Source organism: Melospiza melodia, chromosome 6 (genome assembly GCF_035770615.1).
Source record: "Melospiza melodia melodia isolate bMelMel2 chromosome 6, bMelMel2.pri, whole genome shotgun sequence".
Classification (NCBI taxonomy): Eukaryota; Metazoa; Chordata; class Aves; order Passeriformes; family Passerellidae; genus Melospiza; species Melospiza melodia.
The window spans coordinates 18,963,759-19,107,937 of record NC_086199.1 but is presented as its reverse complement, the minus strand read 5'-3'; the positions used below and the strand labels follow the sequence as shown (position 1 = coordinate 19,107,937).

Below are 144,179 nucleotides of genomic sequence, written 5' to 3'. Positions count from 1 at the left end.
CCACCATCATTGTGAGGAGTTTGAGGGCCTCTGCTGCTTGAACCTGTCCACCCGAGCCGAGGACGCCAGACAATCCATACGCAAGCTGCAAGACCTCGTCCATAAAGTCCAACGAGAGACTTCGGACTGGCTGGGGGACCTCTTCAAGGGTTGGGGCCTGAGCGGGTGGGCCACTTCCATTATTGAAAGTGTTATAAAAATCGTTTTGAGTTTGATTGTCCTTTCAGTTTTCGTTATGGTGATCCGCGGTCTGGTCCAGAGACTGATATCCAGGGCCACTTCTCCCAGCGTTAATCATGCGACAGTGCCCGAAGAAGAGCACATCGAGCTGGGGGACCTCTCCTCGGAGGCCGAAGAAGCTGCAGATGAGGAGGGGTCGACCGTGCCGCCCGTCGAACATCTATGGGCGGACGAGCCCCAGCTCGAAGAAGACGAAGACTGGCCGGACCAGCCGCGGGTCCCTGAAGTTTAAGTTTATATGGACTTTTGCGTTCTTTCATTTTATTTGTTAAGAAACGGGGAGATGTTGTGGTGTGTTGTTCAGTTTCCCCAGTTATTCCCCTATTCTATGTATTCTCCCCCTAGTTTCTGCAAAATGGTTCCTCCCTCCCCTGGTTTTCCCGCCACTGCCTTCCCTTACAGTTGATTTCCATGGTAACCCCCTTCCCCCTCAACTGCCAATCTCCCTTTGTTATATAATTTCCCCTCCCCTGTACACCTTATATGTAAGTTTTTCCTCCTCCCTGGGCCCAGTCAATCACCCCCCACTCCTCCTAGCTTTCTGGAATCTTCTCCTTTCTGGGGGTTGTGGTTGGCTGTGGTCCCGGGGCTCCTCCTTTATGTTGTATTGATTGGTTGATCACCCATGTCAGTGATGTCTGTATCCTTCCCTGATTGGCTAGTTGGGCTCCCCTCCTCTCTCCACCCCTTCGTTTTAAAACTGCACCTCTCCCTCCACTCCCTGCCACACGCTGGTTGGCGTCCTCCCTTCCTGCCCCTGCCATCGGACGATCAATAAATCGGAGTTAGCCCCCAGCCTGTGGTCACCTCGTCTTTCGTTCCTCTGCGCTTCCGTCCGCTCCGCGCATCCAGCCCAGCCTGAGGCCTGAGACGCCAAAGGGGGCTGGCTTTGCATGCGCCGGGGGTGTCGGCCACCTCCTTCCACAGCTTCAGCTTGCCGGACACTTGGGCCAAATACGCCCTCGCGCAGGGAATTGTCCTCTTCAGGCACGTAATTCTTAATTTACGTTAGCTCTGAGGTGACTGAATGTAACTTGGAGCTGTATGTGTTCACAAAGCCCAGCTCCACTTACCCACATTAACTACTAAAAAACCCACTGGTCCCACCTTTGTGGCCACCTTCAAAGCCTTCCTCAGAACAATGGGGATTGTTTCATTGTTCTAATATTGGCATATATGCAAATGTCCTGTTTCCAGTTCAAGAAAGTTCAAAAGACACCTTCACATCACAAAACCAAACCACGTAGGTTTTTCCTCAGCATGCTCACTACTTTGGCCTGAACCTATGTCATAGAACATTCAGAACAGCACATCTTACATTAAAATATTTGTTAAAATATTGTTTAGGAATAGAATAAGACATTTCTTTATCTCTCACTCCAGTAGTTCAGCTCCAGGGTTTACAATTCTAGAACACAGACTTAAACACTGAAGTTCTTAACTCAGGCACAGCTGAGCTTTTCCTTTAAGATGATTGAGTAAAAGAATTTTTTTACTTTAAGAAGAAACAACAGCACAAGAAGCAATACTTGCCATAATAAATGAGATCACTCATCTTTTTGCTGTTATCTAGTGTTCTGATGCTAAATTTTTTCAGATGCATTAGAAGTTTGAAAGAAAGAAAAAATCCTATTGTCCATGAATGAAAATTACCCATACTTCCTTATCTCTGTAGACAGTTTTCTTAGATCCTAAACCATCGCTACAATTAACTTTTAACTATTATCATTTTAGTGATGCTCCAAAAGTATTGGAAAACTGGCAGAAAAATACCTAAGCAGATATAAGAACACAAATAATTTTGATATTGAGATGAAAAGATGATCTTGCTTGGTTAACCATGTCTGAAGTAGGTTATGGGATTGTGGAAACCTTATGGGATTAGAATTAGCATATAATTGTTCAAAAAGCATTAAATCCTTTCCATAGTTGTGGTTTAGAAAAGCCTTGTATGCCCTATTATTGTCTATGTTCTTTTGTGCATTTTCCTAATGTGGAATTTGGATTTCAAGAAACAATGGTATTAAGTGGGTTTTTTATTGTTTTTTCCCAATAACACCATTTTCAACAACAAATAACAAAGAATTTCTGAAGGGATTAGTAAGTGATCTCTGAAGAATGAACAATTAATTCAAAATGAATAAATATCCTTGAAGGGAGGAAACAGATGGTGTTGGTTTCTTAGACAACTTTGGCCTTAGTGACACTGAACTCACTCCATTCCAAAGTCAGAGGATTCTATTGCATTTGTTCTATTTGATCCTGTTGCATAGGTTTTCCGAAAGAGAGGAAAATAGTTTATAAAATCTATAAAATCTGCAAATCTCAGTTGCCTAAGTCTTCATCCTGCTGCCCCAGTCCAAACCCTAGCTCAAGAACATAGTGGGATGGTGATGGGTTTTCCTCCTATGGGGATTGTGTAATTAGGCCCAGTGAGAAAAACTGACATGAGTGTCTGAAGTTGCTTTAGTGACCTTTATTGCCAAAGGAGATTGCAATCTGCATTACAGCATTTAAAATTATCTTCTAACTTTGTAGAATTTGTTTATGCCATTATTTGACACCCCAAAAGCAAAGTTTCTAGCAGTTTTATGTTTCCTGGCATTAGAATTGTTAGGAACATTAATTCAAGCTCACTAAAGCCTAAATCAAGGCATGTACATAAGTTAAAATGTGTAATAGTCCTTGCATTTGTTAACATTCAGAATCCAAGTGCTAGCTAGTCCCACAGAGATCTTTTCACTTCTGAATGCAAGCACAAGGTGCATGCAGGGATAAGATGAATGCAGATTCACTCACAGTGAAAGTATTTTGAATGTCTTCACATGGACAAATCCATAATTGCTTTGTGTGCATGACTACTTTTCCTCTAGCTCAGTAGGATACTAATAGAACTAATATTTCAAAATGCAGGGAAAAACCAAAACAAAACAAAACAAAATATTAAATCAACTCTTTCTAAAGTGAAAAGAGGAGACTACTCTTTTTCTTTCTACTGCTTTACACTTAGTATTCTCATTCATGGTTTCATTTTCCATTGCTTTTAGATTTCTGGAGATTTTTTTTTTCCTTTCAGACAAAAAATTTAATTGCACTACTGTAGCACCAAGCCACTAGAAATTATTGAATTTAATTGCACCACTGTGGCACCAAGCCACTATCTGAAATTATTGAGTGACTAGATGTGTTTATATAAAAGAAAGCAAAAAAAAAAAAAATCTTGTTAATAATTACAGTGCTCTTAATATTTATTGACTTTTTAACTCTAACAAAATTCACAAGCACATAATTTTTCATGCATCATTAAACATTTTAAGATATGATGGTGTCTACACTATAGTATCACACTCAAGCATCTGCAGTGGACAGCCACTGCAGTCTACTTTTCAGAGTACACATACACTACTCTAATTGATCTCCTGTGGCAACATACAAAGCAATCTTCAGGTTCTGATTTTGGTTACCAGAAATTTTGCCATTGTTTTAGCTACTGTTAACCATTTTTTTACTTGCATACAATACTTATGTTATATATTTGTTCTCTTTCCTCAGTGCGCATTTTGGGTACTTCGGGACAGAGAACTGTTTTTACTCTGTAGAGTTAGAACAGAGATCTCCAACTTTGATTGAAGGTGCAGAAAGTGTAGGTGTCTGCCCTGTAGTTAGCCATGCAAAGTGACAGCCCTTGCCAGCACTAGATCACACAGGACACACAGGGCAGGGAATGCAGCCCCATGTGTATTTTGGGCACTGGTGCCTGGCTGTACAGCAGCAACACTTAAAAAGGTGGTTTTGTTCTGCTACAAAACCCCTGTACCATATAGGCATGGGTATCATGATGATCAGCTGGTAACACATCTGAAAAGCTGGAGAGTAGCAGTGACACCAGGCTCACTTAATACCTTTGAGAAATTTTTACCGTGGCAAGCCTGGTATGGGTTCAAGCTGAGATCCAAGGAAAAGTAAGGGAAGCAAAGCAACACTGAAATACCCATTTAACAGTACTATGAAATGCCTCTAGTATTTTCCAGCCTCTCAAAAGCACACCATTCTACCTAAAAAATATATAGCAAAAAAATAATGTCCTTCTATCTCTTCTTAACAGCATAGTTGATACATTCAGTTCTGTCTGAAAATACTAAGTACAACAAACTGCAACTGTACTTTATGATTCTCTAAAATTTTTAGTTTTAGTTCTCTCTGCATAAGTTTTAGTTTCCTTCTAGCTATGAAGATAAATGAGATTAATTTCCAGCCAAAAATATAACAGGGGTTATAACTTTTGGGAAGTCTTGTTTTGTAAAAATGAAGAGAAAAATATTTAGTCACTAGAAGATGACATCTCTTTAGAATTTATAATTCATTTTTTCTTTGCCTGGCCCAGCTTGTGATTGAGGTACATGATGAGAAAGTACAGCCTAGGATCAGAGTTAGTTGTAGTGACTGTATCAATGCAGTAGAGTCTTTTTTATTCCCTCAGTTTTCCCACTCCCACACACACTTTCACTGTAAGCAGTGTTTTGCAAAGATCTTGATGGCAAAGACTGTCAGCTCAGACACAGCTGGTGGTATTGAGAGGAAGATGCTGAAAGTTCTTCATTTTTCTGATAAATTACTATAGCTAAGACAGTTCATTATAATGTTGTCATTTGCAGCTGACTCCCTCTTCTCCTTTCAAGTCAAGTTGCTCTTAATCCTTTGCTGTCCTGTGACCAACAAAGACTTGAAACACAGAAGTGGAATGCAGGTGGCTCAGATATTACCCCTGTGGGCAAAGTATCAGGTATCTACAAAGGGCTCTGTCCCAGTCTCTGATATATAAGATATTCCAAGACTTTCATCTGAAACATGCAATGAGAACACTTGATCCGTGGATGTTGCTTTGCTGTCTACATTAATATTGAAAACCTGGTTTATTGTGCTTAGTTTGTTGATTGTTGTAGTTGATTGTCTACCTCTGTGTATAGCTTTCAGTATATGAAATGGGAATCATTGGGCTCCCTTAGAAAACAGAAGTCAAATATACTGACAGCCTTGCATATCCATGGAGACAGATGTATGTAAGGAAAGTAAATTAAAGAAATACATTCTTAGTTAAGGAAAGAATATATTAAGACTCAATATATTTGTAAGTTTATTGTGCTACCCCAAGACTTTATTGGTTTGAAATTCTCCATGATATGGACTTGCACACATAGAGTTGAGCGTATATCCTGGATGTGTAATTCTAGTAAAGAACTAAATTTTTCTTTCAACTGGAAAGGAGCTAGACAACTTTAACTATTTAATCTTGTTTTATGATAAATGTCACATACCAAAAAAAAGAGTGTGTGCACTGTCTTCTTCATTAATTAAGTAAGACTGCTTTATATGTCCAGCGATGCAACCACATTCCAATATATTTACTGAGTAATAAAAATTTAATATCCCCACAACTATATAAATCAACATTCTAGGTCAAGTTTTTAGCAGTTTAGCAAAAACTAATTCTAGATATCATCCTTTTTCTCAGTCATTATGATTGATCTTCATGTGAAAATAAGGTATTGCTTTCTTCTTTTAAGGGGGAAAAAGTCCTTGATCATATTCTTGGCAGCATATTCCATATATTCTATGGGAGTGTAGAAGCCCTTCTCTTCAGATAGATAAAAAAATCTATGCACCAGCACACTGTTCTCACACAGAGGGAAAGGATACAGAGGATCGCTTCCACACTATGGGAGAAAACAAATCTACTTCCCTGCATTCCTTTCAAGGAAGAATTATAGCACAGCCACCCCTAAGGAGACAAACATGCAAAGCACTGCATCCAGTTCCCCCTGCCCAGCTGCATTCTCCAGAGTGAACACTGCCATCTGATTTTGCCTTGCTCCTACCCTGACCATCTCCTTTGGCATTCAAGAGATCCAGCTGCTGTGTCTGACCCAGTTCTGGACTAGACCTTGCTCAGGCACTCCAGAGACCAGCAGTGCCTTACCAGGACAAGTCCCCTTGAGAACCTTTGCTGTTCTGTGCAGGTTTACACCAGTACAATGTCAATCACACACAGGCTGGAGAAGCCTCTAGTGTTTACATTCACCCAGCCTTGTTTAGGAGGGCCTTTAAAGTCTGCAGTCAAGTCATTCCATGATATGCAGCTGGTAGGTGGAGGAGCCACAATTAAAAAGTAGGTAGTGTGATTTCAGGCCAATTATTGCATGCTTTTACCATGCAACCTGGAATTCCTCTTTCTATCAGATAAGATATCGCCTCATGGGTCTAGTACACAAGCTGTGCTATCTCATGTCCCCTAGACATGCAGCAGAGAGATATTTTTATTAACCAGTACATATAACATAGATAAGATAGACTTAAAAGTGGGAAAAACCCTGTCATGTTTGTATGGATCTGAAAAAAAAAAAAATAAAAGAGAACTAATTCTGTGAAAGATTAATCCTACTTGAGCATTTTCTAATTTTCCAGAGAACATGGATTCAAAAAACATGCATGATTTAATTAGTATTAATACCAAAAATTCTGAACTGAAACCCATACATAAAAGTATTCGTAGAGATTATTATAACTAAATTTGCATTAAAAAATGAAATTATTTAAAATTTGGGAGAAGGAAAACGTTTCTGGCAAGAGTATTTTTTCTTCAAAGGTATTTTGGGGGTATTTATTAAACTAATACTCAAATCCACACATTTATTAGGATGCATATTACTTATTCATATTGTTGATATTATTATTATTATTATTATTATTATTATTATTATTATTATTATTATTATTATTATTATTATTATTATTATTTTGTCTTTTTATTAAACAGCAGTTCTGACTAATATGTGAGCATATCTAGTTTCTTACTTTCCCAAGTGTCTGGAAGTTCAGATTCAGTCTGAGCTTCAGAAGTTTAAACAGATTTTCAGTATCAAGAAGTTTAATGAGTGCACCTGATATAACTTGCAGAATTTGGAAATGTCCAGCTGAACTATTTTTTTCTGATAATTAGCCACCTATTTTTCTGATGTGAGTTCCAGAAAGCAAATAAAAGTGTTGCTAAAAGTATCAACTTTATGATACTGATTATTTTTCATAAATTATGATAAAAGAAGTAGTTGTACCAAATGCAAATGACTGTAACTTTTCCAAGACTTAGCATAGCTAGAGAGGCTTTGCATAGAACAAGCTTCTTAAGCTCTCAAAAGCAATTGATACCTCTAAGATGTTATAATCCACCTGATGAAGATTTAATTTAATAATATTGATGATACTGAGTTCTGTGAGACATATTACACAATTTGAATCACAAAGTAAATATGTCTTTTGTGTTGGTATATATGTAGATAATATACTACTCTGGCCATATTTGATACTTCCTTTTCTCACTGCCAGTATTTATTACTTATTTTAACTTTCCACCAAATTCCTGCATTTTCTCTTCAACTTGCAGGTAGATAAAGAACAAAGCACATATATAAAGAATTCGTAAGAAATTTCGCAGCAGAACTTGCTGGAACTAAAAATGGATATGCTCAGCTATCAACATTTTCTAACAGTGCTTGAGTTTGGGCAAAGTTTCCATTTCTTACACCTCTAATAGGCAGCAATAAAATTGCAAACTCTGGCTCTAGACAAACATTTATAATACTCCTACTTCCTAATGACTTCCCTGGGACTGCTTCTTTTATATGAAGAATAAGCCGTGGAACATAAATTGACAAGAGACGCAGATGACATGCAACACTGAGATTTTTTGTTAAGAAGGAAATCTCTCAGAATAAAGGTTTTGTTCGTGTTGTTAGCTTGACAATTTGTACAGGCTTTCAAGATACAAATGTTAACATAACTGTGTTAATTCCTACGTTACAAGATTAATACTAGTGACTTCTGCAGACGTTTTCCTCAAGCAAAGACAGCCTGAACCCTGGATACAAAAGGATTATCAAGCATTAACCTGGATCTCTCCCAGGAGGGAAATATACTCAGAGCAAATAACATTCTTCCCCAGTTACTTGTTAGATTTGTAGTTCAGATACCAGCTGAGATTGCTGCATCTCATTTAATAAGGACCATTGAATATGACTAAAGAACAGTGGTACTCTGACAGGCTTGGAGTCTGACCCTGCATTTTTAAGTCTGTCAGAGGTGCTGTCCATCTTGTGGTAGGTCTGAGCACTTTGCTTCTTAAAATTAAATTAGAAATGAAGTTCAAATTATTTATATATATGTGTGTGTGTGTGTGTGTGTGTGTGTATGCATATATATACACTTATATATATATAACACATTTTACTATTTAATAATCCGATCCTTAAGGTGGTGTTAAAGGTTTAAGTTGAAGAACAAAGTTCCAGTTAAAATAATATATTTTGCCTTAAGATTGCAGTATTAAACAGTTTCCTGGGGAGCCTCTTGGCACATAGGCCCTTAAAAACAAATGGGACAGTCTCAGTAAAAGGCATTTTTGCATTCCACATTGCAGGGTTGGTATCATACCATAATAGTCATTCTCATGACGAGACTTGATGGCTAACCTGCCAGAAAATAGCTGACTTTTTTTGGCTTTCTTCCTCCATTTTTCACCCGCCCCCCTCTGCTCTTTATAATATATTTAAATAGAGAAAAAAATCACACATTTTTGACAAGTAGGAACTGGGGTCAGAACCAACCCCCATCTCCTTCCCAGCTTTCATCTGCCTGAAGCAACATGGCTTGTTTCATCTCTTACCTAGGAAACAAGCCAAATGGAGCATGCCCTTTGCAAGAGCTGCCTCTCATATGAAGAGCCTGTCTTTTCTGAAGGACAGGCTGCTCCTCCCCTTCTCCTTAACTCAAAATTGCTTCCTATAAGGTTCTCAAAATAAATTGAAAACTTTTAATATTCCACTAAATATCAATATTTCAGCCAAAGTACATGAAATTTGGACTCTTGTGGACTAAAAGATCTAGAAACAATAATCTTTCCTCCAGAACAGAAAGAGGCCATAAGTGCAATGCTGCTATGAAATGGGCAACTTCATGAAAAGTTTACCTGTGCTATGAACAGAAGCACATAAAGCCTCAAAGACACTAAGTGATTCATAAAGAAGTCAAAATAGCAAATGCAATTTTGGTTTAAAAGTCAAAGAGCTGTGGGTGCGGTTTGGTTTAGGTTCTGGGTTTTTTTCAGGATGAAATTGTTTCGCTGTGCTCACAAAAGTGTAAAAGGAAGCATAATTCATGCCTTGTATACACATTTCAGCCAGTCACCTATTGCACTGACCTGCATTTCAGGTGTGCTGTGAAATTAAAGATCTCATTATTCTATGAAGGATCTTAGCATTGCTCACAAATTGTACGTGATAATTGGAAAAGGGTGAAATGGACTATTTTGACAATGACTTTGGCACCTCTGGACAAAAAAGAGCTGACTAAACAAAAATATGTGAACAATATTCTTGTTACAGCAGCGTAACAGAGTTTCCTGTTTGATCATTTTTTAGCTTAGTCCTGAGGAATTTGACTGATGTAACCACACCTTAGCATGTGTGTGTAAAACACTAAGGGAAAAGAAATACATTTTTAATATATTCCAAATATTCCCCCCTTTTTGTTGGAATTTGGAGGGGTTTTTTGGTTTTTTTTGTTTCTGGAGATATGCTTCTATTGTATTCCATATACTACTTTTTATGTGAGAGATAGTAGATAAATTTCCAGGGAAGAAGGGGTCACAGAAGACACAAAGTGTGACACAGGGAGTTCTCATGTATAGTGTGGATCGCGAGTTTTAGGAGGGAAACTGTTGTTGAGTTAATGGTCCAACATTGCAGTCAAATAGGTTCAAATCCAAAGCTTTCAAATGCTTCCAATTTTAGTAACTGGTCTAAGAAAAGACAACTGATGAAGCAGAGTTGCAAGCAAGAAACCGTTCACTTAACAAAATCAACAAATAAAATACATTACAAAAGTAGTAATAAACACTTCTTATAGTATAATCTCTTAAGTATTGTACTAAAATGGCCCTTTAACAGGGAATTTCCACTATAGAGATTGGCAAAGGAGTGACATAAGGAAACTGAAATACGACATTCTACAGTACTTCCACACTTCTGTAGGCTTTTAGGCTAAAGGTCTGGATGCTGAGAGAAGAACTCTTTCAACTATTAAGCCTATGTCAAAGAATTTACTGTCTACCCTACTTACCAGTTTGATGTCTGGAAAACTAATATTAGTAGGACAAAATTGAGAAGAAAGCAAAAGAAACATGTCCAAGTTGCTTCAACTGTAATACAGAATAGTTTTTGGAGAAAAGTTGCCTGATCTCTACCCACTAAGACTCTTAAAAGCAGACTGGGAAAAAGCAAACAAATTTCAAATATTCTGCTCGTAAAAAAAATCCTGTTCAAGCTGGACGATCTTTATAGTTTCTTTAATTCCAGTACTGCTTAGTGAACAATGAAAAATAAAGTGGTTTGAATAATACATTTGGAAAGAGGAAAATCATGCCATTCATTAAAATTTGTCATCTTCATTGCAGCGCAAATTAACAAAGGCATCATTATTTAGGAATGCATTTACATTTGTATTTAAATTTATACTTTTGCTGAGACAGAAGAATTACAAACTCTGTGGTTTTGCTTAGCTTCCTGCATTTAGATGCAATTCTAGCATATTACTGCCCAAAGGCCATTGTGAATTACATTTCAAAAGTGGGCAAAAGCCTGTCTTCTAATTCCTGTAAGTAGCACTGAAAAGTAATTGGATCACCAATGTTGATGGAGTCATTAAACAAATTCATTCCTCTAGCAGTTGCTCATGAACCCATTAACTAAATCATGCTAAATTATGGAGTAAGAGTCAGATGATAAACTGGTTTTGAGCTGGCCCTTTTTAGTGCCATCAAAACTTAAATCTAGAACACTTTAGTTTAGTTGAGGGTTTTTGCCAAGGTAAGTGGTGGTCTTTGGACATTTTCCCTGAGCTATCTGTATGTGAAAAGCCAATATCAGAAATACTCCAAGGAGTGAAAATCAGACTTTCCCATTACTTTGTACTTCATTGATTCAGTTAAATACTATTATCTATATGTTATCTATTCCTTTAAAAAGTTATTTCTGTTTCAAACACTTCAATAAACACTGAGGCTTGTAATCAGTATTAAAATACACACACACTTATTTGCAACACACATGCCCTGTAATGTGTATGAAACCCAGCTTTTGCTGCTAAGATGATCCAAAGACCTGTTATTGCAGAAATACAGTAGTGTCTCAAAAACTTCAAAAACATAATTTCTTGAACATTAATAGTAAAAAAAGTCCCCTTCAATAATGTCTTTGCAACTTTCTACATGATTTATTATAACTGAAGCTATCTAATCCCTGAAAAACATTATTTAAAATTATCCCAAATCTATTTTACAGCTCAAGGTGAAATCAGGGAAATAAATGCAGCTCTTCCACAGGTGTAAAATATGGGAAACAGGTTTGCACTTTTGCTTTCCTTACTCTTTCAATTTATCCTGTTACAAACTGAACTGTCAACCTTTTTCTTGAGTTTTCATGTTTTCCCCAACGGTTTTTTTTGCCCTTTTCCACCTGTATCTGGACAAATTAATCAGTCACATTAGTGCTTTGTAATGAGCTCTTCTTGAGAATCAAAGTTTCTTCATTTTCAAAGAGAGTGGGGGTAAGGGTGGGTTCAACACTAACCTCCACACGGAAGAAATCAGCAGGAATTCTTCTGTTAGAAAAAGGAGGATGAAGAGGAAGAACATGAAGGATGAAGTTATTGTTCCTTATTTATTTTGAAGCAGCATATAAAAGTCTTGATTTTTTAAATCTGTTTGCCCTGTGCAGTTGTCCCCATTCAGAACCACCTTCTGAATTTCTTACTAACAAGTTTTGAAGAAAATCCTGCTTCCTTATCCCCTATGAAAATGTGTTTTGGAAAACTTATTCTGTTTTTGAAACATGTTTTGTATTAATCATTTAGTAAACATTGTGTTCATGAGATTGCAAAGGTACTCTTTGAGCCCTACTGAAATGGAAAAGAATTCACTGGAATGAAAAATACATGGAAACTACTGTTAAGACTGTAGAAAACCTGATTTCCTGCAGTCATGTCAAAACCTGATTCAATATATGTATAATTAATATGTTATGAAAAAACCCTTAGTCTTCAGAAAACATTGGACTGAGCCTGTTTTGTGGGCAGAAGATGCATCTAGAGGTGATCTAAATGAGAGAAGTTTCTTATCTGATTCTTTTAATTCAAGCCTTTGCATGGAAATTCTAAGGAGCAGAAATACAATTTCTAAAATATCTAGTCCATATATAATGTGTAAGTAGAAGTGGGTGGCTCTCATAGGTGGACCTATGATATATAGTAACCTTCAGAGGCTATACTTGACAATAAAGGCTTATATAAACTCTGGAAAACATTATCTTAGCTACAGATTGCAAGCTGAAGAAAAGAGAATTTTGGTTAGAAATGAAGTACAAAATTCTTGGAGAGAAAGTGAAAAAGCACTGGAAGAAATTTGGAAATAAACAACTAAAGGAAGTGATGTGATTCTTCAGATTCAGGCCTAAATTTTTTCCATCCAGGTTCAAGTCCTTTAATAATGTAATCACCATAAAAAAGCCTTCATTCTTCCAGTAGCCAATTGCAAGATGTTGATTGCAAGGTTGATTCTGGATCTTGGTGTCTTTAGGGATGCCACTTACCCAAGATACCAAGTTCAGTTCAGGGGAAACTTGGTGAACTTAAGTTTTCAAATGAAATGTCAGAACAGACAGTTCAGTTGTTTCAGATGGTTTTAAATTTTTCTGTTCTACCCTTTCCATATTACACTGCAGCACCTCATTTCTGCTTTGAAAGAGCTGCTCCTAGAGCTGACAGAGCAGCTCTATCCTCCATTCCAGTCAGGTCTCTGTTCCTCCTGCAGCAATGAGCAGCTATGCCAAAGGCGGCCTGCCATGGCAGTTATTTTAAGTAGTCCATTCACTAAAACAAATATAGAATAACAATTCAGAGACCACAGAAGAGTCATCAGCTAGTGATGATTTACCAGAATAAAGTTCAGTGTATACAAACTGTTGACCTAGAAATGATTGTATAAGCCATTACTAATTTTCTGAGTCACCTAGTCAGATCTCCATTGGGTCTTAGATAATATCTTGTAGCTGAACTCAGAACTGCTAACACAAAGCTATAGCAACTTCTCACCTAACAATTACTCATCCTCACTCTGTTGGGTGTAAATTTGATACGAAACATTCTTTGGTAGTTTCTGCCCCCATGCAGCCTACAGAACTTCTGTTCTGAGTGAACACTTAACATCTTCAACATTTCTGTAGCCTTGAGGGAATAAACTTATTCAGATGAGCAGAACAAAAAGGCTGGTTCGTGCCCCAGTTCCTACTTCCCTTGAATTCTAAGCAGTCATCCATACAAATGTTGATTGTGATATGGATGTAAAGCGAACCATCGCTTTAGTGTGCTGCTGCTCACAGTGTAAATGACTACATCATGTGAGCCCTGAATGGGGCCCCATCAGCTACAAAGAGCAATCTGATATTGAGGTACAAAGTTCATATTTTGCCTCAGATAAGTGAATTATTTTCAGATATGTCAAACACTTGACTAGTCAGTGAGAGGTTTTTTATGAAATTAAATTGAATCTTTAGTTTTGAACAGAGTATCCATAGAGATCTAAAAAAAAAAGGAAAAAAAATCTGAACCTCAACTCTCTGCTTACTGTAGTGATTAGCAAGCTGCATGTTGTCTTTCCTATCAAAAATATATCTTTTTTTTTCTCTATAAGACTTTGAGCATCAGATTTTCTTTGCCTTTCTGGCCTTAAGCACATGTTCAGCTGATTGGTTACAAGAAATTCTTTTACAGCCTCTGGCTAGCTGCCACCTTCCAGCTTGCTTTTCCACATTCTTGAAATGATCAGTCTGTTCCCCCTGTTTTGGGGGGATGAGACCTTGCGGTTCCATCACCCTTTAACTGAGTTTCCAGGAGCACAGAGGTAAAAGTTTCCTTTTACCTGCCTACTGTTGCACATACACAGGCCTAATACCTTTGTTAAATATACTTTGTCATTTTTCACTAACTAAAAAGCAATACTATTTTGGAATCGCAGTTTCTTTAGTTTCTGCTACACTAAGCAGTACTCATTATGTGTATGTTTATGTGTATGTGTACATGTGTGTGTATGTGTATGTGTATATGTCCTGTCATTTTTTTTTCTTCATATATTAGCATTAGTTCAAGACAAAATAGGCTTGACTGAGTTTGTTATTTTCTGCATTCTTAATGACAAAATGACAGCATGCTGAATGTAGATCCTGTCTCATTGCATATCAGTATGGAGGAGCCTGGAATTTCCATTTTTGGTCTTCCTGTTGGAAATTAATAAATCACTGATTTCTAATCTATTCCACTATCTTTGGCAAAAATCTTTCCATAGAGTAGGTGGACAATAAGAAATTATTATTAATATATTCTTATTACACATATAATAATATAATTCTTCTAATAATTATCCAGACCATCTTTGAGGACACGAAGTTCCAGGGTCATTGATTTGCCATACTTATCTGTTTTTTCTAACAAATTCTTTTGATTTATCTCGAGGTATTCAAAGAAGCTATCACACAGATACCTTGTAAGCTATAGGAAGTTTTACTGCAGTACAAGTATTTACCTTTCTGCCTACACTTGAGCAATTTTTTACGTAAAAGGTTCTGAATTCTGAAAACATAATCTGGTTATTTTGTTCCTGTTAGAAGGATCCTACATCCAGCAACTCTATAACGTTTTTTCAGTATATAAGTCACCAGTAGATGAAGACTGTGTCACAGACCTATGCTTTTATTACAACCCCTACACTATTTATCACTATACATGTTTTGGCATTCTCTTCACAAAATAGGATTAAAGTTTATTTTCAAATTCAGTGAGAAAAGCTTTTAATAGGTTAAGCTAGCAAACTCTCAATCATGGCCAGAAAGATAAACCATCATATCAATTAACATAGCTTTATTATCCCTATGTATATTTACATCTAAAATATAGTATTAGATATTTTATCATGTGACAAAATTGGCATTGAGCTCTTCCAGTTCATCAGTCAAAATGTACTGTGAAAATGAGTTAAGTAACTTGCAACACTACTCTTAAAAATGTGCAGTAGATGGAAAGCCACAGTTACATGCAAAGTGTAATACCCAAGATGTAATCTAAAGCCATAAAATGACAAGAGGGAGCTTACAGTTGAGAATGTAGATGAAAGACAACTATATATACAATTTATATTCATATAAACTCACTTACATAGTTATTTATATGCTTCACTATATATAATGATGTCTGAATTCATCTTAGATAAAGACAATGGTTATGATACTGAAATAGCTTTGTGGATGAGTTTATAATGAAGTCAGTCACAGGATTATATGAATGAATGAAAGAAGGATCACCAATCACCAACCTAGGGTAATAAAACATTCTCTGTCAAAAAAAAATGTCACTTAGGCATATACTTCCAATATTCAGTACTAGGCTTTCTCAAGACTGTCTATAATAAAACTGAAAGTAAGAATTTAAATACAAAATTGTAAGAAACTTAAGAAAAACAGCGAAAACAGTGAATTAGAGACTGACTGCAAGCCATTTCCAAGTTGGGCTCCAAAAAAAATTCTATATCAAACAATATTTTCAATAAGGAAACATAAGACATTAAGATCTCCTCTGAAATACAAATGGCAATTACCAGTTTTCAGAAAAACTAACTCTGAATATTCTGTGATCTTTTAGTCACATAAAAATTTAGTTCTGTTCATAAACCACTGCTTTCTCTACCAGCTAAAATTTTTATTTCAATAACTCTTAAACCTGCATAACATTTAACTTGTTTGCTCTACTTATATATATCAAAATAATATTATCCTCAAAACTATTTTATTTTTGTATTTATCAAATTCTTTTATTTTTCTATATTTTTTCATTCTTTCAATCATCCCAGACATTTAGAGTTGAAAGGGACCCACAAGGACCATTGAGTCCAATGTTTAAGTGAATGGCCCATACAAGGATAAAACCCAGAACCTGGGTGCTATTAGCACCATGCTCTAACCACATGAGCTGATCTCAGGGACAAAAAAAACCTGCATCATGATCTCCCTGTCCAACTAGTCTTCAATAATAGTGCCTCTTTGGTTGATACAAAAAATAAAAAAAGAAATATGAGGTTGGGTTTAATGAGCCAGGAGGTCCTAAGATGCAGGGTCTAAAAAAACTCACCAGTTGTTAGCCTTGTCCACTCACTGGGAATGTTTTTAATTGAAAGGCAGCAATTAATATCCTGCACAGTAGTTACCTAACTACCACTACATGATATGACAGCCAGTTACAAAGAACACATATTGAATTTCATCCAGCAATTTTCAATTAAAATATCCCACATCCTGTTAAGAACCCCATGGTCTTTTTTGTAGCCTGGTGTCAGTCTTTGTTCTTATTCTGATCAAAGTCCTAAAATTTCCCAAAAGTTGCATATTGCCATGTTAGTGGAGCAATTAGCAACTCACCACTCTGTTTTCCTTGTTAATTTATGTTTGAATCCCTTTTAACCTCAGAGCTTTAGGTACCTTCAAAATAATTGTGGCCTAACATTTGCTGTGTCCATTACAGTTCCAGTTTTCTAATATTTGTTTAACTAGAACTGTTTCACAATTCCAGAGCTATAGGGATTTACTTGTGCTTTCCCCCATTTTAGGTTCTTTAATTCAATCAATCATATGCTAACTAAAGCTTAGGACTGTGAATAACAGGCAAAGATATTTTATGATTTTGATTCTATCTCAATTTTTGAGAGCCAAGACCCATTTGGTTTTTTTGATTGCTCATACAAAATACAAAATAAAATTAAGTTCAGGAAAGTGCAGCTGGAAAGAAAATGTTGTTTTATTTCCTCCTCAAGAAAAATTCTACCATTGACTGGATGATAGACCTCTTTTCCATAAGTCTGAACAACTTTGAACAATATTGAGCATGAGCATTGAGCCCACCAAGATCATGACAAGGTGAAAATCAAACCTATTTTAAAGAGGGTTCAGGAGATTCAGCTTTTTATGGAACCACATCCCTGATACTTTTGTGCTTCTTACTCAATCTGTTAAATGAATTTCAATGCAATGACTCAGACTTGTAAGATAATACCAATGTTTCATGCATTTTGAATTTCATAAGTTTAAATATTGATTTAAAATAAGACCATTCTGAAATATATGTAAATTTCTGTATTGCTTGTCAGAAATACATTAGGCCATCTACATCTATGGAACTATTCAGGTTTGGGAATCCATAAAACCCATAATCTTTCTGTGACATCCTTCAAATATATTTTAGGACACAAAAAAATCTTTCTTTGGGCCTGAGCAACTCTGTATATGATATACATGATCACAGAAAAGTGTTGTTAATTGTATAAAAACAAAATTCCAATATTTTAGTAGATAATAATACTTTTTGAATCATTAGTCTTCTAGAAAGTCAGCATAGAAATGTTCATGCTAATTTCATCATAATTTTCACCTAGACTGTGTTGGTAACAAATCTCACATTATTTGTGGAGATGAAGGACAAAAGTCAAATATGATGCCCAATTTTAACTGAGGTAGGAGCTCCAGATACAAAAAAATCCCACCCTCTTTCTGGACTATTTCACTCTATATGTTTTATGGATCATCATGGTATAATAAACTCTTCAACTTTGACACATCAGTGAAGGGAACACTTCTCTTTTTAATTTCTCTACAAGATGTATTTTGCCTCTAAATCCTGCTGTGCAGCGGAGTTTATAGCACTAATGAAAACGTAAGAGTAATAATAGTCTATAGCTATGATTACTACATGTAGGATTTTGTGACTAAGCAACACCTACTAGCTATGCAGTCTGGGTTTTTAATGTCTTTGAAGGACACAGACAGCCACCTGACTCACAAACATTTTTACATATCTCCCAAAATACTTTTAGATCCAGAAATTTTCTGTAATATAGTTTGTGCTTTTCAACTGCTTAATAGTAATGAGAAGGGTTTTTTTCTAACTTCTGGCTTGTGTCAAAAGAAGTCCAGTGAACAAAAAAACAGCTAAGAAAGCAGATCATAACTTCAATATATGGTGCCTGGTTGGGATTGGAAACAAAGGCAGAATGGCTGTTTTGAGAAATAAAGCTCTACAATTTTTTTAACCTATAAAAATCCTTTAAGAGACACTGAAAGGGTTCATTAAGTGGAAAATTACCAAACAAAAACTTGCTACTTTTTTTGCAAGGTTGCAGATTTTGGAAGACTTACTAAGCATTATTTTCATTACAGCAACATTCATAAGCAAAGTCCTAATCTTTTGCAGCTCTGTACATGACTCAGTATCATATTCTATGATTCTTCTGCTTTCCACACAGCTGTCTAGACAAGTAAATGATGTAGATACATGTCTCAAATCATCATACTGCTACTAAAAGATGTAAAAAAATCTTGGACAATGTAAGTAGAACAGTCAAGGGAAGTTACATTGAATATTTTTCCGCAATGGTGGAATTAGGAAGACTGATTTTAAACTACAACAAGATCTACTATTTATACATGACTTTAAAAAAGAAGAGGTTAAAAAAAATGCAATGAGGAGATGCATAGAGAGATTCATCTCATTTCCTTACCAAAAAGAATGTCTTAGTATATGTGTTTAAAGACTTTGAGATAAAAATACTAAATGAATAATCACTGACAAGCAAAAGACAGTTATTAACTGAAACTTGAAGATACACACTGAAAGTAGCAATAAGGTATAGGGTTTTCTTTGGTTTTTTTTGTTGTTTGGAGTGGGTACTGCAGTGAGCCACCTTTATTTTCTTTAGATATGTTCTAATTAAATACAAGTTAATATGATCACTGTCGATTATAGTTTCATGGCTAACAGGCAGCAATTAACTTTAAGTATCTATTAATTTATTGTGATCCTTCACCACAGGACTGAGATTCATATAACAATTAAAGATAAATATCGCCAAGAGCAGCAGATAAAAAAATCAGTCCTTCAAAGGGGCTGAAAGAAAAGATGCTTTTATATTTAGAAGATTTTTGGGAAGGATGATCTGAAAAGGATGACAGTGTTATGGTGTAATGAATGTAGTCTCCACTGAAGGGAGTTATTGAGATAACAACAACAACTTTACAATTCAATTATCTATTTTTGTCTTACATGGAAAATAGTGTAGCCCTTTGCTAGTACTTGGTTCAGAGCCATATAATAGGCCAGAAAAAATAGAGCCAGAGAAAATCTATTTTCGCAATCAGTGGGAAAGGCATGATCAGACCTCGACACACTGAAATTGCCTTGTTTCTGATATAGGGAAGATTTTCTGATTGCTGGTGAAACTTGAGTCAGGCACTCCCAATTCCTCCTACTATGCACACAGGGCATATACAAAGCAAACATTGGTTGCATGATTGGCACTTTTGTTGCATCAACAAAAGTGATTGTTTCCCATCCACATGTGTGCGCGCACTGAGAGCGGAGGTGGGAGACCCCATTTGTGTGAGCCAGCTGAGATGGGCTCATTTGGCAAGTCCATAAGGATTGGGGGGGAATTTCCTGAGTGATGAAACAGATGTCTAGTCAAACTACTCCTCCAGGAGGCATTGAAATGTGAAGTCCAAATTTGTACAACTAAATACAGCCACATATTTGAGGAAGAAGTCCCAGCTACTCCTGTAAGGAGTAGAATTCCTCTACAGTAGAATTTGTCGATGGACATCAAGATTGTCATCCAATGACAAAAACCTACCAATGGGTAGGAATTAACCAGCTGGAGCAATTCCTTCGCCAAACAAGCTCAGCTGCAGCGTCAGAGTCATATGAGGCCATCAGAGCTGCTCTGGATAAGCATCTGTGCAAGACTATTTTTAAATAAGATAGAGCTAACAACAGCTAGAGAAAATAACCTAAATAGGATTTCTCACCTGATTAGGAGATAGCCATTTCTGCAATATTATGAAGATAGACCTATCTTCCTCTAAGCTTCAAAATTTCAGTACTCAGTCTTATAAGAGGGTTTTTCAGGCATTGTACAAGCCTTAAGAGAAATCTCTTCTTAGTTTCAACCTCAAGGAGAATGTATTGATACTGAGCTGAGACAAGATATTAAGGCTGGTACTGCGACCATTTGTAACTGCTTCTGGTCTCTCCCATTCTATTTTTTTTTTCCTGTATCACAAATGGTATGTGCTTAAGAAAGTTATTCCTGTGAAAATTTAAAGCAGCAAAAACATAGCGAAACCTCTACAACAGATGTCAGCATGAGTATAATATATAATTAAACTGTTGAATTCACAGTCCCAAAAAATTACTAGGGTACATTCTTGAAATGGACTATGTATTTGTTAATATAAAAATCAACTTTTACAGATATTTACAGGAATGAAACTACAGTGCTTGTCAATAAATAATTCAGTATTACAGGATCTTTCATAAACTTTCCAATTTAGTGCTAATTTTATACAAAAATAAATTAAATACTTCATAAAAAGGTAAGTAAGTTTCATAATCAAAGTTATAGTCATCATAAAAAGAATGATATAAATCTAGGATATACTGTTACTGACAAATGGTATATCCTAGGCTGACAACTTCACCATTTTATTTTCTCACATACAGCTCCCCAGTCTATAGCCTGCATGTCATCCTGCTGCTCTTACTTAGGAATTCCAAGTAGGAAGTGCCTCACTGTCAATATTAATTGTGTGTTTCTTAGGAATCTGAACTGGGGTTTCTTTTATCAAAAACAATGCTTATTTTTGGTGTATTTATTTGCCCTGTGAAAGGAACTGAATGTATTTCAACTGGAAATAACACTGTTAGATTTCCTACTTTAATTCCATACATTCCCTTATCTCTTTAAGAACCTCCCAAATAACATTGACAGCCCTGTCTCTCCATGTCAAAGACTGCCACTGACCAGACATTCATCTGCTGAGGGTTGTAGTTTTTTATATTGAATAAAGTTTACAAACACAGGCTTTCTAATCCATTATTCTACTGAATGAAGTTTACCAGATAGATGAAATCGAAAGACACTTGTAAAATCCTTCCCAGGAAGCCAGGCTCCAATGACTGTTTTGTGATAAAAAGTGATCAAGCAATATCTTGAAGCACGGGATTTGATTATTCTCAAACACAGAAGTATACCAATACAACACATCTAATACAATTCATGCAGTACACTACATTATCTATGCTTTGATTTAAACATAACCCTGATGCAAAAAGAGGACAAAGGAGCAAACAATTTACTTTAGGATCAGTCTGACCACAGGCACATTGCAAAAATAAAGATTCAGAACTTGACCTTGGGGGACATTTGGAACATTAATGCAATGTGAATCAGGCCTTTCTTTGAACAGAAGTCAAGTATGTTTTACCTATATTTATTTATTATATGCAATTTATATTATTTTCCTCATTTAAAAGAAAAATCTTTTCCTCCAAGTATCTTAGTGACCAAAAATTCATATCAAGAGCCTCAAACACATGATATTTATGTGTAGCAAGGGCCTCCAGACACCATTTCCAAACCTCCCCTTGACAACAAAATACTGAATACACTCAGAAGTTCTGTGCTACACCTATTTAATTATGGTATGTCAGTAAAAACCACAAATGAAACGCAGGCCCAGAAATGTTTTGCTTTAGGAAATTTCTTCCAGTTCTAATTCAGCACTAAAATAATTACTTGATGTCTTAACAATCAAGATATAATCCTTATTGAGCAGAGTAATTGTAAATAAAGAATATCTTTTACATGTTATTATTTTTTTGATAAATTACAAAGGATTGTATCAAAGCACTAAGGTACCAAAGTATTGTAGATTTCTTTTCTTAAATGAAGGAGGGAATTTTTCCTGAGAACATAACATAGAAAACCAACAACAACTTCATCACTTCTCAAAGTCTCTGAGCTGGATCTGAGCAGCCTTCATCCTCTTCCTGCAAGATCATCACTGAACAGTCCTGAATTTCTGCTTCTCTGAATCTGTTGGAGTCCTCTGATTTCTCCCACAAATATATTAACCTCTCTTCTCAAAATATTGTCTTTCAAAGCTCCCAGACCACACAGTTTCAATACCCCAGGAGGTTTTTGTGTTGCTGTTTTAGTGGTTCTGTGCTATGTTTGGATGGGTTGTTTGTTGTTGGGGTTTTGAGGTGCTTTTTTGTTGTTACGGGTTTGTTTGTGTTGGTTGTTTGTTTGTAGTTAATTATCCCCCTTGTTTTCTCACATTTATCTAAAAGAAGATTTCATTTGCATTTGCTTTTGATATAGCTTAGAGTATTTTTTAGTACGATATCATCATGGACAAAAGGGGCTAACAGAGACCTGAGGAGGAATCTCTTTGTGCAGTTCAAATGCATTACTTCTTGCTTCACCCACCATGTAAACAAATAACAGATTACACCCTCCTTATTACTCCAGTTTTGTAGGTTATGTCCTGAACTGTTTCCTTGGCTCTCTTCAGCTGGGCTAGCAATCACTCGAGCAATGAGCTCAAAGGCACTAATGGCTGAAAGCCTAATCCATGCAGTTTACCCTTGCCCCTTCCCCACTACAGCTTTGCTCATATGTCACATTGGATGCTTGCTTTTTAGTAACAGCATGTGTGCTTTTTACCCAGTTTGTGATCTGTATTATTTACTTTTTCTGCTGACCTTGCACACACCCAAAGGTTTTCAATCTTACATTTAGCAGCTGATTGTTTTCACCTAGATCTTTCCATGTAAAACAGTTTAAAAAAATGTTTTAGACATTGTCAGAGGAAGCTTACTCTCTAAACACAAGTACTTTCCAGAAGAAGTCTGGAAATTGCTGTTTTTCTTACAATTCCTAAAATTAAATCCATCACTTAATAAGTAAGTATAAATTACTTGATCTATTGACGAAAAAAAAAAGAAAAGAAATTATTAAGGGCCCCTTGATATATATGACTTGTCCAACCAGACTGAACAGGCAAAATGCTAATCTGAGTCCCAGTTTCTTAATAGGGACCTGGTCTTGGTTACTGTGGGTATCCACTCCTTGGTCAGAGCAAGTATCTAGTGACAGTGACATCCACCTTGCCTTTACCTTAAGCCACTTTCAGCAGTAATAACAGTGTCAGTTGTTACAGAATTTTTTATTGCCCAGACAGTTATTCTCCACCTCCTCTGTCACAAAAGCACAGCTCGGATGAAACATCCCTTGGGTCTGTTCTGGCTTAGAGACTGCCTTTAGGACTAAATTGTGTTGATGAACTAGATTTTAATCTTAATTGCAGCCCTCAAACTCAAAACTACCTTATGAGATTTCAGGGATGTCAGCATTCACAGCAGCAGCAACATAGAAACCAAATCACTCCTCCCCTCCCCCAGGTGCAATCTGGCTATGGCACTCTCAATTCTATTATCACTTCTGTTCTTGCCAAAAAAATGCCAAAAAATATTTTTAAAAAATCAGACATTAATTCTCAGATAATTCCAGATGGAGTTTTGGCTCAACATCTGAAATACTTATTAACTGACCAAAAATATTCTCCTTTACAACAAACATATTTAGTTTTCAATTATAAAATCAGGTATTGAAGAAGTTTGGTTTTAATGCTGTGTGCTGTCACGGTTAATGGAGCAGACAATGTTTGGAATCAATCAACCTTGCTGTGAAAATATATTCATTAGTACAACTACAGAAAGCACATCATCTTTAATTCAGAAGTCAATTTAAGATTAAATTGGCATAATAGTTAGATAAAATATTTTAGGTCTTAGAGGAAACAGTTTAGTGGTAGGGGTAGTAAAGAATTGATTTCTATAGCAATGGAACATTCCATATAGTTTCTGGGCTTGCAGCATGGAAAAAGTAAAATGATCCAATCAGTTTTGACAGGATGCTTGCTACACATGCTCAAGCTCCACTTTACTCATCCTGATATTTAGTCTGAACCAATATCAGCCACCCTGAGAACTGGAGAAGGCAATTCTGTTGAATTTTTCCTCAGAAAACAGACTGCCTGCTGAAAACTCTGGAGATACCCTTTTCTACTATCAAACAAGTTCAACCGTGCTTACAATTAATGAAATTAAAGTAAGCAAAGGCACGGAAAGTATCAAGGCCAAACTGGAGAAAGAGGGCAGTTACTCCAGGATCCCAGAGAACCCACAACCACATTAGCTGGGTTTATGTTTTTAGTGCAGAAAGGTCACAATCAGCTTTGCAGTTCTCATATGGAAAGATTGTGTGTAAGGAAAGGAACTGTTCAGAAAAATTGTTCAAAACCTGCTAGAAAGAATGCTCACATGGCTCTGCCAGGTCACTTTGATCCACAATCACATCACTCTCATTTCTCAGGAAAGAGGAATTGTTGCTCAGAAAATGCAAGAAGAAAGGAGGCTTCTTACCTGTTACAAACTATTAAACCATAAATAATTATAAACTATAAGACTCTAACAAACCCTTTTGCAAAAGCAGCTTCCTATCTACTTCACAGGTGACAACTGATCTGAAGAGGAAATCCAGGTGAAATCTATCAACCCATAGATTAATGTCTGTGACCTTGTAGCACATTCCTAATAATTCTTCCAAAAACTGATCCTGCTTATCCCTGATTAACCACATTTTTCATAAATGGAGATAAAAAAGGGGAATGCTTGCCTTTCTGCTGACTTTGAGGAAATCCCAGGAAGTCAGAATAGACTTCTTTTAGGATGTGAAAACACTGATAAAATGCACAATTTATTCAAGAAACACTTTTAAAGAATATTAAACCAGAAAGCTACACTTTAATCTTTTAAAAGACAATAAATAGTTCAATTGAGTAAAAGGGGAAAATAAACCCCTTTTTTTAATTACTCAAACAAGACATGAAAAACATGGCTAGAAATGAAAACATCCTTAATTGAAACCTTTTTTCCAAAGTAACTCCAGTGGTGGACTTTTTAAAGAACAAGCACTACTTGAACATCTCTTAAATAGATGCCAGGAAAATAATTTTGAGAAAAAATTTAAAATTCTGCAAGTGATCCCATAATGACATTAGATTATCCTTCCATTTCTGCTTAATAATCCGTAAAACAGTGGATAATTTACACCAGTGAAACTTCAACTTGCCATAATTTCATTTGTAGTCTTTAGTGAGCCAATTACACAAATTCTCTCACCTTTTTTTTAAGGAACTGTCTTTAATGCATATTGATCCGATGGTATACAGACTATAAATCTGTCTCTCTTCTAAGGAGAGAGAATGAAATAAAGTTTATAATTGACAAGACAAACATGAGTAGTTTAACCCAATCAATCTATCTAATCAAATGTCACTCACACTGTCACTGTTGAAGAATCTCCTGCATTTAACTCATAAGCAGTATTAACAACCACCCCAAAATCTCTGAGGATAAAATGTAGGACTCAGGTTCAAACTAAAAATCCGAAGGACATGTATACATTTAAGTTGTTACCTAAATGCAAGTGTATAATCAAAGAAAAAATATTGCCCTGATTCTTATGCACCTGTGAGGGAAAACCTTTTAGATAATACAAATTAAATTAAAATGAACAAGTACTATACAAGTTTGTGCATAACATAGAACAATTGGACTAATACAATTAATGCTTCTTTCTGGATCCAAGCGGATTAAGACTAAATATAATTATTCTCTAATGAATAGTTGACAACTTACAGGAATACACTGTATTTTCCTTAGATTTCATCCTATTCCTCTACCTAAAATAGGCTGCAACTTATTGTCAATGTCAGACTTGCGATCAAGCAATGAATGGGGGGAAAGTCAATTGCATTTTATCAAAATATTAAGTTTGGAATTAAAAACTGTGAAGATATATGTGCTACTAATATGTTTGTCCTGTTATTTTTAAAACATTTCTTTCTTAGAAACTGACACTTTTCATACGCATTTAGAAAAACCTATTTGAAAGCTTCTCTACTTTTTCTTTATGTCTCTGCTAGGATGGATCACAAGTAGAAAGAATGTATTCAGCAAGTATTGGACTCAGTTGTGAACTAAATTACTCACAAAAAATTCTTGACATTATTCAAGTAGTGCTAAGTCTGAGTAATGACAGAGACCGGAAAGGACGTTGTTTTTAGCTGTCACGATCCATTAATACAGCATGTATCTTTCCAAGATGTTTAAGATCATTAATATCTCCTCTACAGCAGCTGTACTGGGCTTGGTTGGAGCCATTAGATATTTCCTGGATGTGTGTTAACACAGCCAAAAGCCATTTCAGTTTCTCTCCAAAAGTTCTAAGAAGTAATCTGAAAATATTTGAGCTGTTTGAATAAAAGAGGGGCTTAGATTAGCTTTCAGAGAAAGTCAACAGCCTCAAAGCAAAAGTTAACTAAAATACCTTAAAAAGCAGGTCCACATATAGCAGAACAATCAATAATTTAGGATTCTTTAATTTCATTTGAGACTATATTTTCTCCAACATGTTCAGAGTTTCAGAAGAAATTCCTAACACTCGGTGTGTTTTTATTAAAAAAAGTGTTTTTATTAGTAGCTTTTATCTCAAGGCATCTCTGAACTTGTGGTCTCATCTCACTGTTCATCCATTCCTCTTAGTGCCTTAATCTTTCCAAACTCTTTCACTATAGATAAAAAATAGCTTTTTATAAAGCATTGCACCTCCATAAACGTGGTCCATGATCTCCAGCAGCCTCAACAGGTATTACTTTATTTATAGGGGTCAAGTCATCCCATCAGAGAAGAACAGGCCAAATCAAAGGACCAAGCTCTGTCTTCAAATTTGTAATCTGTCACTGAAATCAGCTTCAAGCATTTTGTTAAGAGGAATTCAAAGCATTGCACACCTTGTAATGATTACAGAATGACTCTACCAAATCAAGAAATAGCAAAATCTCAAAATAAACAACTAAACCACCATAAGGAATAATATCAACTCAGCTGCAGATATTTTTCTGCCCCATCCGGTGCTAGAGGAAGCAGGTTTCCTTTTCATGCTGAGTATATAGAGTTTTGACTCAAATTACCAGGAAGGCTGAAAGGAGAGGCCTCCCCCAAGCTTCTGAACTCATCTGGTATCTACTCACACAAAGACATCAATGTTCTGAGAGAAATTAGCCACTGGAATGTTTTTGTTTTCAAAACTGTGTTCTGAAAAGGCAGCATTTGCCGCACATCTGGAAAAAGTGCTCATAGGTTAAGGATGAAAACGGGAAAGTCTTGAGAAAATAAAACATGAAAAGGGGCAGACTGGGTGGGAAAGCTGCTGCAGACTAAGTGAGAGGATGAAAGGGAGCTATCCTATCAGGAGGATGTCTTGCAGAGAAGCTTACAAAGATAGCTTTCTCTTCTGGGGCTTAGAGATGCTTCACTTGACACACTTCACTCCCCAGCAGAGTGGGAGGACAGCTAACTTGAGATTTTATAGGAAAGTGAAATCTTTGAGATATAAATACATAGAAAGGATCACAGAAATTTTGCACAGTGTTGGTCGGGTGTTTTGAGTTGTTGTTTTTTTTAAGACATCCTATTTTGCTAGAGAAATGCCTTACTACATTCTGACTGTAGGGCATAATGGGTGGGAGAAAGATACAGAGACCTTAAATGCCATTTTCTTCTAGCCTGCTTTTTTGTCTGTGGTCTTCCTAGCTGTATTTAGTAGTAAAGTATAAACAAATAGGTATAAACAAATAATATGTGAGGTGTTCTGTAGTACATAATATTCCCATAATCAGAAATGCACTGCCTGCTGCAGCCTTTTCTCCTGCCTATCACCAGACCTCAAGACTGTACTTGAAGTTCAGCTGATAGTTATGAATGCCTCTACAGTTCTTGCAGTCTTTCCAAACAACCAAATGCACATTAGTAAGGGGGAAGTTGAAGCTCTTTTCTAGTAAGCAAAATATTGCCATTGCAAGAAGAATCATCTGACTTAGATTTCCAATATGGTCTTCTCAATTGATTTCATATGATCTGGCCATTCCCATCTGCAAAGACCTACACAGATCTTTCTGTTATTTCTGTACATACAGAAAAAAAAGACTAGGCAGCCATCCAGCATTTGTATAAATATGATCTGTACTGAAGTGGAAGGGAAGAAACATGCTAAAACTATATAAATACAAAAACAATAAGATGTCTGTTAAGGCATTAATTATAACCAGTAAGCTCAAAGATATTTGCCAGCTTGCAGATATTACTGTGATGCAAGAAAAAAAAATCATCCATGAACAGGACTGAAATCAAAGAAAAGGTCAGAAAATAGTCTCTTTCCATCACAATTATGCGGACAAGTTATCAATACATGAAAAGGATTCCAAGCGCAATGGTAAGTCTCAAGAACAGTTATATCCATTCTGTGAAATTATAAATTTTAAAATCAGGATAATACTTTAAAGCAATGTAACAATATAATGTGCACAGAGAGAGAAAAAAAAACACCCAAAGTGAAATCATAGTCTATTGAAAATTCAAATAAAGATTAGCGGTTGACCTACAAGTCAAAGACACTTGACAACAGATTTTAAGGCCAGAGGTGAGTATTAGATTGTCTGCATGCTATAATCTAAGGATTTTAACTACTTATCATTTGCAGAGAGTCTATGTCAATTATGTAGTTTCAGTAAAACATGCACCTGACTTGAAAGCAGCAAGATACGATCTACTACCTCTTTTCTAAGCAATTTGTTCTCTTGGTATGTTGGAAAATACTGATCGGGATATCCATAGACTGACAAGGTCTGGGATTTCAGTCTACCATTTCAGAGTGTCAGTCAGATTATTTCTCCATAATGATCAATAAATATAAAGAAGTTCATCTCTATCCCACACTCAAAGCACAATTTCAAAGGAAAAGATTGAATAAAACATGGAAAAGTGTCAAGGCTTCAGTCTAGAAATGAAAAGGCAGAGGAGCAGAATCAAACAAAAGCCTTCTCTATGTTTTTCTTATTGACTAATAGATTATTATTAAGGTCAATAAGACGTTAATAATAATATATTTTTTCTCCCAAATAATCTATTTTTTCTCCCCTGTGCCTACCCAAATTAGAGTCTTGACTGTTGAGAAGCCTGGTCCTGCTGTTTATCTCTCCAGGACATTGCACAAGAAATTTGTTTGGTTAATGTTTCAAAACTCAAGTAATTTGCCCTACAAAGACAAGACACAGCAATAATGACTTTTATCACTCTTAGAGTTTTCGCTTTCAGCATTTCAGTTCAATTTTTACCTTTGCAGAGCATAGAAAAGTATCTGTTGGTATGGATGCCATACTGCCTGATGTCCCTTTTAATCTTGTCATTTATATATACATACATGATATGCATGTATGTATTTATACACCTGATAAGCCTCTGTTAGTGACTGTGGCCTTGGTAACAGTCCATGACAGATATCGCCAGATAATTCCATTATATGCACATTTTTAGTTTATCAAATCAAGTATATGTTCTTCTATATACTTCTTAAAACTTAGAAAAGAACATACCAGAAGTTTAAATTTTCTGGAAACTGGTCAACTCTTATATGTTCTCTTTACATTTCACACAGCATTTTCTACCACTTATGTGCTTACCTAATAGTTTTTAATAAAAAATTTCTCTTACAATGCAGTGCCATTGTTCAAAATAAGTGTTAATACCAGTTTATTTAATCTTGATTTGGAAAAAAAAAGAACATTTTTAAAAGAGGAGAGAAAAAAATATAAGCACAGATGAACGAAGGAGAGGGTGATGTAAACTGTACACAGGGAGGTGAGGGATGAATGAGAATCAAAGTAGATATAATAATACTAATCTTGTATTCAGCCATATGTGCACACTACAAATCAAGGAACTGTGAAAAATGCTTGAACTGCATTTTATATATGTCACATGTATGTATTAATGTTAAGGCTCCTTCAAACATAAATCTTTCACTTTACCTGAGAAGGGGAATTTAACTGAGCCATATTACAGAGAGAAATTCTGTTTTGACTTGTTTCCCCCTGAAAATTGTATTTGTTTCACAGACTTATTTAAACCCATATGGTGGATGAGGACAGCGTACAAAAAATTTTTCCCTGTGAACGTTGTTAGCAGAGATTGAACATCAGCTGACAATCCAGAGGAAAAGACCATTTCCTTTGGTCTAATTTCAGTCTGAACAAGTGGTTCACTGTGAACTATGAAAACTTGAGATATTCCTTTTTTCACATGCAGAATTGCTTTTGCAAAATGAAAACTAGCATCTGTTAGTGGTTTTTAACCTGCACTAATAAGTAAACCTCAAATATTTTCCTCATCTGTGTCAGACTAGTAAAGCATATTTAACTTCAACCAAGTGCATCAAGTGGATAAATTAATCTCTTTTTCAAGCTACCGCAGAAAAATGCAAAGGACTTAAATCCATCCCTAGCTTTATCTGCTCTAAGATATAATGTGTTCTAGTGATTGACACAAATGCTCATTCAGTAGTAATAGAGATTTAGACACAACATGACTGACACAAACAAGGTTAGCCTGTTCTGAGACATACATATTCTCTCCACCCCCTTTTCACTGCTGTGAAGGCAGAAATTGGATTAAAGTCAATACATCCTGCACCTCCAGCAAAAAAAAATTTTCCCCTGGCTGTCATAAATGGAACATAACTCTTAATCATCTGTTTCTTGCCTCTGTTATAGGAACTGGTTAAGAGCACAGCCCAATTACTCCATGCTTTAATTACCTCCAAAAGGAACAAACCATTCTAGAGAGCAACAGAAAAACTGGAATTATTCAAACTTTTCCATGTAATGGGCCAGGGCCTTAACATATGTGAGGTTGAGTTGCAGAAGACTGAACCCCATTTGCCCCTGAATCTCTTGAAACAGCTTTTGCTGAGTATCTTGAGAATTAGATCACTGCATTGTAAGTTATTGTGTAATCCTTGATTATTTAAGTAAAATCATCCTTCCTTTCCTGCTCAAGAAAAAAGTGATGCACTAAACAATGGTCTGAAGGAAAACATCTCCCGGAACATAGCAGCAAAGGCATCAAGATTCTCCCTGTCTTCCAGAGCACTGCACGGGGATCAAATGACATACATGCACTGCAGCTCAGGGAGCAGCAAGGACCACTGTGCCCTCAGCAGCTGAGGGCAAAGGGGAGCAGGGGCCCAACACCACAGGCAGAGCCAGTGCTGGCAGCAGGAACCGCCAGCATGACAAGGAGAAAGCCCAGTCAGTGACAAAAAGCACCTGGGGCAGAGAGAGGGCTGGAGACAGCACAACACACCCAAACAAGGGGTGGAACAAGACTAACGTGTTCACGTCAGGAAAAGACTGAATTCACAAACCTGACCTTAAATGAGACCATTTCAGGGCTGAGTGCCTCAGAGGGGACAGGTCAGGGCCAGTAAAGCCTATTAGCATGTTCTGCACTCTGCCATTCTTAAGATATTCTTGCTGCCTCTTACTGCTGTGGTAAGGGAAGGATTTTGGAAAAGAAAACAACAACAAATAAACCCAAAAAGGTCATTTCTGTGTCTGTTTCCTCTTGAGCTTAATGTTTTGTATTGTTCATCTTCTCTCTGCTGCGGACACAAGATCTACAGTTCTTAGAGAAATTAAGAGAAAAACACGGACTTAGCCCTTTAAAAAAGAAAAGCTCAAAGGAAAATCGTCCTTCAGGTCATCTCCCTAATGCCTAAATTATTTGAACAACTGTGAATCAAAGCTAACAGAATTGTGTCCTTTAGTTAGCTGTGAAATATTTTAAGTAAAAGTCCGAAAATGTCAAAAAATTTTATATTTAGTCTATGCAAGTGCAGATTCAATGGCATGTATGTGGAAAATATTTCTTAATTTCGCTCTATAACAGCTGCATACGCAGCAGCTTTTCCTCTATTTGAATTTTTTACAATTAATTTCCAGTGAGAATAGTTTGACTGGTGATAACATCAATGGGAATTGTTATCAAGGGTTCAGGAACTGACAGTCTCATTTTATGTCTGACTGGGTATGAGCAGTCTCAGGTTACAGTTTAACTGTAGTTATGGACTGCATAGCTTCAGTTTTTTAAGCATGAGTACAGGCCATCACTAATTTTTCCAGCACCATCATTGTTACAGAGGATTCTTGGAAGAACATGTAGAATGTGAGATGGTTCCCCACACTGTAAAGATAATAAATATCATCATAGGTGCTAAGATTTAAAAGACATTTCAGGTGTGTTTTGGTTTTGATGTGTTTTCCTCTTCTAACATTCCATTTATAGCCCAGATCAAATTCAAAATACTGGCCATAACCCATATTTGAAATCAAAGGAACAAATACAATGATTATGCCTTTTAAAGGAGGGATTTTGGCATAGTACTGTGCTCTCCTCTTCATGAAAACCAGCTGAAAGATGCCAGATCCCCAGCAATGGATCTGTAAGAGAGAATGATTGCCAGGGAGAGAAGGTAAAGGTGCCTGCCACCCTCCATGAGGTGGCAGGCACCTCTGCCACCTCTTTATAACTAATTTCTTGTTTGGAAGAAAGCTGAAGCAGAACAAAGGCAAAAATTATATTTGCCTTTTTTACTTTGAGGATTTTGACATACCCAAAGCAAAACTCACTTCTGTTGTAGCCATTCCTTGAATAACAAGAGAAAGTCTGCCACTTCCTCACTTCCACGCTTAAAACCAGTTATACTCTGGCATTAAAGTGTCACAGAATCACTGAATATTCTGAGCAGGAAAGGGACTCAGAAGGACTGGTGAAGCCCAACTTCTGCATGGGACAGTCCAAACAATCACACCATGTAACTGAGAACATTGTCCAAATGCTTTTTAAGATTTGTCAGTCTTGGTGCTGTGACCACTTCCCTGGGGAACCTGCTCCAGTGCCCAGCCACCATCTGGGTGAAGGTACCCTTTGGGTATCTCCTGGGTGAAGACACCTTTTCCTGATATCCAAACTAAACCTCCCTGACACAAGTTCAGTCCATTTCCTCACATCCTGTCACTGGTCACCAAAGAGAGGAGATCAGTGTCTGTCTCTCCTCTTCCCCTCACCAGAAAGCTGTAACTGCAGTGAGGTCTCCTCTGCTCCATGCTGAACAGACCGAGTGACCTCAGCTGCTCCTCATGAGGCTTCTCCAAAGCCTCCTTCTCCTCTGAATGCCCTCTAACAGTTCAATGTCTTTCTTATATTGTGGTGCCCAAAACTGCCCACAGGACTCAAGGTGAGGCTGCCCCAGTGCAGAGCAGAGGGGGACAATCCCCTCCCTTGCCTGGCTGGTGATGCTGTGTCTGGTGCCCCCCAGGACACTCTTGGCCCTCCTGGCTGCCAGGGCACTGCAGACTCATGTTCAACTTGCCATTGACCAGGTCCCCAGGTCCCTTTCCTCAGTGCTGCTCTCCAGCCTCTCCCTCCCAGCCTGTCATACATCCAGGGTGCTCATTTCAGGTGCAGAATCTGTCACTTGTCTTTGTTAAGCTTCATACAGTTGGCAATTGTCCAGACCTCTGATTTGTTGAAAACTCTTTGCAGGGCCTCTCTTTAAGAAAGCAAGGAGCTCCTCCTAATTTTACATCATCTACAAACTTCCTTTGTATCCCTTTGAGTCCTGCATTCAATTTGTTAATGAAGACATTGAAGAGAGCTGGGCCTAAGATGGAGGCCTGCAGTGCCTGGATGGCAGCAGCACCCATTCAGTGTAACACTTGCACCTGACCCATGAGAAACTTGCTCACCCACCACATGGTGTTTTTGTGCAGCTGAAGGGTGGTGGACATTTTGTCCAAGAGGACATCATGAGAAACAATATTAAAAGCTTTGCTGAAATTCAAGAGTCCATCAACTGGCTTCCTTTGGTCAGCTGGATGGGTTACCTTGTCATAAAAGGAAATCAAGTTTGATAAGCAGGACTTTCCACTCATGAAGCCGTGCTGACTGATGACTGTGTTGTTCTTCAGGCATTTTTCAATACCCCCCAGAATAATCTTCTCCATAACTTTACCAGGCACTGAGGTGAGACTAACAGGTCTGTAAAAATTAAACCCATCTGAGTTTTGCCTCTGCTGTGCACTATGACTCAGAAGTCAACCCCCAAAATATTTCACAGAATTAGAGAGAAAGGTTTAGGCTGCAGTTTGAAGAAAATGTAAATATAATTCTTCATTACCTTTATTCACACAAGATTATCTGTTTATAATGAGATAACAAAAATAGGGACAGAGCAATGAAGAAAAAAGTAACAAGATAGAAATATCCTTTCAGTTCTATGGAAATTCCCTTCCCTTCCCTTCCCTTCCCTTCCCTTCCCTTCCCTTCCCTTCCCTTCCCTTCCCTTCCCTTCCCTTCCCTTCCCTTCCCTTCCCTTCCCTTCCCTTCCCTTCCCTTCCCTTCCCTTCCCTTCCCTTCCCTTCCCTTCCCTTCCCTTCCCTTCCCTTCCCTTCCCTTCCCTTCCCTTCCCTTCCCTTCCCTTCCCTTCCCTGTTTTAGGATATGACAGAATTCTCAGACTTCTCCTGTATCTTCTTTTCCCCTCCTAAGAAAGCTGCAATTCATAAAATTTAGTATGACTCTAGAAATTGTTAGGAAAAATAGCAGATGTCATAAAATCTTGAGAGTATGTGTCAGTAGATTCGTGAGAATCCAAGTAGCTATAGGGAAAGATTTTCCTGCCTGAGGAGAAGATTGTATAGGGAGTTGTGTGATATGAGGTCCAGCATGTTGGTGGGCAGCTACACTTCAAAGGAAGGAGACTTGAATCACATAAAGCAAAGACCACTTGATTCTTAAATGAACTGACAAAAATTTGTCTTGCCTTGAAGATCATCTTAACAGTTTTCCTATTTTTTTATATACTGCATTCATACCACTTTCATGTTACTTTTATGAAACACAAGTCATAAACTTCTTTCATTGCTCTTCAGAGGTACTTTTGTGTCCAATTAACTTGGTACCACACTTTGTTCTAATTAGCCTGGAAATCTATCTGCATCATAGTTAATTACATTGTACACCATTCGAGAGCATGGAAATAATTAAATATGTTTTCATTACTCAACTGGCCTGGAAAACGCATATACATTTCAAGCACTAGTCCTGAAATGCACTTTCAGATGCTGGCAGTCAGTTACAACAAAACTTTCAAAAAAGCCTGAGTATGTTGTCAGAAATACACAGCAACAGTCAGAACAATGAGCCATATGAAGTAATGTAAAATTTACTCCTTTCTTAAATGGACCATATATCCCTGTGGAACATCAAACAAAGAAAAAAACCTGAGACTGTGTGAAATATATAAATTTAATAGCTATGAAGTATACTTAACATAAACAATAGTGTATAAACGGTGAAGTAATTGAAACTATAAATACAGAAAACTTTGAAAATCAAACCAGCAATTTTTTTTTCCAGATTCTTCAAGTAATTAAAATTCAACAGTTTCTCTACAAAATAGTGCACTGTGTGATATGTCAACAGGAGATTATCTTTGTTAAACAACTTCATTTTTGACAGTCCTGCCCTAAATGTCCTCTAACTCAGTTGGAGTTTTATTTTCACCAAAGGCTGTGTCTACAAAGGATTTAGGTGACTAAACAATGGGCACACGGGTTCCCTTGCAGGGAGCATGCAGCCAGCCAGAGCCCCCACAGCAGCACACTAAAAGGCAGTCAGGGGGCTGGAACCTCTCAGTGTTCCCCAGCTCAGCAATCACTGGGTAATAATTAGCCAAGAGGGAGACTCTGCGGTCAGGAACATGCCAGAAATGTCACTCACACCTATGTCCCAGTGGCATGCACCTGCCATATCTCACCCCCAGGCCTCAGCATCCTCCTGGAGGGAAAATCAGTTTGCTGCTTTCTCTGAATCACAGAAAGGGTAAGGCTGGGAGGGACCATGGTGGGGTCATCTGGTCCAACCACACTCTCTTTACACTGAGGTGGGCAAATTTCATGTTTTACTTTAAAAATAGCACACAGAACCAGGTCATCACTATGGAAGTGTAAGCTTTTCAGTTTGGACAGCCAGGTCTGTACTGAATTGCCTGAGATCTATACCTACGACCTCCTCAGTTGGTCTGTTCACCTCTACTTGCAGGTACACCAAGCACTGGATGCTTTGAGAGAGCCTCCTGCAGAATTTTCACTCTTTTATATGAAATCTGAATCAAACAATGAAGAGATTTTAGCAAATCAACCCTTAGAGCTGTGTAGGTGCTGATAGTTCCATATTGGGAAAAAAATTCAATGTATAACAGATCTTTCAGACTCCAAACTCTCCAGGAAGGTAAGTTTTAAGGAGAGAGACATAAGGGAAGGAAAATTCCTGTGGTTGGTTAAGCTTTTAAAGTGTTGTAATTTACAGAGTGTGGGAAAAAAATCTACAATAGAAATTGGAAATGTTAAGTAGTAAAATCAACAGCAAAACTTAATTGTTATGAAAATGGTAAAATGAGATTTTCTTTAGCATTGTGGTGACATATTTCCCCCTCAAAATGAAATTTTTGAAAATTGCATCCTGTATATAAGAAATGTAGTTTTAGAAAAATCATTCATTTCAGCCAAATATGATCTCCTCAAGATTTTTTTGACCTGGACTATTTCTTAGCTCTTGCAAAAGAATCATTGTGAATAGACACAAAATTTAGATTTAAGCTTGCATTTTATCAGAGCATTTAGAAAGGTTATCAGGCAAAATAGAGAACTAGAAGAAAATCTCTTTCTCTATCACGGACTTCAAACTAGCTTTTAGAACCTATCCTCTCCAATGGTTTGGGAAATCAGGAGATATGCTTATTGTGAGCATCAGCGGGGAATAGTTTGCTTCAGCTTGCCTTTACAAATGAAGCAAATCAGATACAAAATTTGTTGCTCATGGATTTGCAAATTTGAAATAACCCATTCCCTTTTGAAGCTAAGCCAAATGAAATTTGACCACCTTATAAAATATTTTTCTATTTAAAAAAGTTATTTCTATGATCTGAATTTTTCTCATTACTTGACAGCTATATTAAACAAAGAGAAATTTAAACCTGAAACAAATATGCCTTCATTGTTGTAATTTAAACTTCAACCAGTAACAAATTCAAATGTCAACAATGAAATGTATTCAACCTAAAACAATATCAAGATTAGAGGAGGCATTTTTTTTCTGTTCATTATGCTAATTTAAATTTCTAAACATGATTGTTTCAAATTATTGACTTACAGAAATTAAACATATTTTCACTTAATTGAAGCCATTTGTGTGCCACAAAACTCTTTTTTGAAACTATGCAAGGAGGCACAAAAGTTTTCAGTAAATTTTTGTTTCTATTTTACAGCAATGAGAGCAAAGCTGAGTAAAAGCATCCTGAACCAAACCAAGCAAATTTTGGTTAGGAAGTGAAAGCAAAGTAGTCACGCCTTAAGGATGATACCTGTAGCTTAAATACTTTTGCTTACTTCTGCAGTAGAAGTGCACATCTGTGGTGAATAGGTACATAACCAAAATCTGACTGAAAAGCCCACTGAACTCATTAACATTCTTTTCATTGACCTCAAAGGGTCAATGCAGTCTGATGGCCTAAACTGTTGATATTCAACTGTGTTTGCTTTCACAGGCCCATTTACAGCGATGGGAACATGCAACAGATTGTACAGAAGCTGCTTTAAATGGAATAAGTAGCCGCTTATTTATATGCACTGGATATATAATGGCTGTTATTTCTCTGCCCATTGATATATAACAGAATTTATAGAAAAAATAGAGATGATAGTATAATTACTGTAGACTTTCTATCTCAGTAATGATGGTGTGATTTACAATAGAAAAACCATAATTGTACTATTTGGTGATTTCCTCTGAAAACTATAACTTAACTTGACAGCAATGCTAGATGAGCTAGGTATAATAAAAATCACCCTACTGCATTTGTTTCTATCTTATTATATTTTAAAAAGCCTCCATGTGACAAGAGAAATAGAAAGCTATCAGGTTCTAATTTCTCCTGCACAAAAGGCACTTAAAGTACTTGTGACTTCCTGACCTAGTCTAATATTAAGCACATCTGATTGGCGACTTCATTGAACATCCAAATTTCCCTTAATGAAAGGAAAATGAGGGCAAACTGAACATCATATGAATACATTCTAGTCCAGCAGCTCTATGCAAAGTTGAAAACTTCAGGAAGGAGAGGTTCATACTTTGACCCCAGGCTGCAGGTCCGAATTTTTTACCCACCTTGGAGTCCACAGAGAGTCCATGAAACAAAGGAAATTTCTGACGCAAAGTGCTAGGTAAACAACAAAACTTTAACACTTCAGCCTTAAAAGAGTATTTTTCAACCCTTATTTTACTCTTAAATGTAAATAACAAGCACATAAAATTCCATCTCTTTTTTTTTTCTCTGTGAGGATTAGGCTAACAGACTTTTCACTGTTTGCTGGGAGACTGAATAGAGTGTTATTGATTTCAAGCAGTTTGGAGGATGAGAGGCTGCTGAACTGAGGCCTCTGCAACAGCAGAAGGTGGTGCTGCTGTTGTGACAAGTAATACAGTAGCAGCAATTTAATGGAGCATTTCCCTCTGTACATTAGTTAAAAATTAATTTAGAACCTGGGAGCCTGATTCTAATTTCAAGAAAATCAATGTTTAAACACCCACTGAATTGTACATGTGAGAGATAAACTTCCAAATTATTGACTGTTGCTGCTTATGTCATCTGTTTGCAGTTCAGGTGTCTGGTTTCTTAAGGGATTTTAGCAAGATTCAAAGTCTTTCCTTATCTCAAACACTGAGCAAACTCAGACAGCCTCAGACATAATCTGTACCACAGAAGGACCAGTCTGACAAGCCAAGGCGATGCATCACTCCCATGACATTCTGGATTTTAGAAAACACGGAATTACACTAAATAGCTGACGCTTCATCTTTGCTCTCCCAGCTGTTCAGAGCAAGCAGATCCAGTTCCAACTGTGCTAGGTCATCACTGCTTCTCCGCACTACTAACAGAAGGATATCTTACCTAGAGACAAATAGCCATGCCGCCAACTTCTCAGCCGTCTCTCAGTCTGCTGGTCTTTCAGAATCTCCTTACTTCAGCAGCATGATCACAGACGTGATTGCTTAAGGCTAGGAAAAATCAAGAATTTACAGGAAGAGGAAATGTTTGTCATTGAAATGAATGAGAGTCCAGATTTCTGAGACAGAGAGGAAAAGGGTTTTTTTAAGAAAAAAAGGCCCCAGTTTCTGTATAACACTTGTCTGCTTTTTCCAACTGCAGTGGGTTTAGCTTCAGACAGTTTAACAGAATTGCTTCTCCTTAAGGGTGGATGGTCACACCTATATAACGTCCAGATTTCTCAAAACAAAAGTGTTAATATTACCATAAATATGAACTATTGCAGCTAGGACTTTCTAGATGCAATGCAGAATTAAATTTGCAGAATTAGAACACCATCTTTAGAGGAAATAAAGTCAGTTTTGTTTCTCACATGCTGAAGATTTGTGCTTTAATTTTTTTTTCCTATTCAATTCCTTTTGGTGCGATATTAGGATTAGGTGTGCCCTAGTTTAATAGATCAGGGTAGTTCTGTATCAATTACCAGAAAAGGCAGGCTTATGCTTGCTAAGAATTTGAAGGAGATTAGATAATTAGCTACAAAGAGTGAGCAGAAGAGACAATTTCTTTTCAGAGCCGACATAAGAAAAATTCACTCACTTTCTTTTATTAAAATATACAACTTGTAAATTGTTCTTTTAAATGACTGCATCATGAAAGTTAGGTAAACTGACTGAGGCAAGGAGAACAACAAAATAATCCTGAAGTAAAATGTCACAAAAACAATAGGAAGAGATTCTCTAATTTTTTCAGTGGAGTTGGTCCAAAACTCATCATAAAATTCTAAACACGGTCCAATAAAAAATAGGCCTAACTTTTGTATTATCTTATTCTGCCTGTTTTACTACTTTGCCTGCTATATTTTTAATGCAATTATATGTTTAAGTATCCTCACCAGCAGTATGTTCTTACCTGTAATGACTGCAAATAGATATGATGTGGGAGGAAAATGAGATTTTCTGTTTTGTAAATAGGCAGCTTGTTTTTTACTGTTTCTTTTTAATTTGATTCACTTAAACCTGGCCATTTTTTTTTTCTGACAACCAAAATATTTCGTTTTGCTAAATTTTGGATGTTTGTTTAGGTTTTGCAAACTCCAGAAAAAAGGTAATTTTTTGGGGTAGAATAAAATTTACATGTCGTTTTTTGCTTTCAGGATTGATCAAGGGAAATGCAAGAAGAGTAGTTCCTCTACTGAACAGCATAGAAACACAGCAAAATATATTAAAGACCTACTTTCCTAGTACAGTCTAACAGCTTCCTCTGATCTGAAGTTCAAGGTCTTCCTGAGTAGCAGGTTTTAACTTATATCTATTAGCCTTTCAAAGATTATTCTTCTTTGAGTCTGCTTAATGAGTTTTAAAATTTATGTAAATTTTTGGCATTGGCAAATACTTTGGCAACAAGTTACACAGATTAATACTATTTTTTTTTTTTTTTTTTTTTTTTTTTTTTTATGTAGGAGAAAACCAAAACATGCTGTTTGGTTTGAGCCTACTATATGAAAACATAATTTGATTTCCATTGCTTCCTGAATTTAGAGAAGTAGTGAATAGTCATTGCATATAAACATGTCTTCCCCAGGCAAATAATGCTGCTTCAGATCTCTGTAATTCCCCCCTTGTTTGTGTTTTTCTGTCTTGTATAATCTTAATCTATTTGTATGTACTTAATATAGAAACAATTTGTTTCTCTAATCAGCCTTCTCTCCTTTCAACGCACTTTGTCTTTTTTACTATATCCCATTTTAGGTTAAAATGAGCAGCAGAAATTAATTAAATATTGAACCTATGGGCAGTTAAACAACTTGGTAATATGGTAATACAATTATGTTTTCCTTTTCATACTCCCTATCCTAATACGTCCTAGCATTCAAATTATTTACATACATTTTTTGGTTTTTTTTTATTATCAGAACTTAAGAAGATTAAATCTGTCAAGATTTATAAAAGATCTCCTTTGCTTTCTAGGGAGGAGATGAGGGAAAAAATATTTCAAATTTAAATCTACAAGATTTTGAAGTAAAAAAAAAAACAATTTTGTCAAATTAGAATCTTGCTATAAACTGAGTGATCTAAAGAAATGCGAACAATAAAAAAGCACTATATTTAGTTAATTTATTGAAAAGAGTTGAAAAGCAACTGTCTAAAATGCCCTGTGCAGAATCCCTTCCTCACCCTGGCATTTTCAGGCTGACTTTTCCTATCAATATTGTATTTGGATATATTTTTCAGCACCTGTGAGGTGTTTAAATTTTTGCCTTAACATAAGAAAGCCTTCAGTTCTCATAGGAAATTACTGTAAACAATAAACAAGAACAAAAGCCTTTTGTGGACTCCAATCTCCCATTTTGGAGAATGGAGCTAGATTAATAAGCTGGTGCCAGCACTCCCATGTCTTTGCTGGGAACACAGCATCTGTCTCACTACCTGGCTCTCTGGAGTGCTTCCTTGGCTCCTGTTCTGCCCTTCCCCACCGTGGAATTTGCACCACCAGCCTGTGCACGGGCGAGCATCACCCGGGATATCAAAGCTGCTCACATCACCCCACACACAGCCCAGGCCTGCCTTCCTGGCCATTTCCCTCTCCACTCCCAAAAGCAAGAAGGAAGCACCGGCCTTCTTGATTAATCATAAATGTGTCTCCTCTTTTTGAAATAACTGATGCTTTTAAAAGGATTTTTTTCCTTCAAAGACTCACTCTGAACAATCTGACTTTGTGAATCCTATTTGCATGAGTGATATTTGAAAAGAACTGCAAATCGCCTTTCCATTCTTATTTGAACCACATATTTAGATGAAAAGAATAAGAAGATTTTTTCAATTAAAAATAGAGAGAAATTAGGCAGGTGACACTCAAGAGTTTTATCAGGTCTTCAGTGATCTGTAGAAAGTTAAATATTTGTTTTCCAAAGTAAATTCCACAGCACATTCATCACCAGTGTTCAGCTCTATGAGATAAAATTTAGCTGTGGGAGCACAAGGCAGAAGTCAGGGCTCTGGCATGCCATTGAAAAATACAGGAGCTGAATCTCTTTCTGACCCAGAAAATGTCACTTAACTTTAAATCCTTCACGTACCAGATTTAAATAGAAAACAATTGCTGTTACCTCTATCAAAAGGAGCTTTGTGGAAGTCATGTTTTACCTGGCTAATATGAGGGTGTGCAAAGGAAATGGAGATGTACTATCATTTTCTCTCAGCCTCAGGATGTTCAGTCATGAATGGTGATCTGATGTGACAGGGAGAGCAAATATGGTAAATGCTCATCTGCAAGAGTTATTATGATTATTACCTCTGCAGCAAGTAAAGAGCACATTTTAATGCAAACTGAAATGGGACTGACTGCATTCTTGTTTTAACATAGTAGCACAAACAGAAATTGCTGGTAGCTCCAACTGCTGAGGTGCTGACTTTGGGCTTGACAGCTGTTTCCCTGTTCCTTCCACCATATCACAGCCAGCATGCACAGGCCTTTTTCCACTGAATGGGCCAGAGACACCTACTCTGCTATCATCCTCCTGCAGAGGGTCTCTGCTGCTGCCGGCCACCTAAAGGAATAATGTTGTTGTCCACACACACACACACACACACACACATCCACAGAGCTGCTGAAAACAGGCTGGGTTTGAGTTCTGGGGAGACTGAAGTAGATTATTTCCCTTAGTAGATATTTCCTTTGCACAGCCAGGGTAACCCATTAAAGATGTTTTACCTCCACGATCTTTCTGAGAGGGAAATCTCTAAAGCAGGTGAATCTTAATGGAACAAGCTGGCTTTAGTTTGTGTTTATCCTAAAGCCTCAGCATGCTGTTGCAGCAACATAAAAGACTATAAAATTCAAATAGGTTATATTTACAGCCAATGTAAAGCCTCTTTACAGTGTGCAAATGATAGAAACAAGAAGCAGGTATGCCTGCAAAGTACTTTGAAGGGAGCCTTCTTTTATTGGAAAGCATCATAATCTTTCAACTCAAGAAGGTTTTTTTTCAGCCTTTTCTCTTTTTGTTGTGAGGAAAGGTTTGGCTGCAATCACTTTACACTTATGGCTGACAAGGATACACGGCACTGCCATCCATGACAGCATCCTCACTAACCTGATGAGCATGCTGGGGAGGCTTGCTTTCGCCAGATCTTTCACCACCCCAAGGGCTGTCAAGCCTGTTGTCACTCACATGCTTTGGAGTGCAGCAGATCCAGCATGGGGGTTGTGTATGTGGGAAGCTGAACAAGTTACAAGAAAAGGGCATAAATTAGGAAAAGAAAGGAAAAAAAATAGAATATAAGGAGGTATTTCTTAATGGTAGTATACAATAAATGATAAACAATGATCCACAGTGTGCTAAAACTCTCTGCTAAAGGAATTGTAAATGCTGTTCTAATGAACAGTTATGCTTCAAGCATATCTCTAACTTCCTTAGGCCAGATTTTAAATTCTTTATTTATTCCTTAGTGCAAGTCTTGAAACTGATAGGACTTTTTTTCTTTACTCCAGATAAAGAACTGTGAATTTGGCCTTTTCCCTCTGTATGATTCATTCCAGCAGTGTCAAACTGAAATCTTTAATGTTTGGGTTTGATAACCTATTGTATACAAGCAATTTTTGAGAAAGTGTTATTAAATTAAAGGCTAGCTGATTACAAAAGATTTTTCTCTTTGATTTACCAAAAGTGACACAGTAACCAAACACACATACTCTGTTATGTGCAATTCATCCAAACGACAATTTTATCTCAAAAAAAGGAACAGAAAAGAGATAAATAGGTCAGACACTCTGAGCTCTACTTTCCCATCAAACATTAAACTGAAGTGTTGTATGTGAAATGAAGAAGTGCTCATGCAAATCTCTGGCATGACAGACCTTAATCTCTTCTCACCAAAATCACTGCAAATTAGAGGGCAGCCCAGGAAAGCCAGAACTCCAGTATCAAAGAGTGCAGAAGAAAGCCACTCCCAGAGTCCTAGTTATGTAAAAAGCAGGGTGCTATTTAGAAGCCTCACCCTTAGAGGAAATCTGATATGTATAAATTAACTTTCTTAAGAGAAAAGAACCTTGATAACTCTGTCAAGGAGGGCTGCAGATCTGGATGTTGGAAGCAGGAAGCAAGGGTGGCTGAAACACCACAGTGCAGTGGTTCACACTTCATGTTTAACCAAACCTATTTTAAGTTTCTTAAACAAGGATATGTAGCATTCAGAAGATTACATGCCCACAAATTGTTATAAAGGCTACAGAAAAATCTACAAAGAGGAAGCCGAAGTCTCTTAATTTACCAAATCACTAAGGTACTAAGACTCCACTTACAGCCACAATATTCAAGCTAAAAATCAGTCATGAATTCTCATTAATTGCCACTGGAACTTGCTGTTTCATGGGCCCAGAGCACCAAAGCATTGAGCGTTCCCTACCAGTGGCATGCCTATTTAACACTTTGCAGGAGTTCTGCTCCCCCAGTCTCCACTTAAAAGATCCTGATACATATTTTACTCAAGCCTTGCAGGAAAAAATAAGGAAAAAAATTACAAAATAAAAATAAATTAGATATGCAAACCGAGATTTTCTAAAATTGTGTAAAGATTATATATACTAAGATAATTTTCCTTCAGAAAGGAAGGAAAATTTTCCTTCATGAAAGCATGATCTTGCCCTTGCTGCTATTAAAGTCCATGGTCTACTGGACTAAAAATATGCCATAAAATGCCTGCAACCTTATTATTCTGTACCCCTAATTTTGTGCTGCAGTTGATTTCAGGCAAGTCAATCCTTATTTCTGACCATATTGAGTTAAGAATTAGGGGCACAGGTGGTAAAACCTAAGAGGTTTTGTCCAGTATTTCACTAATGAGTATTCCAAGGGAGAGAACTTGAAGGGAAATTAAAGAGAACACTGACTTGAGAAAACTATATACAACCAGCTGTCCAGTCAGGTAAAAGCCCTGAGGTATAAGTTGGTTAAAATTTCTTGGCTTGGAGGAGAAAAGATATTTGCAGTATGAGATCACACAACCCTCTCTCCGAGCAACAGGTATTTTCCTAGGAAATCTGTGGCTATGCAAAGATAGAACAGCAGTGAAAAAGCAGGTAACTTTCAGAAGTCATACCTTTTAATAAGTATAAAATCTTTCTCTACTTTACATTTGTGAGCCATAACTCAAAACTTTTTTCAATCACAGTTACAAAATTATAGTGTTATTAGTTACTAAATTTTGAGCTAATGCTGAGCTAATGTTGAATGCATGCTAGCACAGTTTATGAGGGTGATTCCTAGAAGACCCTCTCTGGGAGATAAGAGTAACCAGAGCTATTAAATAGGGAAATGAAGCAAGCAGGTGAAATAATTTATATAAATATGTTTTATATAATTGTCTCACTCTGCTGAGGTGCTTGATAAGTTGATATTTTCTGCCTGTCTCTCTCTATCTATGCCACTGTGCCAAAAGGAGCAACATTAGTGTCTAATAGCTATATCCTCAAAGGTACTAAGGCAATTTTCTTCATTTGTACTTCAGAATATAGTCAGAGATATGTAGAGAGGCAGAGTGGCTGACACCTAAGCTTTGTTTAAAAGTAGTATTCAGATCTTATTTTTTACTCATGGGCACAAAATAGAAAATTTTCTCTAGAGAAAAGATAGTGCAGAGATGGTTCTTTGGATATTACTTATGGCTTAGGAGTTCAGCAATGCTAGGAAGAACATTATCTCTATGGGATCAGAAGTTCAGAGCAAAGTTCAAGAGACAGCTTTTGCTGGACAGAAATTTGGAGCTTATTTCATTCTTTCAGTAGTTACTCACTGTCACAAGAACGTGACATGAGAGCAAAGCCATTGTCTGAGTAAGGAATAGTGACTAGAATCCCTATTTCCATCTATCTATGGTGTCCCTTACAACTGATACCCTTTTTAACTATCCCTAGACCCAGAAAGGGGTGTTGCTGTGCTCATAATTAACATATGTAGAGATGCTAAGCATTGCTCAAAGACATAACAGCAAAATAAAACTTTACATTCTTAAGAACAGTTTGTTTAGGAAGAATACAAAGATACTGTACTAAGAAGGCAGAAATAAAAATATGAGAAATACACTGGGCACAGAGATTATTACCCTTTCAGGAGTTTTATAAATGTGTCAAGTCTTCAAAATGGAGTTACAAGCTCTCTTTGGAAAAATTCTAATGAAGAAATTTATGAATGTATTTCTAACTTCTTCCTGGAACTCATGAATTATTTCTCCATTTTTCACAGATGAAAACACTGATGAAATGGCTAATGCAGTTTGGTCTATAAAACAGAACTGGAAAAATCATTGCTGCAGCAGTGTAAAATCTCTTTAATTTTTCTTTTCTCCTTCTCCAAGTAAACTCCCATTAACTTCACCACAAACAGAGTTTCAGTGCTCCTGAAATTGCTGTGGCTGTTCCTGTCACAGCATATGCCTTGCGCTAGCTGTTGTCTGCTTGTGTCCTTGGTAAGAGAATTTTTCACTTATCCTGTCATCTTTCTGAGGCAGCTGAAAACATACCAAGAGGCAAAAATCAGAGTTCAAATCCAACTCTGAACTAATGATTATCCAAAGTGGACAAACAAGGAAAGATGTCACCACTGATATTTTCATCATCTCACTTAATCTTATCCAAATAGTCAAGAAGGAGAAGAGAAAAGAAAATAAGGACCTCCTTATATTTTATTCTTCCCCCTCCTCAATGTGGATGACCAGGGTCCACCCTGAACACAGTGAGAGCATTTGGATGGCTTCCATGCAGTGCTGTCAGGGTGCAATATATCAACAGTCAGGCTGTACTCTGGGGTTTCTGAGGTTCTCAGCCATGGCTTGAGACCTGATTTACTTGACTAGCCCACCTATTGTCTTTACACGAAATTCTGAGGATTAGAAGGTGAGTTTTAATGGTGAAATGTAATGCATTCTATTTTATGTTTTGCAGATTGGTGTCACCTACTCTTTTCATTTACTAACACACTGATTCCCAAGCATGCAAGCTACTAGATTAATTTAAGGAAGTTATTCTTAAGGCTGTATTTTTTTTCCAGTGGTAACAGAGAGGTCCAAACTTCAGTCTCAAGCACCATAACCTGGATCAAATAAAACCAAAATATGGTCTTAGAATCATGCCACAATTTGGGACAGAATAAACATCCAGAGTTCACCAGTCTATTCTTGCTGTGAAATCAGTGTCCCTGTAGGGAATCAGTGACTGACAAAAGGGGATTTTTATGTGGTTCCGTACATGTGAGATCTTTTGTTGAAAGTGCTTTGACTGAGCTTGATTGTTCCTTTTCATTTTATTTAGTAAAACAATACAGATGGAGCTCTCCAAACAATGAAAAATTGCTCTTCTGTGTGCCTAAGTGAAAAATACTCCATGGAGTTTTTAAAGGGATTAGCTAATGCATGTAGAAAATAGATCTTTCCTGAGAACCATGTCACATCTTTCAAGCAGATATTACAGGCAGAAGGAAAAGGGAGCTGGAGAAAATAATGTTCTTCTTAGTAGTGTATGGTTGTCCTTTGTTGCTTCAGATATCAGATAAAAGAAGAAAAGTTCAGCAAGATCATAAGTGGAATGGGCCCAAACTCAAAATACAGCCATCACAGTCTTAGACACAGGAAAAGATGGAGAGTAGGGAACTCAGGATATGACAGACCCATTGACTATTTCATTTCCTTTGAAACACTGACTTCTGCTTTTCATTAAAGATCTCAATGAATATTTCTACTCTGAGAAATGTTCATGAGCTCTCCCTTTGTATGGAAAGTTAATAACTTTCCATCAATTAGACTAGACCTTAGAAAAGCTCCTCTCTTCATGGCATGCTGTGACTATGATCTAGGCATTTCCTAAGTAAATACACTTCTATGCATTTCTATTCTAATAGTACCAGTATTGACCTATAGAGCTGAAGCCAAAAACAGGTGGTGAGGTATAATATTGATACTGCTACAGGGAATTACCTTATCTCATTCTATAGAATCATAGAATTCAATATATGAATTTATTTGATGAACAAAATAGCAAAAACTCGACCCAAAAGAGACTCATCAATGATCAGGGAATATGCTGTTTTCAATGCAGGTAACATCATAAAATCAGGAATAACACTGCTTAATATAAAGCTTGAGAAAACATAAACTATTTGTGAACCAATCAACAAGGTTGTAGTGTGAATTGTTCACTGATTCATATGCCATTTTTAATTTTGTTCTGCATTAGATACCTCTATCTGCTATTTTTAATTCTTGGTTGAGAAAACTGCTCACTCAAATTTCATGTACTTCCAAAGCCAAATAAAGATACGAATTTCTATGGATTTTAGACATATGTATGGTGTTAAAATTCACAGTGATGCATGTTAGGGAAGGATCCTGTTCTCATTTCACACTTATGACAATCTGGAGCACCTCTTTTTACTTCAGTGAAGATACAGTAGTTCAGTCATAAGAGAATGTGGGTCCTAGATTTCAGTATAGCTTTGTACCATTGAAGGTGCATTTTGGTTCACCCTAAAATATGCATCCCCTGAACAAAAACTTTATACACCAGTCTGCCCTTTAAAACCAAAAAAAACAAGAACAAAATGTTGGGATTATGTCAATGTATAAACCTCAGGCATCAGACTTAATAAAATATTTCAAATCCTAGAAGTGAAAAATTACCTTAGAAAGATGAGGTACCTTTGAAAATACTGTAGCAATTAATCTGCTCTTTAAAAACAGTTCCCAAGTAATTCAGAATCACAGTCAATAAGCAACTATGTGATAAACATCTACAAATAGCTATGCACTCTCTTTATGAAAAAGAATCCTAGCTGAAACAAGTAGATGGATTTGGCTAATGTTGCATGTTTCTGCATATCTAGGAACTTCTTAAATATAGGGGTAATGTTTGACGAAAATGCCTAATTTACCCATGCAAGGGCTATTAAGGCTTCTACAAAGCAGAAAATTAGTTAATGCACTCAAAACCTTGTTGTTCTTAAATTACATAACGTTGCTAACAGCTTAAAGACAGTTATTCAGGTTTACAATTCTTCCCATGCCTGACACCAATGCAGATAAATTTAGTAAAAAAAAATGTTGAAGATGATTACTAAAACTGTGAGGAGATGAAGGTGTTCACAAACAGCATTTAATTCTGTTTGGTGAGTTATTGTATCTTCAAATCTAACTGGTCAAAGTCTTTTGAAAGGAAATGAAAGAAAACCTCACCCTACAATTCAGATGGAATTTTAGTCAAAACTTCCCTAGAAATTTGATTAAATGAAGGAGAAGAAAGAAAAATAAAAACTACCAAATCTAGGTAATGAATTCTTTACTAAGTATTCTTAGGGCTCCATCTTACAAGACTTCATAATCTGAATCTACTTCCTGAGCTCCTATGTTAATATGTGGCAGGGTGGATCTATTTTTCCAATGACTGTATGGAAAAAATTTCCATCATTCTTATTTATTTTCTGGGGTTTTTTTCATGTTAATTGTGAATCTTAGGGACGCAATTTGGTATCCCCAGGTATCCTGTAAAAAGCAGAAGTGCAGGAAGACAAAGAAATGTAAAAATATCTCCTGTACTCAGAAGAACCATGGCAAGAGAAGAATCTCCTTGGGCCACTGCCATTACCCCAGCTCTACAGCTGGCACCAAAATAGCACAGTAACTGGAGACACATAAATATCACAGATAATTATATTCCTTTTAGTTCACTCCAAAACCACGGCCACACTTTTCAAATGTCACAGCGGTGCTGGCAAATCAACACTTCCACGCACTCGACCGCGCTATGACGAGTTCTCAGGTCAGCCAGGGCCGCCCCGCGCCTGGCCCCGGTGTCACCCTGCCCCAAGAGATCCTGCTGATCACAGCCACGGAAAGAGCCCCTGTGGGGGCAGACTGCTGCCTCCTTTAACTGCACTTGCACACGAAAACTCTTTCTGATGCCTGCTGGTTCATAGAAAATTGTCTCACCGACATTTGCTGTAGCTATCTGCTTTGCTGAGTCAGTTCCCCTTATAATAAAGATTTGTTCACATGAACATCAACAGTAAGTCCAAGTGGCCTCAAATTCATTATCCTTTTTGGGGATGTACTATGTGAGTGAACTTGCATATTTTCTCTTTCTTCTAAATTTATTCCTTGCACTTTGTATTTCTTTTTAAACAGAAAGCAATGCGATAAAACCTTATTTCCTTTTTAGTTACAGGATCACCCAAGCTCTAATTTTTATTTTTATTTTTAAACTCAGTGCCATATTTAGCCTCAATGATGTATTCTTTCTTTTAAAACACTTGGTTTAAGATATAATGTTAACTATTTAGAAACAGAAACAGGTAGTATATTCCTTTAATTATTAATTAGGTAAATATTTGGGGGGTTTGGGGGGTACAGTTTAACAATGAGCTGAAAATGGACCATAACTGTAGACACCAATTAGGCCAAATTTTTGATGATTTCATGTCTTTATTATTGAAAGAAGGACTTAATAGATGAACCGCAGTGTTCATCATTTTAGAATGACTATTACTATCTGGGAGATGTGCATGTGTTAATTCAAGGTTGGTTGCAAGACTTCATTTAGAAACAAGTGAAAAAAAGGATGAAAATTGTAACTCCAGTCAAGAGGAAGCTAGTTGTATAGAAAGTGAGTTGCAATTATACTGGAACACATGATCATTCTAATATGTAATAAAAAATTACTTTCTTTGTCTTGACTCCAGTTTCAGAAAGCATTATTGGATTCAGTCCTGCACCAAAAAAGCTTTTGGCTGCACTGCAAAATCTTCTTAGTATCAATCGAGATTTGAATGCAAACTGAAATAACAATTTAATCCTAGAGTAGGTTTACTTATTGTGGTTAGCTACCTATTTACAGTTTGGCTGTAAGAGAAACAAAATTTAAAAAGCATATAATACGTAAAAAAATATTGTTCATATAATGGTTAAATTCTCTCTGTCTCTAAAATTTGACTTTACCAGTATCTAATACTAATATACTCTGCAAAAAGCTTACATACAGATCATACCCATATGAATACCTTTATCGTCTTCTGTTAAGTGTATAAATACATTAATGACTTGATGAAGGCTTTCTATCAAAATGTGGAGTTAAAGAAAAGAGAACAAACAAAAGAGAAATTTTTAAAATAAAAAGAAAAAATAAAAGATAGTGGTAGATTTTTGAGCAAAATGAACAACATTTGATGAAATATTTTTTTGGCCAGAACAATTGCATCTGGTTTTCCCAGAAAACCAAAAGCTGGATACATTTCTTTGTTGTGGTTTGGTTTTTTTCACACTTTATCTATACATGTTCCAAAACTTTCCAGAGGAGCCCAGGTTAAAGTCTTCCCAAAGTCTTTACTAAGATAGCTTATATCTCCTTTACTCCTCTTCCTTTGTTCTTTATACTTTATCTCACTGTTTTATTTGTACTTCAGATTAACTTGAAACTTGAGTCTTACTTTTGTTATAATCATGATCTAAGGCTAAATATTTTGGTCAGGTTTTGGGGGGTTTTTTAATTATAAAATTGGTGTACTATCAGGAGAGGTTTTAAGGCAGTAGAAACTGAGATTAATAGGCTTATGGTTCTTTATCCTGCAGGAATTGCCTCTGAACTGGTAGTGTTTCAACAGACATATTTCAAGTGGTGCAATTCTGGAGCTGACAAGGTTTTACATAGCTCAGTTGGCAAAAGAGCAACTTACCGCAGGGTACGAGTGTGAAATTACAGCAACGTGGTAACTGCCAGGTGCATGTTCTTATCCCACAGAAAATATGGTGGAGCTCTCCTCTTACCTGCCAGCTTGTCAAACAAGGCATCAGGGCAAAACATGCAGCGTGCACTGGAGGTAGAAATCTTCCCGATAGAAAGCAGAGCAAGAGCCATAGATGAGAACAGTGATTACAAGTAACTGCAGAACTGCTGGGTTTACAGCTTACTACGAAGAGGGATGGGAAGCGTAGCCCTTAGTTACTTATTTATAAACCCCACACTCGCTCCTCAGCACACAGCTTTTATCATACTTCTTCCATTCCATCAGTGCCTTTGGCCCAGCAAGTCTCACGGAATGTGCAGGATTAAGCAGTCAAACTTAAGCAGTCAAACACAGACATCTTTACTCAGGGGTACAGAGGTGTAGCAAGAAAACCAGCTGAACATTAGAGAGTGGTCATACAAAGTCTATTCCCTCCTATAGGTAATACCTTCTCACTCTGCCAGCTCCTCCACATGTAAATCACATCAATTTACACTCCATTTCACTGACTTATACTCTAGTAAGTGAGTGTAAGTAGGTCTTAAGGTGTCTAACTGAGCAGAAAGGACTCTAAATTACACATTTTATGCATCACCTCTGAACTTAGCTCATAGGTTTTAAACAAAAGCAGAGTAATAAATCGATAGTTTGGAGGAGGGAGGACATGAAATGTGTGTCCATTTTGGCTTCTCGAGGTTATCACTGTATTTCATCAAAACTAATAAAAAAGGTCCTGCCTTTTTACTTGAAACACTATTGAATTCAAATTTAGATACGCACCAAATTCTTTAGACAATTATTTAAGCGGGTAAAATTAAAATAGAAAGACACGAAGACATTAAATAAATCAGTATTTAGCTTAGGTTTCTGTTGGTGGTTTGTTTTTTGGTTTGTTTTTTTTTTCATATCTCACTTTTGAGCTGCCCCTAAAATTTCTCAGAGAAATGCGCGTTATTTTCTGTTTGGACCATGCTCTGAAACTTCTATTGTTAAACTTCGTTCTGATTCACTGTCAGTTCTGCAATGAAATATGCATTTAAGTAAATTGCTAATGAGATTTGTGGCAAAGCTATGGGGCTATGAATAGCATCTCAGAGTCAGTAAAATAGTATTTAGAAACAGTGGAATCTATTTATTTCCAAATTACTTACTCCTGAGGTCAATTATTGCTACAAACATTTAATTAAATGGTGATGTAAATTTGATGAGCCTACTCAATACAAGCAAAGCCTGTTCTGCATTTTGAAAAGGTGAATAACAGATCTGTCCTTCCATCATTCCAGTTAAAATTAATTGGTCTCCTGGAAGTCTAGTTATAGAAAATATGCAAACTCCCTAGTTCATCTTCCCCAGAATCTCATCTCCATTAACTTAAAAAGGTATTAAGAATAAGGTTTCTCAAAGCAGAATAAAATAACAATGTACGTTAATAATAGGGAAAATCCTGAGGGTTATAGCTTGCTATGGAGGGTTTTTTAGGATTTGTTTTTTGTTTCCTTTTTTTTCCCCTAAGGTAGGGGGAGGATTTCTTTAAGGTATGGTGTAGAGCTGGAAGGGAAAGAGTAAAGCTAAGAAAGCTTTTATTATTAGTGCTCTGCCTCCACAGTTTTAAAAGAGATTCTGGCATTTATGAGAATGGGGAATGGCATTGCTCTGTGACTTCCTCCCTGATAACAAGTTAATTAGATGCCAAGTGCTAAATGCTGGATTCTATGCATTCAACGGGATGCTTAGGAAAACAAAAGAATTTGGCATCTAAATAGCCTGTGTTTGCTTCTGGAAACATTTATTTATTTTAAGACTTTAAAATAATGACAATCCATAGAATATAGCACTCACATTTTAGAGTACATCTTTCATCACAAAGATCTTTTATTTTAATTCATTCTTAGAAATGATAATTATACACCAAGGTTACCCTCATAGTACTGAACTGTACAGCTATGAAAATCAAGACTTTTATGCATTTGCTGAACCAGACATTTTCTTGAAATCCTTTTATTGAAAGAATGCCCAGTATGATGAATGACACAATCTTTTGGTCTTCGTTCAGACAACATTTTCAGTGAAATAAAAGACATTTTCTGGTGTAGAGCCCATCAATTTACCCTTGTTTCAGCTGGTCAGAGTTAAGAACATTTAAGAGGGAGACTTGTGAGTGTCAGAACCAGAAAGACAGAATGAACTACTTGAATTCTTGAAACACTAATGTTGCATTACATATCTGTCTTGTTTAGTGTCTCTAACAATAAGCTGAAGGAGGAGATAAGTGCCCTTTCTTCAGGTTTGCAGGTGACAACCAGGAGGGGAGGAACAGTCAATAGAGTTGAGGATGGAGGAGCCCAGACTTGCTGAAGGAATGGGGTGAACAGGAGCCTTATCAAATTCGGCAAAGACAAATGTAGAGTCCTATACATGGGAAACAGAGCCTTTTGCAGTGTTACACGCTGGGATGGATTGGTTCCAGGCAGTTCTGCTGGAAAATTCCTGGAGTTTGCAGTGGTTAGCAAGCTGAACACAAGCCATCAGTGTGCATCTGCAACAGAAATGGCTAACTGCCTTCTGAGCTGCAGGAGCAAGAGGAGAGCACATTCAAGAAACCAAAGCAATTGCTTATTCCCATTTATATGCCGCTCTTTAGAATGCTATAAAGCTACTTTGTCCAGTTTTAGCCAAGTGCCTCCTCTAAAGACATTGAGAAAGAGCATCATAGAATAATCAAATCATAGAATACCTTGGTTTGCAAGAGACCCTGAATATCTCTAGTTCCAAGTCCTGCTGTGGGCAGGGATGCCACCCACTACATCAGGTTGCACAGGGCCCCATCCAATCTGGCCTTGAACATTGCCAGGTATGGGGCATCTACAGCTTCTCAACTCAACTCTCTCCTGTACCTCACCACCCTCACAGTAAAGAATTTCTTCTGAACATCTAACTTAAATCTGTCCTCTTTTTGTTTAATACCATTTCCCCTTGTCCTACACTACCCCCTCTATTTTATGATCACTCTTTAATTACCTGAAGTCCACATCACATTCTCCCCACAGACTCCTTTTCTCCAGGAAAATCTACCCCAGCTGTGACAGCTGAGCTTCATAGGAGCTGAGCTCAGCCCTTCTGACCAGCTTAGTGGCACTCCTGGCACTCCCCTGGATTAGCTCCAACAGGTCCATGTATTTTCTGTCCTGAGGATGCCAAAGATGGATGCAGCACTGCAGGTGGGGTCTCATGAAAGCAGAGTAGAGGAGATGAATCACTTTTTTCAACCTTCTAGACACTCCTCTTTTGATGTAGCCCAGGATATGGTTGGAGGACTGTAAGCACACACTGCAGGCTCATGTCCACCAGAAATCCCAAGCTTTTTAACTTCATCTTCCAGTCTACGGTCATGTTTGTGATTGCCCCAACTTAGGCGCAGCACTCTGCACATGAACTTGTTGAACATCAATATGTTCTTGTGGGCCCACTTCTCAAGTTTTTCCAGGTCCGTGCAGATGACTTTCCATCCTTTTGTTCTGTCACACCCACCACTCAGCTTCTTGTCATCTGCTAACTTGCTGAGGGTGCTCTCAATCTCACTGTCTGTGTCATTCACGAAGATATTACAGAGCACTGGTCCCAAGATGAGCCCTGAAGGACAGAACTCATCACCAGCCTCCCAGGCATGGAGGTGAGGCTTACAATTTTGTAGTTCCCAGGGTCTTCCTTTTTACATTTTTTAAAAATTATAGTGGTGGTTCTCTTTTTTCCAGTCACCACAAGCTTTACTTGACCACCTTGACTTCTCATAATAAGGGAAAAACTTCTTCCCAGAGAAAGAAGTAAAGACTAAATAGATTGCCAAGAGTACAGTCTGCATCCTTGGAAGTTTTGAAGTTCTGAGAGGATAAGGTTCATCTGACAATGAGTTGATCCTTAATATCAGGAATGTCTTGAACCAGTATTAAATAGTACTGTAGTAAAAGTGAGAAGAAAACCCCTGGAAAATCAAAAATAATCTGCGTGTAAAGTTGTCTTGTTGAGGATTTTGTTCTGAAGGACCATATCTCTCTCTAGCACTGATGCTATATACTACTATAATTGATATACATCATTCTGAGTAAAATCTTCTTTTTCATACTTATTTCCCACCAAGGAAAATAAAATACTCCAGTCCCAGCACATTTTGGAATGATCATGTCAAAGGCATTTATGCCAGGCAATCTGTACATATTGGCCATGCACTTCTTAATATATCAGTCCATCAGAAACATATTTTGCAAATACTTGTGATCTCTGGTGTCAAGAGATACGGTTCAGTGAATTCACATTAAAAATGCTGCTTTCTCTCTGGTTTTGTTGCATTTTAAGTGGTAGTTATTTTAAAATTTTATTTACCTTTAGATAAGTAAGCAAATTAAATCAAAGCCTTACTTATGACTCTTCAGCCTGTTTCCTTTCCATTAGAATCAAAGGGGACACTATTAAAGAGGTTAGCTAGTAATTGCAGAAAAATCCTATCTAGCAGCATGAGTCTCACACATAAATGTACACAAGAAACTCATTTAAATGTCCTTAATTGTAATTATCCCATTTACACCTTAATACTATGAAAGTATTTTTGGATGCTTTAAGAAATACCTTTTATTCACCCAGTAGGATCTAGAGCCATTATTCTACATTGTGTAAGTAGATATTCAGTCACATAATTATATTCTTCTATCATTATATATTTAACTGTTTTTTGAGTTCTGTTTACTTTTCAACTACAAGTCCAGCATATGCATGAAAAGAAATGGTAAAAAACCTGGATATGTGCACAAACATCCAGTAGGCACACAATTAACCACTGGATCTACAGAGATCACTGCAGCAACTTGCTCATAATTCAACTTTTCTCTTACCAGTACCAAAAATCATCTGCATGGTTTTCTGAGATCTAAAAACTAATACATCTGCTATCAATGTAAACCCTTTACTGAGATGTGGAGGATGCAGAAATTCTGCCATCTACTTTGCAATAGGCATAACCAAAACCAAGGATCACATCAGTGAGAACAACTTCTTTCATGACAGAAATCTACAATGGAAGGGTGAAAAACCATTCCTGAGAAAATATCAAACATTTTGCAACATCATTTCTAAGACTTTTTCAACTTCTAAGATGTTATCACCAACTCCTCTGAAAATAACTACTGCTTTTAAGTTAGAAGGAAAACATGTCAAAAGCAAGCAAGCAGTCAGACTGATATTATTTTTATGATTTAAGAGTTCAGGCCTTGTAAGAAAACAAAGGTTTTGGGGTTTCAACACAGCAAGACACCTACTGCCAGCCACGATGACTTACGATGATCCTTTTGGAAAACTGGAGTCCATGAGGATTTACCTTTAGCTGGTTATATTCTTCTGAGAAGAGAGAAGAATTTCTGTCCTGATAATACCAAAAGACTCCTTCCACACCCAGCATTCAGTGATTAGCCACCCAACAAGACATCCAGAGTAGATGCTCTGTGACTTACACTGGCTTAAAAAGGGCATTGCTCATTCATTACTGCCCAGCTAGATTTGTAAAAGGCTGACACACAATTTGAAAATTTCCACTAACCTGAGCGGGAAGCAGTCCTGTGGTGACAGGATTCCCTTCACAGAGCACTAACAGCAGGTAAGCAATCAAAAAGAGCGTGCTGACATGTTAATCTGGAGAAGAACACACGCCAGGAAGTGATGTTTTGTCTTCTTCACACTTCCAAAATCATCTCCCAGATGTACGGTCTGTGCAGGGTTGGAAGGAAGAGTCAGATCTTTTATTAGTGTGCCAGTTTTGCTTAGTTGGCAGCTGGGGATAAACCATGACAATTAGAAAGCTGCAGACTTGTTTAATCCAAACACACTAGAATTACATGGAGAGACAAGTTGTATAAATGTTGAATTTGGCTTAAAGATTGCATCAGTACAGACAGATCCCTGGCTATGTAAATATATTTATTTGTGTATACATTGCACTTGTACACTATACACTGTATATCTGAAAATCTCTGTGTTGGAAAGAACTGAGGAAAAATTATTTTCACAAAATACTGCGTTGGAAAAGGTAATAAAACAAAAACCCCTTAATTTGCATTTAACACTGAAAAGTGATTTCTTTGCCATGGATTTTCATGGTTTGAGAAATACATCCAAGTGAAAATAAAAAAAAAGAAAAAAGTGGCAGGCTGCTGGTTAACAACACGTTGAATCTAAATTAATAGGAAACAGTATTTAGATACCCACTTGCTCCCAAACTTGTTTCAATTCCTACCTCACATTTTCAGTTTTTGTAACTTTTATTTTCTTTTCAGACTTTTTCTCACACTTCCATTGAAGGCTGCACAAATAGTGTAAATCCCTTCATCTTTTTCTTTAGGGAGGTCTTTTTGTAAATATCTTTCAAATCATGTATGGTGCTATGAGCCATCTTGTCACTCTTTCACACTGGAGAGAGGAGCTGATGAGAAGGGAGAGGTCACAGAGATATAGAAAATACAACATAAGGCAGATGAATTATTTGGATAAAGAAGTGGGAGGTGATTAATTTTAGAGGGCCATCATAATCCTTCCTCAAAACATGACCAAAATCCTGGCACTGCATTTCCAACATGTAAAACAAGTCAACAAGGTATCTGCTGAGTTTCAGAGACAGCAGAAACCTATTGTTTACCAAAAGATAGGGAAGGACTTTGAACATGTGGCCTGAAACACTGATGGACCCAGTTAAATTTTTCTTCACCTCAATTTAACTCTTGAAGAAGACTTTCAGTGGCAGCTACATAGAGCAGTAGACCTTCTTCTTGATCAGGAATTGTGCCACAAGGTCCCAAACAGAGCCAGTCACCCTCTGGCTCCATACTTTAACTTACAGCTCTCTCAGTTAGTCATGTTAGTCATATACTTTCCTGGCAGTTGTGTGTCAGGAGTAGGAAAGCCAGAAAACACTGAATTTGAGCAGTTAGTGTTAGGTGGAGAAGATGAGCAATAAGCAGTTGAGCAGACAGTAGCTCGAAATGATGCTGTCAAGATATTCAAGAGAAGAGAGTTTTTATTTTCATCTGCCATTACTAAGCAGACCTGAAATGAGGATTGCTGTGTTTAGATACAAAAAAGCACTGGCAGTAACACATGAGGAGAAAATTTTGAGATATAGTTTTTGGGGAGGAAAAACTAAAAAAAAAAAAAAAAAAAAAAGGAAAAACCAAAAATACGTATATGTCATTTATAGAAGATGTCTATGGGGTAGGGTCATTTCATCTTCCACTTCATATTGCCTCTGCCTATAGGCAGGCTGGGATGGAGTTGAAAGCTGGCATCTTTTGCTATCTGTCCAGGGGCAGAAACAGTTGTATAAAATGCAGAGATTAATGGGGGCATTTTCCCTGACCCTTTTTCATTTTCTTTTGTAAGTTATAACAGCACAGCCACTTGTGGTTATTACATTGCACTTTGTGATTTAGGGCTTGAGATTCTGTGCTAAGATAAAAGGAGGTTAAGAAATGAAAGGGTGGGGGAATGAAGAAGGGAAGAGGAGTATGAGAAGAGAAAATCAGGCAGCATGAGAAGACTTATGTCCTTTGAAGCAATAAATAAGTCCAAGTTGGGAAGTAATAGAAGTAGTTAATCCACAGTATACTTCAGCACAGATGAATAAAACAACAGTCTCAATGACACAAGTGGCAGCAGTGGCACAGCCAATCTATTGGCAGAAAGGAGGTGTAAGGTAGCAAAGGAGATTAAATAGCAATGAAGAAGAGACAGCCAGTAGGCCTGGCTGTGCTATAGCATTTAGCTGCACAAATTATATGGCAGGAAAAGGCAAGCTGAACAAAGAAATTAAAGAATTTTCCACAGAACACCAGAGAAGCAGAGAACATGGGAAGTCAGAGATAAAGTCTTGTCTGTGGCCCTGAAGGACAGAAAAATAGAGTTCCTTCTATCTGGTACAGCTGGAATTTGGTTTTTCACCACCTGCTCAAGAAAAACCTACGAACTTATTCTATTCACATTGTGTTACTAGCTCTTTCTAGTTGAAGTTTAGGAGATTTTCCAGAGCCATGTTGTACTATATGCTCATGAAGATCACGAAATAGTCTAGAAATAGAATTCCTCAATCTTTCAAACGCGGGTGGCTGCCAGGAGCCTTGGATAAGTACCTATTTCTTGATTGTTTCTTAGGAATGAATGGCAGCATTGATAACAGGTGATGTATTCTGGTGTTTTGGAAGGAAAATGAGAAAGTAGCAGCTGGGATGTGTGGGTGGGTGATGCTGTAGTTGACAAGGAACCGGTAACCAACAAAAGAGTGGAGAAGAGGAAAAAAGATTTTGTTACTAAAGGAAGTTAAGGAGATCATTCCATTTTGTTTGCCATGAGAAGGTTCACATGTCCTAATCTGTAGTAAGGTACAATAGCTGAAAATTCAAGGTATACTCAAATGTATAATTGGCATTGAAGATAATTAGTTATCATGATGGATCATCTCATTATGTTTCCAAGCTATGTGTTCTTTTTCAGTTAAAATTTACTGGCTTAATAAAAACATTTAAAAATCAAATTAGACATACTCTAGGAATGCTTCATAGGCTCCTTAGATTGTTCTATTGCTAATTTAAAAAAAAAAACACCTGTTAAAGATTAGCTTAATTTCATAATACAGTGTATATAAAATATTTCTGGTATTTATAAAATTAATTGAAATTAAAACATTTGAAAAGTTAAGAAGTCTGGTGAAGTATTTGTCCCTTTTGACCTGGCTTCTGCTCTTTGTACTAAAACTATATAACAGTTTGCCCACATTATCAGAAATTTCATTCTTGGTGAAAGCAGAAAAATTAATTACAGAGAGATATTAATGTAAACTGAGTTTCAGCAGATTTCTTGTGATCTGATATTATTTCTAGTCTAAATAATTACCATACATGAAATAGTGTCTTGTTTACCTGAGCACAAGTAAATAAAGTTCCCAGGCCTCTGAAACCTGCCTACATGAGGTAATGATACCACTGTTAATCTGACTCTCTGCAAAATGCAAAAGCAAAACCATCCACATTTGTTTTCATTTCATATAAACTGCCATAATTTCATTGATTCCATTATACCAATGTGCCTCAGTTAAGAATCTGAAATATAAAGTGCATACTATTTTATCCTTCTACAGTAACCTTCTGTCTGATAACATTCTCCTACTCATGAACAGGATTTCCTTGTGAAGGAAGGTTTGTTCATTTGTCCCACCTTACAGACAAGGAACACAGTATCTGTACAGCCCAAAATTAATGTTTCCACATTTACTTCTTTCAAAGTAGCCCTCTGAAATCTGAGTTCTTTATCTAATTTCTAAAACACCTTCTATAACCCAGTTTTGCCAAGTCTTTTAAAATAAAGATGATGAGACAGGTACTTAGGAGGAAAAGAACAAGCAAAAGCAGTTGTATGATAGGAAAAGAAAAAAAAAAGAACTATTTTAATTAACTAAAAAAACCATATGAGGCATGATAAAACCAAGAGTAAATGAAAATCATCAGTAACAGTCCTTATTCCCTTCTGGCCACCAATCTAATATTTATCAGCTGACAATTGTGCAGAAATTACTTACAATAAGTGCTTTTGAGTTTTAGGCTATGTCAAGGACAATGTCCAGAGCATAAAAGATAGATTAGGAAAAGGTGTGTAGGTTGTTGTGGTGTATAACAGGTCCTCAATACTGAGATTTATCCTGTCTTGCTGGGGCACGTTAGTCTTGTAGATAAATCGTAGTGTTGACTATAAACTCTTGCTAAATGCAGAAAAAAAAGCATTACCAATATTTCTGCTTGAAACTGCCAGAAGATTACAAAAACACCTGGTAATTAAAAACAATTAAAAGCAGAAATCAGCTAGCAAGAAGTAATGGATAGTCCAGGAGAAGCAAATGAGGAAGAATGCAGACAAATGCAGAAAGACGTATAGAGCGTTCAAAATGCTGAGGGATGACAGACAGCTCAATGCAGATAAATGAAGTGCAATTATGACTTTGATGAGCCTTCGTGACACAAGACTACTCTTTGTTCGAGATAAAATATGAGGAATATAGATGAAAACAGATGAAAAAAATGAGAGACAAGTCATTGTGCATCATTAATAAGAGATAAGAAACAGAAAAAAAAAGACAAATCAATGCATTTAATGAATCTTAATAGTCCAATTGTCTATGTCTCTAGATTAGTACGTGCATGCTTCATAAAATATGATCATTTAGAAAAAATTGAGAAACAAAAGGGAGCTTCTTCATGTTCTGTTAAATAAATTCATTCTGTTAAATAAAGGTGTCTAACTGAGCACTCAACTAGAAAAAGATCATCAGTTTCTCTGAACTTCTCCTTCCTCATCCATAACTTTTTTAATCAAGAGATGCAACTTGAACAATTGGCCAGGTGGTTTATGAATTTTTTGCACGTTTCTCTTTAGTGTCAAATAACATCATGGCCAGAAGTAGCAGGGTGTTGGCACAGCTATACTAATTCTCTGATTCATTGCATCAAAAGTTGTGCAGGCAGTGTGATCTGACTCAGCTGACTCAATAGAGTTTGCCCTGCAACAGCAGGAGACATTTTTGTTCCATTTATCTCCAAGTATAGAATTCCAGATTTTTGATAGTAACCAAATGGGTAGAAAGGAATTTAATGGTCTCTCTCTTAGTACAACTACAGAAGAGATGTTCCCAAAGGATCCACTCACATGTCTCCAAGAGCAGATTTCCTAGGAAATGGTAAATTTAATATCATCCCCTGCAAACCTGAAATAGACCTAGCTAAGTCAAATAATTCTATCACAGGATAAGGTAGGTGACAGTAGGCAACAGCCTGAGGCTACAGGTAATGAAGGGTTCACAGGTACTGACTGCAACACGCTCCTTAGCTCAAGTATCACATGGCACAAACCTTATTCAGCATTTCTGGGCAGTTTAAAATGTAGAATAAAAAGGGAGGGGAAATCAAAACAAACAATCCAATAAATGCAACTTTAGCAGTAACAAAAAGTGAAATAAAACCAGAACTGTTAACACCAATCTTTTCTTAGTTACAAAATTGAAAATCATGATATTTAAAGCCTGCATTTGTAATGGAAATCATGACAGCAATCTATGACATGATGTGGAATTCTAACCCAATATTCACTATGAATTTTCAAATAATTATCTCATTCACTTATTTTGTCTTGGTTTGTTAATTAGTTTTTTGGGGTTTTTTTGACTTTTTTCTAGTTTGAGGATTTGCATTCCTGAAAGTTGGAGACTTTTTTTTTAACTTTAAATTAGAGCTGTGACTATTGACTCATTTGCAGTGGGGGATAAAAACTGGTTAAAGTTATTACCTCCCCCAGTTGTCCACCCATCCCTTTCCTCATTTTCCCTCAACAGGAAGAGCTTTTTTAGACTGGCAACATCCCCTGATAGTTATCAGTTTACAGCCTAGCAAAAAAAAAGGAAGTTGGAAATTGACCCTGGTCAGTGCTAGTACATATTTTGCTGTCATCTGCAGAGGTTCAAGAATACATCTCAGTAATAACTGCTGCAAAAAAATGTACTTGCAGGAGCACAGCAGAAATTTTTGATCAATAATTGCTTGAGTCCCCTCAGATCAGATGACTGTAAAAGTCTGTGTGTCTCAAGCAATAACCTTACCCTATTATTGGGGTATTATCAGGAATTACCTCCATCACATTATCATCAGTTAAAAGAATTATAAGACAACTGTTCAAAATGGTAATGGTGTATCTCCTCCCTGACTGTCCAATCTCATGCACAAAAATGAGAAGACTAAGAAAAGAGAAGCACTGATAGCATCTGAAAAGAACTTAAAACTTTCTTACACATAGATGAAATATTCTATCTTTAAAATACATAGCACAATAGATTATCCAGTATGGATTGGTTAAACTAACTATTGTTGGAGGAAAGAGCTTGATCTTGTTCGTTACTTTATGAACTGGCCCTTCAGAGAACTGATGTTATGTATTCATCGAGTATTACATGTTTTCAGTAAGTGAGACGTGCAGTTACTGATGGCTAGTGTGATAAATCCAGAGTCCTGGGGGAACCCATGGGCCCTGACCAGATCCATCCTTCCCTGGGAATCCCCCTCCTCACTCCTTCTCTCCAGCTCTGCTCTGGGGCAGGGCTTTGTGTCACCTTGGGGGTGCCCAGAGGCAGTCACGACTGGACACGTGCAGGTCTCCAGTCCTCTCTTCTGGATGGACATGGGACAGGCATGATAGCCTTCTTTCCAGTCCTGTCTCCAGCACTCTGTAAACACTGAACCTGGATCTCCATCCTGGCATGCCTGGGGATTTTAATGAACCCTGCACCCAGCCCCCTTTTTTGTCCACCCTGTCTCCCTTCTGCAGGAATGGCTGAGGGCTCTGCCTTTTTCTGGCATCACCCTTGACTTCCAGCTTGTCCTCCCTTTTTCTTGCTGTTCCCTACACCAAGTCCAGCAATAAACTGGAAATTATGAGAATGCTAAGACTGTCCATAACAGTGTTCAATAGCCAACAACCTTCGAGACCAGAGAAACCCAAGGACAAAGGCAATAGGAGTACATAGTTAGCCTATTTTGTTCAGTGGTTGCTAAGACTATTCGTGTTTCACAAATGCAAGAAACAAACACCAAAGATGTTCCTATAGTGAAACTCCAGCTTCTCTGAGCTTGTAGAAATCCGTCCCTCTGATGAACAAATTCTGACAAATATGCATATGCTTCAAAACTAAAAAAGAAAGAGCCAAAACCGGAAAACTCTTCTCTCCCTAACTCATTGTTTGGACTTAGTAAAGTTCACCAATTAATGATTACATACTCAAGCTGCTTCATTTTCTCCAGGGAGGATTTCACTCTCTTCTCTAACCCTACCAAAAAGAATATCTTAACTTCTTAGCATTCTTTTTGCCTGAGGCATAGAAAGGAGGATCATTTTATGATGTAAGTAAAAAGTTCAGTTTATCCTGGGGGTATATTCCTGGCTCTTCTTCATAACTACTCCACCTAGGACACTTTAATTGTGGTATGTTTAACTAAATAATCTCATGGTAGATTTCAAGTGCAATTTGTCACCACCAAGTAAGCAGAATTAACTGAATAGAAAACCCATCATGGACTGAAGAAGTGTCTGAGTTAAAAGAAAAGAAGAAGCAGACCTCAATTACTTAGTTATAAATTCTGCAAGACAATTCAATATATATGTATGCACATGATTCAGAAAATTAATTTTCCATATGCTGTTATCTTTGCATATAGCTGGGGTTTTATATCAAATGGTCAGTATCCTTTCAGAGATTGGATGTATATGGTACGTATAAAAGGCAAAATTGGTCCTTCCTCAGGGATTGTTCAAGGTCTTGAGAATTGCAAAGACTGCTGAATGGAAAACACAATTCCACAAGAAGAATGGAATTGCCTAACAATGACTCCTAGCTGAATTAAGTTCACCCTAAACTTGCAATCCTGGTGCAATTCTGCAAATGGGTTTTCTTGCCAGAAGGTTCCTTCAGCATCCCATCAGTGAAGCAAATTTAGACTTTCCCCGTTCTATATCTATGGGAATGAAATAAAAAATTTACTGGCACTAGGCACCATATCCTTCATAATATCCATTAGCAAGCAGCCTCATAACTTTTAGCACTGCATTTCTACTTCAACGTAACACGTGTCACTCACAAGTGCACATCCCTTCTCTTTCTCTCAGCAGGCATTAGCTACCTGGATGGGTATCTAATCAGAGATCCCTGCACCTTCTAACATTTCCCTTAAATCTAAAAGGCAGTGTCTTCCTGTTCACAAAGAAATTACTGAAGTGACATAGAATCTCTTTAACTAAATTCTAACAAAATGTTTTTGGTCTGAACAAAATTTATCTGGTGGCCTATGTTTTAAAAGAGTTGAAGTTGTTGACTGTTGTGACAACCTTCCTATCCCCCTCAGTCCACAAATCTGTGATGTGGGTGCTTTGCAGTGCTAAAGAGCAAGACAAATGGTTTCACAAGATATTTTCACTGCCTCAAAATCCTCTTGAAGACCTGAAAGCTTACTGCTAATTTATCAGGATTCAAAACAGATACCATCTGCCGAGTATTCTTTTTTTTTTCTTCCTCTCAGGTAATCAGTCTGTACCATGGTGACATGTTGTTCTGCCCTCTAGTAATAGTCCCTGGAAAGGGGACCTCTTGTGCACCAGCATGCCAAGATTATTGCTCATTTATTTCTGAGTTTGGAGGTGAAATCATGTAGCCTCTGCTTCTTGACCCTGATGGTCAGGGTAACATTTTTCTAGCTTTTTCTTTAGGTAATTGAAACCAATTTTCCTTTTCACCTAATCTTTTTACAACAATATGTTCTTAAATAAATAAACAGAAAAGACTAGAAAAGGCTTTACCAAATGATGCTACCAGTTAATCAGAATCTAGGGGCTAATCCAGAAAAGGCAAAAATCAATACGTTTCAATAGAAAACTTGCATTCTCCATTGTATCCTATTACACATAATTAGCTGATACTGGAACTGAAAGAGCATTAACAGTTGTCAGATAGAGCTTGAAACATTTTGAAATACTGTAGATCAAAGTTTGCTAACCTTGTGTAAAGTGACACAGGGAAATCAAGCAAATATAAAACTAAAGCTATGCCATGAGCCTTGGGGTCTATGTTATAAACTGTAGCATTATTTTTATGTTCTCTTTTTAAATAATATTGAGATATTTTGATCGGGCTAATCTTTTAAAAATAATGTTCTCCTGTCCAACTTTTATGTATTCTCATTATTCTAATGAGAATATATATCTGTTCATCCATGTTTATTGGGCTGAAAGAAAACTGGCTCCTTGTCCTGGTTGAGGGCAAATCCGGGAGGAAACTTCCAAAGAGGTCATTCTAGAAGGCAAATTCAAGTGACCCTTCCCCCTACTGGTTCAGGAAAATATTTCCTTGGTGAAAAGTGGAAAAAAACAATTTATTAAACAAGCAAAGTATTCTGGAAGTTCACTTTCTGAAAACCAACTCTGTGCTTCTTCTCCCCTCTTTGCTCTTGGAACCAGTCTTAAAGGTGGAGAACTTAATATCCAGCATAAACAGGACAGACAAATGGGGATACAAGCATCATAAAGTCACTCTAGGACATTCCTCTTTGATCATTAAGAGGCACTCTGTCATAATTATAACCATCCTGTAGAAAATACAAAGTTCACAGAAATTGACTTGACAGAGACAAAAGTGAAAGAATGATTTGAGCTTGCCAAACCTGTGGATAAGAAAGTACAAATAAATCTGATTTTTTTACTCAGTAGGAAATTAGAATGAGTGAGCTCTTGAACTACCATGGGAGACTGGGAGGATAGCCTTGTGACCAGAAAAGGATGTTTTCTCTACGGCAGATTGATAGTCTGCCTTCTAGGGTTCTCCATTTAGAATGAAAGAAGAGCACTGAATGCAGAAGGGGCAACTTATGAATGCTGTGTGACTTTCACTGAGGTGTTTCAGCTTTATATAGTGAAGCAAGAGTTTGTCTGATAGAAGGGTATGGATTATTTTTTCCAGAAACGTAAAGGTGCAGTGACAGAACCAGAGATGGAAGATATTCCTCTATTTTAAAAGCTGGCTATGACAATGAAAAGGACCTTAATGATTACACTTAGAAAATGGGAAAGTTAAACTTATGTTGGCTGTTTGTGTGTTATTCAGAAGGCTTTACTGATGTCTTCCACTCACCATGGTAGGTTAGGTCAATCATAAATTAATTCTTATTTTCATATAGGTTCATATAGGTGTTGATTTCAGTTTTTCTCACTATTCTATTTTCCCTTGCATTGCCTATACATGAAAAAAAAAAAGAACAAAACCACAAAGAAATGATCCACAACAATGTTTAATGACTGCTGGATTATGTCATGATTTAACCACTTTAATTTCCTTAATTTTATCAAATTCAACTAGAAGTTGGTTGGATTGATCTACATTTGTGCAACTGTCATCAGCATGAAAACTATGGTAATTAACATTAATATTCTATAACTATGTCTACCTGGTTCCCTTCCCCTTCTTTTCTGCCCCTTTCCTTCTTTTTCCATCCCTTTCCTTTCTCTTTCCTTTCCCACTCCCTTTCCTTTCCCTTTCCTTCCTCAAAACCTTTTTTAATAAGCTGATTTTCCAAAAATTGATGAAGAATAAATTTAGTGATTTTTTCCTTCTGTCAGCTGCATGAATTTAATGCCTGAAGTAAAATTTTACATTACAGACAAAATTGAGATTATTCAGTATAATTTAGACCAACCTCTCAGTTACAAAATTATTTCCATTTCCTTTTACTCTCTTTCTGGCAAGCTGCAGAAATCAATCTAACAATATAGCCGGAAGAAAAAAATATTTAAAAATACACTTTCATTTTTATAACATTTCTTAATGCTATCCCACCTTACATATTCTATAAAATAAGTGAGGTTGTATTATGGATCAGTGGACCATCACTCCAGGCTAGCCCTCTTGTATGATCACACATAATTTAAAGAGAATATATTTCCATAATCTCCTTTTAGTTTACAGCTTTTCAACCATGCAAAGCGGTTTGCTAGCAAATAAATAAATAAATAAATAAATGCATCCTTGACACATTTATAGTCTGGTGACGGTGAGGGCAAAAAATTGTTTAAAGTCCAAGCAATCAGACTATCACCGGGATTACGTGGAGAGGGGGAAGGGGCGCCCAGCACTTTAAGCAGAGCGAGGAAGGGATTGCTGGAAGCAGCGAGGGGGGAAATTGTCCGTCCTAGCGCTGTGCTCTGCTGCCACCTTGGCCGCGCCGCGGGACGTGCAGGCGGCCCCGCTCGGCGCCCGCGGAGCTCGGGCTGCGCCCCCGCGGAGCGCTCCTGCCCTGCCCGGCCCGCGGAACCTCCCTCGGACAGCGCTGCTGCCGGCCCCGCCCGCGGCACCGCCGCCACAAACCGGACAGGGATATTCGTGATGTCCGAAGGGTCGGTCTGGGGGCAGTTTTGGGAAGGGGGGGTTGAGTGTGGCTGGGGGTTGTTCTTCAAATGAGGTTCATTTGCCTGCTGTGCTTAAAATCGGAAATTGGAAGTGTGGATGGGAGGAGGATGTTTTTTTTTCCAGTTCTTTTGCTTACTGTAGGATTCATCTCCTCCCTTGTCCAGCCTTATCTTACACATCTAATGAAGAAAGCACTGAAATTCCCATTCACACACATCTACCTGCCTCTCCATCCTTCCTACAGCATGACCACAGGGGCTCTAGAAGGACCTCCCGGAATACCAGCTGCAATCAGAGGTCGTGTGTTTCCCCCTCCTTTTTTTCCTTTTTTTTTTTTTTTTTTCTTAGCGGGGGGGTGGGGGCAGAGAAGGGTGACAGAAATATCATAATTCACTTTAAGTATATATAAATGAATACTAGGCAACCAATAGAGTTTGTTAGTCTTGTTTCCCTGTTGTCTTGATGTTGTCTTGACATCGGGCTCTGGGCTGGTGGTACACACTTTGGAAAGCTTTCAAGCACTTCATTACTTCGTTTCATCTTTGAATTGCACACGCTTTTCTCTCAGTTTTAAGGTTTCTTGTGCTTAGGAGGAAACATGCTCTGACATGTTGGAGTTTGGTGGTGGCAAATATTTCCTTTGAGTACAAAGTGCCTGTGTGAAAAGGGCTTTTTTTCCTTTCTTTCTTTCTTTCCTGAAAATATGTTTCTTTCTCACTTGCTCCTTTCTCTGTTGTAGTTAATAACCTGTAAAAGAGCTGATTCTGGAGATCTGAGTGAAATGGCACTTTTGGAATCGTGCTTTTAACCGCACCACGCTGGGGAAAGTGCAGAAGCTCTGTATATGTGCATATAAGAGGAACTCGTGCCATGCAGATGAGTTTGCAGACGCGGTGACAGAGAGGGACCGCAGGTGAGTCCCCAGCGATCTGCTTTGCCAAGAGGATTTTTCCAGCCCCTAATCACAGAAAAGCCTTCCATCTGCTCCCCAGAGCTGGCGGTTCTCATCTGTTTCAAGTGAAAATAACCAAGAATGTAAAATGGCAGGTAAAAAAGAATGCCCAGCCAAGTAGCCGCGTTGTCCTGCTTTCTCCCCAGCCAGTATTCCCCGGTGCTGGGGTCTCGCTCCCCGGGCGAGAGAAAGAGCTCCAAAGGGTTAAGCCGCTGACTTTCTTGCTAGGCAAAGTTTGAGGAAGAATATGTCTGAGGCTGGATACGCCGCAGCCCCGCGTTTGAAATCTGTCACCCTCACTTAGGAGCGCTGCATCTCTGCTTGTCACCGGTGAATAATGACGGCACGGCGATAAGATCGCTCGGCGGCGGTGCGCCGGGGCCGCCTGCGGGAAGAGAAGACAGGAAATTGCGAGGCGTTTAGCCGCTTCGACGGGGTGTTCCTCTGTGTCATCGGTGGGTGTCGGGGTCAAGTGACCGGCTGGAGAGCAGTTTGGCAAGATAATTTCTTTCCTCCTTTCCTTGAGAGCAACCTTGGGTGTTGGTGACCAGCTATGGAAAACAGAGACCTCGGTGGTGATCCTTAACACAGTACCATGCTGGAGCCCAGCCGCGCTGCCACCTTCTCCCCTTTCAACCTGCCGGACCCGGTGGGCTTTGGGTGACCTACCGAGGAGGAACCCACTTCCGCAGGAGCAGGTAACGCCTGATTAAGTCACTTTCTGGATTGACACAGTCTTGATTTGACCAAAACGTGTCCTGAGTATCATTCACTGGTTTGAAGTATAAGCTGGTTGAGGGTCCAGGGACAGGGAGAGGAACAGGAATAATTCCGTCTAATCCCTCTGAGACTGGGGAGCAGGGCAGCTGCCTGCAGCCTTGCAGAAGTTTTTAACATCCCCACTTTCCTCCCTCATTAGGGGCACAGAGGGCAGAAAGACTTGTGATCGACAATGGCCAGCTCTGCCTCCTGTGCTGACGACAGGTTGCTAGTATCGGGGACGTGGAAAACAGAGGGACAGGTGGATTACACATGAGAAAGAGAGGTTTCTCCGCCAGAAAATTCACTGGCTGTCCATCAGTTCATGAAGGTGATATAAATCATACTCAAATAAGAACTCTGAAAAGTATGCACAGGGGCTAAGAAAGAAAGAAAAGAAGATCTTAAAAAGTAAAAAAAAAAAAAAAAAAAAAAAAAAAAACCCAAACAACAAAACCTAGCACTTTAGCCTTTGTACTCTACAGGACTCCTGATCCTTTCATCCCTCGGGATCAGCTGGCAGCTGCGAGCAGTTTCGACCACAGAGCAGCCCCTGCTCCGGGGCGGGGATGCGGGCTCTGACCGAGGGGCTCACCGGTGTCACACCCTCTTCTTGCCGGCCCCGGGCTGCCTCCCCTCCATCCTGGGGGCGTAAAGCGGGGAGGGAAGCGGGGTCTCCTCCTTAACTCCCTTCCACTTGCTGAGTCCCCTGAGAAATGCTGGCTACCTGCGCTCCCCGTCCGTGCTCGCTCCCCACCCCCATCACTCCGCGTAGGTGAGGGCACAAGTCCTTCTCCGAGGGAGCAGGCGGCTCGGCTCGGCTCGGCACGGCTCGGCTCGGCTCGGCTCCGCGCTGTCCGTACGCGGGGACTCTCGGAGCCCCCTCGGGGGACAGGAGGTGGAGGGCAGGGCGAGTGGGGGGCAGGAGCTGTGCCGAGCACACGGCGCTGGGCTGACCCTCGCCTCGCCGGGCTCCTCGGTACGGCTCTATTGAGCCTTTGAAGTCGTGAGTGGGTTAGCCCCCCCACGCGCAGGGCGAAGGAGGCGCGGAGCTAATAGCGAGTGATTCAGCTTATGAGGTACGGCCGGGCAAATAGAACCACTGAGCAGCCAGGGGTGAGGGGAAGCCAACCCCGAGGCATTTCGGTTCCCTTTTCTGTTTCCTCGACACATGGCATTGATCAGCTCGCTCTCCTCCATCCCTCCTCAGCCCGTTTCTTAAAGTAACTCGCAGCAAAAGCTGTGCTGTGCGTTTTCTTTACTAATGTAGGAGTTTGAGGCAAATTCTCTTCGCGCACCCCACGTTCTACCTTGACGGCTGTATCCTATCGCTCAAGTCCTTCTCGGTATTAAAAAGCTTTGTGTTTAAGTGGACTTTCAGGACAAGGCAGTAGCCTACCAGGGAGCTGGACGGCGGGGGAAGGGTTACTCCGAAACAAGCGCAGACAGCCCGGCATGAACACACACACACACACACACACACACACACACTCATATGTACACACACTGAATGTGTACAGGAGAAATAGAGGGGTGGAGGGAGGGGAGTGGGTGTTGTTACCGCTTTAGGGCAAAAGGCGGTTTCTCCAGAGGTTTTTAAGTCTTTATGTCTGATGATGAAAAATCAGACAGAGTACTAGACGAGGTCCGTCTCTTCCCTGAGGGTTGGAGATTCTTTTATTCTGTGTTATATTTGTTGAATACTGGTGCTGTGTATCTAAAAGTTCACAAGGGAGGAAGGAGAGGAAAAGAGGGAGGTGGGGGAGGCGGGCTTGTCGGCGGCTGCACATGAAATATCGCCATGTTGGTGGAGAGCGCGGCTGTAATTATTGCTAGCGAGGAGGGCATCTCCCAGCACCGCCGCTCGGGGAGTTTCTCAGCTCACTTCCCGGCTTCCCCTCCGACACGCTCCGATACCCTCGGAGAGTCCCCGGCGCGGCGGAGCGGGGCGGTCCCGGCGGGGAGGACGCGCTGCGCGCACCTTCCGCTCCGCAGCGCGGCCCCGGCGGGGAGCGGGGTCTCCGCTGCCCCAACATCCCCCGGCCAGGCTCAGCCCAGCTTGGTTCCCGCTGCTGGAAGCGGGGGAGAGGGGGAGCCCAAGCAGATGTAGCTGGATAAATCGTCCTCAGCAACCTAGGGGTTAAAAGCAGCCGGGGGGGGGGGGGGGGACGGGGGGGGACGGGGAGGGAAATAAGGAAAGAAGAAAAAGAGAAAATCTAGCCTGACTTTGCCTCTTGGAAAGCTTTAGGTTGCAGCCCTGCCTTCCAAGCATTCTTTAAAGTAGAAATGTGGGAGGGACTCCAGGAGAGAGAGAGAGATGGCTATCAACTGAATTCATTACTGTAAACATCTCCCTGGGGTGTCAGGCAGGGAGGAAAAAAAGGCACGACTTACATTAGCAGGGAATAGTGAGATGTGAGGCATCACTACTGCTAAGATCATCCTGCAATCCCGGCTGGAGGCAGGCGCTGGACTTGGAGAGAGCCAGACACACGCTCACAAATATACTCACATACATGTGTCCGATGCCTTCTCCGACTTACGAGGGTCCTGGGTCGCCGAGCCTACTCCTCATGTGATCTTTTCATCCTTTCCAGAGGACAGAAAGAGACAAAAAAAAAAAAAAAAAAAAGGCAAACAACCAAAAAATCCAGAAAGAAAGAAACCCCGAGACCAAGCGTAGCCGCGGTCCCCTCTCGTTTATTTTTTTACCGGAGGAGGAGGAACGGCGGGGGAAAGAGAGAGCGAATCGAGGAGAGAAAGCGCGTTGGGAATGCCAGAGCCGCGGGCTGCGCGCCGGAGGAGGCGGTGGCGGAGCAGGGGGTAGGACGATGCCGCCGCCTCGTCAGGGCGGAGGAAGGCGCGGGGGTCGCTCGGAGCGGCGGCGGCCGGCGGGGAGCGGGCCCGCGGGGCCGGCCGGGAGCGGCGCCGGGCGGAGGGCGGCGGCGGCCACCACCGAGGAGCGGCGGCGGCGGCGGCGGCAGCAAAGTTTTGGTGTGGGGGGCCAGAGGCGCGGAGGGGGATTACGATCGGTGCCGGCGAGGGATTCCCAGACACCGCCAGGTACAGTTGGGATTTCATTTCTTACTCTTTTCCTTTCTGGTAATTCTAGCCCCGGGCGATCTAAAGCCGCAAAGGTGCCCTTTGCCTGCTCCCAGATGGCAAAGTTGCGGAGCCGGGATCAGGCTGTGTCAGAAATTCCGCCTTGGCCGCGTTAGAGCCCCGTGTCCGCGGCGCCGGGCCCGCACTAGCAGGATTTATGAATGGCCGGCGGCAAGTGCGAGCAGGGTCCCCGGGCTGCTCCGCCAGCGTGTGGCTCAGGAGCGGCGCTCGGGGCTGGCAGCTGCAGCCCGGTCCCGGGTCCCCGCCGAGCAGGGAGGGTGCCGAGCTGGCGCCCACCCCGCGGGGAGGGGAGAGCCGAGCACTCCCCCTGCGGCAGGGGCACCGGCAGAGCGCCCTGTGAGCACCGACAGCGGCTCTGTTCGGGAGGAGGCTCGGGGAAACGGGACCTGTAGAGGTGAGCCTTGCTGGGGAGAGCTGGCCGGCTTAGCTCGGCGCTGCCGAGTGCTCAGGAATCTGCCGGGAGAGTCGGGAGCTGCGCCCGGCAGGAGGATCCATCCGATCCCCATCAGCAGCCTCCGGTGAGTGGGTGGGGGAGAGCTAAGGGGAATCGGATCGAGATTCGGAATACAAAGGATCCGCTCAGAGACCCTACGAGTTTGACGGGGATCTGACAAAATAAGAATAAATGCTACGGGGGAGCTGGGTGCGTGGGGATGGTGCGTGAACAAAAAATAGCAGATGGCAAAAGGAAGTCAAGCAGCTCAAAAGACCTCTCTTGAATATGATATAAAACCCCATAAAAGATAAATAAACAATCATTAAAGTTAGGAGAATAAGATTCGCCACCTTCTTTTCAGAGTGGGAAGCAGTCAACAGGAGCTTTTAATTAATTTTAATGGAGGAAATCTGTTTTAGGGCTTACAATAAGCTAATAAATCCAAGGCACAAATCCGTGTAAATTCCTGCACTGTGTGTGGAAGGTACTGATTGTGTTTCTTCAGATACTGCCTTTTGCAATGCAGCACTCAGCCAAATGGAAAGGGAGAGGTTCCTTACACGAGGAGCAGGAAAAGATACTAAAAGCAAGTCAGACCTCTCCCTCTCTACCTCCCTCTCCCTCCCTCATTCCTTCCCTCTCCCTCTCCCCCCACCTCTCTCTCTGAAAGTGAGCGTGTGTGTTAAAGAGAGGTTTATTTACTGTAACTAACTTTACAGTGCTTGCAGGGAAATTGAACCAGTTTAGAGGTTGAGATTGATCAGTTCTTGGATTTAATAAACCCAACTAACCATACAAACCCCCCCACAAATTTCCATGGACTAAATTCCTTGATGCATTCACTGACATGGTCTTTCTCCAAAGAAAGACCTTTACATATTTGTAGTTTGAGACAAAGCTAATGAATTATTTTTTGATATATGTATTTTTGGAAGGAGAAAAGTTCATCCTGGCATTTTTTTCAAAACTCTTAAAAGGTACTGTACCTATATCTCTATTCACCTTTCTTCCCTTTCTCCTTTGAGAGTCAATATATGCAATGTTATCACAGAGATACAAACTTTGCGTAATGACAAAGATCTAAACATTGCACAATAAAAAAAGACATAACAGAGGTGAGTTTAAAGTCATTATTTCTGTGTGACAAAAGTGATGTCAGAATGTGAATGTTGATCTTGTTTCTGAAAATTATGTGAGGAGAGATTCAAGAGGCTGTTTCAATGGTTGTTCTGTGTGCTGATATGGTAGCGAGGCAGTTAAGAGAGTTCAGGCCTGGAGTACTGTAGGTGAAACAAGTCAGAGCACTGTGCAAATACAGCGTCTATAAAACTACCTGTGACTAGAACAGTCATCAGTGTTCTCCAAAGTCCAAGGCTTCAGCAAGAAGTGGAGCTGGAATGCACCCAGCCTTCTTAAGAGCTGCTCCTCACGCACACGTACACCCTATATTTTGTATAAGGTGATGTTATCTGTGTTTGGCTTGGGGAAGTCTGGATCTAATTTGAGCCACTGTTACAAGTTACATTTATATCCTGGCCTGCTGGATAGCTTGATTTAGGATGTGGACATATCTCCTTTGCGCAACCCTACACCCTTCCAGTTGGAATCTGCATTACATAGGCTGTGCTTTCCTTCAAGAACCAAGAATGTGCTCGCCTTCAGCTGCTCAAAATAGCAGTATCTAAAACGTGGGATGTCATTAGGGCTGACTTCCCTACCCTTCTGCAGCAAAGGAGGAGAGACAGAGTTTTACCAAGTGAAGAAAACAAAAAGCAGTTAAATCAAGTACAACTATCAGGCTTTTCCTGTACTGAACTTGCTATTTAAAGGACTAGAAAGAAGGCGCACTTAAGATAATACTGTTTTCAGGAAAGTGAGAGCTTTATTTCTCAATCATTTCTGTTACCTCTTTAATCTCAAAATGAGTTCATTTTTGTCTAGGATACTTTCATGTAACTTTCAGGCTTTCACTAGGCAGATTCAAATCCAGTCCATTACTGACCTCTATCTGTGAGAGGGGTGTAGTCAATGGTGTATTTTTCCCTTCTCCATAGTGGATAGGAAGCACAGACTATAAATTGTTTTAGTCTTTTATACCTGCAAGTCATCTAGTTTTTTAGGTTATCAATCTTATATTCATTGCAGACAATGTGATTTTTCAATTGTTTTAAGCAGGAAAACAAAAACAAACTCCAGTTCCAAACATGAAAGTGCTTTCAATCAATTTCAGTTATTCCAGTGATAATATGATAAATATTTGCAAAAATCAGAAAAACAAGAAGTAACCAGTGCTGTCGAACATTAGTACTAAAGGAATTGCATTTATATTTGTCTGATGTTATAATACTTACTCTAAAGCAGGCTGAACCTGTGTGAAATTTCATTGCCCCTCAGTGCTTACATAATTGAAACTTGAGAGAAACACTCAGATCAGATATACTATGAGTAGAATTTATGGTAGGGTGTTTACAAAATGTAAGGAAAAAAAAATCCAGTACTGTCTATATTAGGAATACATGTCAGAGATCAAGCAAAAAGGGGTCTTTATAAAACAGGTGGACTTTTTTAGGGGATTATTAAACCCAGCTTCCCGATACTAATTTGCCTCTTGTTTATATCCACAACTATATTCCATATTTTAGTTAGTGATTGCAAATGGCAGTTAAGAACTTGACCAGAAAAATTTTTGAGTAGGTGAATACCACTGTTTGACATTTCTCAGATTGTAGTTGATTACCTCAGCGCTTGGTAATGTGATGTTTTAAGGTGTTTCCTTCCCTCCCCCTTGGGCAATTTTTTTAGGAGTCTTTCTGCAAAGCTTTTTTATTTATTTCCTCAAGAAACCAAAAGAGTTGGAGCTTGCCCCAGAGGTGTAAAAATTGTTTTTTCTTTTCTATTATTTTCTTTCCATTTTTAAACAAATATTTTTATTTTTTCTCTTATTAAAAAATAGAAAATAATAATGTACAGCTGTTATTTTTTTAAAAGAAGACTAATTGGACATGCACTGATGATATGAGCCTCAGTTTCCCTACAGCTATGCGTAACCCACACATTTCAAGTAGTTGGCTTATTTTAAAGACAAACAACCACAAAAAGATCATCATTAAAATGATGGCATGTTTTATTCATTTATTTTAAACACACTGAAACCTTAATCCATCTATGATACTCAGGAAAGAAGTGTTTGAAATAAAAGCTCTGCTCTGTTTAACAAATTATATTCTAATCACATCAAATAATATGCCTCAGGAATACTACAATTTAATCTGATATTTTCAGGCACTGGTGAAAGGTGTTGGGACCTTCTTATATCTTTCTTTTTTTTTTTTTTTCTGATGGTTTTCCCCATTAACAGGTTGTTTGTTTGGTTTTTTTCTGTCTTTTGATTCCTTTTTCTGATGTGGCCCCTTGAACTGTATCAAAATTAAATACTAGCAGCAACTTAAATCCATCATGCTCTATTCAGCATTCCTGAAAACTTAATGATGCAGAACAAGGTCTGTAAAGTTTCCCTTTTTAAAAGAAGTCTTGTGTTTCAACTCTACCTAGAAACAGACTTCTGTATATTTTACTTGAAGCTATGACTGCTTTATTTGGTTTGAGGTTTTATTCATAAATCTTTCCTAGCCTAGTGTAGTGCAAGGGTGTATTTAAAAAGGCATATGACACAGAAAATTGTTTATCATTCGAAGGTACTGTCTTTGAACCTGTTTAAGTCCTTTCAGAAAAAATCTCTCTTTTGATATACATCAGATCTTTGCCAGATTTGGTCCTGCAAAGTGATGGCTTTGCTTTGGCCCCAGGTGAGAGGTGACTTGCTTCCAACAGGTCAGTAGATTACTGTGATGGTCTGCACTGTGTTTCTGCAAATCCTGACCCAAGCAGAGACATACCTTGAGCCACAGAATCCAGTACTTACTACCCAGTACTTACTTTCTTTTAGCATCATTTAGTTTTGAAAACATCACAGTGAAAATGTTTGGGCGAAGTGACAGAAGTTCTGCTCTTTGGCCAAAGTTCTTTATTGTGTCCAGGTTGTCATTGGTAATCTAATTATCTTAAAAAATATCATATAGATATCAAGCTAGTTCCTTCTTGATGCCTGAATTAATCTAAAGCAATTCCAAAAATTCTCTTCATAAAAAATTTTCAAGATTTTTTTTACTGACTGAGATCTTGTGGGAGCATTACGAGCAAAAGATTTTGAAATTCCATGTTTGATTTATTAGACATTCATTGTCATGTACATCTGGGTTCAGGAAAGCCAGGGCAGGCTGATGCTACACATTTCCCTCATAGTAAATGCGGTAAACTCTGTGGAAGTACTCCATGGCCTCTTGAGAGGAGAGAAGGTGAGAGCTCTGAGTGAAAAGCCTCAGCAGCGCCTCCCAAAGCCAGAAATCAGTGTGCTGCAGTGTTACTCCCAGTTCTCACTGGCAGATTTTGTCATTCCTTCACAAAACCAGCAGGTCAAATTAAACCAAGGAGCAGAGCTTTTTCTGACAGAGCTTCCAGTGCTGCACCACACAGCTGCACTAGCAGCTCATCCCATGCCAGGCTGCTCCATAAGATCTAGCCAAGAGACATCCTCTTTGAAAGGGTTATCTGTGTGGGAAAGTGCTCCAGCAGCGTGTCCTAGGAATGCTGGGGGGATTTGGTGATGCTCATGTACAGTCTTCAATCTTCACACAGGTCGCAGAGGATCAAAACATAGTCAAGCTGGAGTCATGGGGTCATCAGCTGCAGACCTGTAGGTTCAGAGTACAAATATTTCTTTCTCTTAAGATGTCCTGTGTGTTTTTCCTGCAGAGAAAAGGATGACCTTTCCAATGTCACTGGAAACTACTGCCAAAAAAATATTTTATATCAATATCATACTGACAGAACATGAAAATTAATATGCAGTTTTGAAAAAGAAATGTAGGTTATATATATGTACATCCATATTATACAGTTTTTGTATGGGTTACATATATAGGTGACTGTGACTGTCTAGTCATAGAGGTCTCCCTCAGACCATTCAAAGCATATATAATTAATATTAGTTAAAATTAATTTTTAGGTGAACTGCAAATCCAATTAAACAATAAGAAAAAAAGTATACTTTTCCTGCAATGTGTTGGAAACTTCTATAGTGGGTAAAAAAGCGGAGGCGTTCCCAAGGTGTATTGCTCCCAAGATCAACAGAAAGAGCCTGTCCCAAACTCACCTGTGCTTGTGAAATACAACTTCACAGCTGAGGAACTGCATTTTGAATTATTGGACTGGATTCCAGACTCAATCCTTCTCTCTTTCACTGGCAAGTTAATTTCACAGACACTCTTCTCATTATTAGGTAATACTCATGTGAGTAATGATTTCAATACCCCAAAGTGATGTCATTTAGCTGTAATTGAAGATGATACAACCCCAGCAGCATGTCTCTGATTATACTAATGTATGTATGCTCTCAGTAGCAGTTTCTTCACATATGTAAAGGAAAGAAACTATGTAGGTAAAATTAATTTAAGTTACTAGAATTGTGTCTTTATTAGGATTGAAGCAGTATTTGTGTTTGTCACAGGCACAGCATACATAGGTATACTTCTGTAGAAACTATCTGCAGACAAGACATTGTGTGTGCATATCATTTAATGAATTATGGTTTTGGTGGGTGAGGGAGTTTTAGTGAGGCTGTTTCATGCCTTAAATGCTACCTGAAACCATGTCAGGTGTCTCTAAATGAAGGAGTATGTGTTAGCCATACCTTTTAATTTCATTTGTGATCTTGGAAGTTTTTCCTAGGTGGTGCTTCTTGTGTCACTGAGAGATTTGCATCCAACTAAATGTACCCTATTTAAGAGTCTTGTTAGGCTGGTTTCACAGGCCATCTCACTGGCTCATCCAAGTTTAACCTTATTCTTATCTTTAACCACTTAGCTTTGGAGTTAGTCACAAATGCTCCAAGACTACACATTATTTCTTGAGCCATATCGGTTGATAACTTGCTCTTAAGTTCCATCATTTGTTATGTAAAAAAAAAAACCAACCAAACAAAACAACAAAAAAACAAACCCCAAATAATTTTGATGCCTGAATTGGTGTTACCTTAGATCTGATAATTGTAGGACTCCAATTAAATATGTTACTGTTCTATATGCATATTGCATCATGTTGTACAGATCCATTACTTGTAAGCCCCCACATCATTAACTGGAGAAGAGAAAGTGGAGGCAGAATTTAATTTAAACTTTTTCCATACTTCATCATTTTGTCCATTGAAAAATTATTTCCAAATCAAAATAAGTAAACTAAGCAAATAAAATGTGTTGTTATGTGGCCTGAAAAATTTCTCCTCCTTTAAAACAGATTTAGTTGTCTAAGAACAAATTTCCTCACGTTGAAGATGAGTATACAGTGAAGGACTGTTAAAATTTAGCAGAACATGATCACATACAGACAGTCATTCTCATCTGTATTGCTGAATCCTGTGCATCAAATCGGTATATGCCTAACAGTGATTTTGAAATAGCTCATTCTGGCCCTGTGCCATGCTGCTCACTGAAGAGCTGCTTCTTGAACAGTTCAACAGTAAATTGTAAAATGCATTTTGCCATTGGAAGTCTTTTTTTATTTTATTTGAGAAATTACTTTCACTGTTCAACAAAACGAATTTCAATATCTTATTATTTATCAGTGGTTCAGCAGAATTACAGTCTTTACTCACGGAGAGAAGTGCCTACCACTATAGCTTTGAAAATACTTAGGAAAGAAAGAAGCACAATGGACACCTCTCATTCCTTTAAGAATGTGCACTTTGAATGCCACAGACAGAGTCAAGTCCCTTATAATTGCCCAGAGATGCCTAAGCATCCGTAGCAAAGCATCTGACAGTAATGTTACCCTAGTTCTTTTAGCCATGTTGAGCCCCATAAAATCACCTTTCTAAATTTTTTTATTCATGTGATAATATGTATCTAAAATGATAAAATGTAAATACATGCATGTGGGGAGGCACACACACAAAATATAGAAAAGAAAAACAGCAAAAAAGATTTTCAAGATAATTAGAGTAACAACAGATCATTTAGCAAAATATATTTCCTTCTAGAGCTTAGTTAGCATCTTCCATTTTTGTTATTTAACTAGGTAGTGGGGCAAAGAGTGATACTGAAGAATTTTGAAATGGAAACTGTCACATGAGTTTTTCTAGTTTGATTGGTTTTCTACTGTAGTGCTTTACAGTTAATACAGAACAGTTTTCACAAGTACTACTCCATTCGATATACAGTCTTAAGAAAAATGTTGAAATTTGGTTCAATTTTAAATTCTGGATACGGGGTTCTGTATCCCTTCTTGTGTAATAACCTAGAATCTTACTTTTTAGTTATGTATAATTCCAGTAAAATGTTGTCATTGAAAACTAAGTAAAGACCAAATAAACAACGAAAACCCACTAAAACAAACCCAAAAGCAAAACCAAAGGACACCCAAGCCCACAATTCAGGAGCTGTGGAAATCTCATTACTAACAAGATGGTTGTTTTCTGTTCCACGCTGGATAATCTTATCAGTATCTATTTAACTTTATATTTCTTACCACATACAGGTTTGTCTATTATCACAGAATTCAAACACTCAGCTCTATTCTCAGATCAGCACAGTGGATCTTTATAAATCTGGAATAAATGAGATGTTAGAGTTGCTGCCAGCAGCTCTGGCAACAGAACTGTTGATCTGCCCAGATTCTCTTTCCTGCAAAAATGTCTTATCAGCAGATCCACACATCCTACATGGTGTGACTGTGAATTTACAGATAAGGGGACAGAATGACTGAAAGTGGATGGATGGCATGATCATAAATAGGTCATGAGTTACCAACTGTGGAGCTTGATCCTGACACCAGGAGAGGCAATTATAAATTTTAGAGCCCTTGAAAGGATAAGGAGGTCTCTAGGTAGGAGAGTTTTAACTCTTCACCCTTCATTTGTCCAAAACTGAAAGTACATAAATCAGTCCATACGAGCAGAGATGACTCTGAAATTCATAACCACTCATCTCTGTGACATTGATGGAAACTCTATTGAATGAAATGCATAGATATTCTAATTATGAACCTCTGGTATTCAGAACTTCCCTTAGGCCATCAATATCTCATATGCAATCATATTTTACAAGCTGCCGAATGATTGTCTGGTTATGCATGTGCTGACCCAGGGAAGGCATCCTCTGGTATAGCCAACCAGCTGCAGAAAGATGATCCTTTTTGAGCTCTAGGAGAATAAACACTTTTAAATTTCAGATAACATCAGTGTCAGTTCACAGGCTGCCTAAGCCTTGTGAAAAAATACTTGGCAGTCTTGGGAAGGGGTGTTTAAATATAGTGCTGTATATTGTCTTGTGTTGATTGATAGCCAATGCTTGTCGAAAGACATTCTTTTTAACTCTTTCACTGCCATGCTAAAAGATTATCTCCTCTTTAATACAATAGGAAGTAAAAAAGGCCTGGAGCCTTGCTATGAAATTTGTCTTTCCACGGTCTGGGGCACTTTTATTGACATATGTTTGTATTCTGGTAGCAGCATACTACTCTCCTATTTGACTCTTTCACTGCCTCTGTTTTTTAAATGCATGTGGCAATATAGGCTGAATCAGAATTTTTAGTTAGCTCTTCAGATAAGAAGGATCTTTCTTTTAAGCTGGAGTTCATCCTCTTACGTCTGTCATGTCAGGTGCATTGAGGACAAGTAGCCTAAAGATACTATCAAAACTAATAATAATGCTCACAGAAGCTGTTATTTTCATTTAAATACTTCTCATATAATTTTTGAAGGTCAAGTATTGAAGTATTGTGCCAAAGGGAAGATAAAAGCTGAAAAGGGAAAGTAACTAGAAAATAACTGAAAAACAGGATGGAACTGAGTAATCAAAATTGTCTGGACCTAATGAAGTCCAGAGATAAACAAGTTTGTATGCAACAGAAAATCAGAATGTCCTAATTATCACAGTTTTAACCACATAAGCTGTTACTTGTCTGAGAATAAAAGGACTGCCATGAGAGGGAGAAGTAGGACAGTGCACCTTCTAGGATGAGCTAAGATGGGACAAAAAGATCTGTTGGGTTTCCCTAATTCTTTCTGTTGTGGACATAGCACATTTGAATTGTCAGACAGATAATGTTCTCTCAGAGTGTGTTACCTCTAGAACAGAGCCCTTGCTGGTTTTGTGAGTCTGTTGCTCTTTAGCCTATTCCCTATTAATATTATTCTGTGTTCTCTTTAGAAATGATGCATTTTAACCATAAGAAAAAACAGACACAGAGTAAAGATGGGATGGATAAAGCAATTAGTGATAAACTACTCTTAAATTTTCCTCTCAAGAATGGGTTCATTCACACAAAATTTCTTTATGTGAATAAATCAAAGGGGAATAATTACTATTATGTGTTATTTAAAGTATATCTTATACATCCTAGTAGTTTTTTTTGTTAGACATCCCATCTGAAAGAGTTTAGGGATCCCTTATGTTACAAAAAAAAAGACTGAATTAGGGGAGCAATGTGCCAAGGGAGCAAATGACACCAAAGTGGGTCTTTATTACTGTTGTTTCTAAGAAACCCGATGAAAGAAATGTTCACTGTGCACTGTAACATTCAGAACTGTGATGTTTTCTCTGCATCATCAGTGCTTTCATGCTGTCCTGTTGATTAAATCACTGTCTAGGTCAAACATTGATCAAACTCTGTGCTATGTATGGTTTTGCCTCTTGCAGCTGAACTCAGGGCAGAATTCAGCCCTGTCCCCTTGTCAGGGGACAAGGAGGGTACAGACCAAACAGCAATGGCTGCAGAAACTCCCTGTGCATGTACATATGGCAGGGTTGGCATTTTTCTTCCCCCAGGCACACCAAATGCCCACAATCAGCATCAGCACCAAGTCTGAGCCCTTAACATGAAGGAAGGAGATAATTCGTGGTGAAGGCTATACTAAAGATATATGTCCTTGCTTTGTTAGGGAGGGTATGCAATTTTTTTTACTGTGTCAGCCTTCTCCATGAGTGTTGTGGTAGGAATAATATTTGGAAAAACATGTAATTCCAGTTATTTGCTCTCTTATTATCTTGCAAAAAGTCCAACAAAGAATCCGACTAGAATTCTGTTACTGTAACTGCAAAACAGAAAAAAAAAGCTCAGTGGAAAAATGGCACCGTATGAGTTAACATGTTAGCCCTTCATTCTTTCAGATCAAGCTTCCTGTGAGTAATAAAACACAAGGCAGATGAATTTGGCTGGTCTCAGTCAAGCCTCTCATGGATAGTTGCCCACACGGGAATAACTACTGCATAGATTAGCTCTGTGAATAGTTCCAGGACAGGTGTGGGGCTGAACTGCTTTGGCAGAACTGTGCCAGGAACTTGTGTGTGATGATTCACTTGGTGCTATCTGCCTTCCCTTTTCATGAGCACTAAAATTTAACCAAACATGCTTTTAAGTAATTGATTTTAGGAAATTGGAGAAAACTCAAATTTTGTCAGATTAGCAAATACTTTATTGGACAATTCAGACAAATGAAGCACAAGTGGAAATTACAATACCCTTACTAGGGTAAGAAATTAGTCAACATTTCATTCCTGACAACAGAAACAGTGTTATAGTTTCTGATTCATCTTTCCTAATAGACTAAAAGAAATAAAAAAGTGCAATATTTAAAAGCTTACAAGAGGAGTAAATGACACAGGGTTTCTCTTGCTGAATACAAAATCTTTGTATTACTATTTGAAATCCAGGCATAGTCTTTGGTGATCTATATGAAATGAAAGGGGGACTCAGATAAACCCACCACTATTAACAAATCCTTGTTTTTCAGTCCCTGTCAGAAGTGAAAAGATTTGTTAGGTGAGGAAGACAAACTGCTTTCTGACCTCCACATGCTCTTCTTCCTCTGTTCTTACAAAGCAGACGTGAGCCTCAATCACACTGTGCAAGTCCTCATAAAAAGCATGTTATCAGAAACAAACTCTACACTATTTTTCCTGACATAAAAAGAGAGAATGTAAACATAAGATAGGAGGAGGAGTAAAGAACAGCATTTGATCAATGAATTCTGATGCACAAGTGGCTTGATATTAGATGTGTAGTAGCACTTGCATGAATCAGGGCTTGACCAGTTTATAGCTGAATTATCTACAACATAAAACCGAAAACTCTGTTGAGCTCCTCGTTAGAGCTATGCCTGTAGGCCAGCCTTCCTTCTTAAATAATAAGGGGCAAGGATTGCAGTCTGGTAGCTGACACTGCTGTTTGTGCCCTGGCTTCCTCAGAGTCAATAGAAGACCCTGCTCTTCAAATCTCTCACACAAAGTAAATATTTTTTTTCTTGATTTAACTGGAAATGCTTGGGCATGCAATCGCCTAAGGTCAGGTTTACAGCACTTCTCCAGTTATTTGCCACACAGTTTGGAGTTTCAGAGTCATCTGCGGAGTAATTTATAGAGGCATCTATTTTATATTGCAGTTATGATCCTTATATCTGTCTCAGCAATTGCTCTGCCCATTGTGACTGACATGTTTTCCATGACATTTTCATTTTCATGCATTCCACCATTGCTATAACTACTGTAGATTGATTTTCACAGGCATGTGACCATTTTGGGCATGTAATATGGCTCTAGAAAATTTACCAGCCTAACTATCATCTCCTTCTGCTAGAGGACTACAGACAAAATGGCTTTATCAATGCAACAGTGGACTTTTGCAATTTGTAGTAAATTTCAAACTGAACAGTTTTAATGAATTAGGTAATTTCTCCTGCTGCAGGAGCTCTCTATTGCAGGAATAGGGAGAATAATGACAGAGGTCCTCTATCAATTTGGTGTTTAAAAATTTCAGTTAGGCTTATAGTTGTGCATATTCTGATGGTGGTGTGGTTTAAGAAAGATAAGAACAGCATGAGACAACTGCTGTAATGTTACTGGAGAAAATTCAGTATTGCTGCGTACCAGTGAATATTTATCTCCAGAATTTACAGTAAGTCTTAGCTATCTGGAAACCAGTGATGTTTCTTCATTCAGGATTTAGTGGCCTTTTTTCAGTACAAATTTCAGTAGTACCCCAGAGGCTGTTACTGCCTAATAATAAATGTGTCCTTTCATTAGTCATTGTTTCCTTTATAGAAACTAGTACAATATTTTGCAACTAGATATAAAACAAAGTGAATAATAATGAGCCAGATTGCTTTCTGTTCTGTGTGATCTTATTCTGCTCATCACTGTATTAACCTAATGCCAATATGAAAAGCTTTAGTGAAAGCTGCTATTACAAAAGTGTTCTACGATGTTCAATAATATTAGATGTCTTTATATAATGCAGAGAATTATTAATAGTCAAAATGAGACCTGGTCAGTCAGAATTAAAAATCTTTCAAATTCCTCCTTATTGTGAAATTCAGGGCAGTGGTTTGTACACACAATAATTTATGGGTACATCAATCATGTTTATAACTCCACTGACTTGGTACACATGCACAATCTAGATAAGTAATTAGCAAAATGGCATCAATTGTGCTGCATATTCCAGCTGCAAATAACAATGTTGCAAAAATTACTCCCAATGGATTGTTCTTCTAGAACTGTTATATACAGCATTTCTCTCTCACCCCTGCTCTCTTGCTTTCTCCCTCTCTTTGCCCTTCTATTGTAACCTCTAATACTTAAAGCCCAGACATGCTGAAACCTGGGTCTTCCCAGCAAGGTTAAAGGGTTGCATTTTCATGGTACTATGATTCCATCTATTTTAACATCTCCTATCAGAGAGGAAGGAGTCCACAGGTTCACTAATGGATATAAGTACAAAGCTGTCATTTTAGGCTGGGGGAAAATGAGATTAGAACTGATCTGACAAGAAACAAATCTCCTCTTCCTTTCTCTCAGGTAATTATACAGGTTGAATTCATGATCCCAGTGTATTTCTTGCTTTTCAGGCAATTTCCAGGAGGAAGATTTTCCTTGTTATAAATAAGTACCCATATTCTATAATTGCTGACCATCATTTGGGGAAGTTTCCCTTACATGCGTTGCTACGCTGCACATAAACAAAAAGTGAAATAAATAACACCATATCTTGTATTACTGTTCCTAAATAGAGAGGGATCTTTCTGATAATTTTTCAGTCTGTAAGTCTTCTCATCATGTATCATTACCAGTAAGGGAAAAGGAATTGTAAAACCTGAAATAGGAAAAACTAAAGGATCACACTTTCACCACAGATATTTCTCCAGTATAAATGTAGGTTCATTCTTCTAAAATCTGGAATTACCTTACATCTACATAAATGAAAATGAAGAGACTTATTCCTTGTTTCAAATCTTTACCCATAGGATATAGCAGAAAGAAGGTGAACATCCTTCTATCAGACATATTGACAGTGTCACAGCAAAACATATTTGGAGCTGTAAATAATCAGAAACTCAGTGCATGTACAGACCTGAAATGCCTGAAGTAAAGTAGAGAGTGCTCGTGGTTTATGAATCAATGTATAGATGTCCTACATTGACAAATCAAATGGGCAACTACAATCATCTGCCTATTTGTGCATACTGCTTATATCCACAGTAGTTTAAAAAGCAATTGCAAAAATCCACAACATTTTTGAAAACAGAAAACAGAATCAAAAGCACTATATTTAGTCCAAAAAGGCATATTCAAAAATTCATTTGTAAAAGCATGGTAGATTTTCATTAAATATACTAAGTAATAGGGAAATGTAAAAGAGTCCTCTGGTTTTTAATATAAACTTTAAAAAAAATGGCATCCCATGAATAGCAAACTTTTCACAGAGTTTGAACAGAGCTTCTTGATTTATTTTGATGATTCGTATGCCATCCAGTAGAGAAACTCATACATGTGCTTGTATATATTGCCATTTTGCTATATGAAGGACTTGGGAGAATAGTAAAAATAAACCCAGGAAAACAATTGTCTGCTTCCAGCCCAAGCAGAAGCATTAAAAATGCTACTATAATCAGATGATTCCTAATGAAGCTGCAGCTTCAAAATATCAGATTTTTCTTTATAAAGAAGCGAATATAGAGAAAATAAATGAACGAGATTGTAAGGTTCTCTATAAAGTACAGCAAAAATCTGAAGAATACTGTAACAAAGAGACTGTGACTGCAACATTTGTATATATCACTTTTTACAGATATCTCCAGGCAGCAATGGCTGACTTCTAGGGCCTTTGCTACTGGGACAGTTAACTCCATGTTACTTGTTTAAAAATTATTTACTTGAAAACATTACTCAGCAGTATCTATGATTGCTTCCCCCCCCCAATAGCTTAAGAATCGTGCAGCTGTACTGCAGTCATTTCATGCTAGAGCAATAGAAAATTTTTAAAATTTTAAAAGTGACTAAGATATTATTCCAGTCAAATGTAGGCCTCTATTTCATGTTTGTTCCTTCTGTTTCTAGTTAGATCAAAAATAAATTTGAGAAGCAGTATCCTTTTCACAGCTGAGGTCAAGTCCTTCAGAATTTTGCATACTTTCAATCCCAGTAAAAGTCAATGAGTTTTGAACCTGATAACCATTTTGCGAGGTCTCCACACATACTTAAACACATTTCTTTCGGTGGAAATTTCTGTCAACTTATCTCCATTGGAAGGACCAAGAAGAACCACCTTTATATTTTTATGGTTTTTGAGTGAGAAAGATTTAATTTCAAAATGTAGTATGGCCTAAAATATAAATCTGAGACAGTTTGAAGTAAAAGCTCTTTCTGAAGATCAAGTTTTCTCATGGTGACTTTTTTTTTTTTTTAAATTTAAATTGTAACAGTGTTGCCTTCAAAGTCCACCATACAACAACAATAAGTAATAAAAGTAATAATAATAGGCAGCAGGTTGTCTGGCATGGAATGAAAATTTGAGCAAAGACAAATCTCCCTTGGTAAATTTTGATGTGAATAATTAAATGAAACAGAGGCAAAATACAGTCTGTCAAAACCAGTTTCCTTCTAGAGACATGGGAGGAATTAAGATTTATTTTAAGGGAAAGCTTCTATGCATGTCTCCAAAACCTTGGTTTGCACAACTTGTCTCTGCTAAAAGTTCCCAGAATAATTTCCCTAATAAAGAGTGTTGGAATAATTTTTTGCAATATGCAGTTTATCATAGCAATTTCTCATACATATATGAAATTTTCATTGCCAGTTGTGTCCTGAAGAGAAAATACTGCAATATCATACTGGCCGAGCTTCAGTGGGCTGAAATTGGCATCCAGTTACTGATTCAATATTCGATGTGTCTGACGATGCTAGAATACATGCTCTGTTTTCTGAACATGCAGCTCTGCTCATCAGTTGGTCTGCACTGACATAATTTTCTTAGATTAGTTATGCTAGTTCAGAACTTGAGGAGAAGGATGAACCATCAACTCTATTATCTGATCTGATTATCTTTCCTGAATAAAACAGAATATTATTCCAGAATAACAAAAAATTATAGAGAATGTACCGTATTAATGAGGAATCCGCTACTAAATTTAATACAGTCATAAGTTTTCTTTGCCATATTATGTCCAGAATTGGCTGAAAATTTTAGAAATATTTAAATAAATTTCAAATAAAACATTTTGATTTGGTGAAACAATGTATCTAAAGTGATGCAGAATTACTTACTTGGTGTCCCAAATGCAAATTTGAGCTGCATAAACCCCTGGAATTTAATACCAGCCCATTGTGATGGATAATTGATTGATTTGGTTGTAATCTGTTTTTAGGTATTTGTGTGGCATAATAGCACTGATATAGCTATATCTCTGTTTTATTATAAGTGACTGAAGTTCCTGGTGTTAAAGACTTAGGTGATGATTTGTCCTTCAGCAAAATCAATAGAAATATCTCCCACCAACACAAAAGAAATGGGATAACTACTGACTACCCTTTGCTAAAACTCTTTATATGTTTATGAATTCATGCAGAGGAACATCTATTCAATAAATGGCCATATGTAAAAGCTTAACTTGAGATTTTATTACTAGATTTACCTCTACTGTAAAGTCCTACCTGGAAAAGGATGAATTCCTTTTCTTCTTGTCACATTGGAACATGAGCACTGAGACAAAAATGAATCACAAAGGGAGACAAAAATTTATTACATGAACATCTAGAATGTAAGCTAGTACACAGGAATTCTGAGTATGATTCAGGCTCAGTGCTGCATCTTACCATTTTTAATCAAAGCCATGTAAAAATTAGTTTGAACCAAAATGATCTAAAGAAAATTTGTAAAACCAAGATCCAATACGTCTATATGTATTTTCCATATATACTTGTAATATTCAGGCTTGAATTCTTCAGAGACCTAACGAACTGCTTTTCTGAAACGTTTTTGTTTCCAGATATTATTCAAAAAAAGAGTGAGACATGCTGAGCATTTTTTCAGAAACTGAAAGTCATTATACTTGTCCTGCTAGCTGGAATGACATCTTTACTTTTTTAGCCTTTGTCTCAAATAAGCAGAACATCAGGATATTTTTCTAATAGCAAAAATTAATACGTAGTCTCCAATAAATTATGTAAGCCTCATTTCTAGCACAAATGGAATTAGCTTTGACAAAGCACTGATATATTAGTGTTGAAAATATGTCTTCAGTGACAGAGCAGGCACAGCTGGCATAAGGAAACCTTCTCACTATTTAAGATAAATTAATTAACCATGTTTGGTCATTTGGAATAGCAAAATTGATTGATCAGAGTTGAGCCATACAATAGGATCCACATCTTCCACTCTGACAGAGAGAATGCACTGACAACAACATCATCTCCAATTGGAGCCTTAGGTAATTAAGAACTCAAGGCACTGAAATAATAGTAAGAATCAATTGAACACTGGAAGAGTTTTTGTACAGGCATCTATTCATAAGATCTGTTATGCATATCTTTCAGATATTATGTCCTCAGGCCTTAATTGCTAAGGCCCTAGAAGTGTCTGACTTTCCATTCACGTGAGGAAGCCGCCTTCGCACAGGGGAGGCACCCGCAGTGCAGCCGGTAGATGAAATCACGCTCTGGCACTTTGTAACTCATGTTCTTAGCACTGAGTGCATTTGTGTCTTCTGTCTTTTCCTGGTCCCCTCTTACTCCCTTGTGCATCTCCTCCGTCTCCTTTCCCTTTATGATGGACGTCAGTGCAATAAATCAATTTAAAATAAAACATTGCAATAGAAGCAATGCCTTGCTGACTTAAAACTGCTGCATTGCACACAAGTCAGGCAGGTTTATTTCTGTTTGGATACTTTCAGTGGATACTTAAGGTAGCATTAGTAACATCAATATTTATATTACTATGAGGTCAGCTTGCACTAGAGTGTCATTTATAAAGTGTTATGTTTCCTGCAAGGGTTCTTCCTGTCACAATAATTTCTTGTTTTTTGAAGGTAAACATACAGGACAACTCAGCCAAGTGTATGGAATTTCCAGTATTTTTAATGTTATAGCTATTAAAATAATGACTTTTATGCAGCCATCTGTGTCTCTATGCAATGCCTTCCATCTCAGAGGTTCTTTGAGATTATTAATAGCAATCACATTATCTCAGCAATGTGAGAACTGTAGCTGTCCAGATTGAATGTCATTGGTAAAACTGCATCGGAAAATGTTCCCATCTGATTTGGTTAAAAATATAATTACTAAATCAAAGGATCACTTCTTCAATTTCAAATATTTCTCAAGCATATTGAGCAAAATTCTGGACAGTGACTATCATCAGCAAATTAGGATTTTCAAGAAAGTATTGAAGGTGTCAAAGCTAAGCTTCCACTAATTTTTGAGTGTTGCTGCAAAAAGACCATAATAAATTTGGCATTTGCAATTTTTTGTGATGAGTTTATCAAGTGTAGTAATGATCTAAAAAAAAGTTATTTTAAAGAAATATCTGAAAAGCTTTTTGTCTGTTGAAAGAAGAAAAAGTTAATCTGATGGGCTATTCAAGGTTTTCCAGATCGCTCAAAAATACAAAATTTTTGGTTTATTTTATTTCTTTTATGTTTCACAGTTTCCAAATATTTATGACAGAAAATGTTACCACTGTTAGACCTGTACATGTAAACAAAAGTTGCTAAATTGTTTCTATATCAAGTTCACAAATATAGTCCATTGCCATCATGTGCTTTGATACAAATAGCCTGATGTGAGATCTATCTTTCTTCAGAAATTTTATTTATAATTTATTTTATTCAATTTTTGTATTATACTGTCACTCTATAATAAGTTAATGCTATGCTGGAACTATTTAAAGGGATTATAGTGTCAGTAAATTTTAAATCAAGATACTTGCCTAAGCTTATATTACTGGAATAATGATTGATGAGCACTTTAGGAAAATCATGTGAAATAAAGTACATGAGAGGGCAAAAACGATCACCAGCAATGCCATCAAAACAGCATTTAAAAGTTTAGTAACTGAAGAGTTTAAAAATTTAGTAACTGAAGAGCCACTTAGAGCCATTGTGCTTTAGTGATTAGAGGAGGCAGAAGCATATAATAGAAACTGAAGTGAAATCCTGGCTAAGCAGAAAATGTTGGGAAAATTATGTTGGCCTCAAAAAGATGAAATTTCACTCTTGGGGCTTATTCATTCTGACTCTGCTGCTGACTCACTGAGCTTACTTGGTTAAGTAATTTAACCTTTGGTCCTAGCTGGTTAAAAATTCTGACCAGTCTCAGAAGTTTTGTTCAGAGTTGTGTCATCTTTTGTCTCATAAACACTTATAAATGATGCAGTGAAAGATTATCTTTGTATGAAACGTCCCATAAAAATCTATATTTCTCAAATTCTTCAGAATCGAAGTCAACAGAGAGAGAGTAAGAGAGAGATTTTTCTGGTTTTATTATTTTCATTTTTTTTCATGCATTTTTCACAATATTATCTGTTGCAACTGTGAGGAGGCATTCACAAAGTAGAAGTATTTAGCTCAGAAGGGAGATGATATTATAATACAAAAGCTCATGGGTAGATAAGGAGAATATTCTTAAGTGGTTTTTTCCTTAGATCAAGGGTCTGGAAGTCAACCACTTGTTAAAGTGACTGTATTCTCTATAGTTAGGAGCTATCCAGCTGAACTAAGTGCTGCAGAATTTATGGTCAGAATAAGTACAAGCTGTTTAGATGGATTACAAGACATTCTTAGGTAGGAAAAAAAAAAAGTGATTCTATGTGTCCTTGTATGGGAGTGAATCAGACAGCAGTTAATCATTCAGGAGCTGGGCAGAGGCTCAGAGACCTGTTTACAAATGTGGACAATTAGGACTGTGGCACTTGAGTCTTCAGGACTTTCTGAGGCCTTTGGTGATGGCCACTGCTTTTGACTAGCCTGTCTTGCCCTTTTTCTCCCTTATGTGATGGGTAGCATATGTTTTCCATATCAAGCAATTTGTTTTCTACTCAGAATCGTGCCATTTACCATATGTTTAAAGAAGTTAGAGTATTTTCTTTTTCATGTATTTTTTAACACTAATCTTCCATTCTATCTACTACTGTGTGCCTTTCCAGCATTTATTTGCCAGGTTGGTTCTGATTAATTTGCATATATCTAAGATACCAGCCTATGTTACTAAGCTGTGTTTTATAAAGATGCTTTACACATATAACTCTCTGTGCAGCTTGTATTTATGATTATAATTTTCAGCCTATGCAGCAGTTCCTTCTTCTCATTTGCTTTAATGAATTATGAAGTTATTATAATAAAACAGTAGCAATTTTTGACAGTGTAGGATTAGTCAGTAACAATAGTAATATTATAATAACTTATTATCATAGCACAACAGTGAAAATATAGACTGCAATGATTTAATCTAGATGGACTCCTAGAAAATACCTAATGTGAGAGTTTTTCATTCAGAACAACTTGCCAGGGTCCCAGAAGGGTACATGTGGGCACTTTGAAAAGGAGATTGTAATGTCATTCATTGGAGATACAATAGTGGGTTTAAACACTGGGGTCTATTTCTAAAATGACATATAAATGCAAGAAAAACAAGCGTGCTCTGAGTGACATATTCCATTATCCCTATTGCAGGGAAACAGATAAGATAATTTTTTATAACTCATTCCAAATAAGTTAAATTAAGTCTTACTCTCAGGATTAGAACTCTGTCACTGAATTTTCACTGGGGATGACTCTGAAATATGCAAAGACAGAGAGAAAAGCTAGTGGAAGCATGTATTTAAAAACTAATATTTCTTCACCTGAGAATGCAGCAAGTGTTAAGGATGTGCAAATTTCACCTTGGAGATTTGAGGCAGTAAGTCCTGCAGTGTTCTTCACTAATTGGAGAAGATGTGAAAAGGAAGAAAAAGAAGGAAGTGATAATTTTGTTAGTGTGGCTAGAGGTTCATTTCCCGTCTCATAAGCAAAGATTTAAAATGCATTTTGAGACTAATGTTTAAAAATATAAATGTCTGTGTAGAATGGGATGGAATACAATTTGCATCAGCCAGAGATAGAGGGGGAATGATGCTAGGCTGGCCTGATAGCTGTGTTTAACAAGATAACTGGTTTTCTTGAAGAAAATGAGTATGTACTTTTCTATCTAGACTTCAAAAGGACATCTGATCTGGTGAAATTCTTTAGCATGAGAAGGAAAGTTAGAGACATAGAGACTGGAAAAAAAAATTTAAGTGTTAAACACTAAAAGGAAGAGAGTTTAAAATGCAGTAACTTATCTTAACAGATGTTATTATTATTATTATTAGAACTCCTCTAACCTTATCTTTGGTACTGACAGTTATTAGCATTTTCATCTAGAAATTTAGTTTACTAGAATAAAATTAACTAATGGCACATATATAAGATGAACTCTCATGAGAGTACTGACATAATATCTGAAAACTCTTTCCCTGTTCTAAGACAGAATTATGATGAAATTATTAAAATACTGAAACATTTTAATTGCTGGTGTATTTACATTGTTACTTAACAAAAGTTTTGATTTGTAGGGTGGGAGAACAACTGTTGGGAAGGGAGACTTGAATGTGTGAGTCAATCACGAACCACTTGACTGCCTTTGCCAAGAGGGAGGAAAGGAAGGAAAGGAAGGAAAGGAAGGAAAGGAAGGAAGGAAGGAAGGAAGGAAGGAAGGAAGGAAGGAAGGAAGGAAGGAAGGAAGGAAGGAAGGAAGGAAGGAAGGAAGGAAGGAAGGAAGGAAGGAAGGAAGGAAGGAAGGGAAAGGAAAGAAGGAAGGAAAGGAAGGAAGGAAAGGAAGGGAAGGAAGGGAAGGAAGGGAGGAAGGGAAGGAAGGGAAGGAAGGGAAGGAAGGGAGGAAGGGAAGGAAGGGAAGGAAGGGAAGGAAGGGAGGGAGGGAGGGAGGGAGGGAGGGAGGGAGGGAGGGAGGGAGGGAGGGAGGAAGGAAGGAAGGAAGGAAGGAAGGAAGGAAGGAAGGAAGGAAGGAAGGAAGGAAGGAAGGAAGGAAGGAAGGAAGGAAGGAAGGAAGGAAGGAAGGAAGGAAGGAAGGAAGGAAGGAAGGAAGGAAGGAAGGAAGGAAGGAAGGAAGGAAGGAAGGAAGGAAGGAAGGAAGGAAGGAAGGAAAGGATTAGTATGCTTGAAGTGATGTATCTCCAGTAGGTAATGAAATTTTGATCATTAGTACAGGAAGAGTTAAAACTATTTGGAGCATTGAAGGGAGTATTAAAAAACTCCATGTTTGAACTGGAGCAGGTACACAGACCAGCTGCTTTGATAACTAGAGGAATGAGGAAGCTGTTTTACATGAGGGGACAGAAAGAGCTGGATTTAGCCTAGCAAAATAATAGCTGAGAAAAAGTATGATTGCCTGCTATAAATAAATGGGGGCAGGAGGAAGATGAGTTATTTTTGCTGAAGGACAAGGTTACACAAGAACAAATTAATATAAACCAGCTATGAATGCATTTATTCCACAAATTCATAAAAAGGGTTTTAAGATGGAGCTCAAATGAGATGAATGGGATTATATGACATGATTATTTATGATAGCAGGGAATTGGATTCATTGACCCAGGATGCCTCCTCTAGTTCTGCAGCATATGCTTGTACAAATCTCAGTTCTCTGACTAGTAGATCACCTATTTCTGTGATTAGCCTCTTCCTTTGCTGAGATATTGTAAAACTTTGATTTTTTTTTCCAGCAGTGATGCAGTCAGAGAGTTGGATTTAGATCTGCTGCCCCCACACACTTTTTTCCCCCTCTTTTTTTTAATGTATAAGAGAAATAATGTTATGCTTCTGCATTTTCCAGTGTTTTTGGCAGAAAAACAGATCAGGGTAAGTGGAACCCATTTTGTCAACGGAGGCAAAAAAGTACATGAAAGTAGGTGGTAAACTTTCGGAGCAGGAATTATGTATGAGTAGGTATGAACAGGTAAAACAACCAGTTTTATGCCACTGTATTTCAAATATGAGCATTTCAAATATATACATGCATGTTACATATTAATGTTGATATAAAAAGTATTGAGAGTTACTTCGATTTAACATTATTGTTTTATTTTTACAGACATATAGGAAATTCAAATACAGAGATGCATTTCTGTATGCATTTCTGTGGAGCTTGAGTTCCACAAGCTCCACAGAAATGTCTTGCTCTCTCAGATCACCAAGCTGATTTTGTGAGTGACCTGATGCCTTGAAGTGCCACGTTTGCTTAGGGTGACCTAATTGGCTCAAGTGACCAAGGTGCATCTGCTCGTCTTGGTTACTCACATTCCTTTCTGATGACTCGAATAGACAGAATTATCTTTTCAAGAACATGCATTGTTAATAATTTGCCTAGAAGGGCATGTGTATAAGTCTTGAAAAATTACCTCTATAGTCATTGGCTATTATGTTGCAAGAGTTTGTTAGCCAAAAGAAAATTATAAGTAACTGGTAAAGTGCAATATATAAAAAATTCCTTTGTAGACAAAAAGTTTCTCTTTGCCTTTTATTTTGTTTTGAAAAATAAGTCCATATATCTTTGTAGCACTCTAGCTGAGTGATTTGGGGAAGTGATAACAGAAAAAAAAAGAGGAAATTTTAGGAATACTTAAATGCTAAATTTTTTATTCATCCACTGTAAGTTGTGAGGGCTGTTAGTCAGAAAAAATGGCTCATCAGTCATAATGTTCAGAATTTCAGCTCTTCTCTGGTACTGAGCATGTGCTGGATCTCACTGTGGTATTGTCAGGCATGCTAAGCAAATATTAAGGAGTGTGAGAGCAGCAATGCAGAAAAATTCAAACTAGTGTTGCATTATGCCCTGTCAGTCACAGTGAATGTGGCCTGACACAGCATGGTATTTGTGCCCAGATGCTCTCAAGGGCTTAAAATTCTTAAAAGGAAAGTTTCTTGTGAGATAGGTTATTAAGAGTTTCATCTGAATAAGGAATGAAGGTTGTGGCCCTTTAGAAACACAGTGTCCCAAGAGATTCCTATGTCTTTGTCAATTTAAAATGATGGCAAGCAGTGGCATCATATTTATTGTATAGCAGTATTCATATTAATAGCCACCACATAACAGCTGAAAAACATTCCTTTTCTATCTGGGCATGTCGCCTCAGTACATTAGCAAGGGTTCAAGAACAGAAGATGACAGGCTTTCATAGAGAATCATGCTGTTAAAATAACATTCTCTCCTGTGCCATAGCTTCTGGCACTGGAACCCACCATCCTGCTGTAAATTGCTGACATCAGTGTAGTACAGCATTCATATTATAACTTTAACCCTTTTGAAACCGTTTCTCTGTGTAAGTCTCTATCATATTTAGAAGGAAGAGAAGAAACTTCACAGGAAAACGTACCCATAAACATACATACACTTATAAAGTATATTTACTATTGATAAATTTCAGAAAACAGACTTTAGATTTTATTTAGAACTCTCACTGCTTTTTCAAAATGATGTCATTTATGATGATGGCTCTTTAATTTATAAGTGAAAGAAAAATGAGGTTCTGTATATTTAAAATGTTGTCCTGTCCTGTTCAGAAATTTCTGATAAATTCTGCAAACATCAGCATAGCAATTTCAATGATAGAAGAGTGAGAAAGAGGAAAGAGGGAGAAGCACTCAGCTGCTTCCAATGGTGTTCTCGTTTTGTTTTAGTGACTGTGACTCTTTTCAATATATCAATCATAGATCACAGTTCTTCTCTGTTTAATGCTATGCAACTTTTAGATTACACCTGTTACTGTAAAACATGGTCTTTGTGATTTTTTTGTAGACATTTTGCTCTGATGACTCTTAATTCATAAAGAAATAATGTAACTATAGATATGACTGAAGGCAAAATAAGAAGACAAAATGGACACTCAAGTTAACAAAGGTTTCCTGATCTGCAAGAGGGAAAAAGGCATTTGCAATGTCAATTTACAAGTTGTAAATAAATTTCTGACTCTCACTACATAGAAACTGAAGTGGAAACAAAATGTGATTAGTGATTTGAATAAGGGTTTTGAACATTTTTGGAAACAGGCATCACACAAATGCTGAACAAATCACACAAATACTAAGCAAATCTGAGTTTCTTAATAGAATCAAAGTGCAAATTAAAATTTGGAGAAGTCTCTTATATTTTAAATTAATGCCTGAATTTAATTCTTCCTGTTCAGCTCCTTAAAAAGTTGGCCTTTTCCTAGGACACATGGTAGATGAAATCTTTATTCATTTTGCCTGCCTTGCATAAGGACCCTGTTCTGCAGCAAAACTCTTCCAGGTGTAAGAAATACTTTCTCACACCACATACCAGAGATTCCCAGATACACTGGATCAGACTGCTTTAAATTCAACTTCTTTTCTGCCTTTCAAATATCGATTTAATTTAAAATATATATATATCTTTGCAACCCCTCATGGCATGAAAATGAAAAATTCTGACATTTGTTTGTCTGTAGTTAAATAAAAGGTAATAACATAATAAAAAAAGTTTATTAGATTTTCTGCTCCTGTGATGACCTTCACTGGCAGAAATTCTGTTATATAGAACTTGGCCCAAAAGTATTCTTGGTATAATTCCTTTAAATTTAGCTTTCTGTTTCCATCAAATTCTACTAGTTTGTAGGGGGTCTGAATTGATGTAGACTTTATCTTAAAAGGTGTGGGATAAGAAAACAGAAGTTGTTAAAAGGTAAAACAGCTTAGATTGTCAAAATTGACATATTCATCCCTGAATGTGTCTCCTTTTTTTCCCATGCAGCATACTTTTTTTTTTTCCATTCAGCCCTCACAGTGTGTAGAGACATAGGAAACCTGAAAGAATTAACTTTTATGCTGCAAAATTGTGCTTAATATACAGCAAGCTATAACAAGAGCTCATCTGGTTTAAAGTATTATTTTGAGGTTTTTTGCTTGGAAAATCATAGAGTTGTTCATATATATCTTCTTCCCTGTTGCCTTTGCTGAAGCAAGGACAGATAAATTTCTTCCCGTGAAGCTAATTACCCACTAACAAAACAATACACAAAGTATCATTTTGATTCATCCCTGGAAAATAATACCAATAAATACCATATCTTCCAACCTGCACCATCATTGAGGGGTATGCCTCTATTTCTGGAGGTGATGATAGGCTAGTGAGCTTCCTAAGCTTCTTGGACTTCTGTCACTCTTCTTCACACCAGCTCTATTTTTGCCTCTTCAGGACCCTGAATCAAGCAACCTCATTCCCCTGCAAACTATGAATTTCTGCAGTGGTTTTGCTGTCCTACGTTGCAATTCCTGTTACTGTTTGATTTCTGCTGGTTTTTTTTTTTTTTTTTTTTCTATTTCTTATGTCTTATTCCACCGTCTTTTTAGTTCTTGACTAAATTATTAACTGTAGGTTTCTGCTGCAGGGCTTAGGGATTTGGCTAAAGGCTCTCATTAATGTTAATGGAGGTCATATATAAATCTATGTTCAGCATGGAGAAATTTTTTCTCTTCATTTTTTGGTGAAGGGTGATATGAGTGTGATCAATTTTCCTTTGATATCATATTAAAAAGGTTAAGAATAAAGGCATTTAAATGGCTTGTCATTTTGATACAGAGTAGAAAATATACTAGCATGCTTATAAATTGTACTGTATTTTCCCATCTTGTCATTTCAGTGAGTAGAAAAGATTTAGTTTCAGTTTTTTCAATTATTAGTTGTTGTAGTGAGGGTTTATCAGACTGAAAGTCTCAAACAATGAATGTCTCTGTTCGAAGAAGAAATACAGCAGAGGTGCTATGGAAGCATGAGCCACACTTTCATCCTCCTTTCACACACACACATAATCTGATTCTGTTCCTCACCTTATCTCAGAGGGACCTTCTAGGGAATAACTGGACAGTTTCATCTCCTTTACTGTTTGGGGGTTTTTGGTGTCACAAGGGCACTGTTACTCCCAATGGGAATTGTGGTTTTGGCTGTAGCCAGTGGTAGCTGCAGTGGGATCTGATTCCTTATTCCACACAGAGCTGCCATCAGCTGGTAACAGTTGTCAGGTCCAGTTGAGATTAATTTGGAATACCATGCCACAGTTTGAGGTATTTTGTAGTTTATTTTCAAAGTTTTCAATAAAATATTTCCCCATATATTAATCTAATACCTTGTCTACAGTCTGTGCTCTTTTCTGGACATTCTTTCCAATCTAAACTTTTATAGGCTGAAGCTAGGAACAGGTCATGCAGAAACTCTTATAGATCTGTCTGACTTTGATGTGGAAACTAGGGCTAATTGCATTTGACCCTTACTGCTTTGGCGTGAATCTAAACTATCCTAGCTATAAATCCTGATTATTTTCTATTTGCACCTCAAAAAACCCACGTAAAAATGAGAACTATGTTAAATTTTGTAATTTTATTTTTTCTTTCTCTAATAGTAATAACAAATAGAACTTTTGATATTTTCCAAAGCATCTTACATCAGCTTTAATAATTTTTTTTCCAGATTTACCAGATACTTAAAGCTGTTGGTAACTGTGGTAACTATGAGATGTGAACTAGGCAATGTGAAAATGACCATGGCACTCTTTTTTTTTTTTTTTTTTTTTTTTTTAGAATATAAGCCCAGAATATATATATATTAATCCACACTTTCTACTTTCCTGGCTCCAAGGGGTGGATCTGTTGTCTCTGTGAAAAACTGTGAGACTGATTGAAAGAAACCACCCCTCAGAGTTCACCAGTCCCAGATCAGTAGTACGGGGATACTGGTTTGATGAACACTGAACACTGGAAATGAACACTGGAAATATCAGCCATGTCTAAATAGTACTTAAATCCAAATTGCAATTAAAAATTTAATTATAGAAATGTAGTACAAAGCTTTTTAATGTCATTGATTCAGAACTTTTCACCAGAAAATATGCATTGATGAAAAGTACATACCAATCAAGTGCTAAACATCTAAAATCCTGTTAGAAATCTTGGGGTTGCTCAAAATCTTCAAAATACACTATTCATTTTTCTGCTCCAGCTAGTTCTTCTATAGTGTTTATCTAGCCTACAGAAATAGTTGGTGAATTGTTCATGCTTACAACATGCTTTTAAATGTAAAAGGCATGTAAATTAAGTGCCACTCTCATGCGTGCACTGCTAACAGCTCTTAGTCTGAAAAGCTCCCAGATCTCTCTCAGAGCTTGCCTGCCATACCTCTAAGCTTCATTAATTTTTGACAGTTCTTCATGGGTTAAGATCTTATTTTCTTTGTGTAATCATGGTGTCTAAATGGTAGGTAAAATAATTTGTCATTTAGAAAACACTCACATGTGAACATTATTAGGATCATATGCTTGAAAATGGGGAATGTTATTAAAATATTCAAATAAGTATTCAAATGTAGTCCTAGCATTAGTTGTATCTGTTTCTTTTAATCAATATACGTACAAAATTTGATTTTTCATGTCTGGTATTCCCATCTGAGTTTTGACTCAATAATTATAGTAGTAGCTAATTGCAAATTGTGTATTTAAGTTGGCTAGGAATTTCTTTACAAAGGATTACAGTGAGCTCTTCTCTCAGAAACTTCCATGTCTGTCTTATTTACAGCAGAAATCTGATATTAGTTAAGAGATAATCCTGTGATTTTTTTCCCAAACAATTCAATTTTTGATTTGGTTGTAATACAAAGTGTTAAACCTTGTAATTTCTGCTCTCTTTTTTCTATAATCAGTAAGTACATGTGTTTTTCAATCTGTCTGAAGCTGCTGGTAAGGTTTTGAGAACATTCTTCTCTTTTGACAGTGGTTATAGTAGTTGAGGTGGGGATGAGGGCCAGAGCCTCCGCAGGTACACATGCTCTCCTCCCCGTTAATCCAAGGAGAGACAGGTGTGCTGAGCACCCATCACCGAGACTGGGGACACCCTGGAGCCCTCCCTGTAAACCCCACCACCTGGCATGTGTCCACATCCTGTTCTGCTCACACTCTCAGCGAGGTAGGAGCTCCTGCACGGTTCTAACAATACCTCAGTGATTTTTCATGAACGTATTGTTTCCCTTGTGGAGGTACGTTCTGAACTTGTCCTGCAGTGCAGCTATTCTCTGGCAGAGAAAAATCAAGTGCCTCTAAATTTTGCAAGTACCTTAAAGCAACAGGTCAGGTGTTGTAGTAGAGCAGAGGTATCAGAGCCTATCAGAGTCATGTGAGGCCCAGGGATTTACAAAGCCTTTCTGGCAGCATTATGTTCAGTAGAGGTGTGAGGAGAGTATTGATTCTGCATTGGTATTGTTAGCATTGATAGAAAAATACCAGAAGGAGCTTTGCAACCATTCACGTTGGTTGTTTTGCCTACTGCTATAAGCTACAGGCTAGAAAATTTGTTTTAAAGCCCAGTTTAAGATGAAAAGTCGAAACATTTCTGGCAACACAAGTAATAAGGGGTTCACAAGTAAGAGCAACTTCTTACTTGTGAATTTTTTAAAGGAAACTCTCCACTTGGTCCCCTGTGTGGGTGTAGGAAGTAGAATACTACGCACACTAAGAAAGAAAATAATACCTTCTTTCCAAATATAAGTGGAGAGAGAAAATGGATTAAAACCCAAATCTGACAATAGATTTAACTGAAAGCATTTTCTTTTCATCCTTGTTGAGAGTGCACTTAGAGACTGTGCTGCTCCAAGGAACACAGAAGAGTGCTCAGTAAAAGACAAGGTGCATCCATTCCTTCTCCCCTTCACAACTGCTATTGTCCAGCAGTTAATAGTAGAAAATGTCCCAAAACCAAAATTTTTCATCTCAACAGAAGATCAAATATATACAATAGGCAACAGAAGATCAAATATATACAATAGGAGACCATCCGTCTTTGAAACAAATATAGTACAATCAAGAAATTTAATACTTTCATACTGGTGTGGGTAGTAACATACTAGTTAATCAGGATTCTTATCACAAGTCTATCCTGTCTTTCTGTAGAATTTGACTATTCTTTTTGAGACCTTATTGATGTACAATTTTTCTTCTCTGTTTTATGCATTTTTGCATTTGTCCTAATTACAGAAGTCTACCTGAAGATATTTCACTTGTAACCATGAAAAATGTCTTGTGATTTGCTGCTATTTCCATACTTTTTGAATCCTTCACTACTTTTTCATTCCTGATTACTGAACTCACCATCTGCAATATTTTTCAGTAAATTATCACTTAACAATGTTTAATTGCAAATTTAGTGATTTTTTTTTCAACTCATTGCAAGCAATTATATTTATGTGGTGCTTACTTCCAGGTATCCGGTACTCCTTTGACACCTCGTCTCTCGAGACTTTGACATTTAATTTTAAAGAAACATTGAAACACATGTTTTATTAAAATCAGTAGGTCAAGGGAACCTTTACACATTTGCCTTCAGCAGGGAAGTGTCTGCTAGATACTATTGTACTTACAGAAGAAATCGAGTCAGACCAAGTGTAATGAACTGGCCTAGTTGCATGTCAGGGATTTTATAGGTTTTCTAATATTAATTTCTTCTTGATTATGCATTTGCTGGTCTTCATTTGGACTGGAGCATCCTATAGTAGAAACTTAAGGTTTTTACTATACTTGAGAGGTGAAAAGTAATTTAGCACAGAAGTACATTTACTGTAAGCATTAAATGTTCTTGCTGTCTCCTATGGGTAGAGCCTGGACATCCTTAAATCCATTTATTTAGCAGAGATCTCATTCAAGAAAGATGGATTTATTTCTTTTCATTGATGCTGTTTTGGAAAGATATCAGCACACTAAAGGAAACAAAATGTTCAGCTCACAAATCTAAGGGGAGTTTGGAGCTGCTGAGAAAAAATTACTTTGATATTCAAGAGGGATAAAAAAAAACCCTTAGAAATTCTGTTTCGAAAAATTAAGAATAAAAGAGGTATTCACTTTGGAACCAGATGCATTTCTTTCAGAAATCCAAATGCCATTTAGTTTATGTAAGTCACGGGAGGGAGAGAATATCAGTCAGAAGCCCGTCCACGCTTGCTGAAACCCACAGAAACCTCCTAGAGTGGATTGTGCTTCATGTTGGGGGGTGCAGAAATGAGGGAGGAAGAATGTGGAACAAATGTGCCGCAGAGAAAAAGGGAATGAAAAGGTGGAAATGCAGACGTGTGTGTGTGAACTGAGGTCATTGTTACAGAACAGGGGAAAGAACATCCAGTACAGGGCTCCAGTTGGGTTTTTTCTTGGTGTCATGCTGGTACCAATGAGAGCTGCATCAGGGTGGAGGAGGCGGAGGGGGCATTGATGTTTTTAGAAGGATGTGTGTAAAAATAAAATGCAACGATGCCTGGAATGAGTTAAAGTTTTGGCTGACATTAATTAGTGAGACTGCTGTTAATGCACGGTGGTGTTTTTATCTCTGCTTCCAATTAAATCAAACCATGGCAGTGAGATTTTACACGGTTCAGGATGGTGCACTGCATCACCAGATGAAACTTTAGGATAAATTTTTGTTTTGAAAGTGAATTACACCCTTAAATATCCCATGAAACTGATAGAGCCCATTATCTTGTTTACTATTCAGGTCTTTAAAAAATCCCTTGATGCAGCAATAATTGCTTTACTGAATCAACTGAGTTTATGTAAAACAAAGTTTCAGCTACTTTCTTGAAAATATTTCTTTCAAGCCTATTACACTAAATGTTGTTCAGAATTGTCCCAAGAACCTTGGAGAAAATTGCGTTTTTGCTGTTTTTCCGTAACACATTGAAACTACTCTCTTGCAGTTTTATATCCTTGTCATTCCACAAAGTATTAACTCTGTTTTTCTGCTGAACTGCCATTGTTAGCAGTATAACTATTGCATAAGCTGCACAGCTACATATCTGAAATTATAAAGTGGGATGGAGAAGTCAAGGCAAGATATTGGCATTCTATGCAGTTAACAGAATATGGCACTATAAGTGATGATATTTGGTCCAGCCCTTCAGGCTCATTGGCTTCAGTAATTCTCTCTGTTCATGGGCATAAAAATTCTCTCAAGGTCACACCCAAGGTTAAATCATGGGAACTTCAAAATGGGAAACTTTAAAAAATGCTTCTGAAAATAAAACAAAGGGCCTACTGAAACTAATGGGAAATTTTCCATTGCCTTCAAAGGCAGTAGAATAGAATCAGAGCCATGAAACTTCATACATGGGAAAGGAATCCATGACTATGATTTTGTAGTAGTTTCTCAAAATTATACATTTCCTATGGACCACCTTGTTTTACCAATTTTAATGATTTCTGGCTTCTCTTGAATTAAAGAACATTGTCTTGCAACCTAGTGCAAATAAAACCTACTTCAAAAATAGAAAATATGAGAAATAAAGCATTATAGAACTTGAATATGAAAATCTAAGCAATAACTCACAGTAAAGTCTTTTTAACACTCGACTAAAAACATCAATATTAATTTTGTTGAGAAAGCATACCGATAACAGATGTTATGATGACATATTAGAACATGACATTGGGAAGAAAGTTACAATGGAGAGTGTTTGATTTGGTTTGGTTTTTTTTTTCTTCTGTTGTTTTTTGGTTTGATTTGGTTTGATTTGGTTTAGTTTTTTAAAGATAAAGAACTCATTCACATTCTCAAACTTCATTATCACATTGTGACATCTGTTTTAAAAAATAAATATTTATCCACAAATCTTAGATATGTTTAGAAATATACCTGAAAACAAAAGAAAAAAACAAACCAACAACATTTTGCATCCTTTTTCTGATTTCTTCAAATGTACGTGCCATAGCTTAGTCAGACTTCAATTTGAAGTGTCAAAATATTATGCAGTATGTTCTCAGCCAGACAAGCACAAGAAAATGGCCATTTTCTTCACAGGAGAATTTGGCCCTGCAAGCAGAAATTCCTGAAAATGGGAGTGATATATTTGCATTCCTTTTCCCTTGCTTTTTGGGCACATGTACATGAGTCTTGAGAAGAGCCTTAACAGAGTGAATTGTAAGCTGTTGTGTTGAGTTTGTCTTACAGCTTTCTATGAGCATTTCCACCAGAAAAATCAATCCCAGAAATTCTGAGCATTGAGCATGAACCCAAAAACTCTTCATGTGATTAATGTGACCAACTAATGTGCAATTAATGATACTTTCAATAATAAACCATCTCAAAGCTGCAATTTACAGAAGACTTTATTGTACAATTCAAAATTATACATATATTTTAGAAAATCATAATATTTGATTCAAGAGCACTCCAGGAACAGAATAAAAGGTTATTCTTTTTCGCTACTGCAATTTTTTGTCTCCATCTGAGGTCTAAGATTGCTCATCCAATGAATAGTAAAAAAAGTTGCAAGAAGTGGTGAAAGACAGAAAGATTATTTAACTTGGTCACAAAGTTGTCCACATAATATAGCTACATCAAGGATTTGGGGTAATCTGCAGCATTAGCAACATGAGGTTAATTTTTTTGCTCATGTAATAAAATAATTGCCATGAATTCTACCATGTCTTATTCAGGCCACATTAAAACCTGCATGCTGTATAATCTAGGCACTTTAATCCATATGAGTCTCAATATGCCAAGTTTACATTTCTTTTTCTTTCTTCTGTGCATATTTGATATAGCATGAGCAACTATTCCTTCTGGCTTTCACTCTGCATAGTTATTCAAAAGCCAAGAAGACAAATTCCCTCTGCAATTCAGAAAAAGCAGACTTGCAACTTTTTAGGATTTAGAAAGCCTTTTGTCGCCTACTGTCAGAGAGAACAAGGTAAAACCAGAATGGTCACTTTAATAGTTGATGCTTAAAACAAAGATGGATTTGAATAGTTGCCTTGGCTTTCTGCAGTCTGTGTTTGTGCTGTTCTCTGCACAGCACTATAGTTTCCAGGCTGTCTTCACCACAACATCAGGGGAAGTTGTGTACTTGTTTCCCTGTATCCTTGTAAATCATACTGTCTATTTGCATGCTTTCAAGAAACAAAATATTTCTGCTAATTGAGTTCCCCACTGTAACACCATTCTTCCCTCTACTGGCTTTGAGGGACTCTGTCTGAGGTTGGTAGTAAAGGCTAAAAGGAAAAAACCAAACCAAAATAACAAAGCTGGAACAGTCAAACCTCAGGCCATTAAGGGCCATGTCTTCAAAGCCGTATGTCTAAGCAGAGAGGACATGTGGTTTCATTGATTGAATGCAGACTGAGAGACAGGAACTTGTAACTTTTAATTTTACTTGTGCTCCCGTCTCACTTTGCAACCCTTAAGCAAGTTTATTCAACTCTGCAGAAGATCTAGCATTGTCTATTGTGGAGTCACAACACCACTCCCAAAAGCCAAGGCAGATTTAGGCCACACTTTGAGTGGTACTCATTCTGGTCTGCTCCAAGGGGGCAAGAAGGCATCCTGAAGGTAGCTCAGAATTACTGCCCAAGCTAGTGCTTGGGCATTTTATTACATCACAAATTTAATTGTTATCCTCAAGCCCTTGGCCTTACTCTCCCATATCCAATATGTTGGGTCTTATCCTGTGTTTCCTGGGCAAGTCTGAGCTGCTTTTCTACCAGCTGTGCAATTGAGCAGTGTCTGCTGTATTTATATTTATCATAGGGCTGTATGCAGTTCACAGCTGAACCTAGAACACACAGCCCCCGTCTCAATTTCTCAATCTAAACTGAAAAATAAAAATGCTTTTTGAATTCCAGGAGGAGAATAATGATGCTTGTCATGCCATGACTTTGCCAGGGATCTTTAGCCAACCCTGGGAACACAAGCAGCTGAAGCACATACTCTTATGTCCCTGGAGAAACAGGGAGGGATTCACAGCGGGAAGAACAAACCATCCATCAGCTCCTGGCCAAGGTGTTCCTTGCAATGGCAGAGCTGCCTGTGAGAGCAGGAGTCTGGGCTCTGGCCCAGCAGGTCAGCTCCAGGCCCACGCTGCCACAGCCTGTGGATGAACCAGGGAATTGGCTCCTCTCCTGCTGACAGCCATCTGGTCAGGGGCATGGCCAGGGCTGCTGTTACAGCACTGATGCCTTGTGAAGGCTGACCTAGAACAGAAGCTAAAGAATAAAGTAGATATTTATCAAGAGGCCTCAAATAGATCCACCTTGGGCAGCACAACCAAAATGGCCACAGAATGGATGACCGGTCACGGCGTGTGACACTTTTATAAATTTTGGTCCATTATCATATTGGAGCTAATTGTCTAATTACAGCTTTAGCCCATGAAGTCCCATCCTTCATGTTTCCTCTCTTTGGTCCACCATTGTTTATGCTCTTAGGCCTGAGATCTGGATCAGCTGTCCTTGGTCCCCAGCGAGAGAAGGAATTGTTTTGTCTACCTACTTTGTGAAGAGAGCTTACTATCCCCTAATCTTAAGAAGCCTAGGCTTGCACACTACAGTACAATAGAATCTCAAAAACATAAAAGATAAAACCTGAGGCATCATTTCCCCTAAGTTTGAAAACCCCAAACTGACATGAGTAAATGAGTGCTAGGGTGAATATAATTGACTGTAGCTGGTATTAGCAAAAAAAACCTTCACAAAGCCAGCATATAACCATATGAGGCCTGACCTTTTGATTCCTTATTTTGAGGAGGGAAATCCAAAACCTTAAAAGTTTCAAAAAAAGAACCAGAAAATGTTTTCTGTTTCTACCATGATACTGGCTAAATGAAGTCTTTTCTTTGCCTGTTGAACACAGGCAGCAGAGAACACTTAATCTTGTGAATTTTTGTTACATTTTAGTGAGATATGTGGGACATTCTACCCACACAACTTGATAGAGAATGCTGCTTTCAGATGTTTAGCTTCATTTTAACTTTTATTATGCTCAGGAGAGATAGAATTGTCATAAATATTTAAGTGGGAAGCTATGTAGGATAATTGAATTAATCAGACATTTTTTTACTTAATGCTCATATTGAATTTAAGAAACTCATCCACTGGTGTTATGTCTGATTATAGGTTCTGACTTGCAACCTGATTTTACTGTGAATCTTAATATGCTTGTCATGTCTTTTATGGCATTTTCTCCTTCAACCAGTGGGTGCAGAAGTACTTATGCTTGTCTTCCCTGAGATGTAAAACTTTGTGATTATAGGTATGAGAATAAGGATTGCAAATGTAAATGCTAAGGGATATCCAGACCACCATAACATTTCTTAGAAAAATTAATTTCTTCATTGATTAAAAAGCACCATTTAAAGGTGCAGAGGTATTCTACGTGCCAAACATTAGAAGGATGGTGTCATTTTCCATCCTGCCTTTATCTACTGCTTCTAACTGTAAGGTAGTTTTCATCCAAAGAGCTTGTCACAGAAAAAAACAGTGTCTACCAACAAGAGAGACTGAAGACTGGAGTTTTTTCTGTCAGTGGAGTGACATTAGCTATTCCAAGCTCCCCTTTTAGAGGCCTGACTGTCTGCTTCTGGCTCAGTATTTAATCAAAGGTGTGCCATCAGGAAAAAGAAACCATCACACAAGCATTGCCTCCCCTTCACTCCACTTTGGACTCCACTTCTCCTAAGGAATAGCCTTAAGCTGCCACCTCATTTTTCACCATACTTACAGACTGATGGCTGAGCACTACTGGATTAGAAAGGATGATGAGAAAGGTGAATAATGCTGTATACAATGACAAGTATGACTGTGCCCAACAGATCCTGGGATATAATTATGGTTTAGGAATAAAGCGGTTTTTGAACTCTCACGGCTGTGTTAGCATTCTGAGATGATATTTACTATGTTCTGCAGTAATTGATGCAAAAGCTGACCTGACTCCCTGAGAGAGAGATTGCAAATATGACATGGAAAGAAATATATCTTCTGGGATCACAAATTTTTAACCTCATTTTTTAGACAAGAAAATAAACAATTCTTGTTGGCTGTTACCAAGCATTTGCTGAGTGCCAGTACCACAGCTGTCAAGAAACCATGTCTGGATTTTATTTCTTTATTTTTAGGACATTCAAACAGGAAGAAAGTAATGATTGCTTAGAAAATAGACTTTTAATTTTATTATTATTATTGCTTAGGTTAACAATGGCAGAGAGTAGTGGAAGTTTTTGAAGAATTCATCCGCAAAAAGGGGAACAACATTGATCATGATGGATGTTGATGTGTTATGGGTGGTAAAAGAATGGAATCAAGCACGGTATCAGAAGGAAAGATGTGGTTATCCTCTGCTTTTGTTTCTTTTTATCACTATATTTATTCTGAAATTTTCTTTGTGATAAGTATCTTATTTAGAAAGGGAGACATTTTTTCTAAACTGTCCTTACACTGAAACACAAGTAAAGTTACAGATTCTATGTTAGTGGAAGATGAGGATATTTCTAAATATCTACCACAAAGGAGGTGAAGTGAGATGGTGAGCAAGTCTTTCTTCAAAGGATTGTGTTTGACAACCTTCCCAGCAGTCAAAAAGGAAACGACATAACCTAGAAAGTTCACAGACTTCATATAGAGCTGATTGTATGACCTCTTTCACCAAAGTTTCACTGAGAAGAAAAATCCCATTTATATAATACAAAGAATACAAATGGAATAGAAGAAAAAAAAAGACATTTATACAAAAATCAGCTAAATAAAAATTACAGGTGTGTTCTAACTGAACCCCTAGATTCATAACAGCCAGAATTTCAAGTCAATGCAATTTTATATACAGATATTTTGGCGTGGCTTGGGTTTTTCTATATAGGAAAGGTGCAGAGGTCATTGAAGAAAAGTATATAAAACATGATTATATGTTTCAGTTCCTTCTGTGGTCGCTATTTCACTCCTTACAGGTTCCAGTCCTCTAAAGCTAAATCAGAACATTGCTATTTAGGGAACCAGAACTTAGCCCTCAAAGCATGTTTTTGCATCATCATTTTACCATTTTATTTTCTTACTTGCCTTAAAAACTCATGGTCTTAAAAGCAAAACAGACCAGTAAAGTCACCCTCCTTGTTGCATTTGGAATGCTCCTGAGAATACATTATTTGGTCAGTTTAGGTTTAACATTATATTTATAGTCATTAGAAAATACCCAGAATTTCAAAATGCAGAATTTGAGCTGTTTCAATGACTTTTAAGCTTTCAGATACATTATGGGATACCGCCAGGTCTAATTTCTGTCTCAGACACTCTGGGAATGTAATGGACAGGTCCATGCATGCTGCATTTCTGTTGTTGTGCTCAGTCCCTAGTTCAGACCATAAGGTATGACTGACTAAAACAAGCAGTTCTCAGCTGAGACAGACCAACAGTCCATCTATCTCAGCATTTTGTCTCCAACAAATACAAGAAATTGTTGCAGTTGCTTTTTGCCATCCAGTTTCCCCCCTGTACACATCCAGAAGTACCTGAAATAGTGGAACTAGACATATTAGAGGGTGCATCCCTTTCTCTTCTCTTCAAGGGAACCTATTTAAAGACCTATATATTGTGTAACCATTTCCACAGAAATTTTCACTATCTACTGTGTAAAGAAACCTTAGTAATTTTAATGAATCACAGTTTCTCTTGGTATTCAAAATATAATTTTTATGCAAGAATTTTCCTAATTCCATGCTTCTTGTGAGGCAGTGTGAGTCAGAAGCTTCCCGGGTGGAGAGTGGTGTTTGCAGTTAATTTGCTGCAGGTACCTATTAAATCACCTCTACATTTTTTTTTGTTCCAGTGCAGCTCAGTGATTTGTGGGAAGTGAACTCAGAAAGTGACCAGAACAGCCACAGTGCCTGTGTTTAAACAGTGACTGTGTTTAGTCAGTCCTTATCTGTGCTTTAAAAGGAGTTTGTTATTCATAATAATAACGAACACTATTGCTTTGACAAGATTTCCTCCTTCATATAAGCCCTAAGCAAAAGATTGGAATAATTTTTTTTAAAGAGGCCTAATGCTTGAAGTATTTTCAGTGAATATAGAAACAGATTTTTTTTTTCTCTTGAATACAGGATGGTTTTCTATTTCACTGGCACAGAGGAGGGCTATATCCCCCAAGAGACTTAAAAGCCTTGAAGGTAGTTGCTGCCAGGGTGGGTTTGTTTGAGCATGTGTCTGGATAGAACATGTAGCAGCATCTCTCAGGATGTATGGTATTAGGAAATTAGGTTTATTTTAATTCAAATAGGAAGGAAAGAATTTTTTAAATAATACTTTACCGTAGACAAACTCTGCTGTTGTGGGCTGAACTCTTATGAGTCAATAAGTCTTATCCTTTGGAATAACTATAATTGTTTTATTTTTTGTCCTTTACTACTTTATACTAATTTTTGAGTTAAAGTCAGCTATTTGCAGTAATGGGTCAGAGATGTCTAGGTAGATTTGAAGTGAAATCTTCAAATTCTTGCCAGATCCAAACTGAAGGTGTATGGGGGTGGTGGTGGTGATGGGTGAAGCCTCAGATGACTTCCCCCCTTCATATTTATTCTAATTGCCAGTGCCCCTTTCTTGTCTAAGCTGTGGATTCTACACAACACAACACAGATGAAGTAGCCCAAAAACAGAGGTGAAGTAAACAGGGATTTGCACTAAAAGAAAATTTTCTTTGAGTAATCAAAGCAACATCTGCAGTTAGTCAAGTTCTCAAAATCCTTTTCCAGGCTGTTTGTAGGCTCTTCTGCCATTCATGTCTTCATAAAGCAGAGGATTTTGATATTTTCCTCATCTGCTCTGCTTCCACATACACATGCATGTATCCAGTGTGTGCCATGAAACAGGAACGTGCAAGCCCATGCCTGCTCTTTTGCATGTTGCAACAGCAATATTTCTGTGACCATCAAAGTTGATTTGTACTTAAATTCTCTTCATTTATAGCCCCCTATAAAAAAGGAACATATAGAGGTCAGAGCAGATGAGCAGAGGTAATATTGCTGAAAATACCATGGATTGCATGTACTGTCTTTGTACCCTACATCAATGGGTTATGCTAACTGTGCCTTATTAGGAGAAGTGAAAGTAAAGAACCTGTGCATTTAGTAGGTAAAATTTTGGAGTAGACACCTATCAAAATCCAAGATTTCCCATACTTACAAAGATATTTGTATTAGGGACCTACCTCGATTTTTAGTACAAAGAAAAACCCATCAGCAAATCCCCAAATCATGTAGCAGATCTTTATATGTAGTTCATTTAAAGTACCCAGAGGTCTGCATAGAAAACTTAAGTGTCTTCTTATTTGATTCATGCAGTGACCTGAAAAAATAGAGTGCTTGCAAACAAAAGAAAACAATAATTGCATTTTTGAGCAGGCATATTTTTCTGCCTGCAGAATAGCTTAAACTCCATCTCATTTTTTCTTTACATATTTCTCCCTCTGGTTCGCTCTCAGGCTTTATTGTGCACTGCCTCTCTGCCTTTCTGAACTCATTTGAGCGGTCCAACTTTGTATAAGCACAAAATGCTGATAATATTTTGTGATTCCTTGCAATAACAACTGTGCTGAAAAGTACCACAAGGACACATATTCACTTATTGATAAGGACTCTGCTGCCTGGAATTATTTGGCACATGTCAGTTGGAATTTGCACTTGAGCTGAAGGCCAACTCCAGGCTTCTGCACCTCTTAGGACCCACTTAAAAGTTGCTAAGAGAGTTTAAGTGGTTTGCAAGTATCTTGTTGGCTGTCTACACATGGCTAAAAATAACCCACCATAAATTATTAATGGCAGAAGACTATGGTTTTTCGCTTTACTCTTGGTATATGTCATTTTTGGGCCTCCTGGCAATTTTGATCAACTGATGCAACCACACACAGACCTCAAAGGTAAAGGGGAGAAGTGGAAAAACAAAACAGAATTGCTTTCTGTGTTCTTTTCCATCTTTGTCAGGATTTGTTCAACAAGAAGGCTTTGAACTTTATAGTTGAAATAAACCTAGTCAAGCTCTTTTAAAAATGTTTTAGAGAAGTGTTTGAGAAAATATAATGATAGAAGCTTCAGGACAGAATAGCAGGACTTTATTCTGTTTTGAGCTGCTTCTTCATAAATGCACAAAGATGGCAGACTCTTTCCTGTGTATCTACTCTCTACATTGTGGACAAAATTAGACCTATTGCCATTACTGTATGCTCCTTTCTCAGTTCATGGTCAGAAGATTTGTGGTTTGGTGTATCAGGTGAAACTATTCACACAGAATATTCGATCCTACAGTCATCAGCATGGGGCAAAAGAAAAATTGACTGGACTAACACATCGAGCTTCTGGAAATGATGTCCGTTTGGCTCTGCTTTGTCTTTGAGCACCTTCTGTGTTGGCAGCATCTCTGCTCCTTCAATGAAATAGCACACCAAAAGGAAGATTGAAAAGTGACTTAAATCACAACTGCAGATGTAAACACCATTTCTTCTGCTGCTCTGTCTCTTCTTCCCCAGGGAACTGAGCTGCTGCCAGAAATTAAAGGCAGATAGTAGTTTCTTGGTTGATGTAAACTGCTGCAGTCAGTGTTTGAACGAATCATTGGTACTCCTTCATCCTGCAGGAGCAGTGCTCTTGCTGGCTAACACTGCCTGTATGTATTATTTTGTGATCCCTTGAGAGTTCTCAGGAGATTCTTGTGGATTCTCTCACAGCTGAGAATCTTTGGGTTAGAAATGTCTATTTACTATTTCTAGCTTGCTCTTATTTCTGCTTGTACCTAAAACTGAAGCTGCCCTGTGTTAAATTCTGTCCCATGCAGCCTTCTTTTCTCAAAGAACTTTCAAGGTTAAATTGGACATCCGAATGGTTCCTGGGGACAGGTTGTAGTGTAGCCTTTCACTAAATGAGGAGCAAAGTGACAAAAAAAGTTTGCTCTCTGTCCAAATCAAGACCTGGGAAAGACTTACACCCCCACTGCTACAAAGAAATTCTTAAATCCTATAATCCTTTCTTCAATCCTTTTAATCCTCAGATGTATACATTCTTTGGATATGTGCTTGACCAGCAACACTAAAAAGAGACAACAGGATGCTCTCACTGAAAATAGTTATTATCATAGAGTTACTAGAATCTTGAGTGGCAATTAACAAAAAATAAATAGCAGAACCAAACAAAATAAATGAGGTAAAAAAATCTGCTAATGATCTGTACCCTTGGTAAACTCTTCTCTCCTACTGCCTCTGGTGTTTCTTTCCTCTCTGTACGCAGAAAATCACTGGGTTTACTGGTGTCCAGATAACCAGTGTATGGATGTTTTTGATTTGCTATAAGGAAGTTACAGTTGCAGCTATACCTTTAGTGTTTAATATAACTGATTTTTTTTCTGATGATATGTAGGAGCACAAGTTGTTTCCTGTATGAAGAGCTGTGTCATATCTGGTGCAGTGAGATTATTGCACTTTCTCCACCTGTGCATACAGAAAAGTGTAATTGGATCAGTGGGAAAAGATAACAAATCCAGATCCCCAGGCTCTTGTCAGGCACTGTTGATGCTGAGATATTGTACAGTTGATAAATAATTCAGCTATTTAGCTGAACAGGAATTTCAGAGGCTTAGCTGTACATCATCTTATTATCTTTCTCCTTTTCTGATAACTGGCTATCTGATTGCGATGATTAAAGAATTTTGTTTGATAACCTTCTATTTGCCTGTTTTAGGGACTGTCGCATAAGCAAGATTGCTTCTATATCTGGGGAACATATTTTGTTCACTGCCCCCATAAGTGACTATACCATACATGACTGGTTCTCTGAAGCAGAAGTTAAGAGTGCAAACAACTTTAATAATCCTTCTTGATAGCTCCTAAGAAGTGTTTATGGAGTAGTTCTTAGAGCTGTGAAGGAGCAGCATGCTAAGTGATATTAAAATAGGAAGGAGAGACCTCCATCTGCCTTTGTTGGAAAGATGAACATATGATGACACTTTCAACTTTATTTATATTGAGGTGTCTGAGAAGTTGAGGGGCAGCTCCTTCCATATTTTCTTTCCAGGCCATATGCTCCAAGTATGGAAGACAAGAATAGGACATGTCACACTCATTTGTCTGAGATCCTGAAGGAATGTTACCCCACGAGGTGAAGTGACGCTGTACAGGATCTCATCAATGATGTAGCTCCATGCAACACATTTAAAATGTGTCAAAATGTTGTCTCCAAAGCAGCGATGCTCCACTCCTTAGGTCACTAAAAGCAGCTTTCTCAAATTCTCCACAGATGTTTTGCCAGGCTGCCCACATATCTCTAGATAAAAGCAAACTGTTTGCTTCACAGTGTAGAATAATTTATAGGTAGGGACCAATTTGTTTGCAAAGAAACAGCAGGTTGCCATCAGTTTTTCTCAGTACAAAATGCACTATGCTAACCGCAGTACAGAATGTATGTGGTCCAGAAGGGGAATTATTTGAAATTAGTTTAGTATTAATACTTTTTCTCAAACAGTCCTGTCCAGTTTTATCAAGGAAAGCTATAAGTCCTCTGGAAAATGGTCAAGAAGGCAAAGCAAGATTATCTTTCTATTTCTTTCACTGTGTTAAATGCAGCTGTCCAGAGGCAGATAATTCCACAACAATTTTCATGGTTTTAAATTGTGGAAGGTAAACACTATTTTACAAATGCTTTTATAAAGTAGAATTGTGTCCAAACCTATGTTTTAGAGTTAAAAAATCAATTTTTTATTCTTCCCCTATTTTTTTTCTCTCTCTGTCTTTGGTCACAAAGGACCAGAAAGCATTGGACCTCAGGCACATTTCCTATTGAAAACATTATCACAACTGACTAATCTACATGCAGGTTTTTGGCTTCAGTGAAATAATATATTTTAATGAAAATGTGTTCTGTTGAAACATTCAGGATAGCTCCTCATGTGAGATTCTTTTCATCTGCCATTTCCAATTTTCTCAAACCAACTTCACATATTCACATGGTACATTGGTGAGTTCTGGAGTCCTAGATGAGATCCATCAAAACTATTTCACCTAAGATATGAGAGCAGCTTTTGGGGATGTAAGAGTAGGGAATTAATATACTGCCATACTAAATAGATCATTCTCACTGTTTGACAAATTTGTTACATTTTGAACACTGCAGCATTAGACTGGTGAAAAATTAAAGTAGGCCTTGGGGCAAGGTTAATAAAGACGCCAATAACCTTTTGCTAGTAGGTGCAATACTCCATTTAATATGAGTCCTGAAGGTGATCATCTGTTCCTCTTTGCCCACTGGAGTGAAAATATCATGATGGTCACCATCTGGAGTAGTTTTTCAGCAATCAGCAATTCTATAATGAAGGTAGGGATATTTCCCTGTAAAAATATGCTTGGGCTGTCAATGACTTTTGGCTGCCTTGAAGTCCTACACAACTGAAAAACTCACATTGATTAAAAACCTGTAATTCTGCACCTTTTCTTCTTCCTTGTGTTCTGTGAAGGAGTCCTGTCTGCTCATGTATAGGCAATTAAAGATTTTGCTTTTTAATTTGCCATGTGTATCCTCATTAACTTTTACTCTAACAGCTACAATTAGTTGTAATACAAGGCTTGGATGTTTCTTACATTAGAATTCAGGACTCCACAGGCAGGATATTCTTGGTGGCAATTTTCCATTTTGGGAACTCCTAAAATGAAATTATCAATAGAAATAGGTCCATACAAGATTAATTCATGCAGACAGTCATTCAGATAAGACTGGATGGTATTGCAAACCAAAACATGAATTTGGATGGATATCTTTTCCACTAGACCTTCTACAGTATTTCATTGATGGGTTTTATTACTAAAAATAGACTTATTTTTAAAACTATTTAATAACAAAATTTGTATTTACCTATGTGTGTGCGAGCAAGAACTCTTTTTTTTTTTTTTTTTTTTTTTTTTTTTTTTTTGCCACAGGCTGCAAACACAGTTGTTTCTGGGCTCAGAAGTTTATTTGTTTGACAGATGAGGTAGTCTTGATGAAGTTGTTCAATGTCATTTTCAGAATAACTTCCTTCTATTACAATCCAGTAACTGTTAAACACAGGAATGAAGATAACATCAGTCTAGGCAGTCTCCACACCTGAACTTTGGCACTTTGGCAGCCATTTATGGAGAAGTGTGAGGAGCTGAGCAGGGTGTGTCGTGCAGCTCAGTGCCTGGCGGGATGACGGGCAGCCTTGAATTCATGGCCCCACCTGAGGCATTAATGCTATTGATCTTGTAGCTATTTCAGCTCTGCTTCCTGGAGTACAGCACTCACTCTAGTGATTATGTCTTGCAGTAGGTTCTCTCTCTTGACCTGTTACTGGTTCCTATTACTGCAAGGAAAAAATCCGTTCTACCTGAGCTTCCCCCCCGCCCCCAAACCTATCTATTTTCCATTATTTGTTCTCTTTTGTCTCCCTCCTTCTTACATGCCTCCTCATGCCAATTTCACTCTGCAGTAACCCACAAGTAAAGTCTTGAACCATGAAGGTGGGAATAGTGCTTTTATAAGAATACATGAACATTAATTTTCCCAGTAACCAAGTCCAATACGACTCAGTTTTTCAGGTGTGTAACAGAGATGCCATCAAACAAGTCAGCAGTCACAGACAACTTTGAGGAAGAAGTGTGTGCAAATGTGTGGGGACAGACAAAGCGGGAAGAAACTAAGTCCCACATTTATTTATTTATTTGTTTATTCAGGGGAGAGAAAGTTTCCTGCTGGCTTAGCTCCCTCTCCTGGCAGTCGGGAATTGGGCAGTATCAGAGTCCTGTTAAACGTGTGCACTACCCAAATTTCCAAAGACAAAGCTCTTGTTCACTATAATAGCATGCCTTTTAAAATGGGATTTCCTGAAACCTGCATCCTTCTGGGCAATGTGTCCGCATAATAATTTGCAGGAATGTAGCTAGAAAGAGAAAAAAGGCTTGGAGGACCAGAAGATTACAGGAGAACCGGAAAGAGAAGGGTGGCAAATAATGTCTTTACACTGTTTGTTGCAAGATGTACCACTCTCTAAATTTTCTCCTGTCTCCACCAAGGCAGGTCCAAATCAATTCCACTTGCATCCTCGGGCTGCTTGATCTGAGCTTTTGACAATAATTATAAATGCAAATTGACAAGTAAAACCAGAAACATCCTGATCAGAGTAGAAGAAAGCACAAGAGTTCAGATGTGTACATTTGCTGAATCATTTTGCTAACAATATTGCAAAGACAGTAATGCCTTTCTCTGCCAAAGTCTGTTCATATAGACTTCATTTGTCTGTAACAATCTACAGAGACACTATAAGATTTCCTTCATATACTAGCTACTCATCATTATCCTGTCATCAATACTTCTTTTAGAAGAGGGCACCAAGGATGTTTTTTTCCTCTCTATCTCTTTTTCTTCTCCTCTTTTTCTTCCTCCTTACCTCTTCTTGTTACATAATACACACTCATAGCTATGCAGCAGCCAGTACAGCAGGCTTGCAAAAAGGCTTCCTGTAAAAGCATTTTGATTCCTTTGGGTCATTTTCCCCGTGCCTTTGATGCAGAGATTATAGACTCTTATTAAAATATGAGCACAAAGTTCAAACCCAAGACACTCCCAGAGAAATATATACAGCAAACTATCACCCAAGGCTCCTAATCACTTAAAAAAAAAACAACCAAAAACCAAAAAAAAACCCCAAAAAACCAAAACACCAGGATATTCACTAATGTGTGCACTCACAGATATGAACTATACTTGTATGGAAAAAAGAAATATGTCAGGTGTTATTCTGTAATTTTTCTTGTTACTACTTGATAGATACACAGGGACATTTTTCTGAAGAACAAGGAGCTCTGTACTAGATTTCATATGAAAGGAATTAGATTTGTTTTCTGTTTGTCATTCAATTCCAGACATAATAGCCTTGTACTTACTGTGTATTATAATTATGTAGAGTTAGATTATATGACTTGATTATAACCCTGGTCTGCAGTACAGCCAAGAAAATTTATGCGCAATGGTTTAGTGCTAAGTAAGAGTCACTGGCTGGTAATAGTGAAAAGAGTAAGTATGACTGTTTGGTTTTGGCTTTGCTTGCCTTTCAATTTATGTTGCAATGGCGCTCAGGTCCAGATAAATAGATGAACTGCTGGGAAAAGTGATGCTAACTTGTTAGGCTGTCAGAGAAAAAAAGGCCTTGCATTCCTTTAGCCTATTTTTTATTATTTTAAGTATTCCTTAAAGGAAAGAATAGCCAAGCATTCTTAATGTTATTACCTCTGAAAAATTTGTAGCCTTAATGTAAACTATGATTAGGCTAATGAAGACAGACAACCTGGCTTTAGGATCACCTCAGAACTCTGTGCTTATTGGTAACCAGTGTTGCCATCGGTAACATTCCTATGCAGGCTTGGTTCCACATGTTATCTTCTCCCTTTATTTTCTGTTATCTTCCCTGAATTTCACTAGGTTCTCAGGTAGCCACAGGGACTGGAAGACTGCAAAATGAAACATGGGAAAGATGACTCTAAGGGCAGCTTTGGAGATTCTTTAGACAGTGTAGGTAGAGCCACTGAGGCAGTAGACCAGTCAGTGAGGTAGGAAAAAGTTCCTTAAGCTGACTACTAGTGAGATGATTTTTTTCCCCTTAGATGCCACAAATTTATAATTCAACATCACTTTCAGTAATATATTAATTATTGCATGGCTGTGCAGTGTGCAAAGGCTGGAAGTTGTATGGAGGACTCTGACCAGTAAAGGTATGACTAGTAAAGAACTTTCACCTTCCCAGCATACAACCAGATGTTTCAACCTTTAAAATATCTTTAACCAAAACACCTTATATTTTACCCAGTACATAAAGCCAGAATTTTTCTTTTCCAGCTAGCATCACCGAAAAGGAAATTTAAACAAGGCAGGTTTGAAAAAAGACAGTGAGATAAAAATGTTGATCAGAAATGCATGGTAAGTTATGAAAACAAATATTTCCATTGATTACAGGAACTCCTAAGCCAAATTTTCAGACTTGGCCACCTAAAACATGTGATATATTCTCATCTATTTCAAAGCAGTTTTCTGGACTTCATTGTATCATTCCTTAAATTCTAATGAGATTTAATATAACTGGCTGCAGTAAGGCAGGAAATGTCTTACACACTTGGAAGATATAACTTGTGTCTAAGGAGGGTATAGTAAGAAATAATAGAAATCAAGTGTCATGGGGAGGAAATAGAAACAAAAATTCTCAAATTGTTGATGGATAGATGTGTTATTATTGAGGCATTTGCTGGAAAATTTCTTAAATTTTAAATTAATTATGACACTTGCCTTCTTCTCGACCTAGACTGGTTCATAGAACTTTCTCATTTCAAATAAGCAAAGTTATTGCCCCCTATAGCTTATCAGTCAAATCCCAAGATTTAAAATCACGATAGCTAAGGAATGCCTTTAATTCCTCCATTTCCAAATTTCTACTTCTGAAAAAATCAGTAAATTTGCAGAGACACTCAATTCAGTATTTGCAGTCATATTGAAAACAGAGCTTTCTTTAGGAAGCCAGCATGCCAGGAATGGTGGGGAGAGGGGCAGCTAAGTGACTCTACCTGCCTTTAGTTTTGGCAGTTTACTGAAGAAAAAAACTGTTTATACTTTTCTAGCCTTTTGGAGTTTAACTTCAAAAATTTACTTTCTTTTAAATCAAGTAGATTTCCAACTCTTCAGTCTTTTTAATGTCTTTGAGGTAGAGATTTCTGACACACAGAACTCCCTTTTGCGTTAGGTTCCCTGAGATATGCCGAAAAGTACAGCAACTATGAGCCCTATTTTAAGTCAGTATTAAGCAGTTGTAAAAGACTACCAAAGAAACACCCTTCCCAAAAAAGTCATTTAAATACATCCAGTTTTATCCTACTTCCTCATTCTTTACCTCTGCCACATCAGAATCAACCATGAGGTCATAAATATCTAGTTAGATATGTCCTTGTACCCTTGTTTACTACAATCAAGAGTAGTCCCAAATACATATAATCTTCTTGTATCACTTTATTTAGGACTGATATCTAGAGTTTAGGATACTGACATTAATAAGAAGACTACCCTTCTTTCCCTCATGGGGGAAGAAAAAGGAGAGTTTTAACAGATTTCTAATTGCAAAATCCGTGCAACAAATAAAGGAAACTCCAGAATCTGCTTAAGTTACTGTCCAATCAAAGCTCTTTTTCTCGTAATGTCTAATGAGAAATGCTGTGTGCTTGACCTAATATGTTTGAACCATTACTGAAATCTTTAATTCAGGTGCCACATCTACTTAGGTGAGAAGTACACTGTACAGAGTACTAGACTGAGGTGAATGCATAAATCAGTTTTAATGTGACAGTCCCTTCTTAGGACATTCCCAGCAAACCAGGAACTGCAGCTGCCTCTGGCTGCACGTTCTCATATGGGCTTTCCATTGTACCCGGGAGTGAAATAAAACTTAATCAGTAACTGGGCTTGGACTCGGCAGCGAGGTTAGTGCAGGGTATTGGATCTGTGAGGAGGTGCAGGCTGTCTCTCTCTGACAATGACAGGAAAGTGAGAGAGCAACTGTTATTACTCTCTGTGGTCCTGAGCATCTCAGAGGATGCTCTACATATCCATTCTCATTTTAAAAGAGAGTGTCATGACGGATCAGAGCACTGTGATCTAGACGGGAGCCAGGCCGCATTAAAGGCGGATAAACTGTCACACTTGGGCTCATGTTAGAACGTAATCCTGTTAAGAGTTTCTCTACAGTATCACGTCATCTGGCATAATTGAAAAGAAATCAGTCTTGACTGAAATATGCCTGTGAGAGAGAAAACCATGAACGGTGGGGTACCTAATCTTACTGTTTCTATAAAAGAACAATATGTTATAGGCTGTATTACAGTATTACATTTACATATCTTTAAAATTTGTATTCATAATGATAAACAGGATTTTTCAGGGTCTCACTTTTTTATCTCCAGCTGTTTTTACCTTGAGTGTGATACCTGATGATGCCCTAAATAAATACAATAATCTGCAACTGCAAGGTTGAAGGGGTATAACAGTTTGACTCCTAAGGATGCTTTCTACACTACCCGTCCATGGGATTCCCAAAAGTAGCATCAGGGACATGTTATAAACTGCACAGCTGTATCAGACTAACAAGGTTTTATGTACTAAAAGTAAGTTTCTTTCTGAATGACCTGGATGTTCTTAATTTGTTTAAATAAATATAAATATAATAATAATAAAAAATAAAAAATCAACCACCATTAAGAAACAAGATTTTTGTTCACTAAAATTCTATTTTCTTGAAATCCTAGCCTGAGCTTTGATCTGGATAAACAAAACCTGGAAAATTACTGTGCTTATGTGTCTGTAATTGAAGACCCTGAGATCTGCACATGCTTTGTACTTGCCAAGGCTGATATCCTTCATTAGGTCCGACTATGCATTTGGAAGGGAGGATGGGGTGACAATCATTGGAAACAACATACAACGAGAGAAGACAACATCAAACAACAAAGTACCTTTCATTGCATACTTTAGAGAGAGGAAATATTGGATTATAGATCTGAATAATAAATAGTAGCTGTGAACATAAAACGTATGCTTACAAGCTGAAAATACACATTAAGGAACTCAGCTATACCAAAGTTAACACATTTGTTTATGTAACCATTCACAGATAACTGTGTAGCAAAATTAAAAGCCATATCTAACCTTTATGGTTTCAAAGGAGCTGTTCTGCAAAACTGCCATAGTTTGAGCTGATCTCCTGAAACAATAACTTAGCAGATGTGAGCCTGTTTCATTTAGTGGAAAGCAAGTTGTGGAATCTATTGACAGCATAGTTCACATCAGAACCATTGTCAAGATGATAGTTTTAGCAAGTACATGTCTAACAGCTGGGTATCTTACATTCGTGGACTACCATATTTGTTTAAAAGACTCTTCTCAAAGTCAGTAATTCACTAGAGCAAGACAAAATAATCTGGCAGTGTGCATTAATGTGGACAATATGTAATGGTATTACAGAAATAGAAGCAGAATATTCCAGAGTGTGGTAGAAAATGAAAAAACGTAGAATATGATTAAATCATACAGCCCAGAGTCTGCTCTGTCAGGCATCAGTGAATAGTAGTCATTGAAGTCAGTGGTTCTGCAAAAGAAAAATAATTACCTGAGCAAAAATTTCCGGTTAAATGGTTTAGGTTTTTGGGTTGTTTTTAGTTCTAAAATTTTAAACAGACTGTGAGAGGACAAAGACTGGAGGTATAGTATGCAAATGAAAGTAATAGATCGAGCCTTCACTGAAGTCACTGAAAGTCTTTCAGTCATTGCAATGACTTTGCATCAAATCTATTTCAAGAATATTTAGCAGTAATATTAAGCTAATGTTTAATATTAATGCCTTTTTTTCCTTTTTTTTTTTTACCCCGAAATCCATAAAGAGCTCAGACTTAGAATAGTCTTCTAATGGGCCTAATTTTCCCTATTAAACGTTTCATGCTATTAAGCTTTTTCTTTTCTCTTTCCTTCTACAGGCAGACCAGATCTGGCAGATAGTGAATATGAGGACTTTGCTGACTTCAGAAAGCTGACAGAAGCCAACAGACTTCAGTGAAATACACCTCCAAGCACAGAGACTTTTGGTAGCTTTAAAGAAACCTGTGGGTCATTTGCTAAGACATGGCTACTGGTTCTTTCAGCACACATGGAGGAAGGCAACAAACATTGTAACCCTGGCTAATCAGACTGTGTTTTCCTTATCAGAAGTAGGAGGCAGGCCAATTATAAAAGGATTATTTTATGCTTAGCCTGCAAGACTTTAACTCTGGCCTGAACACTGGACATAAATAGAAGCCAATTTTAATGACCTGAGATTTTGTTACCTGTGCGTTATTATTGTTATCAGTTCTTAAACACTTTGGTACTTTATTTCTTTAAATTAGAAATGGGTTTGTGGACTAAAATGTGGCCCACAGATTGGGCTCTTCTCATGAAATCATGGCTTATCTTTTCCCTGGGGCTCTACATGCAGGTCTCCAAAACTCTGGCCTGCCCAAAAGTTTGCCGCTGTGACCGAAACTTTGTCTACTGTAATGAACGAAGCTTGACCTCAGTGCCTCTTGGGATACCGGAGGGTGTAACCGTCCTCTACCTCCATAATAACCAAATTAATAATGCTGGATTTCCTGCAGAGTTGCACAATGTCCAGTCTGTGCACACAGTCTACCTGTATGGCAATCAATTGGATGAATTTCCCATGAACCTGCCCAAGAATGTCAGGGTTCTCCACCTGCAGGAAAACAACATTCAGACCATTTCACGTGCTGCTCTTGCTCAGCTTTTGAAGCTGGAAGAACTGCACCTGGATGACAACTCCATCTCCACTGTTGGCGTTGAGGATGGGGCATTCCAGGAAGCCATCAGCCTCAAGCTTCTGTTCTTGTCCAAGAATCACTTAAGCAGTGTGCCAGTAGGCCTTCCGCTGGACTTACAAGAACTTCGCGTAGACGAAAACCGAATTGCCGTCATTTCAGACCTGGCCTTCCAGAATCTTACAAGTCTGGAGCGTCTGATCTTGGATGGCAATCTCCTCACTAATAAAGGCATAGCTGAAGGCACTTTTAGCCACCTCTCCAAGCTCAAGGAATTCTCAATAGTTCGGAATTCACTGACTCACCCTCCTCCCGATCTTCCAGGTACACATCTGCTAAGACTTTACTTGCAGGACAACCAGATTACCCATATACCACTCACAGCCTTTTCAAACCTCCACAAACTGGAACGTCTTGATATTTCCAACAATCAACTTCGGATGTTGGCAAAGGGAGTATTTGATAATCTCCATAGCCTGAGACAACTCACTGTAAGGAATAATCCCTGGTTGTGTGACTGCAGCATTAAGTGGGTCACTGAATGGCTCAAGTTTATTCCTTCTTCCATCAATGTACGTGGTTTTATGTGCCAGGGACCAGAGCAGGTCCGAGGTATGGCAGTCAGGGAGCTCAATATGAATATGTTGTCATGCCCCACCACCACCCCTGGTCTGCCACCTATCATTACCCCAGTCCCAGCTACAACCATGCCAACTACATTAGTTCCCAGCCCATCATTTCCTCCCTCGAGTAGTAAATATATTCCTCTCACTCCCATCATAGCCACACTCCCCACTGTGCCTGACAGGGAGGACAGAGAAAGGGTGACACCTCCTTTGTCTGATTGGATTCAGCTTTCCATCCACTTTGTGAATGACACTTGCATCCAAGTCAACTGGATGTCACTTTTTACCGTGATGGCATATAAACTCACATGGGTTAAAATGGGCCATAGTCTGGTAGGAGGAATTGTTCATGAACGAATAATTAGTGGTGAGAAGCAGCAATCAAGCTTGGTAAATCTGGAGCCCAAATCCACTTACCGGATTTGTTTGGTTCCGCTGGATACTTATAACAACTACCGGACTGGAGAAGAAACTGTCTGTTCAGAAGCCACAACCAAGGCTTCCTTTTTCAATGGCAGCAACATCCCTTCCAGCCATGAGCAGACGACTTCTCAGAACCTAGGCTCCCCATTTCTGCTGGCAGGGTTGATTGGGGGTGCAGTGATATTTGTCCTGGTGGTCTTGCTCAGCATTTTTTGCTGGCACATGCACAAAAAAGGTCGTTACACCTCCCAGAAGTGGAAATATAACCGGGGCCGTCGGAAAGACGACTACTGTGAGGCAGGGACCAAGAAGGACAACTCCATCCTGGAGATGACGGAAACCAGCTTCCAGATTGTCTCCTTAAATAATGATCAGCTCCTTAAAGGAGATTTCAGACTGCAGCCCATTTATACCCCAAACGGGGGCATTAACTACACAGACTGCCACATCCCCAACAACATGCGATACTGCAACAGCAACGTCTCAGACCTGGAGCACTGTCATACGTGATAGTGAGGGACCATGGGGGTCTCCAGGACAAGGAGAAAGAACTCTAGAAAAAATAAGCCCCCCAGGAATAATGAAAAAATTACATTTGATAAATGTTACACAGATGCATTTATGCATTTGAATACTCTGTAATTTATACGGTGTACTATATAATGGGATTTAAAAAAAAGTGCTATCTTTTCTATTTCAAGTTAATTGCAAATGGTTTTGTAACTCTTTGCTTTTTAAATCTTTAAAAACTATTGCTGAGTACTGTACAGGGTTGTACAATAAGAACCCAATGTCATGGCAAAGGAAAGAATGACTCATTCTTCAAACATTAACCACTTTGCTGTCGAAGCAGTCTGAGTGAGGGATGTTAAGTTTCTAGGTGGCCTGGAATACAGGAAAATAAGTGCATATTAAAACAGGGTCACTAGGAACAGATAAAAGCAATTCAGATAAAATGGGCACACCCCTTCTGACTTGAACCCAGCAGTTGCTGTTGAGCTTCAAACAATTGGAAATATATCCCTTCCCCTTTGTCAGGTCTGCACTTCTTACCTCCAACTGAAAGCTGGAGTTCTGAGTGCTGCCAAAAAAGCTACTTTCTTGTTTGATTAGTTTCTTTCAATCCATTTGGAATAGGAAACGTAGAAAGAAGTCAGTGTCAAACTCAAAGTGACCTTGATTCCTGTTTGCAAAAGTTGCCCCAAAAATGTCCCCAATACTATATACTTTATCTCAGAAACTGTTTGCGCTTTTCAGTAGGATTAAGAAGCTTTAGGCATTCTCTGACCCTTCTCAGTGGGAGGTGAAGGTTATGTAACAGTACATAACAGAGAGCTGTCATTAAGTTGCACCTCTCAATAGAGCATCATTTGTTGACAGAGCATGTTCAGGTAAGGCCAGAATGAGGGAAATTCTGAGTGCTCCCAGCTCTGCAGTATTCATGTATGTGTTCATGTAATTTGAAATCTAAAAGTGCATATTGCTGAAAATGTGGTGCAAAATATAATGGCAATGCAAAGGTTTTGCTAATAATTTGTTTGACTTAGGGGCCTGAGTTATGTTCAGTATGGAGAAATAGGAGAAAAAAGAAGACAAAAAGAGAAAACAAACAAGAAATATATTGTAAAAAATTATTTAGTACCGGAAGACCGGTAGGGCTATTATAAACTGAAATATCTTCAATGGGGAAAATCATGTACAAATCTTTGTGGGTTTTGTTTGTTTGTTTGTTTCGCTTTTTTTCCTTCCCAATTAAAGTATACAGACACTGACATTAGCTAAGCATTTGATTGACTGGGGAATTTTGAGAACACAGGTACACAGTGTCCCTCTGAATTACCCTTCTTTTACCTTAAGCATTTTCAAGTTTTCCATAATGATTTCTGCTCCACAAGCAGAAGCTGCATTTAGAATTTGTTTTTTTATACCCTCAGATTCTTCTCAGTCCTTGAGCTTTACATGCACCATGCAAAACATCATGCTTGTTATTAAAACCATAATGCAGCTCTCAAAATTATGTAATATTTCAGCCACTCTGCAAACTCAGTGACTGCCAAGAACTGTGGTGGAATCTAATTATTTGGGAGTTTTTCAGTTTGCTTTTTTAATGTAGCTGTTTTTCTCCTGAGTTTGGAGACAAGCTAAAGCTACATCACATCATGAAAAAAAAAAGAAAAAGAAAAAAGATAGAGACAGAACTTCCCAGAAGTAGTAGGGAACCAAAGAGAGAAAGTTTTACAGTGATCACGAAGGGATAGAGAGAAAGTTGCTGCATGTGGATTTGAGGTAAAGGCTGAAGCACCTTCACAGTGGAATGCTTAGACTTGTCACTTTATGAAGCTCCTTATGCTGGAAAAAAAGGTTTTAATCCTTTCCTTCACTCATTTCACTCAACCCATTCTTGAAACTCAGCAGTCTATGAGCATGTATTTTCTGTAATTCAGATCTCATGATAACACTAATTGTCTGCAATGACAAAATGAACCCAGTTATGATTGATGGCAAAGTACAACCGTTTTGTAAGGAACCACTTCCTCCCAGCAACACCTTTTAAAATCGCATTTTGAAATTCCAGTCTATATTCTATATATTGGCTATTTTCTCTAGCTATAGTGGGTATTCTAAGCAACCTGTGTGGCTACTGTCATAGTTACATCACTAAAATTTGGCTGATTAAAAGTTTACCATATGATTTCAAATAGCATAATTCTAGATAGAAATGTCTATGCAAAGTGGTCAGGTTTTTTCTGTCATCTATTTCGTGATGATAAGGTTTATACTTTTGGGCTTTGATTTTTTGTTTTGGTGGTTTTTTGGGTTTTTTTTATTTGTTTTGTTTTGTTTAACATATTATAGATGCCACAGCTCAAAAGACAAGCAGCAAACAGTTGTGCTTCTGCACACTTCTGTTGAATGCTGGAGTTTGCTTGAAGTTAAGGAGAGCCAGTGATTCCCATTGGTTGTGGTAATAGTATTTAATTTCAGTGAAATAACTAGCTGTACATTTGGTTTCAAAAGGCCTCCTTTGAAAGTACAAGCTGATTAGTATTTACTGATGCAGGAGGAATCTTCTGTTCTAGACTTCAGTATACTATAGGCACCTTATTTATAGCAATATTCAGGGAGTTTGGCATATACTGCAAGTGAATGATCCACAAGCCCAACCTGATGACAACAAATCTGGTTACTTATAGAATAGGGTGAAAAGAGAAGGCATTCAAAAACTGGTCGTTTTGCTCTTGAATGATGAAACATATATATGTATGTATGTATGTATATATATATATATATATATATATATATATATGTAGACTATGACTCGCTTACCTAGATCAAAAATCACAGTGATATTAAAGATAGCCTACTTTATGCTTCTCTTCAGTATGAAAAAAAAATCCCTTTGTATGTGATACCAACAAAAGTTTCTTTACTATAAAGGCTCTTCTGAAAAAACATTGATAGGGCCTTATACTAAAATTTGTGGATAGAACTGGGAATATTATCTAAAAAAGTTCAGAGTTGTAGTCAACTGAAAGGTCATATCTGTAGTTTGAAGAATGTTTCTCCCGATTTAATTGTTCCTTAGCTCCAAGAGGGTTAATGTATTTCAACCTACAACAGAATTTGGGGCTTCTCAAAGTGTCAGCCACACAAACATCTGAGTTTTCATTTCAGTTCTCACCTAGATAAGCACTTAGCAAGCAAACTTCACTAGGTAAAGTATGTAGAAAAAATCAGTTAAAAATGGACAACAATATCTTGGCAATATAAAGTTTAAGACTAGTAGCTTTTTCCTTGGGCTTTGTAAAACTTGGGTGATCTTCACTTAGGGCAGATATCCAACCACATATAATAACTGAAGGCTATAGAGCAGAGGTGCCAAATCTGAATATGTGCAACTCACTCAAAATGTTCACTTTTAAGTCCTGATTTGATCAAGTTCATTGGATCTAGGGACAATTTTTTTTTTTCAGTTAAAATCTCACCCATCTTATATTGTATACTGCTAATAGTTGGCGCAGACATGCAGAAAGATTGGTGTAGAATAAAATAAGCATTTAAGTGAAATTGTGTTAAAGAATTATCACGATACTGCTGTTCCTAGTACTTGGCTTCCTTCTGAAAACGTATATATTTACAAACAGGTCCTTATTTTCATGGATTCTGTCACTTTAAGAAGTGCTACTTGCATGTGGCTTGCTGGCAGAAACAAACACCAGATTAATGCATGGACTTTGTGTTAACAGGTTCTTATTGGAACATTATTACTGAATTTCTTTATAAGAATATTTAGGGAATAAGCTACTTTGATCTGAAAAGATACTAGCAGTTTTCCATGTAACCCAATAAAGGACTACAGTGAATATCATGAAAAACTAAAAAATGAAGTAGCATATGAAATTGGCTACTAGAGTAATTCAACTATATTTTTCTCAGAAGAATTTTCTTTTTTTCATGAGAACAAGTTTCTCCCTCTGAAAAATTTATTAATTTAAATTTTGCAAAAAGAAAAACTTTATGCATAGTGATATTATTGTTTTAAGGGTCTACATAAGGCACTTTATTAAAGGAATTGAAGAGAAAGTTCAGTCTCAGCTTTTGACAGTAAAGTGGTTAATTCCCATTGAATTCTACATTTATAGTACTTCTTCACCTTAAATTTAACATGGAGATATTAAAGTTTTTTCTTTAGAACATGAGAATAATGGTTTTACACATGACTTATCTTTACAGCTCAGTGGATAAACAAAACAGAAGTGAGTGCCAAAACCAAAAGTTTCTGGCTCTGAACCTCATCAAATCCTGCCTGATGCTCTCTTCTAAACACAGAGATAATCCTAGGAAGCTGATGATCACTCCTTCCCTGAACTCTATTGAACAGGGCACTTTGTATCCCAGATGATACTACAGGCAATATTGAAGCATTTGGCATTAAACTTTTGTACAGCAGAGAATATTTTACTCTTTAAAAGGACGCTGGCTAGTAGTCCATATGGAAAACTAGCACAGAAGGGATTTGGCAACCTTTTATTACACTGGGGCTCTGTGGAAATGTGCCTCATGAGAGCTGAATTCTGACCCTCTCAGAAACAGATAAGCTACTAAACAAATTGTTATCAAGAGTTGATATCCCAAATATCTGAAGGTAATCTTTCATAAAATTGATTTAAACTGAGATATGCACACTTGATTCTGTTCTGTGTTTGGTATACTTTCTATCTTTAACATGGAAAAATAGATGGTTTGAAGTCTGCGTTACCTGTTTTCTGCAATCTGCCATGTTGCACGCATTGTTAACTTCAAAACCTCACTATACACTATATATTATCTTGTTGACATATTCAGTAAAGAGTTATTTAAAAAATACAACAACTTTGCTGTATTTATATTAGCAAGCTAATTAAAATAAGGATGGGGGTATCTGAAAGGGACAAAAAATATCCATTTTCTGTACTTTCATTCATGGAGATATTTTCAGATGTTCTACTGAAACTTCTGTCTGTTCAATCCTCTCTTCAGTTTCTAAAAGACAACTAATATTTGTCTCTCAAAGAGTTAAATAATTTTTTACCTCATTTTCTCAGATTTACCTTTAAAAAGTTATCTCTTTCTAATATGCATATAGAAAAGCAATGTAAAATGAGAACAGACTGTACTCCAGTGTTTGCAATTAATAGGTACACTTAAGGAGCTACACATGTCAATAACAAATATATATATATGTGGAAGCTGTGACTCATTATATGCATAGCCAGTTGATAAATGCATTTGACATTTATGACATGACAATCATGAATCTGTTTTTTAATTATTGTTATCTATTTAATCTGTTTCCTTGACATGAAATATGACTTTTTTTGCCGATTCGTCTTTCAAAATTGTTCTTGAATTTTCAAAATGCACAACATTAATACATAAGCCTTAATAAATTTTTGTATAAAGCAAATCTTATACATAACATATATGGTAATATATACTATATATAAAGAGATGATTTAGCTACTTAGAAATGGAAATTACCCCTCTTCTATATACAAGAACTAATTTTGTGCTTTACTAGAAAGTAAGATGCTGAGCGCTATTTTATTTCAAAGCTTAGAAATTTAATATTTCTGAATGTCACAGTTCCTCCACAAAGTATCTTACTCTCTTTCTTAACCCATAGTATCATGTAAAACTACCTAGGGCTGGTGTGCAATATATCCTCACCTAGTCCTGCCTCTTTCCGCCTGTAATATGCCTCCCCTCATTTGATGTTTCTGGTGAAGCACATTAGATCCTGATAACTAAACCTACTTGCCTTACCACAGGAGAGTGGACTATAGAGATAATGAGAATGACAAATGCCCACCATCAGTTATGTATTTCTGACAATGAAGGAATCATCATTTTCAATTGCTAATACTTTCTTTCAAAAAAAGGAATTTACAACCATTGACTTCATCAGGTAATATTTTAATAACCAAAAATTATTTATTGTAGCAAAGATAAAACTTTATTTTCAATACTTCCAAGCTCAGTTATTTGGAATTTTTCATGCATGTGCAATTGTGTATCAATTTGTTCTGTGTAGAGGATTTAACTACAGAGATCTCTCAAAGAAAGCACATGGAGGAGCATTTTTCATTATTGTTCAGTCAAAATTTTTAATATTCCACTTTAAAAAGAGTTCTTCCCTTGAAGAAGAGTTATGATACCACATGGGGAAGGTACCACATTGAAGAAGAGTTATGGTACCGCATTACACTAATAAAGTAGCTAAAAATATTTTGATTCTACTTGAAATGCCACTGTCAACAAAGGCCGAAACTAAAAATTACAAAAATACTTCCATTACACAGAGAGAGACTTGGTGAATTTTTTACCAATAATTCCTGAAACAAATTCGCACATTTTTATAGTGAAATCCTGACCCCACTGCCTTCAACTATAAACCACAATAATATATAACAGAAGGATTATTAAAAACATACAATATGACACATTGTATAGCACCTCACACTATGTATTCCCAAATGAACTACATCAACTGAATAAGGCAGAAGGCCCATACCTCTTTTATGAAAAGCTGAGAAAGCTGTGAAAAAGACTGAGCAGAAAATGAGAGGAGAGCTAAGCATGCTCTGAGCAACAATGGCCAATATAAAAGCATGGAAAATAAGGACATTTAAAGCCACAAAGGGGCCAGTGGGCATAGCAAAAATATTCTTTATTCACATAAACACGTGTGGTTTTTTTTTTATTATAACCTCATATTATTGGCTAAATTGTGACTGAAAAATGCATGTATGAATACTGAGAAAGAAAAAAAGAAAAGAAGAAAGAATGGTTTGACTAGAAAGTCAAACAATTTAAATGAAGGTCTTATAATCCTGACCATATATTTTCACAAACTGCTTTGGGCATTCACAGGTCAGGAACCAATACATAATTCATTGCTCTCTGACTAACAATGCAAATGATAGGAATTTCTCCTCATTTAGAAAACATGTTAAGAAAATTTGAGAGGTGATGTGAAGTCAAGTTCTGCAGTATATGCTGACATGAGCAATGATATTTATTCAAGGAGAGCATTAGCATGCGTTTTTAAGTGAGGACTGCAGAAGCAAGGCATGCACATTATTTCATTTTGAAGAAAATACTATACCTCACAAAAAGCACATATGGGTTTTCAAGAATAGATTACTTAGAAAAATAAAGTAGAAACCTGAGTAAGGGGAGATATTCCATATTATTGCAGTTCTTTTAATAGTATACAGTTAAGAACTTTAGGCAATTAAAAAAAGGGTTCATAAAAGTATTGAAGGTTTTCATATATCCCATCCCTAGGAGGATATAGTTCATTTTCAATTCACAAGAAATTAGATTAGACAGCTTTTTACTTACATTTTTGTTAGACCTTAGTTTCAAAGCCAGTGTTTTCTTTTTTTTATTTTTAATTGGTATTGATATTTATTTGTAGTCTTTTCATGCACTGATATCTTTTATCAGCTATGAAGAGTTTGAGGAATAGACTACTATACGTGCTATACTTTCTTCATGAGAAACAAGTGGCAAGTATATGTATAGAGTTTTCTGATTTTATTTTGGCTTTCCTTTTTGTAATTTAACTTTACAAAAATGAAGCAAATTTGAAGTAGATCAATTTTTAACCAATTTCTGCTGTAATTACAGCAGTAAGACAGTGTTGTCTTTCGATCAGAAGACAAAATTCAAGAATACTGAGTTAAGAAAAATAGTCTTAAAGAATTTTGATATCAATTTTCAGTTTAATTATTTTTCAACATTTAGTTACAATAGTCATGGTGAGAATTTGAGCTAGAAACACTGAGTAACACCGAGCAAACTCAGGTTTGTGGTCATAGGAACTTTGGGTTCATAGGTTCAGTTTTAAAGATTATTATTAGCAGCTGCACAAAGAGAAGGGAACAAAGGTTTCTTCTTCTTTGAAGTATCAGATTCCTTTCTGTAGAGATCGAGGAGGAAATGCAGCTACTTCACAGAGATCTCCCTCAAGAAGCAAGGTGGCCAGAACAGAAGGAAAGTTCATGCAGTCGTGACATTTCTCTTTGATGACTACTGAAGCTGGTAGAAGTAGAGCTGAATCATATTATGAGGGATGCAGCAAATTCCAGGTGTTCTGCATTATCATATGGGATATCCGGTTTGTCCAGAACCCTACTAAGGTGCCTTCACTGAGCTCCATGCTCTTGGAGGGCTTGTGTCAAAAGGTAAAACCCATGCCCATATAAAAGCAAGGAAGGATCTGGGTTTAACTTTGTTTGTGCCTCTTTAGTTACTCTTTGCTGTAGGTTCTAGAGTGCCAGCTACGCCACAATGTTCGAGAAGGAGTGTGCAACAAGGTTTGAAAGGTCACACTTTTTGATGACTGTCCCTTTATCAATGCAAATATTAGTAAGGTCATTGCAGGCAAGATTCCCATCCACAGCAGATGTGATTGATCATTGTGTTAGCCATCAGATCAGACACTACTTTCAGGGGTTTTTTCCCTTATTTCTTGTCAAATTAGTTCTTTCTTAATACCTGAAACTAAGCAGTTTGTACAATTGCTTATTTGTCACAATATAAGGAAAAGGTTTCTGCAAAACCATTATACCTGCAAACTGTGATGATTACCCAGCAAAGCTAAGCTACAGAAGTGCTGCCAATACAATGAACCATTTTTCATGAAGTCACATCTTCTACTGTGATATCAATTCAGTTCATGTCCAGACTCTGAAAAATACAGAGGCACCAATCTCATAATTTCTGTTGCTTTTACCTCATTTCATTTATGCTTCATTGACCTTCTCTAGCATGATTGGCTTACAGGACAGATTGCTGTTTGAAGCCTCATATGGTTATCTGATTTATTATTGTTTACATTTAAGATTAAATCAAGAAAAACTAGGCTTTTTCCTGATTGTCTGCATCTTTAGGCTGCTGTAGCAGTAATTTACTTTGTACCTGTCCCCTGCACTATTGGTTTCTCACCATTTTACACACACAAAAGACACACACACATAAACGTGCACAATCACACTATATTTATACATTTTTATGTTTATGTATATTCAAATATACAAATATATAGACAGATGGAACGCATATCTGTGGTATAATTATGGATTGATCTATGTTGAGTCCTTTACTGATCTTTTGATCTGGATTTTTGCATTAATTCAGTTCTACTTTAGTTTGTTCAAGAGAGTAAAGAGGTAGAGTAGCATGAACTATTTTTTGAAGCACTGTAATGTCAGTATTGGTAAGAGAATGTTTTTCAACAACTTATGTGCTTTGACAGCCTATGCACTAAAACTTGAAAATTACAGAGAAGAATATCACAGCTCCTGGAAGCAGACAGTGTGCACCTTTTGGAGAACACTTTGGAATGCACAAAGCACATCTGAGGATTCAGTTTTTAGCAGGACTGCTCTGTGTGGTTGCTAAGTAAAGTGTAGACAGAGAAGAATGTGAAAGAAGGACATATGAAACTGAAACCTAGTATGAACAAGAAGGGAAAAATTGAGATATTTCTACATCATTAGTATTAATGTTGACTTTCTCTGTAATATTTTTGTGTGGTCTATATTTCTTTCTCTGTATTTGACAGTTTTTCCTTGTCATAGGAGCTGTCTTTTAATTCACTTTTCAGTTTCTGCTTCATGAAGAACCTGATTTTTCTACAGGATTTTTGTGGAATGCCCCAAATGAGCACTTCTGTTATACATGAGCAAATGTTTTTGTGTGCAGCAGCCCAAAGGGAGTTTTCATTGCCACTCATCCTCCTTAAGTCATTAATCTGTTTGAAAAAAATCTGAGATGAGCCATACAGCCAGTCTGCTATTACAGGAAAACTTAGAAATTTGGTGGGCAATATTATTTTAATGTTTTACTTTGCAGTAATAGTAAATGAACTGGTATAAGTAGTGAAGTTCCTTCTAGTTTATGAAGTTCCACTAACAGACTACTCCGAACATCAAAGCTGTTTTAGTATTTGAAGCAGGTGTAGAGACAGAGAGATAGGTTTGAAAGACAGAAATCCTGCAAATAAAAATGACTTTTAAATAAATATGGGCCAAAATATAAGAGTTTTGTTTAGAAATAAGGTACCACACAACTGTGGTAAATACAAAGATGCAAAACTTTCTTCTATTTTTTCTTTATTTGTGGGATTCAGTTACGGTTGCTGCTTATTTTAAGTGACTAAATTAGTACACCATTAGAAAATCTTTGCCTGGGTTGAAGAAAATTCTTTGTTTCATACATTTTCCATTAAAAATCTGAATTTTCGTTTTGCATTTTCTTCCCCAAATTAACTAGTGTCTGCTATGTTAAAGTGAATTTGGAAAGCTGCATGCTGATCATTTAAAAAAAATATCACAGTAGACATTTCTCCACCTTGCTTTAGAAGACAAATTGTTTAGAGAAACATTTCTTCAAGCCCTAATAATCCAGCAAACAGTTGGACTGGGGAAAAAATTAGCAATGTTTGAAAGAATGATGTTAATTTGAAGTAGTAAACAAATTTGAAGTAGTAAGAAATGTAGTAAGAAATTAGAATTAATACTTTCTTTGCATTAATTCTAAAAGATGACGTGCGCATTTGAATTTCGATTTGGACAGCTGATGAAGGATAAGTGAAATAACCATACCAAATAACAAAGTTATGAGTAAAGCACTAACAGCATTAGTTTAGGACAGAGATGATATGACTGAAGTAACATGAATTTCCAAAAGTTAGAATTTACTGCTTGCTGTAAAATGCAGCTGTATTTTCTAATGAACATTATGACCTTCAAAACTTTTTGATCGAGATATTTCTCATAATCATTCAAAAATTGTGTTTCAGAAGCCATCCTGCAGAGAGATCTTTTAGCCATGCTAAATACTCCAGTGTTTTAACTGCTTCCAGCCCTGTCAGGTCTTTGGTAATGCTCTGTTGGATTTGCTTGCAGGGTTTTTCCTTTTGTTTTTTCCTGCTAGACTAACCTGGCTGGAGCCAATCACATGAAGTATATGCCATTTTTCCATGTGCATGTTTTTCTCAGGACAAGAGGGAAGAGGCAAATTGGGACGGATCCTTTCAGTCCTCAGGTGGTGGCCCACAAGGAGTTTGCTGTGCAGTGTGTCCCCTGCCCAGCTGCCACAGAGCCCTCGGCAGGGGCTGCAGAGAGGGGGATGGCAGCGGCGCGATGGACGATGACGGTGCCTGTCACCTCTCCTCAGCAGCACACATCGGGTGCCTGTCACCTCTCCTCAGCAGCACACATCGCTCCTGCCGCCTGCCTCTGCAGCATCCCATCCAACACACCTGCACAGGAATGGGTCCCTGCTGAGTCACCTCTCGTGTGCTTATGAGCCTGCTGAGCATCGTGGATGGCACTGGGGGGACTGGGATCTGCTAGCTGAGTGCGAGATCCACATTTTCCAGTTTCTTTTCACCAGCTACGTGCTCTACATTCCCGAAAAAGTGTTAGAAACGTAAATTAAACTAACAAAAGCGAAAGCCTTTGTGACTTACGGCAAATTCAAAGTTTGTGCTGAAGGCTCTAGTTTTTCATATCATATAAGAATTTATATTAATATTTTTAATAGGGTATCCACATCCTTAAAGAGTACTTGGATGCATCTCTTTATAAAAAAGATTAACAGGATGTAAATTGCATGGGAATTTAAAAGGACTGGAATAATCTGTGGATCCAGTTACAGTCTTCTTCAAAGGGAATTATTCTAAGAGTTTCACATTTTGAAATGAATCCTAAAGTATATCTTTTTAACCAAACACCTTATAAAACCACTGTCAGATTAGAATAATTTATGTAGAAGGCCATCTAGTTATGATTTCTTCTGTAGATCCATAGATAAATTTCTAATCTTCAGTGTCATCTAGTGTACTGGAAAGATAAATTCTGACACTAAAATGCTAATGAACCTGTGCCTGCATACTTGCTGATTCTTGCTTATAATGGGAAAAAGAATACATCCTGTACTAACCTGGAGATAAGCACTGGGTAAAAGCTAGGCATTTTTCTTATTTCACAATAATCAGCTCTGCTGAAAATTAGCAGAGCTGATTTAGCTAGAGCCATTTTAGTAGAGCATAAGAAGCTGTTCTACTATTTTGAGTTTTCCTTGATATATCGACTCCACAGGAACTCAATAACAATATACAAAATCTAATGGAATTATATCATAAAGATATCCATACTTCTGGTTAAAAACATGATAGGTAAAAAAGTAAACAATGATTGTATGCAAAGTCAGGACTTCATAATTAATATAACTTTAAAGATTAATCAGAAAGCCAGCCAACATCTAATTATAACAGAAAATTAAGAAAATAAAGAGCATAAAGACAAGATACCACTCTTACTAAAAAAGCCCCAAACCAAAGTAAAAAAAAAAAGACAAAACAACCCTCAGTAACAGTACAGTTAGAAGCATATCACACATTTCCTAGCTGCTAATGGTTTTGTTGAACCTTTCACTCTTTTTGGGATCCTTCCGCCAGTTATGGTACCATGTAGAAATCACCAGCACCCAGACTATTTCACTGGGAAGACTATGATGAAATTGTTGTATTCTTCTTCACTTTAGGATTTGCTGGGATAATATTTGTTTCTTTTTTAAATGATCTTTCACACATGTTTTTTCTTCATTGCTGTGCAAGTCCGCAGTACATTCAAATTCACTACATATGATGCACTTGTCATACCCCCATACCCCAGTTTTGTTCAGGTCTGCATTTCTTTAACTGAGTGTTGATGAGCTGTTCACAGCCATGGGATCTCTGGTGCCAGGCTGTGGCTCTGCTCTCTTCCCACACCACTATTCCTCTGCACTGCTTGCTTTGCTTCCTCTTCTCAAGGACTCCACCAACACACCAACCTTGTGATTCTCTACATCGCCACATTGCATTAGGCTCACAAACTTAGAGAGAACAACTACTCTTTACAACTATATGTGAAATTGGTTATACCATAGGAAGACAAGCCATATTAAAAAAAATTAAACATGGTTATCCAGTTATGAGACAAAAATACTGTTACAGTTAACTAGGTCAAAGCAAAGTTGCAGGCAAATCAAGAAAAAGTTGTACAAAGTAAGCTTGACAAGCCATAGTCCTGAGGCCTCATAAACTCAGTACAGATCCTGTGGCCCATTTCTAGCAACAAAAATACTGTAATACTGAGCTACAGGCTAGGACACATAGTGCACATGGTAAAAATGCTGTAATGAAGCCACTGTACGTCCTCTGTACCCTAGTTTAGAGATTAGTTGCACAATTGTAAGAAAATCTACTAAAGATTAGAAAGCATAATCTTAGCTGTAGGAGTACCTACTAATTTGTTTAAAGAGTTTAAAAACACAAAAGTGTGGATAAAATATTTGGCTTTTTTTTTTTTTGTTTTCTATAACTATTGCTCTACTATTTAAGTTTGTGGTTTAGTCTAAACAAAGCCTACTGAAAGGGAATGTATTGTGGAAATCCATTACAAAATAAATCACAGTTTCTGCAGTGATTCTGCAACCTCAGATAGCAAAAATTTGTTTCTGAGAAGTCTTTACAAGCTGTCAATTCCACTTTAGAAGACACTATCCTTCTCAGTGTGATGGTTGCCTTCTCTAATGAGATTATAATTCTTCTAAGACTTTCCTAAAGTCTTATTCTCATGCTCTGTCCTATTTTTCTTTTCTGAACAGATTCTGAATCTTTAACCTTACCAACAGTTAAAGTAATTGATTAATTACTCTCATATTGAGATATTGCTCTCTATTGTTGCTTAATCTGAAGAGGATAAGTATTCCATATCCCTCAATGCTTCTCTAAGAAGCATACATTTATGTGGTTGTATGTTACATAGTGATTGCTTGTTCATCTAGAGACAAGGATCAGAAATCTGGCTTAAAGTGAAATGCATTACTAGACACATATTAAAGGAATATAATATTCAAATGAGATGTTTCAGTCTATGCTATAGGGCATCTTCCATACTTTTATTACTTAAATAGAATTCTTAATAGGCTTCCCAAACTGTCTTGATTTCTTATTTTCTTATTTTTTGAAAGGCAGTCTTTCTGTTGCCTCTTTCTTGTTTGGTGACCATCTAATTATATCTTGTCTGTCTTACAGAATAATGTGTCTACTTGATGCATTTGTAAATTTGTAATAGAATGATAGGCTTTGTTTTAATTTAATTAAAGGTTATCAGATGGTTAAATCAACTTGCCTTTACAAAAATAAAATATTCCTCTCTTAAAGGAAGAAAACTCAGTCTCAAAAGAAAACATGATTTCATTATTGCTTTGCATTCTCAGACTTTCTGCTGTTAAATAAAACACCACTGAATAGATAGTGCCAAAATGAATAAACCTCTATAATAACTGTTTTGTTAGAGCTAATATAACTGAAGACATATCTGTACTTCAACAGTAAATATCCATGTATTGAATTTTGAAAAAAAATGCTATAGAGAAAAAAAGCCCATATAAATTGATTAGAAAACCTGCTGGCATTGCTTACATTCCTCAAATGATCAAATGAAATAATTTGAAGTTGTTTTCAAAACAGGCTTTTAATATAGCTAAACCAAACTCCTGAATATGCTTCTTTGCTTCTGATCATTGCTCAGGTACATGTCCTATGTATGTCTTTTCTCTTTTATTCTTGAATGTCACTTCTTTTTCCATCCCAGATATGATGCAAAAATAGTTTATTCAAGCCAGCAAAAATCTGTTTTAAGCTAGTGGAATAATGTATTCCAGTCACACTTCTGTGCCCTCCTCATCCATCCAAATATGGCTGTAAACAGCATTAGATAACTTCATCAATTTATCTGGCAAAGATTTTTTACGGTCTATTTTCTAAAGCTTTGCTTAGTCTTAAATATTCCTCAACCATTTTTCTGAATCTAAATGTTAGCTATTTTAGCTGTTTTGTTTTTCCTAATGAAAATGTCTGTTTATTAGCAAACTTTTCCTCTTGATACTTCCATCATTTTCCTTATGCTTAGTGTTTACACTGTTAATAGGTAGAAGACATAGTTTTCTAAGTACACGGGAGTATTAGAAGTCTATATCTGTATCTCTTTTTAGTCCTGCTTATTCCTTTTACCCTTTCTTTTGTCACTACTTATAATTGATTCTAATTCTGTAAAATCTTTAAGTGAACATATCACAGAATTCTTTCCCGAAATGTATCTCAACTTGCTGAAAAGCACAAGTTCCCAGGCATCATTCTTCCTGCACAATAAAATCCTTGCATGAACAAGTGATGAAACCAACAAGCTAAGAATTTAGTTATGATGCCCCATATTCTTCACTCCTCTGTTGCCTCTTTTTTCATGTCCACTTCTGCTTCATCCCTACATTTATTTCAGTGCCACTACTAGTGTAACATCTCTGTTGTGCCTAAACAGCTCCTCTAGCTCTTTCTATGTTATTTACCAACATTTAAACATGAATCTAGCTGGTTGATAGGCAAAAGCTGCCATTGGTGACTGACAGAAAATAGTGATGAAGTGACACAATGATAAGCAGTGATAAGCATGAATGGCCATGAAATGACCAACTGGATGAGCTCTTTCCCTGAGAATGGACATTTACAGTCTCTGCAATCTACCTTGCCATCATTTTTCACAGATTTTAAAGCAATGTGGGTGTTTGTGATGCCTCTTATTTTACAACTTCCTTAAAACAACCAAAACCATTCAAACGGAGAGGAGAGGAGAGGAGAGGAGAGGAGAGGAGAGGAGAGGAGAGGAGAGGAGAGGAGAGGAGAGGAGAGGAGAGGAGAGGAGAGGAGAGGAGAGGAGAGGAGAGGAGAGGAGAGGAGAGGAGAGGAGAGGAGAGGAGAGGAGAGGAGAGGAGAGGAGAGGAGAGGAGAGGAGAGGAGAGGAGAGGAGAGGAGAGGAAAGGAAAGGAAAGGAAAGGAAAGGAAAGGAAAGGAAAGGAAAGGAAAGGAAAGGAAAGGAAAGGAAAGGAAAGGAAAGGAAAGGAAAGGAAAGGAAAGGAAAGGAAAGGAAAGGAAAGGAAAGGAAAGGAAAGGAAAGGAAAGGAAAGGAAAGGAAAGGAAAGGAAAGGAAAGGAAAGGAAAGGAGAGGAAAGGAGAGAAAAAAAGAAAAAAAGAAAAAAGAAAAGAAAATAAAAGAAAAGGAAAAGAAAAAAGAAAAGAAAAGAAAAGAAAAGAAAAGAAAAGAAAAGAAAAGAAAAGAAAAGAAAAGAAAAGAAAAGAAAAGAAAAGAAAAGAAAAGAAAAGAAAAGAAAAGAAAAGAAAAGAAAAGAGAAAAGAAAAGAAAAGAAAAACAGGTGTGACAGGCAATCTGACAGGCAGACACAACACATAAAATGTTTGTGTTCTACATAAAGCAATCAAAAATGGTTGTGATGTTGCAAGAAAAGCACCTAAGGAATTATGCTAGACCAGCTGAGTAGGGAATAACTGGGTATTGCTATGATAAGACAGCAAGAAAATCAAACAAATTACATCTACAGTTGTGTTTACAGCAGTGCCACATATTAGAAAAAATCAGGGTAATTGCATAAGCCTCACTTAGGGACAGAGTCTGAAAATTTAAACACTAGAAAGGAAAGGAGAATAAGAGGAGAATAAGAGGATGTA

General features: G+C 37.6%; 1 protein-coding gene across 6 annotated transcripts; it reads left to right on the top strand.

The window, feature by feature from the left end:
• Positions 1–69,005: 69,005 nt before the first annotated feature.
• Positions 69,006–132,783, top strand: FLRT2 (fibronectin leucine rich transmembrane protein 2). Of its 6 annotated transcripts, none has more exons than XR_010028282.1 (4): positions 69,006–69,115; positions 69,293–69,425; positions 69,868–70,778; positions 73,437–73,726. XR_010028282.1 is itself a non-coding variant. In XM_063160165.1 (3 exons), the coding sequence occupies exon 3, from the start codon at positions 125,579–125,581 to the stop codon at positions 127,562–127,564; it is 1,986 nt and encodes a 661-aa protein (XP_063016235.1). In that variant the 5' UTR covers positions 69,029–69,115; positions 69,293–69,425; positions 125,169–125,578; the 3' UTR covers positions 127,565–132,783. The 6 variants fall into 6 exon arrangements, 4 of the variants coding, with proteins under 4 accessions (XP_063016235.1, XP_063016233.1, XP_063016232.1 ...); XR_010028283.1 differs by lacking the exon at positions 73,437–73,726 and adding an exon at positions 71,000–72,565; XM_063160165.1 differs by lacking the exons at positions 69,868–70,778; positions 73,437–73,726 and adding an exon at positions 125,169–132,783 and having other exon boundaries at positions 69,029–69,115.
• The last annotated feature ends 11,396 nt before the right edge of the window (positions 132,784–144,179 follow it).

Coding starts and splice junctions, on each gene's coding strand:
- FLRT2 (XM_063160165.1), top strand. CDS start 125,579: ATGGGTTTGTGGACTAAAATGTGGCCCACAGATTGGGCTCTTCTCATG.